At 43.3% G+C, this 144,179-nt stretch overlaps 2 protein-coding genes across 4 annotated transcripts; one reads left to right on the top strand and one right to left on the bottom strand.

Moving 5' to 3' along the window:
• Positions 1-32,539: 32,539 nt before the first annotated feature.
• On the bottom strand, positions 32,540-57,411 carry Dclre1a (DNA cross-link repair 1A). Of its 3 annotated transcripts, none has more exons than XM_059256233.1 (10): positions 56,952-57,411; positions 55,549-56,539; positions 52,906-54,549; positions 49,738-49,871; positions 48,736-48,854; positions 47,517-47,657; positions 45,393-45,538; positions 44,239-44,393; positions 35,208-35,349; positions 32,540-33,049 (listed from the first exon to the last, which is right to left on the bottom strand). In XM_059256233.1, exons 2-10 carry the CDS (start codon positions 56,012-56,014, stop codon positions 32,889-32,891), a joined length of 3,108 nt encoding a protein of 1,035 aa, XP_059112216.1. In that variant the 5' UTR covers positions 56,015-56,539; positions 56,952-57,411; the 3' UTR covers positions 32,540-32,888. The 3 variants fall into 3 exon arrangements, with proteins under 3 accessions (XP_059112216.1, XP_059112209.1, XP_059112224.1); XM_059256226.1 differs by having other exon boundaries at positions 56,993-57,411; XM_059256241.1 differs by lacking the exon at positions 56,952-57,411 and having other exon boundaries at positions 55,549-56,731.
• On the top strand, positions 57,268-110,402 carry Nhlrc2 (NHL repeat containing 2). Its single transcript, XM_059256253.1, has 11 exons — positions 57,268-57,607; positions 64,565-64,717; positions 82,840-83,295; positions 85,772-85,893; positions 88,057-88,186; positions 100,179-100,278; positions 104,178-104,409; positions 104,921-105,043; positions 106,126-106,317; positions 107,245-107,464; positions 109,997-110,402. The coding sequence occupies exons 1-11, from the start codon at positions 57,430-57,432 to the stop codon at positions 110,251-110,253; spliced, it is 2,163 nt and encodes a 720-aa protein (XP_059112236.1). The 5' UTR covers positions 57,268-57,429; the 3' UTR covers positions 110,254-110,402.
• Positions 110,403-144,179: the final 33,777 nt, after the last annotated feature.

The raw sequence follows: 144,179 nt of genomic DNA, 5'->3' as shown, positions 1-144,179 counted from the left end.
AATCAAACTGCTGCTCTCATGGAGCTCTCGTGCTGGTAATAAATACCAATAATACTATCATAGTGGTTACAATGGGTCTGTTTTCCATATTGCTGTGCATGGCTACATTTTCTGCCAAATTTTTAGAGAATTTTTATGGTGTGATGCTGTGGGATGTTCTGTATGGCAAATGTGTTGCTAATTAGTCAATAAATAAAACACTGATTGGCCATTGGCTAGGCAGGAAGTGTAGGCGGGACAAGGAGGAGAATAAAGCTGGGAAATGGAAGGCTGAGTCAGAGAGACACTGCCAGCCGCCACCATGACAACCAGCATGTGAAGATACCGGTAAGCCACGAGCCATGTGGCAAGGTATAGATTAATGGAAATGGATTAATTTAAGCTGTAAGAACAGTTAGCAAGAAGCCTGCCACGGCCATACAGTTTGTAAGCAATATAAGTCTCTGCATTTACTTGGTCGGGTCTGAGAAGCTGTGGGACTGGCAGGTGAGAGAGATTTGTCCTGACTGTGGGCCAGGCAGGAAAACTTTAGCTACAGTGTGACCTTCTGAGTTGAAAATAATTCTTTCAACAACATGCATACTGCTTACTGCTTAGCATATCATTATTTTAAAATTTATTCATGTACTCAAATGAAAATCAAGTGTACTCTGGGTTAAATGCAGACATTTTAAATTAATCATCCAAAAAATTTAAATGTGCAGGGCATGGTGGCATGTGCCTATAACCCTAGCACATAGAAGATAGAGTCAAGTGAAATAGGAATTCAAGGCCAGCCTTGACTACATAGCACGTTTGAGGCTAGCCTGGACTAAATGGAGCCCTATTACAAACAAAAAATTTTAAATGCATTTAACAGACAGACAACATCATAACTTTTTGTGAATTTGCTGTTGTTTCTGAGCTCCAGAGTCTTGCTGAATTGTGGTTGCTGCTGCCAGAACGGTCTTGGCTTTTGTTTTCTGACAAATGTAATCTCTTGAATAACTTGTTTTTGTCCTGAGAAATAGCAGTCCCATATGTAGAACTCTTATAAACGCCCCAAATATTTTTCACTTCATAATTTTGCTACATGTCTGCAAGGTAATTGGAATGGATTAGACATTCCCTAGCAACATCCTTTGGATGTCAATAGCTCTGGAATTTAACATTCAAATAATTGAAATGCACTGCCTGGAAAAGGCAAGGCATTGGGAAAAAATGCAGAGGATAACATTTATGAAAAGAATTACAAAGAAGGTAATGTCGTCAATGAGTTCAATCTAATGAGATATTGGTGACCTGTAAGCCAACATCTAGATTTAGTCCAATCCTCCTGGGTGACTCACTGTGAGTTCTGGCGGGTTCACTAAATCACCCTCTCTCTGAGCCTTAATCCTGCTCTCCAAATTTAGCTCTCCCTCTCAAACAATTTGGTGATACTTAAATTCAGTACACTGGGTCTCTGTGAGTAATCCTACTTAGTCTTAAATAGAACCCAGGTGCACTGATGCATTTAAGTGATGCATTTTTGGTTGATACCAACACCAATCAGGAATTGTGTACCAGGTGTTTACTCTTCAATATTAGAGGGCACTAAAATGATTTCCTTCCATGTATAAAATAATTTTAACAGGAAATTTAAAATCACATCATCTCTGCCTATCTCTCTTCCAAACGATCAGATTTATTTGCAATTTCACAGGACAATAATTTAATCTTCTAGATCAAACAAGGGCAAGAGGCTGAGTGATTGGGGAGAGTGTTTGCAAATTCTTTCAACATCACATCTCTCATTTTGCAATTCATTTCTTCAGCCATAGGAAAAATTGAGTGCACAGTATTTTCCAATTTGAAATTGGACAATAAGAATAAAAGAAACTGAACCTGTTTGTCTTTCTCATATTTCCTTGTGTTTAGGTTTTTAATTGACACACAAAGATACAAAAGTTATAAATATTAAAAAGCAACTATGTGATGGTCAATATGTGTTACACCTTGTATAATGTTTAAATCAATGTAGTTATCATCTCAAACATTTATCAATTCTTTGTGGTAATATCTTTCCAAAATCCTTTCTTCTAGCTGTTTGAAATGTTCACTACACAGTGCCAAGAGCTTCCTAATCCCCTCTGACTAAAGCCAGATCTCATTCCTGAGCCCCTTCTCCTCTTCCCCTCCTCTCCTCTTCCCCTCCTCTCCTCTTCCCCCCCTCTCCTCTTCCCCCCCCTCTCCTCTTCCCCTCCTCTGCTCTTCCCCTCCTCTCCTCCCTCCCAGTGTCTGGTACCCACCATTCTACTCTCAACTGCCATGAGGCCTGCTTTCTCAGATCCAACACAAGTGAAATCATGCAGCATGCCTTTCTGTGTCTAGCTTGTTTGACTTAACACAGTGACCCATGTTGCCACAAACGATTTCACTCTTCTGCACAGCTGAATAAGTATTCCATTTTGTACCATGTTTTCTTTACACAGTCACCAGCTGATGGGCACTTAGGTATATCCATTTCTAGGCTGTTGTAAATAGTGTGTTGATGCATATGGACATGCAGCTGTCTCTTTGACATAGTGACTTAATTTCTTTTGGCTGTGTGCCTAGCAGCAGGATGGCTGGGTTATTTGATAGTTTCATTTTTAATTTTTTGAAAAATACATTTCTCCTTTTTTGTAAGAGCTGTATTTGTTAGAAATTTTTTTTAATTTTTTGAGACAAGGTTTTTCTGTATAAGTCTTAGCTGTCCTGGAACTTGCTTTATAGACCAGACTGGCCTCAAACTCATAGAGATCTGCCTCCCAAGTGCTGGGATTAAAGGCATGCGCCACCACCTCCTGGCTATTAGGAATTTTTTTAATGTCAATAAATTTTAGATCCTCTACTCAAAAAATGGATTATATTCTATTATTTAAAAGGGTGGGGGGTTTTGCCCAATAGAAAGGGACAATACTCTTTCATCACACATAACACTGAGAAATCATTACTCCTTAGAAATTATGTGGATTGTGTGTGTGTGTGTGTGTGTGTGTGTGTGTGTGTGTGTGCTTATACATTTTAAATTCAAAGGAAGAAGGGGGGAAAAACACCCAAACTGACACTAGGTATGTCTTCTGCTTATTTGTTGTGGCTTTTGGTGAGGTTTGTTTGGGATTTTTTTCCTCTAAGAAAGAGCACACAGTTTCCTTAACACTGGGACCCTATCAGGTCATAGAGCCTCTCAGGTACAGCTTGCTGCTGGAAAGACTCCAGCATCCTGTGCCAACAAGATAAGAAGCACGCCAGCAATCCTGAGGATGTCCGAGGACAAGCATGTCACATGTTCAATTGATTGACATTGGAAGGGTAAGCTTCCTGACCCACAGACTTGTGGGAGTCTCTTGGCAACACTGAGGTAATACTTGCCTCTTTTAACTGGTGTTCTTTGAATCATCTTTTTAAACTCACTTCCAAGAAAATCAACCCCATTCCCTACTCATTTGTAATGCTATATGTGAAAATGCATATAATTTACACACAATGAAGAGAGAGAGAGAGAGAGAGAGAGAGAGAGAGAGAGAGAGAGAGAGAGAGAGAGAGAGAAGCTTATAATATGTTCTTTTTCTGAGAATTTTCGGTTTTCCTCAAGACTGGACAGAAATCAAATCTCAAATAAATTGCCTTTTCATTCCATCTCCTAAGAAAGCAGGCCTCTGGTCTCTTTATCTTAGAACTCATGGCAAAGGAACGCTAAGTTTATAGGAATATTAATGTGAAACGAAAACCCACCTTTTAAATTATACATTTTTCATAGTTCATTTTATTTTTAGGATTTGTTTTTATAATATGAAATGTGATAAAATAATAGCATTGACTTAGTTTAGGCCGATTCCCATTTAGTCATGAGGAAAATCCTGAAAGCTTGCAGAGAAAATAATTGATTTCAGTTTTTCTTAAGCCATAAAAATCACATTGAGTTGAAGTGGGTTGTATTAAGAGCATGAAATGAATTGGAGGCCTGGTCTAGATATGGAACAGTTGAATGCAGCTTTTTCACAGTTCACAGTTGCATTTAGCTTCACATTATGTGTTCTAGTGAGAGCTGATCGCTGAAATCAGTGGACTCAAGCCTAGCTGCATATTAGAATTCTTTCACAAGCTTTTCAGACTAATACCAATGACCCTCCCCAAACCAGAACAAATCAGATCTCTAGAGTGGGACTTGACCATCAACATTTGCAAATACCTCATATGATCTTAATACATAACCACGGTTGAGAATCCTTTACAGAGTCCTACCTCAGAAATGTAATTGATAAACACTGCTGGGACAACTCAGTTGGTAATGCACTTGCTATGCAAGCAAGAGGACCTGGTTGGGATCCCTCGAACCCATGTATAACTAAGCCCTGGTTTCCACAGTGCAAGTCTATAATCCAGTGCCAGGGACACAGAACCCTGAGGCTCATTGACCAACTAACCTACCCACTTGATGAGTTCTATGTTCAGTGAGACATTGTCTCAAAAGATGGTAAGGTAGAGAGTGATTGAGGAAGACCCCCAGCATTGACCTCTGGCTTCCTCATGCACTCACATTTATGTCTACTCATACAGGCAATGTACACACACACACACAGAGAGAGAGAGAGAGAGAGAGAGAGAGAGAGAGAGAGAGATCACATGGCCTGCTCTGGAAATTACCATTGCATATCTACAACCAGCAGGTAGCAGTAGAGGAGAAATAAAGTAGCTTCTTTTATTGTTCTATTAATAAAATAAGTGCTGGGTGGTGGTGGTGCATACCTTTAATCCCAGCCCTCTGGAGGCAGAGCCAGAAGGATCTCTGTGAGTTTGAGGCCAGCCTGGTCTATAGAGTGAGATCCAGGACAGGCACCAAAACTACACAGAGAAACCCTATCTCAAAAAATAAATAAATAAATAAATAAATAAATAAATAAATAAAAATAAGTGGTCAGGAGTCACATATTAGGGTGAAACCTGATAGATCCACAGAGCGACAGAGAAAAAGATCAGCAACCTCTCCTCTCCACACTTCACCACCCGAAAGGCCCGTGCATCCCTCAGCCCCTCCTCCTTCCTCTTGTGTGTCATCTCTCTCTCTTGGTCCACTTCGGCCAGCTGCATGTGGACCCCATCCTCCCAACCAAGGCCCAACTCCATTGGCAGTCTTGGAGCAACAACAACAACAACAACAACAACACACACACACACACACACACACACACACACACACACACACACATGCATACACCAACTAGGCCAGATGCCAGGTACAGAAACCCAGCTGACGCACAAACAGCACCCTAAAGAATCTTTAAGGATTTAAGAACTTGTTGAAGTTATTCTCAATGCTGCAGTGTTTGGCTCTTTCCTGAAATTTATACTTAGGTCTGATATTTGGAAAGTTCAGTGACTGCAACCAAGGCAAAAGGATTTGAAAGCCTGGAAAAGGCACAGAAGGGGGAAAAATCCAAGAGTGAAAGATCATTTTTTTCTCAAAGACTGCTTTTACCTCCAAAGAATTCAAAGATATTAGGAAAACATGAACTCATTTTCTGTCTGTCTGTCTGTCTATTCATTTATCTGTCATCTGTCTGTCTAACCTTCATTTACTTCATGCACACATGGTGTTGATATATGCATTTACTGTGCAATAAATTGATCAGGCTAATTAATACATTCACCATCATGCATAGCTGTCTTTTCTGTGATGAGAACATTTAAAATCTACTGTTGGCAATTTCCAAGTCTACTATGCCTTATTATTAACTATAGCCACCATGTCACATAGCAGATCTCTAAATATGTTTGTCTTGTCTATTTAAACCTTTGTGTCTTTTAGCACACTATGATTTACCTATATCTAGTCTGTCTTAACTCTCTGTGCTTTCATCATCATGGTGTTAAAAGCATCATAGGATTGAAAGTTAGAAGTATCTTGGGTCTGGAGAGAGATTGCTCAGTGGTTAAGAACACTTGCATCTCTTCCAGAGGATCTTTGCTCTGCTCCTAGCATCTACATCTGGTGGTTAACTGCCTAAAAACCCCAAATCCAGGAAAGTTCATGCCCTCTTCTGGCCTTCATAGGTACTGCACACACAAGTGGCATATACTTACACAGACATACAAACTGAAAAATTTAAAAACAGTGCAAGCTTAATGCATAAAATATCTGATCTTGAAGTTGATCCTCATCAGCTTCAGGGGAGTTTAAAGGGAAAGATGATGAAAATCCAAATCTTATTCAAGATTTGCAGAAGCACTGTGCCACTATCTTGAAGTTTGTTTTGGAAACCATTCTCTCATCTTTGTAAATTAATACAGTCTGTACTATATTCTAAATGCTTATCTTTACACCCATAGACAAGAGTGTAGCTTGAGTTTTCCTGCCTGGCCCAGAGTCAGGGCAAATCTCTCTCACCTGCCAGTCCCACAGCCTCTCAGACCCGACCAAGTAAACACAGAGACTTATATTGCTTACAAACTGTATGGCCGTGGCAGGCTTCTTGCTAACTGTTCTTACAGCTTAAATTAATCCATTTCTATTAATCTATATCTTGCCACATGGCTCATGGCTTACCAGCATCTTCACATGCTGTTTGTCATCATGGCAGCTGGCAGTGTCTCTCTGACTCAGCCTTCCACTTCCCAGCTTTATTCTCCTCCTTGTCCTGCCTACACTTCCTGCCTAGCCAATGGCCAATCAGTGTTTTATTTATTGACTCTAAGCAACACATTTGCCATACAGAACATCCCACAGCACAAGAGTAGTTTGCATTGCTTATCAAAGAAGCTTCATTTGCAGCAGACGCTATTACCAAGATCTACAACTGATCAAATGCAGAGAATAAGTGATTGTGGGGATGCTCAGCCCCAACTGGGCTCTACACTACCCAACCTCTGCAGCTAAGGCTCAGGGAGCATCACTGAAGAGGGGAAGGAAAGATTGGAAGAGCCAGAGGACCAGGATTCCTCTGCTAGATAGTGTCTTCTAGACATGACAGGGATGCAGCATTAGGAAACTTCAACAATATGGTTGCCTAAACACGACCTGAATAATGACAACACCGGTTGACATTCCAATGTGAATGGGAAAAAATGTCACAACACCCCATCTCTAGATGAAGAGCTATAGGAAATCAAAGGCTGCCATGAAAGGGAGTCAGTTCTTTTCCAGAGATAGGCTATCCAATACCAAGTGGTCAGCTTTAAACACATGTACGTATAAGAAACACTAAATGGTCACAGTGGGTTTTGTGTGTATTTATGTATCAATAATAATTATAGAAGTCGTGGATTTGAGAGGGAATGGGGAATGGGAGGAGTTGGAGGGGGAGACAGAAGGGTAAAAATAATGTAAATATAGTATGAAATAATGTGTGAGATTCTCAAAATTTTAAGGTTTGCTTTGAGGTATATCAGAATTCCAAGGTCAAAGCTTTAGCACTTTTTTGGAAGGTCTACAATGTGCAGAGCAAGCTGAAGACTGAGGTTTCACTGTCAAGTAGAGCCAGGGACACTCGCCCCAACTGTGGCCATCTGTCTAATACTGGCATGTAGATGGGTTTCTATGAACACTGGAGTATTAGCTCCCAAGGAGTTGATGGTTTACTTCAAGTTACTTAAATGTGACTCAAATGGGACATTATCTTTCCAGCAGCTGGAAGGAGATTTCCTGTATTTTGGAGTTTGGCCTCTGGAGAGCAGCTGAATTTAAAAATGTTTATGTACCATGTCCTCTTTCTCTAAAAGGCTTAATAAGAGTTTTGGTTGGAATTAAATTTACAATATGGTAACTAGACATTTTATTTTTACCATGATACAGTATAATCCCCTTAGAGTATTATATTTCATCTACGTAAATATCCGCACTTTTCAGATGTCTGTCCCTAATCCAACAAATTGCAAAAGACTGTTGATGATATTTGGCCTCCCAAGAGCTCACAGATTTGTTTACCAACTACATTCAGTGTTATTTTTGAGGTTTGCCATCAAAATTGTGAGCCTCAGCAGTCAGCTGCTGGGGCCTTTCATAACACAGTCATATACTTTTAAACCTTGACTGTCTTTGTGTTAACTCCACAACTGTCCCGACGGTATTGAAGGGCAAGCCCAGTCACTTCTAAGAGACGTTCAAAGATTGTGGAATGAGGAGGCTAGGGGGTGGCTCAGTGTGGTGACATTCTTGCTGTGCAGGTGAGTGTAGACCCTCCACACCCACGTGAGAAGCAGGCACAGCACTATGCACCTATAATCCCAGCACTGGGAAGGCAGAGACAGGAGGATACCTGGGACTGCTAGTCAGCTCTTCCAGCAGGCAATCTAGTCAAATCAGTGAGCCCTGGCCTCAGTGAGACCTCTATGTCAAAAAGGTGGAGAAGCAATTGAGGGAGACACCCAACACCAACCTCTGCGCTCTCTCTCTCTCTCTCTCTCTCTCTCTCTCTCTCTCTCTCTCTCTCTCTCTCTCTCTCTCTCACACACACACACACACACACACACACACAGAAATTTTGCAATACAAGAAGTGTTGGGGTGGGAAGGTGTGTTGGGGACTGTGTGACCTACTGTTCTTAGCCATGGAATGAACTTTAAAGACTCCAGGACCAGGGGAACATTTTCCTAGGACTTCTAACTCCCAAGTCTGTTGAGTAGATCAGAAGGAAACACCAAGGGGCCCACAGGAAGTCAATCTGAATGGCTGCCAGTGAAGAGGACTGAAGGACAGGAAAGCATCCTTCTCTTCCTGTCCCCAGACAGGTTCCTGATAAAGGAAGGACACTGGGTGACAAGTCTGAGCAAAGGCCATGAAAGCACAAGCTTTGGCATTTGGGGAGTTATAAGTATATGCCGGTGTGTGTGTGTGTGTGTGTGTGAAAGATCTTCTACCTCAACCTGGCTCTAGTAGTTTCCATGTAGTTCGGACCTGGCTTAGGAAAGACGACAAGCTGGTTCACCAAGGGGACTTTCAGGTCTAGGTTGGACAGATTGACTGAGTTAATAACTCACAGCTGATGACTGCCATAGACAGCGGGACAACTTTGCAAGCAATCCTCGTATGATGTAGAGGCTTGGGGGGCATCTGGCACTTGGAAATCTCCAGAGTTAGGTATCAGTTCCAGCTACATGACTTGATTTGTGATAAGCAATCTGAGGTAATAGAGACAATAAAACAATTAGGATTGCTAGTCACGTGGCCCCTGGCAGGGGACTCTGCATGTGTGTGGAGTGCTAGTGTAACAGCTCTTGGGGGCCAGGGTGGGGCTGTCCCTCTACCCTGAGGACTTCACTGAGCCCCGGGAGTGGGTCTCAGGGGCCAAAAGCTTATTGAGTAAAAGTCAAATCTTAGATAAAGATGGAATGACCATGCAAAGCTAATACCCAAATTATCTCAGACCAATAGATTTTATGCCTTAAAAACAGAGCTAGTCCAGCCCAGAAGAACTGAGAATTTGATTGGACGTTAGGGATGTATTAATGATTCTTTGAGTGGAGACTTCAAATGTTAGTGGCTATTGAGCAACTGTGCTAGAATTAGGTAAGTGATCCAGAATTGAACTCTTCAAGCTTCAAGATCAAGCTTAGTTTCTTTTCTAGGAGCAGATGTCAACATAATAAGTGGCAGATGAGCTTGCTGGGTGCTGAGAGTGGCCAGGACGGAAGTGGAACATTTCAGAGTGGGTGAGAAAATGAAGGAAATCCTGCTTAAGTAAGCACAGGGCCTAAATTCACTTAAGACTCCATTGTCTATGTGGGGTTTTCTGAAAGCGTGAACTCTAAGTACTACAAGTAAAAACCAGTGCCAACAGATGAGTGTCGCGTCCTCAGGAAAAGCCGTGTAAACCAAGCTCTCAAACTGCAGCAGGCCCAGTCCAACGGTCACACTCCTAGACCTGCTGGAGAAGGCCAAGGCTGCCACACCAGAGGTCCTCCAGATGAGGCTCACCCCTGTGGCTCGTGAGACTATCTTTGACACGATATTCTGTGAAGAACATGGCCAGGGAGGGGAAGAACGGCACCCTATCTGAACCTGCTCTGTATGAGGTACACAGTGTGCAGGAAGCTTCTCACTTCCATTCACTGTCACCCCAAGAAATGAAGACCATTAATCCACTTTATGGAAGGAACCAAGGCTTGCGAGGTTCCATGCCGTGCCACTGGAAGGCAAGTGCCCCACAAAGGCTGGTGGATGCCCAGGTTTTGACTTCACCAGGCTGGTTTCCTTCGGGGTTTATTCTGTTCTGCTGTCATTTCTCCTGGGGAGTCACTGTAATCAGTGGCTCATTTTCACTTTGTGCCTGGCTAGTGCCTCCTCTCTCCCCATCTCCTCCCTCCCCTCCCCCACTTCCTCCCTTCCCTCCCCTCCCCCATCTCCTCCCCTACTTCCTCCCTCCCTCCCCTCCCCCATCTCCTCCTCCCTCCCCTCCCCATCTCCTCCTTCCTCCCCTCCCCCATCTCCTCCTCCCTCCCCTCCCCCATCTCCTCCTCCCTCCCTCCCCTCCCCCATCTCCTCCTCCCTCCCTCCCCTCCCCCATCTCCTCCTCCCTCCCTCCCCTCCCCCATCTCCTCCTCCCTCCCTCCCCTCCCCCATCTCCTCCTCCCTCCCTCCCCTCCCCCATCTCCTCCTCCCTCCCTCCCCTCCCCCATCTCCTCCTCCCTCCCTCCCCTCCCCCATCTCCTCCTCCCTCCCTCCCCTCCCCCATCTCCTCCTCCCTCCCTCCCCTCCCCCATCTCCTTCTCCCTCCCCTCCCCTCCCCCATCTCTTCCTCCCTCCCCTCCCCTCCCCATCTCTTCCTCCCTCCCCTCCCCTCCCCATCTCCTCCTCCCTCCCTCCCCTCCCCCATCTCTTCCTCCCTCCCCCCATCTCCTCCTCCCTCCCTCCCCTCCCCCATCTCCTCCCTCCCCTCCCCCATCTCCTCCTCCCTCCCTCCCCTCCCCCATCTCCTCCCCTACTTCCTCCCTTCCCTCTCTTCCCCCATCTCCTCCCCTCCCCATCTTCTTCCTCCCCTCCCCCACCTCCTCCTCCCTCCCCTCCCCCATCTCCTCCTCCCTCCCTCCCCTCCCCCATTTCCTCTTCCCTCCCCTCCCCCATCTCCTCCTCCCTCCCTCCCCTCCCCCATCTCCTCTTCCCTCCCCTCCCCCATCTCCTCCTCCCTCCCTCCCCTCCCCCATCTCCTCTTCCCTCCCCTCCCCCATCTCCTCCTCCCTCCCTCCCCTCCCCCATCTCCTCCTCCCTCCCTCCCCTCCCTCATCTCCTCTTCCCTCCCCTCCCCCATCTCCTCCTCCCTCCCTCCCCTCCCCCATCTCCTCCTCCCTCCCTCCCCTCCCCCATCTCCTCCTCCCTCCCTCCCCTCCCCATCTCCTCCTCCCTCCCTCCCCTCCCCCATCTCCTCCTCCCTCCCTCCCCTCCCCCATCTCCTCTTCCCTCCCCTCCCCCATCTCCTCCTCCCTCCCCTCCCCATCTCTTCCTCCCTCCCTCCCCTCCCCCATCTCCTCCTCCCTCCCTCCCCTCCCCCATCTCCTCTTCCCTCCCCTCCCCCATCTCTTCCTCCCTCCCCTCCCCTCCCCCATCTCCTCCTCCCTCCCTCCTCTCCCCCATCTCCTCCTCCCTCCCTCCCCTCCCCCATCTCCTCCTCCCTCCCTCCCCTCCCCATCTCCTCCTCCCTCCCTCCCCTCCCCCATCTCCTCCCTCCCCTTCCCCACCTCCTCCTCCCTCCCCTTCCCCACCTCCTCCTCCCTCCCCTCCCCCACCTCCTCCTCCCTCCCCTCCCCATCTCCTCCCTCCCCTCCCCATCTCCTCCTCCCTCCCCTCCCCATCTCCTCCCTCCCCTCCCCCATCTCCTTCCTTCCCCTCCCCTCCCCGCCTCCTCCCTCTTCTCCCCACCTCCTCCTCCCTCCCCTCCTCCAATCTGTCAGAAGTACAGAAGTTCTGAGGTCATTTCTCTCTTTAGTTACAATGTCTCCCAGAGAGAAAGAATAAGCCACAGGTTTGGATAGAGATTTTGAGTAGGAAGTGGCAATATTTTGACAGCAGAATTGGAAAGAATAGAATTCAAGATAAATCCATTCCTGAACGTCTTATAAACTCAAGAGTCTTCATCCCACCAGGAGATATATGGGCTAAAACCACAGATAAGTTCAGGAAAGCCGCCTTCAATGACACATCCAAACGGACAAGGGAAGCAAGGCCACCGGCCACGTCTGAGGGACATCACTGGCCTCTTGGAAGTGATACAGCCTTGAAATCACATCCTTGATGCTAACCCCCAGGGTCACTCTCATACTGGGTGATTGCAGGCTAGCCTAACTGGAAAAGCTTTTGTCTTCCTTTAGGTCCCTGGATGTAAAACGCTCGGCTATCTTAGGACTTCATTTACTGCATTTCTATCCACTGCTGTCCTAGTCTTTTCCTGCGTGGCCCCTGCTAATGTACAACAGGCACCGTGGATCCTGCGTGCTCGGCCCCTTCCCAGGCACTGTGTGCACCCCTTAAGCATCCGTGATGATGGGGTCCTGCGCTAGCTAGCTGCTGGCCACATGTTCAGTCATCCTCAAAGTGAGGTCACTGATACAAGTATTTATATCTCTCAGAATGATGTATCATTTACTCAACTAATTGGCATCATGAGAAATCAAACTGAATATCAAGACAACAGAGTCATTCATATTTTATTGTTATCTTTTTCTATCTTTATTCATTGCAAAATTTGATGAATACCTTTAGGCCACTGCCAGAGCCCTATGATGTCGGTCCATTCCCTCAGCGTACAGCCCAGGTTCCTTGTCAGACTCAGCCAAGCCCTTTGACAGCCCTGTGTCCTAAGTACCCTACACTCTACCTCAAAGGCTCAAGCCTCCCCCTCAGCAGGATCTCTGCACACACTGTTTATTCCTTCCGACCCCTGTTCCCTTCCTCTCCCTTCGCTGGCTGGACCTTGCTCATCTGCCAGCTCTTAGAAAAAACAAAATGTGAAACAGAGTGTGGGGTACACTACAGTATTTATTAAAACCTAGTCTTGAGTAAAACCTAGTCTTGAGTAAACCGAGAAACTCCCTAATTTATCAACATAAACTTTATTAGAAACACAGTTTGCTTCTAATTTATTTTCAGTAAATGTTCAAGATGTATTACTGATCACTTAAATATTTTCATTCCAGCTGGGCAGTGGTGGCGCATGCCTTTAATCCCAGCACTGGGGAGGCAGAGACAGGTGGGTCTCTGTGAGTTCCCGGACAGGCTCCAAAGCTACACAGAGAAACCCTGTCTCAAAATAAATAAAGTAAAAAAAAAAAAAATTAGTTCTGCATATGAAATAAGCTGTCATTGACAGTTACACACACAGTAGCAATGTGCTATGTTAGCCACCCGGCTGGACTCTAGAGCTGAAAGTCTGTCCAATATAGATTATGGAAATATTAAAAGTCCATTTTGTTCCTGGCCCCATAGAATTTGCACTGCAGGTGCCCTGGGAAAGGGAAGAAAATGTGCTTTGAGTGCGGAGAGACATTCACTGTCCCGCACAGTCCTGAGGCACCCTAACAAGCCCTTCACTGCTTTGATTGGAGGTGTGTCTTCCGTTCTAAATGTCACTGTACTCCTCTTGACCTGATGCTAAGCTCCTGGAGGCTGCAGTTCCTCTTGTTCTCCAGGGCCCTGCCTGCTGCACGGTCCGCTCCTGCTGCACACTCTCCTTTTTGTCTTGGTATTTGTGCACCCACATTGCTTCACTTCCAGTTGCTTAGAGCTAGGCAACACGCCCACATTTCTTTCCGGATGATTCAAGCGCTACAAAATGGCTACATTTTACCTTTTTCAGGGGAAAAGAAGCTGCGAATCCTATAAATTTTTTTTTTTTTTTTTTTTTTTTTTTTTTTGCACTAGAATCATCTAAAGCCCTTCCATTTTAAAACAAAAAGAAAAACGCCTGGAGCCTGCAAATTTCTAATCTTGCTTCTGCAAACACTGACTTGAGTTGCTGCCCCAACACCCCCTCCCTCCCTCCTTCTCCTCCTCCTCCTCCTCCTCCTCCTCCTCCTCCTCCTCCTCCTCCTCCTCCTTCTCATCTACAGTCCTTGGTAGCTCTGAGATCAGAATTCTCTGTACTTATTAAACTGGTTTGGGGGAAACTCATGAAGAATTTGAAAGTCCTTTTTGAAAGGACTGATGCTGCAAGGGATTGTGGGATATGTTCCGGAAGCCTTGGAGCCAGGTAAAGGTAGTGCTTGGTTTTAAGGCTCTATTTCATCATGTGACTGCCATTTGTTCTCTTTCCTACCACCTCCCCTCCTTTTCCTCTTCTTTTTCTCCTTCTTTCTAGTTCTTCGCTTCTTCCCTCCCCTCCTCTCTCTCCTCCTCCTCTCACTTTGGTTCATTCATGTATATTCTCTTTCCTCCTGGTGTGCAATCCATCAGGTAGCTATTTTTAAGACGAAGCAGCCACATCGCAAATGCTGACAGAGCTTCAGAAAAGCCAAGGGACCACTGTCTCCAGCCCTAGCACAGGTTGGGAATATATCATCCACCTTCTGCTTAAAGATGAGTGTGGTAGGCACGATATAAAACAGTGGAAAAATTCAGTGCCACATCATGGCTCAGATCCTGGCAAGGCAACATTCTTCCTCATCCCACGCCACCCCCATGGCAGGAACAGGCACACAGACTTCAGGCTGCAGCCCTCCCAGCCTCCAAGTCCCCAGCACAAGGGAGAAGCTGCCACAAGACTGGAGGCGGCCGGAGTGGAAAGCTCCAGGAGTTGATTACCAATATCAGTAAGCCGGACAGCTCATGCCCTAGGAAGGAAACCAGGCCTTTGAAGCTACATTTGGGGAATTCGAGGGCAGGAAGACTGTTCTGGATTTGTGAGCACAGTGAAGCTATTTACGAGCAAAGCCTTTCATTCTTTTATCAGAGAAGCAAACCAGCTGCCCTATTAGTCTTGACACCGAGATGTCAAGTGTGTGATGGCAATGGGTTAACAACATCCTCTCTCCCCAAGCCAGGATATGATGAAGTCCCCATGGACCCTCTAGAAACAAACAGGAAGGCGCTTGGGCATCTGTAGGCATTTAGCTGATGGAATGGAAAAAGAGCAGCTGCAGAAATGAGTGAGCCTTCCACAGTGGGTTTGGACTGTGGCAGCATGTACCCTCAATTCCTTGCTGTGGACAGTGCAGTCCTGGAAGAATCCTGGGGGAGGAGAGGAACTTAAAAAAAAAACTACTCTCTTTTCTAAAAGCAAGCAGCTCTGGGTGCTCCCACTGGGTACTAGACCTGTATTTTGCCTGCTAAGGCGGGAATGCATCATTGCCATCTGGAAAAGCGGCCATCCTAAGACTGTGAGGGACCTGAACACCTGGGAGACAGAGGACACCAAAGACGGCTCCTGGGAACGGGAGTGAGCAGTTCTTCCTTAGGGCAACACAACATCTACAGCTTTGCACTCCCATTTCTTCCCTCACACCTTTAAATATCCTTTTTAAGGCTGGCTGCTGATTAAGTCTGTTTCCAGGGAAGGGACAGATCCTTCAGAAATCACCAAAGCAGTTCAATAGATCTGCCAAAGTCAGTTCATGTATGACAGTGTTAAGCTGAAGTTCTGAACCATAAGCTAGTGTTTGCCTAGTGTCATGATATATAGGATTTACCATTTATTTGTGTCAATGAACTGTTTATAAAAATGAATAATCTGAATGTATGCATTTTCTTGGCTTGGCCTTTAATGCGTAGAGATCCGCCTGCCTCTGCTTCCTGAGTGCTGGGATTAAAGGCGTGCGCCACCAAGTCTGGTTCGCACATATGGGTTTGTTCTACTCCTGGGTGCTCATGATATGATGGAAATGCTGAAGAACTCTCACCCAGGCCTTCACACATTTCCCAATGGGCTGTTGTATCATAATGAACTCTTTGCCTCATTTTGTGGTTGGTGTGACCATAGTGAGGTTAACACCAGCATGAGGAAGAGGGTCCTTCAGTTACTTTACCTCCAAGACTCCAAACCTACGCAGGAGAAAGGTCTGTTCTTCACAGCCCCAGAACAGTTAGATAGTAAATACTGAACCACAAATTAAAACGTTCTGAGACTGGAGAGATGCACAATGGTCAAGAGGACTCATTGCTCTCCCCAACTATCCAAGTCTGCTACCAGCAATGGGAACCAGCAACTCATTGTGCCTGTAACTTCAGCTCCAGAGGAGCCTGGGTTCAGGTCCCAGCACCCACGTACAAGCCAGGCACAGCGGCACATGTCTGTCACCCCAGCACTGGGGACGGGGACACACAGTGCTGGTACTCACTGGTCAGCCAGGCTAGCTGAGTGCTGAGTTGCAAGTTCAGTGAGACTCGTCTCAAACAGTAAGATGGGGGGTGATAGAAGAGAGCAGTGGATGGTGTCCTCTGGCCTCTGCACAGGAACATGCACATACGTGTTCACACATACAGGAACACATCTTATACATGCACATGCACACACATGCTCACACACATGCAAGTGATTTTAATAACTTGATGAATTGAAAGAAAGAGAAGGAAAATAAAATCTGTACTCAGGAAATAACTGTGTGTTGAGAATATCCTTGGCAAAGAAAAATTGGAAAAACACACCATCCAAATATCAATCACTAATAAAGAACATGATGGAAACATAATTTGTAATTTTAATGTTATGAAACCCTTTACAATTTTCTACATTGAAAGAAAGTGTGTGTTTATCCTAGGGAAGACAAAAAGGGACTCACAGGACCTGTGGATGTGACCTTAAGGTAGGAAAGCCAAGTTCTGTGGAAGCCACGTTCTGAAGCAGCAGAAACGTCTGTCAGCTTGCTGATAGTGAACAGAGTACAAGTGTGACTGATGGGAAAACCTCCCACTGCCAAAATAGCCTTTGAAACTTTGATAAGACCAATTTATTGGGGGAACAAGTCAGAGACTTAGTAAAGTTAAAAGGGATTAAAAAAATGGAAAGAAAGGAAATGTGGTATATGGGCCAATGAGTGTCCCTAACTTACTAAAATAGTTACCTCCCATCTCCAGTGCCCTGCACATCTTTCCCTGTTCCAGCATCAACAACAGCTTCTTGTAAACTGAATTGCTTTTGGAACTAATCTTAGGGTGGTAATGACAGTGTTCCTTACTGTCCCCCCCCCCCCGCACCACACCCCCTCCCATACTATAGATTGGGGGTGCCTGGAGGTTCTGTGCGGTCTTCTTTCCTCAGCTTTCTAGTCAAACATTGTTCCCTCCACCATGACCCTCCCACTGCTCAGGCTCACTGGCCCCCTCCACCACGACCCTCCCACTGCTCGGGCTCACTGGCCCCCCTTCACCACAACCCTCCCACTGCTCAGGCTCACTGGTCCCCTCCACCACGGCCCTCCCACTGCTCAGGCTCACTGGTCCCCTCCACCACGGCCCTCCCACTGCTCAGGCTCACTGGACCCCCTCCACCACGGCCCTCCCACTGCTCAGGCTCACTGGACCCCCTCCACCACGGCCCTCCCACTGCTCAGGCTCACTGGCCCCCCTCCACCACGGCCCTCCCACTGCTCAGGCTCACTGGCCCCCTCCACCACGGCCCTCCCACTGCTCAGGCTCACTGGCCCCCTCCACCACGGCCCTCCCACTGCTCAGGCTCACTGCCCCCCCTCTACCATGGCCCTCCCACTGCTCAGGGAAGAAGGAAGAATTTGCACAGGCAGATTATCGGGTCTTGCAAGCCTCAGTCTTCACCCTTGTCCTTCCTTGGGATCAAACAGTTGTGGAATGTTGCTCAGCTGTGCCAGACAGACCCTGGGATGAAGCAGTGAACAGGGGCAAACTGTCCTTGCCCTCATGGAGCTGGGGTTCTGGACGCTTCCTGATTCTGGCTGATCTTGCTAACTCTCTGAGCTGGTTTTTGAGGCCCCTCTTTCCTCCCAACCCTATTGGGCTTTCTGCTTCAGGTCTCCATGGTCTGGTGCTTTGTGACCTCAATAGCTTCCTAATTAATTTGTCAGCTTCTCACCATTTCACAAGTCTACTTGAAACCAATTTTATCACACCGTCTCTGCTCAACATACTTCAATGACACCTCACTATTCCCCATTAAATGGTTCAAAGAAAGGGCTGGCCCAAGGCCTGTTGAAACCCTGGGGAGGAAGCTCCAACTGTGTCCTTCAAACTTGGTCTTCAAATATCCATTTATCAGAATTATTCAAGAAACACTCATTCTGTTTTCAAAACTGAAATATCCATTTAGATCACACATGGGAAGCCATCCTGTGTATTCACTATAACATGTCTTTTTATACATGTGCTCCATACTTCATAAAATGGTATTTTTTCACTATATAACAACATGTCATGTAACCTCTTTTAATTTTCATATTGTGGATATCCTTTCTGTCTCATTAAGTAGTCTTCTAACATATCATTTGACACACAACAGTTACTTTTGAGTGTGATATTTTCCAAATCTATGCACAAGTTAAAAATCAAGTGTTACCAAAAGACATAGAACAAAATAAAGTATCATCATGTGACGCTGTGCCCACTTTACCCCTGGTTCCCAGAAGTAGCCATCTGAGAACATTTTAAATACTGTTTCTTCTAACTTATGTTTCCAAACAATATGTGTGTGCTGGTCTTAAGATTTATTTATACTTTGTTAACTGCACAGTGTGATAAACTTAATCATCTAACAAATAAAATGCCATTCCCCTGTCATGTGCTGGACATTGTTCCAGGAATTAGGGATCGATAGACAAAGTCATTGCATTCATCAAACTTCAACTCTAAGAGAAAAGGCATTTGGAAAGTAAGACACTACATAAAGGAAGTTTACGTGCTGTGTAGTACGCAAAAAAATTCATCAGTGAGAGAAAGTAGAAAAACTGGCTTTCAGTAGAGTAGCAAAGAAATGTTCTTCTGAGGCGACATCTGAGTTGAGCCCTGCATGCTGAGAAACGCCTGCACTGTGAACCCCGGGGGTGGAAGGGAATCTGTGCATGGGGGAAGGCCTGGCCCTGGGTAACAGGGACCTTACAAGAACGGCTTAGCAAATGAATGTTGTGTTTTGCTTCTTATAGTAGGCTCAGGACAGACTAACCAGAGCCCAGGCTCCTTCTACCTTCTTACTCCTTCAGCTCCACGTCTGGAAAGCTCTAGATGCCTTAGCATGAAGTTCCAAACAGTAAGAAGAATGGCAAGGAGCAGGGCATACTTTTTCTGTATGGGTGCCAACTCTGAAATTTCCCATCTCTTCTGCTCACGTCTTTTTGGCCAGACCTTAGTCACATTGACGCACCAAGCTGTAGGAGAAAATTGAAATGTGGTTTCTATTCTGGGCAGCCATGCACTAAGCTAAAGTTCTCTTCCTGAGAAATGAGAATGGGTATCAGAGGCCAATTCACTTTCTATCAAAATAACATCATTTTATGTAGAGAAAAAATTAACAAAAATCCTTGATGAAGTAAAAAATCTTGTTTAAATAAGGGAAACAATTTGGGCTTGTTGATAATTACAGTATTTGGGAGGTAGCAGCAGGAGGTCACAATTCAAAGTTAGTGAGTTCAAGGCTGGCCTGTGTTACTTGAGACTATGCCAGCACACACACACACACACACACACACACACACACGCACGCACGCACGCACACACGCACACACGCACAGGCACACAGAAAGTGGGGGGAGCCAATGACAGAGCAAGCATGCCAGTATCACCATAGGGAGTGTAAAGGAGAATGGCAGATATGAGCAAGACACTGTTTTTGTACATGTACGCACATTCCTGTGCCCGAGTGAAAGCACACCTGTGCCAGAGTGCATGTAAAGGTCAGAGAGAAACCTTAGGTATCAGTTCTCTCCTTCCACTTTGTTCGAGACAGGCAGGGTCTCATCCCCATTGGAAACACCAAGCTAGCTGGCCCATGAACCTCTGGGGATTCTCCTGTCTCCGTCACAGTAGACGTGCTGGGATGACAGATGTGTGCTGCTTTAGCTTCCAGCTTCATGTGAGCACCGGATCTGAACTCCGTCTTCACCTTACATGGCAAGTGCTTTACCCTGGAGCCATCTCCCCAGCATGAGGGACTTTACTTTTATTTCAACTGGAAATAACTTTCAACATGAAAGAACTTTCAGCAGGGAACTAATTGGACCTTCTTTCCATATCTATCTCTTTCTCTGTTCCTCATTAGCATTAGTAACCAATTCTTATTATTAAATAATTAAACCCATCACTGTTTATATCATCATGAGTATGTAAATATTGTCCATTATAAGACCAAGTATTGTGGGAAGTGCCTCAAGTGGATTTCTGCTGGTTTTCACTTATATAACTATACACATGAACACACAGCTACAATTCATTCCAGATTTCCCACGATGCCATCTATCAAATCAAATACTTTAAACAGTTTGCTTTTTCTTTCTTTTGTCTTTCAAGATTTGGTTGTAGTTCTTACCTACTGATTATGACTATTAATCATCTGGTCCTTGTGAACCTGTTCACTTATTACAACTTTACTATCATGTTAATGAATCTTAGGATAGAATAGAAAAATTAATATAATCTCTCCAACAATGTAATTAAAATTCCATTAGCACATTGCTGAAGAATCTTTGACAGTAACTCTGACCTTGTAATAATATATTGAAAATGTGCCTCTGCCTTTGACCTTTGACAGTAACTCTGACCTTGTAATAATATATTGAAAATGTGCCTCCCATTTGACATTTTTGAGAAGCAACAGGAAAGATGAAAATTACTTTCAATATATCTTTGTCAAGTTTCATTTTGAAGACTGTGACTCCACACCCGAAGGGGACCACGCGGGCGGTGGCTTCGATCTCAAAGAGCCCATTCTTCCCCAGTATTTATTCTTGGCGTTGATACCCTCTCCCCAAGCACTCTCCTCTGCAGGGTGTTAGGATCTTCTGTTTACTTTAAAGGCTGGCATCTGTCTCCAACCTCCCCATCTTAACTATTTCCAGGATGTATGTCTACCTTTTCCTAAGAGGAAGGTTTTGCTCACAGCCACCTCCAGTCTTCTTCAGAGATAATTGCCACTGTTTTTGCTTTCTTCCCCCTTATGAGTATCCTAACTGTACTTGTGTTTACAATCCATCTCAGATGTTCTCTTGTCCCCACAGCTGTCTCACAGGAATCTGTCATTTGTCAGCAGTGTGTCTTCAGCACTCTGTAAACGTTTCCTAGATGGACACACTAAGCCACTCGGTGAGCATGCCAATTAACTATTCTTATGCTATATACTAATTTTTTCAAGCTTCTGCCATTAAATACCAAACAGTTGGAAAGACCGATAGCACTGCTCACTGCATTCCCAGCCTAGGAGCAGATATGTAGCTGAAGGACATTTAATGTTTCCCAACTGTTTACGAGGCGCAGCAAGGATAATGTAGCCAAATTCATCTGTTTCCTCTCATCTACAGATTTCAAATGCTGACCAAGGAACTGTGCTGAACTCCTGGTGACTCCTGACTCTTCTTACCTGTTCTTCATCAAAAACTTGTTAGAAATTTTATTACATATGAATAAATTGCAAAGACGCCATCTGGAACAAGTATAGAGTTCCTATGTAAACAGTTTCAGAGTCTCTTTTAGAACAAGAAGATGTTTCTTGGCTGATTTGTTTAAAATGCTGAGGCTTTAGTATCTCTGTTTGAGAAACTCTGTCTTAGCCAGGAATGACTTACGGCTAACAGGGAACTAAATCTGCTATCTGTTTAATCGTGAAATTGTTGAATTATGTAGCTTCCAGATACTGTCTTTGATAGCATGCTGAAGTTGTAAAGTATAAAAACTGGATATTTATTTTTTATATATTCACATCAACATCATAGGCCATTTTTAAAGCGACTTTTCTTATTTTGGATCTGCTGGTCTTACCATTGGAATTTTTCAAACCCTCTGACCTCAAGTCTTCCATTCTAAGTAGTAACAGTGAAGTTCATTGTGCATTGTGTCCACAGCCTGAGGCAGCAACCATTTTACCTGTACTGCACACTCCATGGCCCCTGGAATACGGCTGTGCACTGAACTATCCTATGGGGCTGGAGAGATGGCTCGGCAGCTAAGAGCACTTGCTGCTCCTGCAGAGGACCCAAGTTTAGTTTCCAGCACCCACATGGCAGCTTACAATTGTCTGTAATTATAGTTCTTATAATTATAGGGTCTGATGGCCTCTTCTGACCTCTGCAGATAGTAAGGTGGTGTCATGTGTATGGGTGTGTGTGTGTGTGTGTGTGTGTGTGTGTAGATCAATATACATATATATGCAGGCAAACACTCATACATGTAAAAATGTCTTTAAAATAAAATTCATCCTATTATTAATCTAACTTATTGTTATTGGACCAAAATTGTAGACTTTTCATTGTTAAACATCATTTTTCTAATAAATCAAGACTAACGTCTAAAACTAACTATTTTAAATAACATATAGCATATCCACTTAATTAGGCTTTCTATACACTGCTGTCTTCCAAGATAGAGTTAGTGAAAAAAATGCACAATTTCAGTCATCAGAGGAGTACATATAATAATGACACCTGGATACTACTTCACACCTGCCTGGATGCCTATAATCATAGATAGCAAGTACTGCTGAGATGTGAGCAAAATGGGACCCTCGCACATTGTTGGTAGAAATGCAAAATGCTACTGCAGTTTGGAAAAGCTTTCGATTGTTCCTCAAAGTTTAAACACAACTACCACATTTCCTGTGATTCTACTTGCACATGCTCATCCAAGAGTAATGAACATATATCTCCATGCAAAAACTTACACACGCCGGGCGGTGGTGGCGCACGCCTTTAATCCCAGCACTCGGGAGGCAGAGCCAGGCGGATCTCTGTGAGTTCGAGGCCAGCCTGGGCTACCAAGTGAGTTCCAGGAAAGGCGCAAAGCTACACAGAGAAACCCTGTCTCGAAAAACCAAAAAAAAAAAACAAAAAAAAAACAAAAAAAAAACTTACACACAAAAATATTCATAACACCATGTTTCATGATAGCCAAAGAATGGAAATAACACAGGAGTGATTGGATGAACAACATGTTATTTTCAAACAATGGAATTTTATTTGCCCATGTAAAGAATGAAGTTTGGGATGGTCTACAACATCTTGAAAATTATGCTCAAAAAGCAGGAAACAAAGACCCCATAGGAGACAGTTCTGATAAAGGTCCACAGTGAGTACCTAGGGCAAAGGGAAGGCAGGAGAGAGAACTAAGACAGCCTACTAAAGAATGAAAACTCACTGTGGTGCTGACTGCTAAGTATTAAGAACCATTGAATTGTAGACTTTAAATGAGGGACTCGTATGGTATATGAAATATATTTGATAAAGCTGTTAAAAAACAAAACATAAGCAGTGGTGGCGCACGCCTTTAATCCCAGCACTTGGGAGGCAGAAGCAGGTAGATCTCTGTGAGATCGAGGCCAGCCTGGTCGCCAGACCTAGTTCCAGGACAGCCAAGGCAATGTCAAAAAACAAAAACAAACAAACAAAAAGCCATAAAAATATGGCATGGCACTCCTTCCATGGATGAAAGATATCATCATCACCATCATCATCTGGCTGACAGCACAGCAGGGACCTTTGACCTTTAATCCCTTGCAGACAGACACTGGCTTTTAGCTCATTTACACATTTATCTGCTTGTCCCATGTGATGTGCAACCAGAGCTCCCAGCCTCAACAGGAAGTCTGCAACAGTTCTTTCCTAAGAACTTTTAAGCGGTTTAATATTATCCAACAGTGAATTAGAATCCTGGTTTGATGCCACTCTGTGACCATAAGCTTTTGCTTCCCACTTTGAAATATCAGAAGGTCTTAGACTGATAAAACAACTTGACTTTACTAAAAGTTCTTCCTTGAAAAATGTCAATCACATTTGGGAGAAAGCACATAGCATTCTCAGGTGCCTTAAATCGTTATGTAAACTACTATGGGTCTATCAGAACCTAAAACCACAAAATTCACTCCAAAACGGAAGAGTAATATTTACATTATAATAATTGGTTTAAATTGAGCAAACCATCTAAAGGTTGGCTTGGTCACCCACGGACTACCTGCATATTATTGCTTCCAAATTATTTTCATACATATTTCCTTCTACCAAGTAGCTCATCATCAACCTCAGTGATCCCCGTGTCAGTTCCTGCAGGACAGGAAATCCTACCGACTTCTCTTTTCCTCCCACAATGTGCTAGTCACTGAGCAGTAAATACCCTCAAACTTGCATCCTGGCTTTTAAGAAAGGCTGAATTTGCAACCCTCCTGCCTCAGCCTCTAGAGTAGCTGAGATTTCAAGCCTATGCCGCCTGACTAAGCTGATTTATCTCTTTTAAAATGTTCATTCTCTAAATTGTTCCTATGCTACATTCAATTTGAAGAACACATACTTGAATGTACTGAAATGATTTACTGTATATTTAGTTTCAGTATATTTTTATTTCCAGTGGTTATTCTGGAACAAATCTATTTCACAGAAAGGATACATATAAAAGAATTTTGAAAACCCATTCTTAAAATGTGGATGGATTTTTGTCACTGTTTATTCAAGGTCCATTCAAGCATTTATAATTTATGAGAACTATCTCTGGGACAGACACTGAAAGGTACTGTATCATAAGATGAATAAAACATAAGCCCTGGCCATAAGGTATTTGCAATGCATTATGGGACAGATCTTAAAGGAACCTGGGTTTTGGAGATTCAGGAAAATGTGCTACCAGTTAACACTCATCATTTTGGAAGTTCAGTGAAATTCCCTCTCTTAACTTCAGATGATAGCACTGATGTTCTCATATATACTAAGAACAGAGCTATTGAAAAGAATCCCTCGCAAATCCATTTTTAGTCCTCAAGGAACAAAACAGCATAATTAGACTCTGTGGATCAGGGACTGGCTGAGGCGAGAGGCGTCTTAGTGCACAGCTCCAAGAGGGGACACTCATGCTCAGAGGCCTGGGGCACACAGTCAGCTCTAAGAAGGGTTGGCTCTTTGAACTCTGGCCCCAGAGCATTTCTCTACCTTACTGGCCCAGCTGTGGAGGTTTAAGAGAGAGAAAGGGAAAAAAATCAATTCTTTGTCATCCTGGCTTGCATATATTTTGAACACTCCATGACAACTGTTTTATGAATTATTTCTGGTTTATAAAAAATTTAGCTGTGAAATCCTGAGGGAAGCTTGTTACTATACAAAGAGACAACTACTTTTAGGAGGAAAGGGTTGATACTAAAGGAAGTGAAGAGATGAAACACAATGACATCATTTAAATGACTGCCAGGTAAACATGTCCAATTCTTCAGACCAGGTAAACACGTTCAATTATTCAGACCAAGTAAACATGTCCAATTCTTCAGACCAAGTAAACATGTCTGACTCTTTATACCAGGTAAACACATCCAATTCTTCAGACCAGGTAAACATGTCCAGTTATTCATACCATGTAAACATATCCAATTATTCAGATCAGAAATAACTTTTATTGCTAAACCTTCCCATTGTTCAGTAATAACTGGTGATTTTGCTGCCATTCAAATTATTTTTATTAGCATCTTCCTAAAATCAATATCAAATGAACTAAATGAATACCAATCAGATAAATTGCAAACTGACCAATTCTTTTGAGATAGATCACTTGGAGATCAATACCAGAAGTGATTCTCTTCTTAGTTTTTGTGAGTTATTGGTGGCTACTCAGAGTGAAGTATGGAAGTTCAGGATGCGCTTGGTACCCAGGGATGTAGCTCAACAACAGAAGGGAGCTCAATTTGAAACAGATGTCTGAAAGGGCAGTTTCCTATATAGGCACATGACTGAGTAAGGGTAACTTAGACTTAAAAGGCATTGACCACAAGGGAAAAGGATTCTGTATTATATCAAAGTCTTCAGAACTAGAAATCATCCTTTCAACAGCCATGGGATGTCCAAGGCCAGCAAACATTGTAAAGGAACTGTCTCAGGAGTCCCAAGTACATAAAGAAAAATACTTCCCTCCAGGTCAGCTCAACGGGCTTCTCTCTCTCAGCCCTTTTCAGAATGGGAAGAGCTGCCATTCATCTCCCGAGTGGTGCTGACCCTTTCCTTTTCACTTCACCAAACTCTTGGAGAGTAGCGAAGACGTTGAGAGATGATGGCTTGTCCTGCAACCTCAGCTACGTAAGAAGCAGCGGTAGACGGCTCTCAGCCTTGAGTCTGGGCTGTCAAGTGAATTCAGGGTCAGCCTGGGCAACTCACAATTCCCTTTCTCAGAATAAAAATTAAAAAAGGTTGGGACTGTAACTCAATAGCAGATCACTTGCTTAGCACACACAAAGCCTTAGGTTGAATCCTCGTCAACAGAGCCTAGGAGCATTTGGTGGGGGCTGTGATCTGTACATAAAATGATATGATAGGGCTCCTGAGTGAATTTATGCTTTGTAGCAATAGCAGCAAAAGATGTCACTGCAGAGGACAGCAGGCTGGGACCGCTCAGGAAAGGGCACACCCGATTTTATAAGTAAAATATTCAAAATAGCGGAAAAAAATACCAGTAAAAATGATGAGCTAGAGACAAAAGGCCTGGGGTTCAATCTGTATCTTTGAAAAAAAAGAAAGAGGAAGGGAGAAAAACAATTCTAGGAAAAGACAATAAAATTACTGTAATGACTTAACCATGTCCCATGTTAAAAATGCCTGTAGAAGATGTGACATTTTTCTAATTATAACCCTTAACTAATAACTTTAAGAAGTTTAAAATATCAAAATAATTGGAAATATTTTAAACTCAGTCAACTGAGAATATAGTTAAATCTTTTCTACTCTGTCTAGCCTGGACCTCCAAAGCAAAGTAAAACTCCATCTTCTACAAATGAGGTTCCTGATGAGTATCTTCCTCTTGATTAAATCCATTATTAAATATTTACATAAAAACATACACTGAAAAATGTCATTAATAAATTCCCCAGTTAAGTTTCACATCTGTACATATATGATACTAACATTTTCTTAGACATCATAAAAACATTTTTAATATGCATAGGCATGCAATTTCACTTTGAATCAACTACTCAATTGATATTATAGAGATAAACACCTAAAAATGAGTTACATAACCTCATTTTACAAAACATTTACACTGCAATATAAATTTACAGTTATCTTGTCTCTTGACAGTTCAGCTAACGCCGCTCCTGCAAACTGCCCACATCCCCCACCCGTGGTTATGCAGCTCTTTGAGTTATCTTCTGAAAGTCAAACGTAGAATTACTTTAGCTACTATTCTTTACAACCATGGAAGTATCACAATTGAAATCCTAAAAGCCCAAAAACCTGAGTAGTTTAGATACAGCCTACCCTGAGTGATACAATCTGTCAAAACACACACACAGCAGATAGACAATGTGATGGAGCCGTATCTCTTAGAGACATTTAACCAACAATGAAGAACTTCCTAAAACAGAAAGCATTGGACACACTCAGGCTCAGAGCTGAGCAGGAAGTGGCAGCCAGTCTCTCCAGTCTCTCCAGGGGACAGGGAGAAGGAGCTTCTTAACTCTTTAAATGAGGCTAGCATTAGCCTACTACCAAACCATACAATGATTTTTTTATAGGACAATGATAGAATAATATTTCTAATGAATATAGATGTGAAAAACCTCAGCAAAGCTGACAAATTGAATTCAGCACTGAGTGCAAACATCATTTAACCCAGTTATGTGAAGCTGACCTCAAAACGAATCAATGAAACGTAACCTATTAAGCTGAAGTTTAGAAAACCAGAGGCCTATAATAGATTTAGAATAGCACTTGATAAAAATCCAATGCCCACTCATGATAAAAATCTTTAGTGAACTAGGAAGGTAACTTTCTCAACCTGACTTAAAAAAACAAAAAAAAAAAAAACCCTACAAAACCTTCCTGTGAACACCGTATTTAATGGTGAGAAAGCGTAACACTTCCCATAGATTTCAGGAGTAAGGCACAGATGTTTTCACTTACCATTCCATTTCATCACATGTTGGGAGTCCCAGCTCTTCAAGGAAATAAAATGCACACAGACTGTAATGAAGAAATAAAACTCTTTGCTCACAGCAGTCACAGCATGTAAATGTCCATTGTGGGGCTGTGGAAGATGGCCATCTTAGGGTTACTGCTGCTGTGATGGAGCACCATGACCAAAAGCCACCTGGGAAGCAAAGGCTTCATCTGGCTTACCATCCCAGAAGGAAGTGAGGGCGGGAACTCAGACGGGCAGGAACCTGGTGGTAGGAGCTGAGGTAGAGGCCATGGAGGGGTGCTGCTTACCAGCTTGCTCAGCCTGCTGTCTTATAGAACCCAGGACCACCAGCCCAGGGGTGGCCCCACTCACAGTGGGCTGAGCCCTCCTCCATCAATCACTAATTAAGAAAATGCCTTACTGGCTTGTCTACAGCTGGATCTTATGGAGTCGTTTTCTCAACTGAGGCTCCCTCCTGTCTGATGACTAAAGCTTGTGTCAAGTTGACACAAAACTAACCAGCACCATGGCATAATTGGTAAAGTGTTTGCCTGGAAAGCATGAAGACCTGAGGTTGTATCCTTACAACCCATGTAAAAGTCCAGGTGTTGTGTACCCTGGAATCCTGGAGATGGCTAGATGGGAGGCAGATATTGGGGATCTCTGGAAGCTTGTAGACCAGCCATCCTGGCCTATATTGCAAAATCCAAGACATGAGGCTCTGTCTCAAACAAAAGGTGGAAGGTGCCTGAGGGAACAACATGAAGGTTGACCTCTGACCTCCATATGTGCAAATCTACATCCACACACCTACACACGCACATAAAAAAGTCCAATACTTTTTTTTTTTACATCCCAGCAAGAAATAGGGAATTTGAAATTTAAAACACAGAATCATTTATCTTGCCTTAGTGTAAATCTAATAAAATGTATCCAAGTTTTATATGAACAAACCCACAGAAGTACGATGAAAGAAAAACAGAGACATAAACATGAACACTCTGTGTTCAAGGGCAGGGAGATGCAACGTTGTCAAGGTATCAGTGCTTCACAGCTTGATCTGCATGCTCAAAACAATCCTCACCCAAACCCTAACAAGCGAATTGAGAGTGCTAAGGAATGTAAAGTTTGTGTGAAAACACACATGTCCAAGGAAGGCTAACGGTGGTGAAGGAGGACCAAGCTTGGGCATTGACACTGCCCAACTTCAAGACTGATGATAAAGCTATTGTCACCAAGACACTAAACTGAAAGACAAATCAGTGGAACAGAGTAGAAAGCCCAGAAATGACCTGTGACTGTGGAGCAGAAACAGGATGGAGAGATCATCTTTGCAACAAGTGGTCCTGAGACACCTCTACATCCACATGCCCAAACAAACAAACAAACAAACAAATAAATAAATAAATTTGGACACAGATCTTATAAATACTAATTCAAAATGGATCACAGATGTAAATATGAGATGCAAGATTATAAAACTCCTGAAAGATATGACCTTGGGCACAATGATGAGTTTTTAAGTGTAACACCAAAAGCATGACCCATGAAAGGAATAAATGACAAGCTAGACTTCCATTAAAATTAAAACCCTGTCAGATACAAATGATATTTATGAAAAAGAACATTTATCCAAAAACACACAACTTATACAATTTAACATTAAGGAAATTAGTGACCTAACTTAAAAATCAAGTCACATTGGAAGACAGTTTGACCATTTGTCTTTAATTTTTATTTTAATTAGCATACAAATAATTAAGTTTCATTTTAGTAATTTTCAAGAGTTTGGCAATTTCTTATAAAATTAAACATATTAGCAAAAAAAAAAAAAGTTTGCAAATACCTTTATTCTTAGCACTTGGGAACAGAGGCAGGCAGATCTGTGTGTTCAAGGTTAGCCTAATCTACAGTGTGAGTTCCAGGCCAGTCAGGGAAACACAGTGAGATCTTATTTTACATTTTTTTTTAAAAGTTAAAACATTCTTACCATATGACCTAAAAATTTCCACCCTTGATATTTACCCAAAGGAGTTTAAAGCATTTCCATATAAAAGCCTACAAATGGATGCATATAACAGCTTTATTCTTAATTGTGAAAATTTGGATGCTATTGAGATGTCCCTTAGTGGGTGAGCACTGGAGCAGAATTCAGTGGTTCTCAGAATGAGTGTCAAGACACCCAGAGGTGACCTTCTGGGCACGTGATTGGAAAGCTGATGTGCAAATACTGTCAACTATGTGATCCCAACTACATAATGTTTCAGGAAAGACAGAAGTTACAGAGACAATAAAAATCAGTGACTGCCAGATGCCAGAGTGCCGGTGGCCATGTTAGAGGAGCAGCAGGTGACAATTGAAGTCCAAGGTGTCAGCCCACCAGGAGGAAACTCTCTGATGAGTCAACCTTGGTTAGGCAAGGCCCAAGACCCCAGACTCCAGAATCTCTTGCTTCTGCTGTGCCTTTACATGTTTGCTGCTATCTTTCTCTGGTATCTGGCATGGTGTGAATGGGTGTGGGGAGATCCCCACTGCCTGTGATGTAGTGTTTATCTCATGGAAACATCTCATTTTACTGGGCATTTTAACCTGTGGATTGTTGTGATTCCTCTCTAAGCTGTACTGTCTAATTGCTATAATAATGTTAGCTTATACAGAGTTTTGATGAATAAAAGTAAATACAAGGAAATGTTACACAGCTAGAGCATGAATTCTACTTAAGGAGCTGCATTAGATCACAGCGCAAGTTAATGATTAAGAGAAACAATTGAGTCCCAGGAACCAGGCTAGCTCTAATTCCCTTTATCTTGATGCTGAAAGACGCAGTCACAGGTTTCAGTGTGCACCATTAGCTGACACAAAGCTTTAAAATAACTTCAGATTAGATCAGATGCTTTGATAATAGCCTTAAGATGTAAACCCTAGAAAACAATCTAAAGTTCACAAGGACACATAGCTGAGTTATAGATTAATTATGTTAGGGTCAAAAATACAAAGCAATCTGATTGTTGCTAGCTGATGTACTTTCCTTGCTAAGTCTGGTTGACGATCAAAGGTGATGATTAATTCCTTGTGCCCTTTCCTGGCCTCAATTTCCTGATATAAGAAACTATTGATGAATGGGTATACACCCTAAAGATTCAAAGTTCAGCTGACTGACTGCTTTTATTAATGCATAATTTTTAGGTTTGTGGTTCCTTTAAGATTCCTTATAAGTTTACCTTTCAAGATAGATAATAAAAATGATTCTTTGTAACTGCAATATGCAGCCTGCCAACAAAAGAGTTGGCTGAGAAGAAAATGCTCCTTGCTTGCTCATGTTCTGTTAATGTATGTGGGTTATTAGGGTGACTCTGTTTTTAATCATGTAAGGGAGATGAAAAACATATTTTTACCTGTTTTCATGATAATCACTCACTTGAAAAACAGAATGTAACCACATTGTGATTCCTGTATGGACTGAAAGATTTTGTTGGGTATATAAAATGTAGAGGAAAAGAGAATAGGATAAAAAAGAAGAAAACCATCAAGAGAGTGTGTGTTTTTTTTCCTAATCCCCTCAGGTAGAAAAGTCTTAGCATATGCCAGCATTGTGGATTCCTTTGGAGCCCTGGACTGTCTGGAGGTTGGTCCCCCAGATAGCGATTCCAGAGGTCATAGGGAAGGAAAGAATGAATCCAGGGCATGTAAGGCATATTTAAGGATATGAAATGCTGTGGATATCACTCTGTATAAATAAAATGCTGATTGGCCAGTAGCCAGGCAGGAAGTATAGGTGGGACAAGCAGAGAAGAGAATGCTGGGAAGTGGAAGGCTGAGTCAGAGAGACGCTGCCAGCCACCACCATGAGTACCAACATGTAAGATACTGGTAAGCCACGAGCCATGTGGCAAGGTATAGATTTATAGAAATAGGTTAATTTAAGATAGAAGAACTAGATAACAAGAAGCCTGCCATGGCCATATAGTTTGTAAGCAATACAATTCTGTGTGTTTACTCGGTTGGTTCTGAGCAGCTGTGGGACTAGCAGGTGAGAGAGATTTGTCCTGACCTTGGGCCAGGCAGGACCAGGAAAACTCTAGCTACAGTGAAACTTTTATATGGCACACACCCTGGTGATTGATGTGTTATATACTTGTCAAAGCCCACAGATGTGACCAACAACAGTGAATCCTAGTGCACACTGTTGACTATAATTATGTTGTCAACATACATTCATTAATGTTGATACATTTACCATTCTGGGAGAGGATGCTACGAGAGAGGCTATAATCAGTATGGGGCTTGACTCACATGAACTCTGTACTTTTTATTCAGTTTTGCCCTGAATATAAGATTGTTTTAAAAAAAATAAAGTCTACCAAAAAGAAAATAAAACAACAAAACTCATCATAAAATGAGTTAGCAAGCCGGGCGGTGGTGGCGCACGCCTTTAATCCCAGCACTCGGGAGGCAGAGCCAGGCGGATCTCTGTGAGTTCGAGGCCAGCCTGGACTACCAAGTGAGTTCCAGGAAAGGCGCAAAGCTACACAGAGAAACCCTGTCTCGAAAAACCAAAAAAAAAAAAAAAAAAAAAAAAAAAAATGAGTTAGCAAGTTCTATATTAATTTTTATTTAAGAGTGCATATGATATAAAAGTTTTATTTCATATTACATAGATAATGCTTCTTGTCTAGTATCCATTACCATGAATCCCTTTGGTTTCCTCCCCTTCGGCTGCTGCAGATGACTATTGCCTCCACAGAGGAGAATTAAAGACACTGGGAAGGCCCCTGTCCCTCAGGACTTTGAAAGGCATTCAGTGCCATGGATATAGTACTGATGAGTGAGAAACAGTCCTGAGATTGTTTTCATAGAATACATTTCATGTTCATTTAGACTTAACTATTAACACCTGCTGAATGTAACTACTGCTGACTCTTCTGTGACAGCATCAGTATCCAGCTTCCAATTTCCACTCTTTAAAGTATTTCTCCATTGTGTTCCGAGACTTAAAGGAGCCGACATTTGCAGTGGGTATGATTTTCTGTGGTTTCAGCCACTGGACAAAACGTTTCATTTCTAGGAAGCTGCTGTGCTCACTATAGGGAATTCCTGTAAGATCAAAGGGAAGAGATTATTTACTAAGAACCAAAATAATAAAAATAAAAGAAGATAGAAAAGCAATCTAGAATATTGTTGTTAAAAAACTCTGGTGCTTTAGTTTGATAATAAAATTTGATGTCTTTATGATTAATAAAGACTAAAACATTAACATGAAACTCAGGGCACATACACACAAAAACCCCACAAAAACCAAAAAACACTACTTTTAAATGCACATACCTAAAATATGCATTTTTAGAATTATATTTAATTTGGATTTTCTGCCTCTAAACTAGTAGTTCTCAACCTGTGGGCTGCGACCCATCTGGGGGTTGAACAACCTTTTCACAGGGGTTACCTAAGACCATCAGAAAACACAGACATTTACATTACAATGCATAACAGTAGCAAAATTACAGTTATGAAGCAACAAAAATAATTTTATGGTTGGGAGTCACCACAGCATGAGGAACTGTATCAAAGGGTTGTGGCATTAGGAGGGTTGAGAACCACTGCTTGAAACACTTCACTCGGCTGTGGACTTCAGGAAAACTGGAGGAAACATGAGGAAATGGGAAGAACGGCAAGCAGGGGACCTTTGGTTTCTAGTGTAAGCCAACGGCACTGCCAAGCTTTACCCACATAAAAAGCACGAAGGAAAAATAGAGTTCTAAAAATCTCTTTGTCTTTTTACAGCTACCTCTGAGTGAACTAGTCCTCAGTGGTCTGGTGACACAGCACATGTCTACCTACCATCAGGGTACTAAGGCAGCTCGGAGGGCAAGGTGACCCTCTCCCAAGGGACTAAAGCACAAAGGCGGCTGCACCAGCTGTCACCCCTGCAGTCACCACATCTAAGCCACCTCTTCCTGCCACAACCTCATTCTTCCTGTCAGCTGACCTGGGTATCAAACCACAGCATTGTCCTTTCAAGTAACTCTATCGTTTCCCTTAAGTACCACTTACTACAACATGCAGTGATCTGCATTAGCAGCATCAGAATATTGCCAACTCTTGTCTGCCGACTTACAAGAGTCTGGATAGGAATTCAGCATTGTAAAGAGCCTTGAAACTCTAGAGTTGCTCAATCTTTGCCGTCTGTTTTTCTTGGTTCTTAATTTTATAGTACTTTTAAGGAATGAATAGTAACAAAAACATTAAAAGTGAAGGGCGAGGGTCGAGGGAAAGAGAGCTTGGGGGAGCAGGAGATCCCAGCTGGATCAACAACAGAGAGGGAGAACAAGGAATAGGAGACCATGGTAAATGAAGACCACATGAGAATAGGAAGAAGCAAAGTGCTAGAGAGGCCCACAGAAATCCACAAAGATACCCCCACAACAGACTGCTGGCAATGGTCGAGATACAGCCCGAACTGACCTACACTGGTGATGGGATGGCCAAACACCCTAATTGTCGTGCTAGAAACCTCATCCAACTACTGAGGGATCTGGATGCAGAGATCCATGGCTAGGCCCCAGGTGGATCTCTGGGAGTCCAATTAACGAGAATGAGGAGGGTTTATATGAGCGAGAATTGTTGAGACCAAGGTTGGATAAAGCACAGGGACAAATAGCCAAATGAATGGAAACACATGAACTATGAACCAATGGCTGAGGGGCCCCCAACTGGATCAGGCCCTCTGAATGGGTGAGACAGTTGATTAGCTTGATCTGTTTGGGAGGCATCCAGGCAGTGGGACCGGGTCCTGTGCTCATTGCATGAGTCGGCTGTTTGAAACCTGGGGCCTAATGCAGGGTCCCTTGGCTCGGCCTGGGAGGAGGGGACTGGACCTACCTGGACTGAGTCTACCAGGTTGATCTCAGTCCGCGGGGAAGGCTTTGCCCTAGAGGAGATGGGAATAGGGGGCAGGCTGGGGGGAAGGTGAGGGGGGCGGGAGGGGGGAGAACAAGGGAATCCGTGGCTGATATGTAGAACTGAATTGTATTGCAAAATAAAAATTTAAAAAAAAAAAAAGTGAGAAATTCTGGACCAGAGAGATGGTTCAGTGGGTTAGGACACTTGCCATGCCTGATGACCCAAGTTCGATCCCCAGGACCTACGTGGCAGGAGAGAACCGACTCCTGCAAGCAGTCCTCTGAGCTCCACATCTACATATGGTATATGCGCACAAATAAAGACATGTAATGAGAAATTGGAACCATCTTACCATATATTGATATATTCCCTTTCGTCTGGGGAGTAATATCCGCTATGCTAGTTATGCTGTTAGAATGTGTCCATCCTGTAGGTCGAAAAGCCAAAATCTGATCGTATTTCCCACCGCATTTCTTCAAATGGCTCTGTAAGCCCTGTTAAATAAAAACAGTGCATTGATTCGCTGGTCAGTGTCAACAGAGACAGGCCGTGTGGGAGTAAAGGGCGAGATTAGAGACCAGCATTGACAGTCACAGATAGTTAGGACTGTTGTTAAGACTGCTGTGCAGCAACCCAGGACCATGCTTCTAAGGGGACAGTCACAGGAAATACACACAGCTTCTCTTTTTGACTTTCCTAAACAAGCTAAGGCAATGTCTGGAAAAAAGTACGAAGGATCATCTGAAAGCTAAGAAATGGAGTTAAATAAATTATGATTGAGGTAGCTACAAAACCCCACCTCTTTCCAAACCCCACATACAGAGACATTAATATCGATAACACTAAACATAAATGCAACATAAGCCTTTGAGTATAAGCTGACAGGGGACACAGAAATCACCAGCTAAGAGTGGCACTGTCCTCAGTACAGACCCACATTTTAAAAATGTACCACAGCACTCCTCTTGGGTCTTTGCTTTTTATCCCTCAACTGTGAACTGGATTCATCTTCAATCTTCAGGCCACTGTAATCAGAAGTAATGTGCTGTTTTAGTCACTGTCCTATCGCTGTGAGGGGACACCACAATGAAGGCAGCTCTTATAGACCAAGTGCTTAACCGGGGTCTGTTTACAGTTCCAGAGGCTGAGGACAGTATCGTCACGGCATGATGCGCGCAGGCATGGTACTGGAGAAGAAGCTGAGAATTCTACATCCTGAACCAAAAGCAGAGTCTGGGCCTAGCATGGGCTTTTGAAACATCAAACCCACCCCCCGCCCCCCGCCCCAGTGACACACCTCCTCCAACAAGGCCACACTGTCTAATCTTTTCAAACAGTGCCACTCCATGGTGACTAAGCGTTCAAATATATGAGCCTAGGGGTGCCATACCTATTCAAGCCACCACATTCCCCTCTCAGATCCCATTGGTTTGTGGCCACATCATAATGCAAGTGCATTTAGTCCAACTTCAAAAGTCCCCATATTCTATCACAGTCTCAATAATACTTAAAAATCCAAACTTCAAAGTCTCTTCTGAGACTCATGCCATCTCTTAACTGTAATCCCCTATAAAATAAAAATAAAAATAACAGATCACATACTGCCTGTTAGCATTCTGGCCCGCCCAGCACCCTGACAACATCATCTTATGTAAAGTCCTCTTTAAGAGAAGCCCCTCCCCCTTCTCTCTCTCTTCCTTCCCTCTCGCCATGAGGTGGTGTGCACCTTGTCCTTCCTTTTCTCTTTCTCCTCGTCTCCTCTCCTCAGACCTGTCCATTTTCTCTTCTTCTCCTCTCCCTTCCCCCTTTGACAAAACTTCCCACGTAGGTGCCGCCTGCATGGTGGGAAGGACTTCCTGCCATGCCCCTTGGCTCCGCCCACCAAGGCCACTGCAGCGTGTTTTTAAAATACACTTCCAACATACAATGGCACAGAATATACATTGCCATTCCAAAAGGGAGGAAAAGGAGCATAGTGAGGAAATACTGGACTAAATCAAGACCGAAAACTCAGCAGGTCAAACTCCAAATTCTACATCTCCATGTCTGATGTCCAGGAGCTCTTCAGATCTCCAACTCCTTTCTCTTGGGCTGGTTCCACTTCCTGTCAGCGGCTTTCCTTGGCAGGTATCCTATGACTCTGGCATCTCTAACATCTTGGGTTTTCCAAGGCAATTCAGGCTTCACCTTCACAGCTTCACACAACAGCTTCTCTGGACCTCCATGCAAGGACATCCCCGACACACTCCTGGCCACGGAGGGAGACTCCATAACTCCTTTCTTCTATACTTGACTCTAAAGCCAGAACCACGTGGCTGAAGCTGCCAAGTTCTGCTGCTTACTAGGGCTGGAACATGGCCCCTCATTCAATTACATCTTCATCAGCTTTCTGTTGGAGATGGTTTCCTTCACTGCTTAAGCTTTTCTTCAATTTCTTTTCAGAAGTTGGAAGCTAATTGGGTGGGGTCTTGCCCTGAGGTCACCAATCCCTTTATTCCATGTACTGCCAGGCTTTTCTTTAAACTTTTTATCTCCTTGAGCACTGGACTTAACTCCTGGTGCTCCCTTTCTCCTTAAACTGTACATTTTGTATCTTTCCTTGCTCAGTTTGCTCCTTTTCATTGTAGACATGTATAAGACTGATCACTAATAATCACATGACACAGTCAATAATAGGCTGTCTTGAAATTTCCCCTGCCAAAATGCCATTAATCTAAAACTCTTTAGGAAGATTTTTTGATTTTTTGATTTTTTTTTTTTTTTTAAGGACAAGGTAAAAAAAGCCACATTCATTGCCAAAATATCACCAGAATGGTCTCTAGGCCATTTACTGATATGCTTTCCCTCTGAAACTTCTTGATCTGGGCTCCCACAGATCAGATCACCCTCAGCACTGTCTTCAATGCTCCTCCTAGGATGGCCCATTCATCTTTGCTTAAAGTGTCCAACTACTTTTCTAGTCAAACTACCAAAGTCTTCCACATTCCTCCAATAAACATCAATACCCCAGTCTCTGCTACCAACTTCTGTCTTAGTCACTGTTCTATTTCTGTGAAGAGACACCATAACCAAGGCAATTTTTTATAAAAGAAAGCACTTAAATTGGGGGCTTGTTTACAGTTTCAGAGGTTTAGTCCATTAGCATCAAGGTAGGAAGCAGACAGGCATGGTGCTGGAGAAGTAGTTGAGAGCTACAACCTAATCCACAGAGACAGAGAAACTAGGCCTGCCGTGGGCTTTTGAAACACTTCCTACAACAAGGCCACACCTTCTAGCCCTTCTCAAACAGTGCCACTTCCTGATGACTATGCATTCAAATACACAAGCCTATGGGAGCCACTCCTATCCACACCGCCACACATACTCTTCTTGTAAGTGTTGAGTAAAATAAAGCATCTCAGCTAAAGTCGTAACTGACTACAGCATTTCAAAATCTCTTTAAGAATCCATTCCAGCCAGGTGGTGGTGGGGGCACACCTTTAATCCCAGCACTTGGGAGGCAGAGACAAGCAGATCTCTGAGAGTTCAAGGCCAGCCTGGTCTACAGAGTGAGTTCGAGGACAGGCTCTAAAGCTACACAGAGAAATCCTGTAGCTAGAGTTTTCCTGCCGGGCCCACAGTCAGGACAAATCTCTCTCACCTGCCAGTCCCACAGCCGCTCAGACCCAACCAAGTAAACACAGAGACTTATATTGCTTACAAACTGTATGGCTGTGGCAGGCTTCTTGCTAACTTTTCTTACAGCTTAAATTAATCCATTTCTATAAATCTATACCTTGCCACGTGGCTCGTGGCTTACCGGCATCTTCACATGCTGTTTGTCATCGTGGCGGCTGGCAGTGTCTCTCTGACTCAGCCTTCCACTTCTCAGCTTTAAAATCCTGTCTTTGAAAAATCAAAAAAAGAAAAAGAAAAGAATCCATTCCAAGTTAAATCTTTGGAAGGCAGGAGGAATTCAGCTGAAGACAACAGTGACATGAGAATGGGAACGGTCACAAAAGGGATTTTTTTTTAAGGTTAATACTTTTGGTTTTCAGATTGAAACCTAGGATTTTAAAAGCTTAGAAAGAGTTAAAATTCACTTTGTTGATAAAATAACCTTATTTTTGTGTGTGTATGGGTGTATGTATGTGTATGTGTGTGCATGTGTGTGTATGTGTATATGTGTATGTGTGTATGTATGTGTGTGTATGTATATGTGTGTGTATATGTGTGTGGTATATGTGTATGTGTGTGTGTGTCTGTATGTGTGTGTGTGTGTGTCTGTCTGTATGTGTATATGTGTATGTGTGTATGTATGTGTATGTATGTGTATATGTGTGTATGTATGTGTGTGGTATATGTGTATGTGTGCGTGTGTGTGCTCACATCAATGCGTGTGGGGGACATGGGTATCTTGCTGTCATGCTCTGCCTTGTGTCCTTGAGCCATGGCCAGTCACTGAATCCAGAGCAGGCTGGTGGCCAGCAGCCCCGGCCATCCCCCTGTCTCTGCCCCCACAGCACTAGGGGTGGCAAGCACTCGCACCTAAACTCGGCTTTTTATGTGGGTTCTGGATATTTGAACCCAGTGCCACATGTCTGCGCAGCAAGTCCTCTTATCTGCTGAGTCTTCTTCCCAGCACCGACCTCCCCCAACTTCCGTTTGTACCAACCAAAACCTTTCATTAATGTGGAGCAAATATAAAGATATCTATCCTGAAAAACCCACATTTCTAATCCACTCCTAAACCTTGATATTAAGAGCTGGAGTTATAGACATTTAAGTTTCCATGACATCCCTGGCATTGTAAATTCTCAAGTTTCTGTTTTGGTTATTGTCTTAATGACTGTTTTCCCTCACTCCGCCCTCCAGAAGAAAGGAGGTCACAGTAAACAGAGACTGTGGATAAAATACATAATTATGTGCATAGTCCCATAAACTCGAGTCTAGTTTGCAGCATCCACTACCAGCTTATCCACATCCACTTGTTTCTTCAAGACTACCTGAAGAATTAAATGAGACCAATTTTTGGTTCCTAGGAGACAAATCAGTTATTCTAAAAATAGCATGTGATGTAAACCAGTGCTACAAATAGAAACCTATGGTTACATGAGCCAAATCTACAGAGAAGCTGCCAGCACCCACTAGCTGTACATTAACTACAACTGCAGGACTGTTCTCATGAGGAAGCTATTATAAACAATTTAGTCAACACAAAACCCTGATTTATGACTGTCTCTCTCTGTTTATTGGTAACCAGTTGGTGAGGAAACCACCTTGGTAATGTCACCAGTCTCCTTCAGGATGCCGATAATCAACCATATAACGCCTGGGAGACCTTGGGATGAGCCCGAGTATGAATTAAGCATCATGTGCAGCATTTCAGGCCTAATTTTTATATATGAGAGTGCATGTGTGTTCAGGGACATGTGTGTACATGCTTGAGGAGGCCAGAGGGTGATCTTGTGTGTCGTTCCATGGGACCCATCTATTTTAGCCTCAGCTAGCTGGTCAGGGAGGCCTAGAGACCCACCTGTCTCTGCTCCGCAGTGCTGTGACTACAGGGGTACACTACGTCCGCCTGTGGGGTTTTTCTTTTTAAACATGGGAATAGAACTCAAGCCCTTGTACTTGAAAGTCAAGACTGTACTTTTCCACATTCCAGAACCTTTAAAAATGCCCTGAGCATCATGAAAACAAAGAGCCATTATGTCTGATGCAGTACAAATATTTAGGGTTAGTAAAGCTGGCTATAATCACTAAGACATAGGATTACTATAATCATCAGATTCTACTCCTCTGAGTTTATAAGACAAGAAGGCTTCAAAAATGTCACATTACCTGCTCACGTTAAGCGGGATGGGAGAGGAAAGGGGCCGTGGTTCACTCTCTGGAACCCCACAGCTCCCTCTTTCAGGGGTGCCAGGAGAGACTCCACCTGCCTGTCTTAACTGTTTTAGATACCCATCATCGAAGAATCCTAAAAATAACCTTTTCATAAAGGATTAATTTTTAATATAAACTCCCAGAAGTGGTAAAATATACTCAGTGAGGATTAAAAATCTAGACAATGGTACCAGGTTACTCCCTTTCCAAGGACACTAGCCTAAATAGTGCTCAGAATAAAGGCTTCCAAATCTTAAAGCCAGTTTGAATTCCTGCATAAAAACTATACTTGAGTTTGCAGTTGTCTCAAGATTTATTTCTGTTTAGGTCTGGAATGATGGAAACACAATCTCTCAAAGAAGGCCAAGAGGAACAGGAAAGAGTCTGTGAAGCTGTTGGCTGTGCAGGAGTCATCAGAGTCTTCTTTCTGAGTAAAGCTGCTGAGAACCTCTCCACCAATTACAGCCTATCTCGTGTGTCACCTGTCTCCCTAGTCCCTCCCCACCCACAACAAAAACACTCACTTCTCTAAGGAACTCAAGCACTCTGGGTGTCCTGCCTCTACAGTATCATGGTGTCTCTTCATCATAGGGAACCCAAGTCTCTACAGTACCATGGCTGTCTCTTCATCACAGGAAACCCAAGACTCTACAGTACCATGCTGTCTCTTCATCATAGGGAACCCAAGCCTCTGCAGTACCATGGCTGTCTCTTCATCATAGGGAACCCAAGCCTCCGCAGTACCATGGCTGTCTCTTCATCATAGGGAACCCAAGACTCTACAGTACCATGGCTGTCTCTTCATCATAGGGAACCCAAGACTCTGCAGTACCGTGGCTGTCTCTTCATCATAGGGAACCCAAGACTCTACAGTACCGTGGCTGTCTCTTCATCATAGGGAACCCAAGACTCTACAGTACCATGGCTGTCTCTTCATCACAGGAAACCCAAGCTTCCGCAGTACCATGGCTGTCTCTTAACAGACAGTGCTCTGCTTCTGGTATCCATTTCTTTACCTCTCCTTTGCTTACTCATTGTTTTGTTTGTTTATTTGTTTTGTTTTTTGTTTTTTCTCTCTTTACTTCCAGGCAGCAACTGCCAGTGTTAAAAATCACTAAAATAAATTTTTCAGTCTTTTTACAAAACCAAAGTTGGGCAACATTGCCATTAGGAAATTCTAGAACATTTATATCCTCCCCAAACAAACCCTGTACCACACTAGCAGTCAGTGTCCATTGTCTTCCTTCCAAACCCTGGCAATCACGAACCTGCATTCTGAGTTGACAGACTTACATACTCTGAGTATTTCCCATGAACCAAATCATATAATACATAGGAATTATGTTTGCTTTTTTTATCTTGCACATTTTCTCATAGTTTATACTGTAGCATGTATTACTATTCCATTCCTTTTCTAGCTGAAGAATGTTCTGTTCTATGGATATAACCCATTTTATTTGTTCATTCACTATTTAATAGGTATTGGAGTTGTCTCTACTTTTTTGGCTGTCATAGCTCATGCTACTGTGAATATTTAAACAGTTATATACAATGATGCTTTCGTTACTCTTAGGCAGGGCTGGGATATGCCCAGGACTGACCAGGTCATCACCAAACTGAATATAAGGACACCATTTCACAATGCCACTAGCAAAGAACAGGGTTCAGATTCCCTATACCTTCACCAACAGCAGTTACTGTCTTACTACAGCTGTCCAAGTGTGTGTCAAGGGGCTATTCCACTGTGGTTAGGACCTGTAATGTCCTGACAGGTAAAAGCACTGTGCTGCCTTTAGTATGCTTATTGGACAGTCTTCGCATTCTTCCCTTAGCTCTCTGCCATCTGGCCCCTCCCATCATGACGTCACCACACAGTCCCTGTGCCGGTCAGCCCGGCTGCTCTAGTCGCAGACTGATTTCCTTCTCTCACTTGGCCTTCTCTGCAGCAGACAGCATCTGGGAACACTCTTGTGAAAAGACTGACTAACCCACCCTGACAATCTGCTCAGAAGAAACAAACTGAGTGGGGAATAAAAAAGTGCTGCTGTTCTCCAGGACAGCGCCACACATCCTCCTGAGTAACCAGCATCTTCTTTCTGAGATGCTCCACCAATTTGGCAGCTCCCAAACTTAAAATGTTCACAGGGCTGACTCAATTAATTAGCAATGTGCAAAACCCTGCCTTGGTTATACCTGACAATTTATGGATTACGAACCTAGGAAAATAGGTCCTAGAACTGTACTTTCACCTCATGCACAAAGGTGTACAGAGAGAATTCCTGCTCAAGGAGTGAGCATTTATTTTCTTGATATCTTATTTATTATTTGTAAGGCACAGGCTTGCAAGCTTAAAAAGCATCAGAAGAGCTACTTCACAAGCACAAAGGCAAAAGCAAAGCCACATTATTGTGTCTTATGTTCTAAATCATGCTTACCATAAAACATTAATACATTATAATTATAAAATTATACAATAGATATTATATGTAATATTGTATTATTGTATAATATTGTATTACATATAATATCTATTGTATAATTTTATATATAGCTAATTATATAATTAAAAATTATAAAACAATATCAAATTAATAATTTGACACTGGCAGGTGTCAAAAATGTTAGAATATGGAATAAATCAGAGAATTTAAATCTGAGAAATAGGCCCTGAAACCACAGTGACATGTCAGACGTTTTATATGACATGTTCTTGTTTATACCTGGGGACTCACCCGCACTAAACTCATTCAGTAGACACCAGCGTCTAATGAGTAGGGCTGGATATCAGGACAGGCATGAAGAGACAAATGTACAACTGTCTAACTCCCTCCCTCACCCAGAAAGGATTAGAAGTCTGGATGGCCAGAGGGCTGCAGGTGTTTCTATTTGTGTTCCTTCCTTTGGGCTAACCCTCTAGAGTCCTGGTGGGCATGTGAATACTCTACCTGCTGCGGGATGTTTTGTATGTTAAATGTGTTGCTATGATTGGTTAAGAAATAAAACACTGATTGGCCAGTAGCCAGGCAGGAAGTATAGGTGGGACAAGGAGAGAGGAGAATTCTGGGAAGTGGAAGGCTGAGTCAGAGAGATGCTGCCAGCTGCTGCCATGACAAGCAAGATGTAAGGTACCAGAAGGCCACAAGCCACGTGGCAACTTATAGACTAATAGAAATGGGTTAATTTAAGACATAAGGATTAGATAGCAAGAAGCCTGCCATGGCCATACAGTTTGTAAGCAATATAAGTCTCTGTGTGTTTACTCGGTTGAGTCTGAGCGGCTGTGGGACTGGCGGGTGAGAGAGATTTGTCCTGACTGTGGACCAGGCAGGACTGGAGAAAACTCCAGCTACATCTACCTTTGTATTTACTCACACAGAAAAGCTAAAAACATGAAATGTTTCCCTTGGGGGAGAAAAAAAAAAAACCCAACTTCATTCTAACAGAATTCTTAGCATTAAATACAGATAAATACCTTTCCTGATTCATCCTAAAAGACACACATCTCTAAAGCTTACCTTAAAATTAATTTGCATCATTGGAAGGAGGTGAACCAAAGAATTGCACATATCTGTAGTTATGAGAGAACTGACTTCTGGTATATTGAAGCACTGCAAAGTTTTATACTTTTCTTGGGACATGCCCACCTTTGAACCCAAAACATCAGCAATGGCTGTAGGCAAAGCAAAAGATGAAAAACAATAAAATCATAGCTTGTTAAATAAACAAAGTTATAACCTACTCAAATTTTAAAATAAGAGTTTACCAAATAAAAGACAAATTCACAGAATCACACATTCACACTTTAACCACAAATAGCCAAATGACTTTGCTCATTAGCTCTATGGAATTAACAACCTGAAGGCCAAAGCATTCTTCTGAAAGTCTAACTCATTATTTAAAAACTACAACGGAAGTGTGGCAAGCAGAGGCGCTGAAATGTGTGCTCAGTGGTTAAGAGGCCCCAAGTTTGTTCCCAGCATTCTAGTTGGTGGCTCACAACCACCTGAAATTCCAGCTCCAGGGTAATCTGATGCCCTCTTCCGGCCTCTGTGGGCACCTGTACTCACATGTACAGAAAGACACACACATGTACACAAGGTTAAAAATAAAATCATCATAAGGAAGAGAAAGCAGCAGAGAAAGAGCTAGATGGAAAGGACCACGTTTGGACATGTTAACCCTGGCCTTTCACTTCATCTTTGAAGCTGACACAGTGTCAGCTTATTCAAGAAGTGGGGAGCACTCTGCAGAGACAAAACAGCCTACCACCCAGACAAACTACAGGAAGACAGAGCAGTCACTCAGGAGCAAAAGTTAACTTGTTCTCTGGCAGTCTGCTAGTGCTTACCACAGGGAACGATGCAATACAGCTGTTCAGTAAGCACCTTTCAAAGCTAATTAAGATCACAATGCTACACAGATTTTGCCGATAGACAGTCTATAGACATTAAGTGTGAACATAAATGCACTTACCAAATGCTTCCATAAAGTTTAGCCTCCTGGCTTAAATGTATCAAACACTAGGTGTTTTCTTTCTAACTTCAAAGGTAACACTAGATCATGTCAGAAAACAAATATCCAATGCAAGAGTAGAGACTGAAAGGGGCTTATGCAAGAGAATCTGATCTTTATAATATATTAATGTGAATTAGATACCGCTGCCACCCACCGAGGAAGACTTTCTCCTTTCCGATACAGTAAGTGCCACAGACAATGAGAGCACGTGGGTTTAGAGTTACTGCCTCGAAGGCCGCGTTGATGGCAAACTGGATAACCTCCTGCTGAGATGGGAAGGTGTACTCTGGGCTGCAGTATCTGCAACAAGGAGATGCCGTTCTTAGTAACAGGAGCACGAAAGCTGCAGCTCTGCTTGGAGACTACTTTAGAAGAAAGCAAACCAGCAAACTAAACGCCCCAGGAGTACAACAGATTCAAAGCACACAGTCTCACGCTGCCTAGAGTGAAAAAACCTACTTCCAGTTACTGCCAATTTATGGTAGAATAAGAGTTTTTCAACATACATTTTTAATTATGTTTTTATCATCCTCAAATTTTCTGTTTGAATACTTTTTCTCAATAAGAATATTTCTACCCAGTTAACCACTTTTTTATGAATGATAAAATTCAATATCTATTTTTAAAACTCAAGTCTCTATCAAAGAAAATATAATTGAAAGAGATTATATTTGTAGAAAAGAATTCTACAAAAAAAAAAAAAAATACCCTCAGGGGTTACAAGGACATACTGTTCTTCCAGGGGACCTGAGTTCAGTTTCCAGTACCCACATCAGTCAGATGCCAACCTAACCTATGACTCCAGCTCCAGGGGATCCAGTGTTTTAGGCCTCCACAGGCACTGTACTCAACTGCATACTCATACAGACACATAATTAAAAATAATAAAAACAAAGCTTTTAAAAAATACAACAGATCCAAAAAAAAAAAAAAAAAAAAAAAAAGCCGGGCGGTGGTGGCGCACGGGAGGCAGAGCCAGGCGGATCTCTGTGAGTTCGAGGCCAGCCTGGACTACCAAGTGAGTCCCAGGAAAGGCGCAAAGCTACACAGAGAAACCCTGTCTCAAAAAAAAAAAAAAAAAAAAAAAAAAAAAAAACAGATCTTTCTCGACCCATATACAAAAACACCCGGTGAAAGGCTAGCCCCAAGCTATTATCTGCATATATTTTGAGATGAAAAGTATGATTTTGTCAAACTATAACTCACTATAAACACCAAACAAATGATTTCTCATGACTTTCGCAATTGTTTTTGTTACTTAACCATCGAAGGGGAAAGAATCTCGGTCCTTTCTCCTATGAAAACTCACAAGGAAATTCAGAATCAGTGAAGAATACAAAGAGACTTTGACTTATCTATCACTTAAAGTACAGAGGATGAAAATGTCACTGTGAGGAAACTGGCTGTGGGAAGACTTGTCCTTGGTGCTTCTGCTTTCTTAGAGAGACTGCCTTTCACTAAAACATCTCATCCACAATCCTTGAAATATTTAAGAATTAATTCCCCACAAATTTGTGATATACAGTGTATATCACAAATATATACAATTTCTGTTGATTATACCTTAAAAAACTGAGACTACATAATCTAAATATAATCTCTTATGCAATTATATTTGTATCACTGAAGGATTTAAAGGTGCCACTTATAAGTTACCTTTTGAAAAAAAGAACAAAAGTAATTCCAATAATCAAACAAAATTGAATTGTGGCCTCTGTTTCCTCTTCACAATTATACCCAATAACTATATGGACACTTCAGGAAAATAATAAAAAATAATTTAAAGGGTGTTTTCTTAAAATTTGACCCTCAAGTTTTCTTTTTTTAGTAACAGGATTGTCCTATAAACATTTAAAAAAATAAAATACCAATAAAAATTATGATATATATTTCTAAATTTGTCTTTTAGCAGGTACATTTTTTATTTTTTATTTTTTTATTTTATTTTTTTTATTTTATTTTATTTTTTTTTTGGTTTTTCGAGACAGGGTTTCTCTGTGTAGCTTTGCGCCTTTCCTGGAACTCGCTTTGGAGACCAGGCTGGCCTCGAACTCACAGAGATCCGCCTGGCTCTGCCTCCCGAGTGCTGGGATTAAAGGCGTGCGCCACCACCGCCCGGCAGGTACATTTTTTAAATGGCATCCTTTTGATAAACACTCCTAAAAACAATTGGCTGTAAACCATCATTTAATTATCTAAGGAAAAGCTTCAATTACCCATCAAATGCAGAGCAAATCTCTCATTGGAAGAGAGAGAACTCAGAGAAAGTATGTCTTACGTGGTGTCTAAGTAGAGCGTGTGGACTTGATGGCCTGCAAGAAGAGAACGCTCCATGCTGGGGTCTGCTCGGAAGTCTCCAGTGTGCAGTGTGACAGCGCCGTTAGGAAGACGGAAAAGGACCATGACGGCACCTGGACAGCTGGACACAAACAGCTTAGAGGAACATGCAGGGCACAGACAAAGCGCTCGGAGCAAGGGCACTTCTTCCAGCGTCAACCAGAGAAGGGATGTTACGAGCTGGGCACAGGTGTGCAGGGGAGGTACTTAAGTCTCAGGTGCACATTCCTAGGAAGGTCCTGTTTGCAGGACAGGCCGGCCTCTAAGCCCTCAGGACAGTTTCTGTCTGATAAAAAATACTAGCTTGATCAGCAGTTTATGTGAACTATGTGATCTGTGGTAAATATTTCAATAACGTTAACTCCAAAAATATCAGAACTCAAACTGGCAATGAAAAAAAGGAATATTAGCAAGGCCAGAAGATAACTTTTCTTTTTTCTTTTCTTTTCTTTTCTTTTTTTTTTTAAAGAATCTAACATGATAAGATTGGCCTGGACTTCAGCACATCTGGATTAGCCTTTCTCTTTTCTCCAAATGCCTGTTATCTCTACGGACTAGGCTCACGTCCAAGAAAGAAGCACCATGGGTAGCTGTGTTTGGGCAACATGAATCATGACAGCACCTTACATTGGGAGACAGATCTGGAGAAGGAAAAAGAGGGAGGAAAAGAAGAAAAAGAAGGAGACAGGGAGGGAGAGAGACACAGAGAGAAAATACCATCTATTTCCATGGAAAAAGGAAGCTTCCAAACCTTTAGAGTCTAAAATTGCATGGTTTTTTTTTAAGTTTAAAATCATTTAGTTTAGGGTGGGGAGCAAGGCACCAACTCTCAGGTATCCAAATGGAATATAAAATTTTACTTTATGTAAATTACGTTAAGGAAAATGGAAAACTTCATTTCTGAAGAACAGTAATAAAATACTTTTTAAAAATATAAAGTGCCGTAAGTTGACATTGGGTTAACAACATGGGTTAGATAACAGATTCTCTTTACATTTAATCTGATACTAAAATTATTTTTTCAAAGTAACAATAGGATTTACTCCAGTTTAAGAACCAAGTTCTTTAGCTCTCAGCTCTAGAACAAGCATGCCACCATTTTCTCTGTGAACACTGTTTCAAACAGGCACCTTGCATGACTGAGGGGCCGTCCTACTTACTGATTGGCATCCAGCAAAACCACCTTGACACCGTCCACTGTACACTCAGTGTCCATCGGCAATTGATGGACGTACTGTTCTTGCACACGAAGCTTCTTCTTCAACAAATTGCCAGTTATCTGCAGAACGGTGAATTTGTTGCTGGTGTTGTATTCACACCCAGTTAGAAGCATGCTACTATTTCAGTCACCTCCCGTCCCCACTGTGATGTGAGTGAACTCTCCACACCAGGAAAGAGTCTGTGAGATAGCAGGTCAGCCTTCTGCTTGTTCACCTGGGGAAGCTCCATCCCAGCAGGAGGCACAAACTGCTTCCTCACCTGGGCAGTGCCCACTACTGTGGGTTTATTTACCCCCTGTGTTTCTTCCTGGTATGCTGTAGATATTCTGAACTTTCTGAAAGCCTAAAATATATACTTCTGAGGTGCTTGTGCATCCCCACAGACTACCCAAACCATTCTTTTTTTTTTTTTTTTTTTTTTTTTTTTTCCACTAAGAAAAGAGGATACCTCATGAATGCTCTGAGGATTAAACCAAAGCCTCGCTAAAGCCCCTGGGAACCAGGATTAAAATGGTCACCATCTAATAGCCAGTTCAAGGCATTCTGCATGGTGAAACTTCCTCTAAACCTGGCTGGGGACAGAGTCTGAGGTACCACTGTCGCAGTACTAACCCCACCCAAGCTTTATCTGTGAATGTTACCTGTAGAAGCTACAGGCTCCCTAGAGCTACGTGTTTTGTCTCATATTTACTTAGGCACTCAAAAAAATGTTTACTGAGTGAAACTTGGGTTATAGAGTATACTGTGAGACCATTATTGTTCTCACATAATAAAATACGCTTTAAAAATAGGTTGTAACTGTTGAATTGCTTTTTCAACCTTATGCAGGATCCATCTTCTCCACTACAATGCTGGCTCTTCTAGTTTTCAATATTCTATTTCTTACCAAGCTCATCAGTCACGACATTCCACAAAGATCGAGTTCAGAACACTAAAACTTACCTCACTACAATAGATTGGCAGCGTGAAGTCCTTGGACAAGCCAGCGTAATGATCAGAATGGAAATGTGTGAGGAAATAGGCCGTGCAGCCTTCAACCTCGCCGTACTGGAAAGCATCCACAGTGAAGCCAGTTCCTGCAACCAGATGCCCCCCCGGTGGGATGAGCAGGAGCCAAGGTGGTCGCAGCCTGGGTTCCTTCTAAAGACCAGGCCTCCCTACTCTGCAGCTCTCATTTAACCCTGAATTAACTATGACTGACTTAAAAACGTACATTTACTGAAAGGTAAGAAAACTCCTGTGTACTAAATATCCCAGTGTAGAGGCATAGGAATAGTTTCACCAAAAATATTAGTTGAAAGATATTAAGTTACAAACCAATCATTTCTTTGCCCTAATTAATACTTTTGCAATACTGATACTTAGGGGGGGGGCAATTGAAACCTCTAATTTCTACAAAGCAATGACAGGAGAATGGTTTAGAACTCCCAAACCAAGCCGGGCGGCGGTGGCACACACCTTTAATCCCAGCACTCAGGAGGCAGAGCCAGGAGGATCTTTATGAGTTCGAGGCCAGCCTGGTCTACAGAACGAGATCCAGGACAGGCACCAAAACTACACAGAGAAACCCTGTCTCAAAACAAACAAACAAACAAAAAAACCAAAACAAACCTCCCAAACCATGAATTTCCAATGAGGGTGAAACTGATACACTTCTCTGGGGTCAAAAATGGTTGGGACCAAAGAACTTAGAAGCATGTGCAGTCCTCCAAAGGGTCAAAGTGAAATAAAAGACAGACAGTAGTGACTACAGTCCTTGAATCTCCTTTCAGGGTAGTGGAGGAGTAAGGAACCAAGAAGGAATTGCCTCAAGAGTCTCCCCAGAGGGACAATAACAAAAATGAAGTCGAGAAATATGGATCTAAAATGTGCTTATGAAGAAACAGTCAAGTGTACTGATAAGTAAATGCAGGTAAATAAAGTCAACCTCACATTTCTACTGAGCACTAGATACACAATACATAGTGCACTAGAGTATAAAAACGTATCACAATAATCATTGAAAACATCACTGAAGCATTTTATGTGATACTGAGAAGCTGAGTACATGACTATTGTTTTACTGTATACTACTGAAGGGTTAGTGGTGGTTGTTTTACTGTATACTGTTGAAGGGTCAGTGGTGGTTGTTTTACTGTATACTGTTGAAGGGTCAGTGGTGGTTGTTTTACTGTATACTGTTGAAGGGTCAGTGGTTGTTGTTTTACTGTATACTGTTGAAGGGTCAGTGGTTGTTTTACTGTATACTGTTGAAGGGTCAGTGGTTGTTTTACTGTATACTGTTGAAGGGTCAGTGGTTGTTTTACTGTATACTGTTGAAGGGTCAGTGGTGGTTGTTTTACTGTATACTCTTGAAGGGTCAGTGGTGGTTGTTTTACTGTATACTGTTGAAGGATCAGTGGTTGTTTTACTGTATACTGTTGAAGGGTCAGTGGTTGTTGTTTTACTGTATACTGTTGAAGGGTCAGTGGTGGTTGTTTTACTGTATACTCTTGAAGGGTCAGTGGTGGTTGTTTTACTGTATACTGTTGAAGGGTTAGTGGTTGTTTTACTGTATACTGTTGAAGGGTCAGTGGTTGTTTTACTGTATACTGTTGAAGGGTCAGTGGTGGTTGTTTTACTGTATACTGTTGAAGGGTCAGTGGTGGTTGTTTTACTATATACTGTTGAAGGGTCAGTGGTGGTTGTTTTACTGTATACTGTTGAAGGGTCAGTGGTGGTTGTTTTACTGTATACTGTTGAAGGGTTAGTGGTTGTTTTACTGTATACTGTTGAAGGGTCAGTGGTGGTTGTTTTACTGTATACTGTTGAAGGGTCAGTGGTTGTTTTACTGTATACTGTTGAAGGGTTAGTGGTTGTTTTACTGTATACTGTTGAAGGGTCAGTGGTGGTTGTTTTACTGTATACTGTTGAAGGGTCAGTGGTTGTTTTACTGTATACTGTTGAAGGGTTAGTGGTTGTTTTACTGTATACTGTTGAAGGGTTAGTGGTTGTTTTACTGTATACTGTTGAAGGGTCAGTGGTTGTTTTACTGTATACTGTTGAAGGGTTAGTGGTTGTTTTACTGTATACTGTTGAAGGGTCAGTGGTGGTTGTTTTACTGTATACTGTTGAAGGGTCAGTGGTTGTTTTACTGTATACTGTTGAAGGGTTAGTGGTTGTTTTACTGTATACTGTTGAAGAGTCAGTGGTGGTTGTTTTACTGTATACTGTTGAAGGGTCAGTGGTTGTTGTTTTACTGTATACTGTTGAAGGGTTAGTGGTTGTTTTACTGTATACTGTTGAAGGGTCAGTGGTTGTTGTTTTACTGTATACTGTTGAAGGGTTAGTGGTTGTTGTTTTATTGTATACTCTTGAAGGGTCAGTGGTGTCTTTAGGAATAGAATTCACTTCCCTGCACACTCTTCTATGAACTCATCTGTGAAGGCATAGGCAGATATCCATTTGGAATATACAAAACCAGGAAAACTTAAATCCTGATATTGCTCTAAAACTGGCATTCATGGTGGGTCCAGCTTGCTATACTCCCTTCTTTTAGACCACTGAGCACTGTGTATCCTCAACATGCTTAGAAACTGGCTTTTAGTACGTTTGCACCAATGTCTTACCTTCTTTCAGGTTAAATGGAATCTCCACTGTTCACTGGCCTTTCTATAATCTATAATAGCTACCTAATCATTATAGCACCATATATAAAATAAATAAATGTTTAATAAAAATTTGGTGATAATGAAGAAAAAATTAAAAAACAAAGCCCCAACCTGTTAAAAGACTCCTAAAGTATCATAAAGAGCAAAGAAGCCGGGCGGTGGTGGCGCACGCCTTTAATCCCAGCACTCGGGAGGCAGAGCCAGGCGGATCTCTATGAGTTCGAGGCCAGCCTGGGCTACCAAGTGAGTCCCAGGAAAGGCGCAAAGCTACACAGAGAAACCCTGTCTCGAAAAACAAAAACAAAAACAAAACAAAAAAAAAAAAAAAAAAAAAAAAAAGAGCAAAGAAAACATACACTGTACACAAATTATTTCGAATCTATCCACCCAATGACAAGGAAGGTGGAGTTAAACACTGCTGTGTGTCTGCTGAGAAGCTGAAGTTAGTATTTCTACTTACCAGGGATTCTCTTATAGAACGGACATGTTCTCACTTCCCTTGCACCGGATGACTCTGAAACGTTCACGTTCCTTCTCTGTGGTCTGCCATGAGTCCGTCTTACAAAGGCTTTGCTCTTATTTAAACCGATTGCTCCCAATTCTGGAACTTTGATAAGGTGACCAGACCTCCTTTGATCTGTCCCTTCTCGTGGTGAATTTGACTTTTTATGTCTCTTTCTTCGATGTTGGGCCCTCTCTCCAAACAGTTCCATAGAGTGCTGACTCTCATTTAAATTCCCTGAATCCAATTCTAAGTCACTGAGAGAGTTCTCTGCTTTCCTCTTGCACAGCCGGGGTCTCTTTTCCTTAGGACTCACGGCTGGATTGACATTCGGCCCTTCTAATGCACCTTTCCTTGGTGACGTTTCTCCTTGTCTTTTGGGTGGCAGTCCAAAAAACACACCTATATCCATTTGCTTCATGACTTTCTTAGAAGGTTGGCTTGCATTGCACTTGGGACTGGGAGGCAATATGCTCAAAGGTTTGGCAAGAGGCGGACGCTTCTCTGCCTTTCTGCAGGCACACGCCGAGTTAGCAACGGCAGCACCCGAGCCCTGACCCTGTAATCCTCTAACTTGACTTTGGGTGGGATGCAAAGGTAGGCACTCTCCTCCGTCCTTTTCAAGTGATTTTGACATGGCACTTGTACGTAACGGCAGAGAAATTTGATTGCCAACAGCTGATGTTTCAGCTTTCCGTTTCTGATGACTCGATCCAAGTGAGTGAAATTCTGGCTCAGCAGGTTTAGCTTTGGTGGTTTGATAGTTAGGAGCTAATGCAGGTGAAAACAAGAGAAAGCCAGCGTCTGTGGATGGCCGGTCATCTTGGGAAAGCCTGCTCTCAGTGTAGGAGAGAAGCTGGAACGAATCATGCAGAACACGACCTTTATACAATCCACTGGACTTAGCCTGAGTTACCGGGCTTTTTGCCACGGGGCAGATGCCCTCTCCTGCCTTTGGGAAGGGATCATGGAAATTTTCAAATATGGCAGAGCCTTCTTCTTCTAGGCTGCTGTCTTTAGAGCTTTGGGTGAAAAACAGGTCCTGCTGTGAATCGTCCAGCTCTTGGTCTAAGGCATAAGTCTCTTCATCGCTCTGCAATGGAGAATAGGAGATCTCACAGCCACCACAGTCATTTGCTGGTGACGGCAAACTCGTACTCTGTGAGCCACTTTGGCTGTTGAATGCGTCCTCAGCAAGAGGTAAACCACCTTCCACAGCCTTGTCCTTCTCAACAAACTCTGTACGCTGTGGAACTGGTGATGTTTGAGAACTCCTAGAAGAGGGAATCTTGCTATTGGTTTCAGCTGGAAGCTGAGCTGTTTCTAGACACTGTATCATCAACAAAGAATCATCTAAAACTTTTGTTAAGTTCTCAGTTTTCTGATGCACAGGCCATCTTTCCTCAAGGTTACAAGAAGAGTCTGGCTTTGCTGCAGTGAAATGTCCAGCCAGCACGTGTGATTGGTTGCTGAGAGGAGCTGACCCCTGTGATGGGCTGCTGAGAGGCTCATTGCTAGACCTACTTTGAGCAAGCAGGAGGTGAGTGTATTTCTTATAATGAGAAGGAATTGTGGAGGTACATAGAAGGCCCTCGGGACACTCTGAAAATAGTTTTTTAAAAAAAAGCATTTTATACAGTGACTTTGACAGTGCTACCAAAGTAACCTCTAAGCATAAAAACCATGGGTCCCATTTTATTTTCTTTTTGAGACAGTTTTTCTGTGTAGCCCTGGCTGTTCTGGATCTCGCTCTGTAGACCAGGCTGGCCTCCAACTCAGAGATCCACCTGCCTCTGCCTCTGCCTCTGCCTCCCAGGTGCAGAGATGAAAGGCGTGCACCACCACCGCCCGGCCAACCATGGGCCACCTTTAAGAACTATGGCAACAGCTATGGCTAACTGCAGGACAGCTGCTGCCAAGATCAACATTAAAACACCAAAAATTAATCCAACAAAGTTTTAGGAGGCACTATCTATTGCATTTAAACCAAATACTTTTAGATTGCTTTTCAAATCTCTTCACGAGAAAATTTGAGATAAAAAAACCCAAATAGTCATAACTCATTCTCCATATAGCCCAAGTGGAATTTTCTACGTGTTAAATATGACATTTATCTTAAAATATAATAAAAACATGGCATCACTTTTGTTGCTGGCACATTTTTATGAGAATTTGAGTCATCTCAGACAACCTTCTAGTTCCTCTTCCGGCTACTAACACGCATGATGAATACAACATACCCATATTTAGAAACCAAATGTGTTTATAATTCCTATCTAATTCTAAAATGGGATAACAAATTGGCCCGGTTATTTAACTTGTAGGAATCCTCATGCATAAAATGTTGATACCATCTACCTTCTATGGTCCTTGTAAGAGTCAGGTAAGAGAAAGCCGAGTGAAAGTCCTTAGTGAACATTTACGGGAAGTAACTGGGACGCTGGGATGTGGGAGACGCTGGGATGCAGGCTCAGTCAATGAAGCGCCTGCTGTGCACACAGGGCCTGGGTTCAGATCACCAGCCCTTCAATAAACAAGCACGTTTTTACCATCCCAGTACTGTGGAGGCAGCAACAGGAAGGTCCCAGGGGGTTTTCTTACCTGTGTCAGAGATTGGTGGAGAATCCAAACACTCAAAAACATGCCATCGGGGCGTCTGGCCTGTCAGTGAGGAAAAGGGCATCTGGCAGCTTGGGCAGTGTCCATCATAAACCGGGCGGACCTTTGGGGACACGTGTTTGTTTCTGTGAGATCTACAGTGCTTTCTTGGAGTAGTCTCTTCGCTTTGAGACTGCGGAATCTCATTGCTATGACTTGAATTCTGACTGGAACCTACAGAAAGCTGACAGTCCGTTTCTCCAAGGCACGCCCTGTGGTCCTTCAGCTTGTCTTTATCTTCTGTGGTTCCTTTTTTGTTCCTTTTTCGTTTTGACCGGTATTTTCCATCTGTTGCTTTTCCAACAGATTCTGGATTACTTTGAGAACAATTACTTGGCTGTGCTGGTTTTGGTTTTCTTTTAGATTTATATTCCCAGATGTCTTCTTCCCAAAATGTGTCTTCTAACATGGCAAAATGGTTTTATGAGTACATTAGTCTTTAGTAAATTCAGAGTCCTTTTCTTGCTACAATTTTTTAATAGGAAAAAAAAAATTAGCCAAAAGCCAAGTAACTTGGTTGGAATCTAAACCTTTGGTGATGATTATATTGCCAGGCAGCACACTTAGTACCTGTGAACACCCACTGTTCATTTACACCACACAGATTAAGAGGACCTACCACAGGCTAACGTCTGCATCCTTTTCTTTACATTGTGACACTGTTTCATCAAGCATTCTTTTTTTTTTTTTCTTTCTTTCCCAAGACTTCATAAAACTAAGAATCAATAATGCCTTGAAAATTAAGCACGGGTGAGAAGTACAGGCCCGACAGCTTCATCTTAAATAGGCTCCCTGTTCACCACTGAAACTGGTCACGCCATAATCAAGGAGGTGCTGGTCACAAAACTGCCCAGTGGACTCGAGACTCATGGATATCCAACCAGCTCCGGTTCCCCGGGTCACTCCATTTCCTCCTCCACCACAGGTTCAAACCCTGCACCGTGGACAAAGTTCAGACACTGAGACTGTATACACCCAGGCACACTGGACTCCAGCCCACAGGGGCTGTCCGTCCTCAGCGTGGTCAGCCCCATCTCCAGACAGACGTCGGGGTCAAGTACCAAGATCCCCGCAGGCCCCTCCCACCCCTCCTTTGGACCCGGGGTGGGGGAAGGGCGTGAAGGGGTCTGAAGTTGTCCTGGGTTAAGCAGTGCCGGCTCGGAGGCCCGCCCCGAAGTCCCCCGCGGGTGCACCTGGCCTGGCAGCCCGGGGACCAGCTGCAGCTGCCTCTCCGCGCCACCTCCCCCGCTCGCGGGACATTCCATTCGCTCCGGCACTTTCAGCACTCCCAGAGTGACAGGATACACTGTTTTTGTTAACACAAAACCACTGGCCTCACTACTTACAGTTAACAACGCCTCTCCTCCGAGGATTCCTAACCCTTTACCTTTCGGGTCTGTCTTGGCGGGAACCGTCTCTGGCTGCCACTGCCGCGCCGAATCGGCTGATCGCAGTGTAAGAGTGGGGCAGCTGTTTTCCTAGGTCGGCTCTCTCTAAGTTGCACATAGTTATTTGAATTTTATTTGTGTTGTTAACCCTGTGGGGCTTCAAAGGGAATGGGTTCCCCAGCCCCTCTAGAGTGCGGCCCCAGCGGCCTTCCCCGTGTCGAATCTGGCGCTCTGAACGTCCAGGCTCCGCGGCGGCCCGGGACCTGGAAGGGGCGGGGTGGGCAGAGCCGGAGTTGGATTGCGCGCCGGGGAGGCACGGCCCTTCGGACTCGGGCGTCTGGACGGCGGCTGAGAGCAGACGGGCGCCTGAGTGGCGCAGCTCGGGGCTGGCCCGGCCCGCGCCCTCGAGCCCGGAGCCCTCGGGAGCCCGCACAACATGGCGGCCCCCGGCGCGCGCGGTGCGAGCCTCTCGGGCCTGCTGCCCGCGCAGACCTCGCTCGAGTACGCCCTGCTGGACGCCGTCACGCAGCAGGAGAAGGACGAGCTGGTCTACCAGTACCTGCAGAAGGTGGACGGCCGGGAGCAGGACCTAGCGGTGCCCGAGTTCCCGGAAGGTGAGGGGCTGGCGTCGGGGAGGGGGCCGCTGCCGGGCCCTCCCCTTCCCGGCTGCTGTCTGGGGCCCGGTGCCCTGCGATCCACCCCCCGTCCCCCAGGTGGTGCGGAGTGGCGGCGCACCGGGCGGGGGGCCGACTCTGGAGGGCGAGGGCCAGCGTTTGCATCTGGGTGAGTCCTGCCTGGCCTGCCGTCAGGGGCCTCGGTGTCCAGAGACTGCAGTGCCCAGACCACCCTGTCCCGGACAGCCCGTTTCTCCAGCTTGACCATCGCTCATCCCCGTCGACGTTTGTTGATCACTTTCTACGTGCGACACAGACGGTTCTAAGCCCTTAGGGAGAGATCTGAATGCTGGTACAACCTACAGGGCGCTCTTACTTGTCTTGTTTCACAGTGAAGGAAACCGAGGCACAGGAAGGCCAGGGAACATGCTGCTGTCCATCTAGGGACTTGTTCATCCAGAGTTGAACTATGTTCCACAGATTGGATGCTTCTCTAGCCCTGCCGCGCGCGTTTCCACGTTCAAAGTGGTGGACTTACTGAGTTTTAGAAATTGCAATCAATTTTAGTTTCGTAGTCAGGGTTGAATCCTAGCTGTGAGAACTGTTGGGACACGAAGAAATAGATACTCCCAACAGTGTAGTATAGACAAAATGCTGCCTTACCTTTGGTTGGGGTGTCATTGTTTAGCTTGCTGGTGTTGGCTTGTGTCCTGGCCTGACACTGAAACCACATGCATAGTTAATTGGGTACTGTGGCAGGGTTCACGTATCTCCCTAAGGATGTATCAGTCAGTACCTCTTCTGGCCCATAACAGTCTTGAATGTCTTTCTTACCCTTTTGACTTGAGAGGGAGGGGCTTCCTCCCTCCCCCTTTATTATTATAATGGATTTAAAATACTCTAGAATTGCAACAACAAAAAAATGGCTCCATGGAGGTTTATCCCGTTAGAGAAACTTCAAAATAACAAATACGTATATACAGATGTATACATAGCTCCTGAAAACTTTGTAATAAAGCATGTAGTAAATACACTATTATAAACCGGGACCTCAGCTAGAGTTTTGGGAGAACGTTTCATTTTTTTACTTTTGTTTGTATTTATAGTAAGTTTACTTTATTACTGTGATATTTGACCACTGTGACTCAAGTCATACTCATAAGAAAGTAATCAGGCTTTGTTTTTGATATGGTCTGATATTCTGCTGGACCTGATTATTAAGGACAGAATGCTAAAAATGAACAAAGCAGTTGTAGTTGACTCATCAACCCAGAAAATACTGGTTCTTCGGAAGCTGCCATCTGCAGTATAATGGGTGGATCCAGGCCGGCCTGAAACTAAGTCCTTGTTCCTTCTGTTAGCTTTTTGCTTTTGAACACATTATTTGATTTCTCCAGGTCTTGGTTTTTTTCCCTTGTAAAGTGAAACTAATATTTACTTTTCAGGATTATTATGTGGAGGTAACTCAGGCAAATTCTTAGGAAACAGGGAGACTAAGTTGGCCATTTATTGTATTCACTGTAATCATTGCTGCTTAAAATACATTGTTATCATTTAAATCTGTGAACACCTAGTACAGTAACTTAAATATGATAACTGTCTGTGTCCTCAACAAATCACCCTTAACAGTCTTTATTTATTAAATATAACTGTTTCTGTGTCCTCAACAAATCACCCTTAACAGTTTTTATTTATTTATTAAATATGATAACTGTCTCTGTGTCCTCAACAAATCACCCTTAACAGTTTTTAATTTTAATTTTTTTATTTTTTGGTTTTTCGAGACAGGGTTTCTCTGTGTAGCTTTGGTGCCTTTCCTGGATCTTGCTCTGTAGACCAGGCTGGCCTTGAACTCACAGAGATCCGCTTGGGTCTACCTCCCTAGTGCTGAGATTAAAGGTGTGTGCCACCACCCTGCTCACCCTTAACGATTTATAGAGACAGATTCTTAAATTTCTTGCAAGTGGGATGTGAAATACACATTAATTAGTAGGTGTAATTAATAGTTTTGTGTCATCAATTAGGTATATAGCTAATACTTAACAAAAGGACTAATTAAGTGTTCACTGAGCTCTGAAACCTTTAGAGTATTTGGTGGAAGTACTAAGTTGATTGGAGATAATCTTTCCTAGAATTGCGTTATAATGGGGTAACTGTGGTCTTCGATATTGGCAGGCCTCCCTGCTGCCTTAGTCTCCGTGTACGTCTGCTTTCAGGGACATAGTTAATCACCTCAAAACATTAAATGGAAAATTCCAGAAGTAAACTCATCCTAAGTTTTAAATTGTACGTTGTTCTGAGTAGCACGATGAAACTGTGTGCCTCTCTCCTGTGTCCTCTCCAGGGTGTAAGTCATCCTTCTGTTCATGACGCTAACCAACCCTGTCTACATCTCCACCTTGTATGTGCTACTCACCGTTAGTCTTTTAGTAGTTGTCTTGGTTTTCAGAAGAATGTAGCAGAACCGCTCAAGTAACCCTTATTTCACTTAATGGCTCCAAAATTCAGGAGTAATGATCTTGTTTCTGGGCTATGCCACAAAGAATCCATGAAGTTCCTCCTTTAAGTGTAAAGGGGAATTTCTTGACTCTATAAAGAACAACCACCTGCCGTGGTTCTGAGCTCTATAGTAAGAACGGATTTTACTCATCACATTGTGAACAGGGAAGGGAACTGCACAGTTTTGCTGCATCCCCTCTAGCTGTGAGAGTGGCTTAGGGAATGCAGTATGTGAAGATGCAGAGGTCTACTGAGCAGGTCAGGTACCCACTGAAAGGATCTGAGGTCTACTGAGCAGGGTCAGGTACCCACTGAAAGGGTCTGATGTCTACTCAGCAGGGTCAGGCACCCACTGAAAGGGTCTGAGGTCTACTGAGCAGGGTCAGGTACCCACTGAAAGGGTCTGACGTCTACTGAGTAGGGTCAGGTACCCACTGAAAGGATCTGAGGTCTATTGAACAGGGTCAGGTACCCACTGAAAGGATCTGAGGTCTACTGAGCAGGTCAGGTACCCATGAAAGGGTCTGAGGTCTACTGAGCAGGGTCAGGTACCCACTGAAAGGGTCTGATGTCTACTGAGCAGGGTCACGTACCCACTGAAAGGATCTGAGGTCTACTGAGCAGGGTCAGGTACCCACTGAAAGGGTCTGAGGTCTACTGAGCAGGTCAAGTACCCATTGAAAGGATCTGAGGTCCACTGACCAGGTTCAGGTACCCACTGAAAGGCTCTGATGTCTACTGAGCAGGGTCAGGTACCCACTGAAAGGATCTGAGGTCTACTGAGCAGGGTCAGGTACCCACTTAAAGGATCTGAGGTCTACTGAGCAGGGTCAGGTACCCACTGAAAGGATCTGAGGTCTACTGAGCAGGGTCAGGTACCCACTGAAAGGGTCTGACGTCTACTGAGCAGGGTCAGGTACCCACTGAAAGGGTCTGACGTCTACTGAGCAGGGTCAGGTACCCACTGAAAGGGTCTGACGTCTACTGAGCAGGGTCAGGTACCCACTGAAAGGATCTGAGGTCTACTGAGCAGGGTCAGGTACCCACTGAAAGGGTCTAATGTCTACTCAGCAGGGTCAGGTACCCATTGAAAGGATCTGAGGTCTACTCAGCAGGGTCAGGTACCCATTGAAAGGATCTGAGGTCTACTGAGCAGGGTCAGGTACCCACTGAAAGGGTCTAATGTCTACTCAGCAGGGTCAGGTACCCATTGAAAGGATCTGAGGTCTACTCAGCAGGGTCAGGTACCCACTGAAAGGATCTGAGGTCTACTGAGCAAGGTCAGGTACCCACTGAAAGGATCTGAGGTCTACTGAGCAGGGTCAGGTACCCACTGAAAGGATCTGAGGTCTACTGACCAGGTTCAGGTACCCACTGAAAGGATCTGAGGTCTACTGAGCAAGGTCAGGTACTCACTGAAAGGATCTGAGGTCTACTGACCATGTCAGGTACCCACTGAAAGGGTCTGACGTCTACTGAGCAGGGTCACGTACCCACTGAAAGGATCTGAGGTCTACTGAGCAGGGTCAGGTACCCACTGAAAGGGTCTGAGGTCTACTGAGCAGGTCAAGTACCCATTGAAAGGATCTGAGGTCCACTGACCAGGTTCAGGTACCCACTGAAAGGCTCTGATGTCTACTGAGCAGGGTCAGGTACCCACTGAAAGGATCTGAGGTCTACTGAGCAGGGTCAGGTACCCACTGAAAGGATCTGAGGTCTACTGAGCAGGGTCAGGTACCCACTGAAAGGGTCTGACGTCTACTGAGCAGGGTCAGGTACCCACTGAAAGGATCTGAGGTCTACTGAGCAGGGTCAGGTACCCACTGAAAGGGTCTGACGTCTACTGAGCAGGGTCAGGTACCCACTGAAAGGGTCTGACGTCTACTGAGCAGGGTCAGGTACCCACTGAAAGGATCTGAGGTCTACTGAGCAGGGTCAGGTACCCACTGAAAGGGTCTAATGTCTACTCAGCAGGGTCAGGTACCCATTGAAAGGATCTGAGGTCTACTCAGCAGGGTCAGGTACCCATTGAAAGGATCTGAGGTCTACTCAGCAGGGTCAGGTACCCACTGAAAGGGTCTAATGTCTACTCAGCAGGGTCAGGTACCCATTGAAAGGATCTGAGGTCTACTCAGCAGGGTCAGGTACCCACTGAAAGGATCTGAGGTCTACTGAGCAAGGTCAGGTACCCACTGAAAGGATCTGAGGTCTACTGAGCAGGGTCAGGTACCCACTGAAAGGATCTGAGGTCTACTGACCAGGTTCAGGTACCCACTGAAAGGATCTGAGGTCTACTGAGCAAGGTCAGGTACTCACTGAAAGGATCTGAGGTCTACTGACCAGGTCAGGTATCCACTGAAAGGATCTGAGGTCTACTGAGCAGGGTCAGGTACGCACTGAAAGGATCTGAGGTCTACTGAGCAGGTCAGGTACCCACTGAAAGGATCTGAGGTCTACTGAGCAGGGTCAGGTACCCACTGAAAGGGTCTGAGGTCTACTGAGCAGGGTCAGGTACCCACTGAAAGGGTCTGACGTCTACTGAGCAGGTCAGGTGCCCACTGAAAGGATCTGAAGTCTACTGAGCAGGGTCAGGTACGCACTGAAAGGATCTGAGGTCTACTGAGCAGGGTCAGGTACCCACTGAAAGGGTCTGAGGTCTACTGAGCAGGGTCAGGCACCCACTGAAAGGATCTGAGGTCTACTGAGCAAGGTCAGGTACTCACTGAAAGGATCTGAGGTCTACTGACCAGGTTCAGGTACCCACTGAAAGGATCTGAGGTCTACTGAGCAAGGTCAGGTACTCACTGAAAGGATCTGAGGTCTACTGAGCAGGTCAGGTACCCACTGAAAGGATCTGAGGTCTACTGAGCAGGTCAGGTACCCACTGAAAGGATCTGAGGTCTACTGAGCAGGGTCAGGTACCCACTGAAAGGGTCTGAGGTCTACTGAGCAGGGTCAGGTACCCACTGAAAGGGTCTGAGGTCTACTGAGCAGGGTCAGGTACCCACTGAAAGGATCTGAGGTCTACTGAGCAGGGTCAGGTACCCACTGAAAGGGTCTGAGGTCTACTGAGCAGGGTCAGGTACCCACTGAAAGGGTCTGAGGTCTACTGAGCAGGGTCACGTACCCACTGAAAGGGTCTGAGGTCTACTGAGCAGGGTCACGTACCCACTGAAAGGGTCTGAGGTCTACTGAGCAGGGTCAGGTACCCACTGAAAGGATCTGAGGTCTACTGAGCAGGGTCAGGTACCCACTGAAAGGATCTGAGGTCAGTCTACCATTGACAGATGGGACTGCTGTGTCTGTTTCCTATCCAGCTATAGCTTTTAGTTCCTTTAAACTATTTCTGTCTACTTTGAGGTATAATTAATATTTCAATAGCTGTATTTATTTACTTATAAGCAATAAATGTCCTTTTTTCTTAAATGAGTTAAATGGGGGTACTATACTTTTTAATTTAACAAAATCTTCATAGTATAGAGTTAAAATTTTGTGTCTGTGTCAACTAATTATAAATTCTGTGTTAAAAACTACAAATTTTAAGTACCTATTTTTCTTTGAAGGGAAGGGGACAGGATCTTCATCAATGTTAATGTTTCTTTTAACTTTGCATTTAAAATATTTTGTTTTATATTTTGGGTTTTATCCAACTCTAGAACATGGTAACTTCTCCTTTGTAAGATTAAGTATTTTTTTTACTCTTCTACATATCATAATCTTTTTGAAATCTGCTTTTTAAACTTCACCTTGGTTTTCAGTATCCCCTTTATACTTAATTACGCATGCAATTAGATTTTTAAAATAATTCTTATTTCCTCTTGTTTTTGCTTGAGTCTGTTGATTTTATTCACTTCCCCCAGACTATTACACTATTTCTGAAAGAATTTAGTACTTTGTTTGTTTGTTTGTTTTTACCACATTTGCAGATTGCCTCATAATAGCAGATTTTCCATTCTCGACCTGCTACCAGCCCTCCTGTCTGTCCATCTCTGAGCTTTTAATCTCCATGTAGTTGCCTAGTTGACCTTTTTCATTAAATCATACATACCTACATTGTTACAATCATGAAGATGTTCTCTTACTTATTAATAGAAAAGAGACCCAGGTAGAAACAGAATAATAAATTCAAATGCCACAGACTTTAACTACTGCTATCATCTCTTACAGTGTTGGACTGGCGGTGGTGGCGCACGCCCTTAATCCCAACACTCGGGAGGCAGAGCCAGGCCTCTGTGAGTTCAAGGCCAGCCTGGGCTACAGAGCGAGATCCAGGACAGGCACCAAAACTACACAGAGAAACCCTGTCTCAAAAAAACAAAATAAAATAAAAGTGTTTGACTGTTTATACTCATCTTAGGGGGAAAAAAGATTCACATTTTAATGGACAGTTTAGGTAAATTACTCCTTTTTCTTTCTTGTTTTCTTTAATCGTTGTAATTTATGTTTTGTGAATTCCAGGATTAGAATGGCTGAACACAGAAGAGCCTCTTTCTATTTACAAGGATCTGTGTGGAAAAGTGGTTGTCCTGGATTTCTTCACATACTGCTGCATTAACTGTATTCACCTGTTGCCTGATCTCCACGCCCTAGAGCGCAGATTCTCCGATCAAGGTAGCTGCTTTTGATTCATTTCTCACAGACTTGTACTTAAGCACTGGAGCAGTGGCTCCTTTGCTCCGATGGGGATGGGAATGACCGTTTGGCAAGACTAGTGCTTCTAGGTGTGATTCTAATCTGTGAGCAGGACTGACGCCCTGTCTCCCTGTGCTTTTCAGTGTTGAGATGAGGTCTCGCTGTGTAGCCCGGCGGCATCGGGTTGGCCCTCCATCTCTGGAGCCCATGCTTTGCCTCCCAGCTGCCATTAGCCTGTGCCTGATTTCCGTGTGTTTTTCCATGAGGGGTAAACTTAGTGATAATGGTTTGCTTATTTGAGAACTAGAATTTAGAATTCAGGTTTTGTCTGAAGGTTTGAGCCTAATTTACTTTCTTCATGATGAGATATTTAGAAAAGTCTTTTTCTATCCCAGGCTTAACTAAATTTGTTCTGTGAAAAAAGTGAGACATCTGGCCCCAATCTTATACTCTTCTCAGTGTGATGATACAAAGGTTTAAATTACTTAGCAGGAAATGTCATTAGTCTTCTGACGTGAATCACAGTGGAATGCAAAATACTTTTTCTTTGACCTTGTGTCATTAAAAAATGATTTGTTACAGTTAATGTTTCCAAAGCACACTAGGAAATCCTCTTACAGCATTAAAGCTTTGGGAGGTAGGAAAGATTATACTTGGAGTTTGCTGTCCAAGTTGGGAAGTAATCAGGCTTTTTTGTTGACTCTTTTTCAAAATAACAGGAGAATAAACTTAATAAAATGGTTTCATTGTGTTAAGTTTAAACGCATATGCTTGGCATCTACATGAAAGAGATAGGGTGGCCGATCTTCTGACTAGATGTTGGGGTAGACCATGTGTGTGCACAGATGCCAATAGCTTAGATGTGGTTGGACAAGACTGCTGACAGAATCTAAAATACAAACAAAGAGTTAGATGCTTTAACTATATATATTCTGCTTTTAAAATACTAACCAAAAGATGTGCAAATGACTAACTCATCCAAGGTTGATGTGTATAGATTAAAGAACTGTGTTATTATGTCCTAGGTGGTATGTGCCTGTGTTTCTTATTCAAGAAGCACATTTATTGAGCATGCTATGAATGTTTTTAGGAAATGTGTAACAAATCTGAATAAGAAGCATTAAGGTGGCAAAATCATTATTTTATAAAATTAATGTATGTAAATTTTTTAAGCCTTATGGACCTCTCTCACCAAAGAGTAGTAACTCACTTTGCCTGTGACACTTTGAAAAGAGTTGCCAGTGGAACAGAACTGACCTAAAACTTTAAGCAATAGTGCGTGTGAAATTGAAAATGGGCAGTAGGATATACCTGACTGAGAAAGTATAAGGTAAGCAAGCATAGATTCCAGAAAAGGTAGGATTCTTGGTCTAAGAACAAGAACAGGTTGAATGTGGCAAGGCTTGTGATAAAAATAAAAAGAGACAAGGGCTGGAGAGATGGCTCAGTGGTTAAAAGCACTGGGTACTCTTCCAGAGATCTTGAGTTCAATTCCCAGCAACCACATGGTGGTTCAAAACCATCTCTAATAGATTCTGATGCCCTCTTCTGACATGCAGGTGTACATGCAGACAGAGGACTCAGACATTAAATAAATAAATAAATAAATAAATAAATATTGAAAAGATATAAATATATAAAATGAGACAAAGACCGATAGGTTAAGGCCATGTTATAGAGTACTTTTTTGGGCATTCCTACTAATTCAGCTATCTTCTTCTGGTGAGGATGTGGCAGTGTTGAAGATTGTTTTTTATTTGTTTGTTAGTTTGTTTCAATAGAAGGAGACATAGTAAGATTGTATTTTAGAACAGCACTACATGTTAAGAATCTGAATGTTGACAATTTCCCTATCTAAGGTCACCCCTAAATGATATGTAGTTAGCTTAATTGGTTGATACCATACCCAGAGCAGATTCAATGACCTCCTCTCAAGGGTCTGTGTCCTTTGCCAGTTGATGTGGAATTTTTTTTTCAGTTGATGTGGAATTTTTTTTTCGTTTATATATATATATATATATATATATATATATATATATATACCTCTGAAAAGTAAAATGCTTTGTAAGTAGAAAGAGTTCCAGGAAGATGGAGGAGTAAGAAGCAACAGAAACGTTCTTTTGTAGAAGATTGTACAGACAGAGTCTGTCTAGGGTGGACCTACATTGAAGGCAGAGCTGCTTTTTTCAGCAAATATTTTCAGCAAATGTCACAAGACAATTAAAAACTAATCAAAAAAGACAAGAAAGAGTGGCCTATTCAAATAAAATAAAAACCACAGAGACTGTCCCTTTAAAAGACCAAATGGCAGGTCTATGAGTCTCTAATACAAATGTTAAAGATGCTCAGAGAAGAGCAGAAAATATAGAAAAGACAAAAACATATATGAGAAAAAGGAGATAACAGTAAAGAGATTGGAGAACCATTAGAAAAAAGCACAAAGAAAACTCTGGAACTGAAGACCACATCGGCTGAAGTGAGCATTTGGAGGCAGAGCTTAAAGCTAAGGCTGTAGACCTTGTTGACTATTTTATAAAACCTTTGAAAGAATTAGAGCCTAGGGGACACATGGGGCACCATCAGGTAGGCCATAGGCTTTATGGGGACTTTTAAAGAAGTAATGGCCCAAACCTGCCCTAATTTAATGAAAGACATGAATAGAAATATCCAAGAAGTTTACTGAACTCTTAAGTAGAATGGACTCATAGAGAATTACACCAAGACCAGAGTCAGTGCTGAGAGGCAAGGACAGAGAGAAGTCAGAGCAGAGAGAAGCAGCCCATTGTGTTCAGAGAACTTGGAGAGTGGCAGTCTCCTCAGGTTGTTGGTATTTGACGAGACTGGAGGCTGAAGGCAGTGGCCAGTGTTTTCAGACTCCTACAGAGAAAGACTGTTGTGCAGCATGTTGCAGTTGCAAGTTATGCTTCTCAAGTGGGAGAGAAAGGAAGACATCTAACCCCACAGGCGAAAGTTGAGAGGCCTTCATTAGAGTCCTGCAGGTGAACAAGAAGAGAAGCCACATACTATTTTGAAGCCTGAGAAGAAACAGATGCAATAAGTAAATACATGGTAATTATAAAAACTACGTTATTGTGACAGTGATGTTGTAGCTCGATATCTGCAAGACTTAGTAGACAAATATTATAATAAAAATTCATCTGAAAGCTATTGACAGGTTTGAGGAGAGGAATAGACAAGTCCGTGGTAGTAGTTGAAGAATTCAGTACCCATTCTCAAGAATGAATGCAATCTCCAGACAGAAGTAAGGAAATGAAGGCTTGAAAGACCTGCAGCCTATACTGAACACCCTGACACCATCAAGATAGACAGTGTTTTCAAGTGCACGTGGACCATTTTCTAGAACAGATCATATATTGAAGGACTTGAAAGACCTGCAGCCTATACTGAGCACCCTGACACCATCAGGATAGACAGTGTTTTCAAGTGCATGTGGACCATTTTCTATACTGGACACCCTGACACCATCAGGATAGACAGTGTTTTCAAGTGCATGTGGACCATTTTCTATACTGGACACCCTGACACCATCAGGATAGACAGTGTTTTCAAGTGCACATGGACCATTTTCTATACTGGACACCCTGACACCATCAACATAGATACAGTGTTTTCAAGTGCACGTGGACCATTTTCTAGAACAGATCATATATTGAAGGACTTGAAAGACCTGCAGCCTATACTGAACACCCTGACACCATCAGGATAGACAGTGTTTTCAAGTGCACGTGGACCATTTTCTAGAACAGATCATATATTGAAGGACTTGAAAGACCTGCAGCCTATACTGGACACCCTGACACCATCAGGATAGACAGTGTTTTCAAGTGCACGTGGACCATTTTCTAGAACAGATCATATGTTAGGTCACAGTTTTTTCAGTAGGTTTTAAAAGATAAGATAAAGTATCATCTCTGTTATCAACTAAAGTTAGAAATCAATAGAAGGAAAGCTAGAATGATGAATGGTTTGTGAAAATTAAACATATCTTTAAACACCCAGCAGACCAAAAAGGAGGTCACAAAGAAATTAGAAAAATTAGAAACAAACAAAAATGTATGCATATTAAACTTATAAATACATTTAAAAAAACACACCAACCAAACTTACAGCATGAACTAGAAAAAGAATGTAACTTCTATCAAATTTGCAGAAGGAATGAAACAGTGAAGGTTTGAGCAGAGAGAAACAGAAAAGGTAATAGGAAAATAATAGAAATGAAAAATTGGTTTCTTGACAATATCAATATAATTGACAGTCTAAACTAAAACTAGAAATGCAGATGAAGCTATTACTGATCATTCCATTGAGATAAGGATTATAAGGTCATATATAATTGTATGCCAGTGATGAAAGAGAACTGTCTGAAAACACAGAGCCTACCAAGTATAAACCATGAAGAACCAATAGACCTTCATCTACCGGCTTTAGTCACTGTAGCCAAGACACAGTAACAGCCAAAGTGTTTACTGTGGGATGAATGGAAAGGTGAAAAGGACATGCACTCAGGGGCTGCTAGTCAACCTCAAGCAGGAAGGAAATTTTGACAACTTGGAAGACCCTTGAGTACATGACATCGTGCTAAGTAAAATAAACCAGTTTGTCTGCCCCTGTCTCTGTGTCTTTCTCTTTCCCTCCCCCTCTTTTCTCTCAGAGAACTAGAGTGAGCAAGCAAGTGAGAGAGAGAGAGATTCCACTTACGAGAAGTATCTAGAATAGTCAAAATTATAGAAAGGGGAAGTAAAATGGTGTGGAGAGACTAGTAAGGACTTTCTGTGCAGCGAGTAACTTTCAGAATGTTTTATTTGAGACAGGATCTCATTCTTAGCCCAGACTGGTCTAGAATTCACTGTGTAGCCCAGGCTGGCCTTATGTGCCTGACATTTTCAGTTTTGAAAGATGAAGAGTTCAGAGATGGATGGTGGTTGGGGGTGGTTGTACAACAGTATGAATGTACTTAATACTACACTTAAAAATGGTTAAGGTAAATAACCTATAAGAACACAAAAATGGCTGCATGTGGTGGTGCATGCCTGTAATGCCAGCACTTGGGAAGCTGAGTGTCTTAAGGTTTCTATTGATTGCTGTGAAGAGATACCATGACCATAGTAAAGGAAAACATTTAATTGGGGTGGCTTAGTTTTAGAGGTTTAGTCCATTATCGTCATGGTGGGACATAGTGGCATGTAAGCAGACATGGTGCTGGAGAAGGAGCTGAGAGTTCTATGTCTTGATCCACAGGCAACAGAAAGAGACCATGTTTCACATTGGGCATAGCTTGAACATGTGAGACCTTAAAGCCTGCCTCAACAGTGACACACTTCCTCCAACAAGGCCACACCTAATAGTGCCACTCCCTGTGGGCCAAGCATTCAAACACATGAGTCTATGGAGGCCATACCTATTCAAACCAGTGAGGGAGAAAAGTGAGCAGTTTGAGGACAGCCTGAATTAGAGTGAAATGCCATTTCCAAACGAGGGGTGTGTGTGCTTAACTTCTGTTTTTAAAATTAACTTTTTAGAGACAAATTTGTGCCCCTGTGGGAGAAATTCAGTCTGTTCACTAGCACTGAATCCTACTGACTAGTGGGACCCATTTGCTATATATATATTGACAGTTTATGAGGCAACTATAAACTTGAAACTGGCCATAGGGGAAGTATTTATACCGTGAAAGTCAACAAACACTATAAATCAGAGAATTTTATAAATTGTTTTTTGATCATTCCATCAAATCAAAGAGCTAGTTTCCTAGCATACCCAAATGACTTATTGGTAGACTGTAGATCAGCAGTTCTCAACCTGTGGGTCGCAACCCCTTTGGGGGTCACATATCAGATACCCTGCATATCGGATATCTGCATTACAATTCATAACAGCAAAATTACAGTTATGAAGTAGCAGTGAAATAATTTTATGGTTGGGGGTCACTACAACATGAGGAACTGTATTAAAGGGTCGCAGCATCAGTAAGGTTGAGAACTGCTGCTATAGATTAATTTGTGTTTCTGCATTTGGCTGTTCTGAATATTGTTTGTGGAATAAATTTTTAAGCTTTAGAAACTACTTTGGTAAGTGATCTCAGCCTTTTAATTTCAAAGAAACATTGCTGCAATAATATGCTACTGTATGAAAATCCTGGTAACTCAAGTTTTTTTATATTGTCAGAAGATAATTCAGTTCATATTGAAAAAGGCATATCCAGAAATTATCACATGGAAGTTCAGTAAGCTGTCACCAGATTAAACTTGCTTTCTTGCAGCTAAATGTCCTCCACTATCTGATATTTTTCTGCACATAGTGGAGCAATGCTGCTCCTGTCCTGATGGTCAGTGGCGTATTTTAAATCCAAGCTCACAGCAGAATGAAGAATTGCTCTGTTTCAGACCACTCTTGCCCAGCATGGTGGTGCAACCTGTAATCCCATCACTCAGTTATCAGAGGCCAGAAGATTATAAATTCTAAGCCAGCCTGGACTCCATGGCAAGACCCTGTCTCAAAATACCAGAATAAATAAATAAATGACAGCTTTTCAATTCAGGTTTGCAATAGAGACCAATATCATTTTTATAATAGCATATGAAAAACTACTTTAAACAAACAGTAAATAATGCTTAATTGTAGTGAGTCACTCTAATGCTTAGACATTTTAGAGGATGTAACTGTGCCCTGAGGTCATTTGTCCATAATAATTCAACATATATTTATGTTAAATTGGTAAGTGCCCAAGTGATTCCTACTTGCTATGTGAGAGTTTCTAAGATTTTAGCTTCTTTATGCTATTACCTCAGTATATTGTTATAGAACTCATTTAGGACAATAGCTGTTATCACAGGAAAAGCAGTCTTGATTTATACAAAAGCATTTTCTTAGAAAAAGCTATGCATATTTTAATGTGATTTCCAGGTATATTTAATGTGTAACTGAATCGGATGTTTTGGAGCCTGAATATTTTGTTCTTGTTAGTGAACACTAGTACCTGCCGTGCAGTACGTAGGCCTTATCTGCTGTACACTTGACACACATCTGCAGGGGTGCACCTCTAACTTTACGTGAAACTGAACTCAGAGTAAATTATTTTCAGTTTGAGTCAGTTTCCAGACCACCCTCAATGGTAATTCATGTAAAGGACCAGGTGAGGCCTAGGATTCAGTCGCGTCGCCTTTGTGGCTCCAGGTGACTACAGTGGAAGAGCACAAGCCAGGTCAGGGAGAGGAGCTCGGAAGGGGCAGCCGTGGAGACCATTGTAAGGTGTCAGCCACTCCTGGTGGGGACTTGACACACTGCCGACCAGGGAGCACATTACCAATCGATAGGTTCACCTCACGGTTTATACTGGAGGTGCTCACTGGGGCAGCTTCTTTTCTGTGGCATATTCCAGAATGCTAGACTCCAGAGAGAAACGTTTACTTGGAGTAAATCACGTGGTTTATACACAGTTTAGACATGGTGAGCCACTCTACCTGTGCTGGAAAGGGTGAGAGCCCTCCCAAATCCAGATGCTAGGCGAGAACTCTTCTACATGGGCCTTTCAGGAAATCAGGTCTGCTGTGTTCACTCTTGTCTGTATGTATTTTATATTCTTCTCCCACAACCCATCTATTTATTATTCTATGTTCTTAAATAGTTAAGCTCTTGTGAAAATATTGGTCATTTTTTGGCACATTTTCAGAGGTTTAGTCTGACCAAGTGTTGTAGAATATTGTTTTAAGATGTGTTACTTTTGTTTATGCTCTGGAACATTTGTTTAATGATGCGAAGATGTGTTAAATTTGTTTGATTAACTAAAATTCACCTGCAGTCAGGAGGCTGAGTCAGCAATTAGCTGACAGGCGGTGGTAGGGAGGAGTCGGGGAGAAGAGCTTTTAAGTGGGGGCTGGGAGAAGGAGGAGGGCTTTTGGGGAGATGGCACAATCAAGGAGAGGAGGTGAGCCTCTCTGAGGAGCAGAATTCCACCTCAAGCTTTGAATTTTGAGTTCTTCAGAGGGACAGAGATTTAGATAAGTTCCCTTGGTAGCTTTGAAAGAGTGGGTGCCTGAGGGAACAGAACCCCTCAGGCTGGGGCCTTGCAGCAGAGCTGTAGCAGCGGAGTTGCAGTTACTGATTACGACAACCGTGGCTAAAAGGAAGCAACCAGAAGGACAGCACAAGAACCTAGTGACTTTTTTGTCTTTGTGGTTTGCTTCTGATCTCTGCCTCAATTTAATCTTCAGTGGTTTTGATTTCAGTCTTTCCACTGCTTTAAGTACAAACACCTACTGTCCGTGTCTTCTGCCATGGCTCCCTCCTCCCTGTGTTTCAGCCTCCCTAGCTTTGCCTGTGTGGTGGGTGGGGGTGGCCCATGTGCTTGTGAATAGAGGCCAGAGGTTGACCTCAGGTATCTTCCTCAGCCTCTCTCATTTTTGGAGACAAGGTTCTCTTGGTGAAGCTGGAGCTCACAGCTAGACTGGCTGGCCAGAAGCCCTGGGGTCTGCCGGCCTCTCTCTCCAGTGCTGTGATTACGGGGCCTCTGTGCTCTACCTTTACATGGTGCTGGGGATCCGAAGTCACATCTCCTACCTGTGAGCAGCGCTCTGCCAGCTGAGCTGTCCCTTAGCCCTCTTGCTTTTTAACACTGTTACCATGTCGTCCCTGTGCCTGGGGAGAGTCTCCTTTGTATGTAGTAAAGCTATGCTTGCCATTTAGGCTGCAGGGTTTACTTTTGTTAATGTCTTCAAAAAGCCCTCAGATATTTTCAGTCCTTGTATTTGACTAGATTATTGTGTAGACTATTACTGAACTACACTTTCTGTTATAGTATGTACAATTGAATCTCTATGTGTCTCTTTCTTAGTCCCTGTTCTATTGCTATGAAGAGACACCATGCCCAAGGCAACTCTTATAAAAGAAAGCATTTAATGGTCTTGCTTATAGTTTAGAGGCTTAGTCCATGATCATCATGGCAGGAAGCCCACAGGCACAGTACAGGATCAGTAGCTGAGAGCTTTACATCCTGATCTGCAGGCAACCAGCAGAGAGAGACACTGGGCCTGGTGTGACACACCTCCTCCAACAAGACCCCACCTCCTAATCTTTTCCCAAACAGTTCCATTACCTGGTGTTAGGCATGCAAATAGTGGAGTCTGTGGGGCCATTCTCAGGCAGACCACCACACTTTCCTTTCGTGGTTGTGGAATGATGTGTGTACAAGGTATTTTGTTGCTGATACAAAACATTGGAAAATGTTCTCTTTTTGTCCCTCTCTTCCAGCCTCCTCTCTCCCCTTCGCTTTCTCCTCTTGTTCTTTCCTTCCATGTTTCCGTTTCCGATCCTTATGTTGGAAAGAGTCATAGAGGGAAGAATCTTCTCATCCTAATTTTTATTGCCTAGGTAATAGAAAAAGCAAAATAGTTTAACCAAAAAAAAAATCTGTATATTTTAAGATTCTTGATGCTAAAAAATGAGAATAGATACATGACAGTTGTCTGTATATGAATCAGTGTAGACATCTGCTTGGACTATGTGAGATATATATGTGTATATGTATATATATATATACATATATATATAGTCATCTTCATTCTGCCTTTTACATACTAGTGCCTGTGATCTGTGAGGCACATGCCCAAGGCCCCGTGGGTGCTGCTCACTACCTATAATACCTGTGAGGCCCCTTTCGTCATTACTGAGCACTTATCAGATTGTGGCCTTTGGGAATGTTGGAAGCTTTAGATAAAATAGCAAGAATAGCACAGGTTTCTTTTTCTGTCTTCATGGATGATGAATATATATGCATTCTTACCATAGATTTTATTTTCGTTCCTTAAGTCACAGTCTCTCTCCTTTTTGCTGGAACAGTGTGTGGCTTCTTCATTGACAAACATGAATTATTGGCATTACTGTTTCTGAGCTTTAGGCCATAATTATGTACAATGTTGGTTACTCAGACATAGAACTAATACAGCAATGGAGTGACTGGTGTGGCTAGTGGATTCCACATGGATCCCTGAAAAAGGGGTTATAGACACCAGGTGAGATAAAGTGGGCCTGAGATTACATTGTACCACTCATGAGGATGTGCAGTCTCAAACATGCATTATTGACTTCTGTGATTTCCTACTCAGTAATTTTAGACTATGATTGATTTTTAGATAACTAGAACCATAGAAAGATGGGAAAGGAGGGATACTGTAGTGATATTCCTAAGGAACTGAAGGAAGGTCAGGTTGCTTAAACAAGAAACTGAAGATACGGAGAAGTTTCTGGAATGATGTTTGATCTTCACACTAAGAACAGTGAAGGATTTTCTGCAAGATGGTGACACAGTCATATTTGTATTTTTAAGAGATGAGTCTGACTTCTAGGGAGATAACTCATTGTGGATAAGACAGGTGTGAGGGTCTCTGCAAACACCAGGGTCTGCATGAGCAAGAAGGAAATCCAGTTCAACATGATTTTGTTAGCTGGTATTTGTTCAGACTTCTAGAGTCTGACACAGGGCAGTTTATTTTAGGCATATTTAAGTATAGTGCAATTTTGGGGCAAAGTTTCCTGATAACAGTTAACTCAATCCCATGTGCACAATAAAGTTTAAGGCATGACTACATCAAAACTCTGCAAAGTACATGTGACCTCTTCCATAAAGATGGGTTCTATACTTTAAGGGCTTAGGGGAGGATCTAGTGTGGTCCTGGCCGTCCAAGTAGCATAGAGGTTACCAAGCTATAAAGTACATGTGGCATCTTGTAGATGTAACCAACCGTCTTATTAAATAAGAAACACAGAGCCGATTCAGAGAAGAAAGCCAAGAGGTCAGAACTAAGAGCCTTACCCTTCCTGCTTCAGCCAAGAGAGCTCTCCGAAAAGGAGCTACTTCCTGTGTGTTTGTCTTTATAAAGACTTTCGGTTCTGCCTTCTCATTAGTTGTAAACCCATGCCTCGTCACTGCCTGTCTGTAAAGACTTCCAGGTCTTCTATGGTTGGGATTGAGATTAAAGGCATCTGTCTCCAATGCTGGCTGTATCTTTTTACACACAGAGATCTACCTAGCTCTGTCTACCAAGTGCTGGGATTAAAGGCGTGCACCACCACCGCCACGCTCTTGCTATGGCTCTAATAGCTCTGACCCCCAGGCAACTTTATTTATTAACATACAATTAAAATCACATTTCATTACAAATAAAATACCACCATAGCATCTTCCATAAGTAAGGATGGATTCTTTTGACTGAGAAATAGTGTTTAATATAAAAGTGTAGGGAGGAAGAGTCTGGGATAAATGTAGTCAGATTTTAGGTGGGGCCTGGCCCTACGGATAGCACAGATCACCAGGCTGTTAACTCCATCTCCTCTGTTGAGGAGACAAACCTGCTTGTCTAACATTCCCAGTTTCCCTAGTGCTTATCTGTGAGCACAAGTCCTTGTGCTCTCTACAGACGGTAGAGAAGGTCTGGTAAGGCTGTTCTGCTCTGTGAGACGGGGTAATGGGCTGAAATCAGTTGTAGGGGGTTACATCAGTAGGGCATGGTCATGAATTAAATATGGACGATGAAGGCAACAGTTCATGGGTTTTTACAGAGCCATTCTAGACTGAGTACTTGCTTATATAATTGGATGTATGATTATGCAGTTCTGTAACAGAAAACACCAAAGTACAGATTTGGAGGGAAGGTCATGAGTTTAGTTGGAAGTGCCTTTGATACTTGCATTCATTTTCCATAGACCTTCCATTGCACTAGGATAAAGGTCTAAATGCTGACCGTGATTTTCAGGCAGACTGTTTCTTCACGTTTGTTCTTACGGTCTCAAGCTTCTGTCCTCTTTTTATGTGCTATTTTCTCTCCCTGAATCTCCTTCATCACTCTTTACCTCACTTCAACTTCTCGTCATTGAGATGCCACCCCAGTCATCACTTCTTTGGGAAAATAATAGGGTATATTGACTGTGGGAAAGTAGGTAGGAAATATCATGATATACTTCGATTAATATTATTGCAGCTATATAATATGCATAAATAAATGGGCTTAACTTGTGGGTTCTTATTTGAATTTGGTAAATTTGGAGTCATTACTGATATTTATTTCAGTGTTTGCCTTGTCCCGGATCTAACCAGTGTCTTGCCCCACAAGCGGCCTCCTGTGCTCATGCCATTTTTGGACTACTTCCTTTTCACACCAGAGTATTTCTAGTTCCTCCTGCACTTTCATGACCCATCCCAGTTACCATATCTTTAAGGAGCTCATGATTCCTAAGCTGTCTTTGCTTTTAGTTTAGCCCTCTCAAAGATGTAAACAATTACTGAGGATAGTCTTTCCAGCTGCCCTCACCCTGAGTTACAGTGTTCATTTGAAGGGAGGGGGACTCATTTGTTACTCCTTTATGTTTCATTTTAGCCCCCTTGCCATCTTCATTGCCGGGGTGTGTGTGTGTGTGTGTGTGTGTGTGTGTGTGTGTGTGTGAGAGAGAGAGAGAGAGAGAGAGAGAGAGAGAGAGAGAGAGAGAGAGAGAGAGAGAGAGAGAGAGGGACGTGCTTTTCCCAGTGAGAACTGTACGGAAAGGCTTGCCGTTCATGCCCCTGTTTCTTCACCTTCTTCTGCCTTGTCCTTTGTCTCATTTCTTGTTCCCTTTCCTCTTGAACAGGAAGTGCTGCACTTCAGACATTTTGTGCATAACGTTTCAGTGTGTGTACTGTGTGTTGGCTCTCAGGTTGCTACACAGTAGTTGTAATGAATAATTTTCTGGAGGGATAAGTTTTCATGTGATGATGGGCTATCTTAAGGGTCATTTCCTAGAAATGGGACTGTGAAAGTCATTCTGTTGCATGTTTCTAAATTCCCTGTCCTAGGGCCGTGCTCACTTGCATTCCTGCTAGCAGGAAGAGAGAGAGAGTTTGTGTGTCCCTCCTGCTACTTCAGCAGAGCATTTTAACTTGACCTGTCTAAACGTTAGCCCGTGTGTCTAATGTGGCCCGTTATCATACATGTCATTTTCTCTGTCAGTTGATAACTGGTTATTGTTTGATATATAAAGGCTATTTTCATATTAATTTTATGTTCAAAATTGCCAAATCTTTTTAATTATCACAGATTTTTTTGGGTATACTAACCATATCATGTGTATGTAAATGTTTTCCAATTCTTGTGTCTTTGATTCTCTTGTGTAATTACGTTTGCCATCTCCCTGTCAGTACCTCAACTCTTTGTCAAGTACAGTAGAGCTAGCAGGGATCTTTGCCTTGTGCCTTATGCTTGTAGTATTTCTTCATTCAGAGACTCATTTTGAGACTAGATTATATTTATTTAATCAATTACTTTGTGTGAATTATAAATATGGTGTTAAACAAAACATATCTCTGTTAGTTCCAGAAGGTTAATATTGTCAGCTTGACAGGATGTAGGATTATCTGGGAGACAAGTCTCTGGGCCTGCTTGAGGGGTTGTCCATATCAGAATGATTGAAGTGTGAAAACCCACTTCAACTCTGAGGGGCAGCATCCATGTTGTGGGGTTCCTGAACTGAATAAAAAGGAGAAAGCTTGCAGAGTACTGCTGGTATTCAATACTCTTTACTTCCTGACTGTAGAAGCCTCACACTCCTGCCACCCGACTTTGCTGCTGTGACAGACTGTACCCTCAAACTGTGAATCAGAATAGACTCTCCTTTCGAGTTTCTCCTTGTTGAGTATTTTGTTAAAGCAATGAGAAAGGTAGCTAATACACCTAATGTTAAATCTTTCTACTTTACCTCCCCCAACAGAAAAATAACAGCTGTATTTGACCCTGCATTTCATAATACTACTAGACGAGAATATCATGGCCTTCACATCACATGTGCTTTAAGAAATAAACTAAATTCTAATTCAAGGTGTTGCCAATGCGAGCTAAGGACAGGGACAGAGGAGATTTAACAAGCACCAGAAGAAAATAGAAGTACTTAGTGAACACAAAACAAACTGTGGGTTTGTTTGTTTGTTTGTTTGTTTGTGGGCTTTTTGCTTTGTTTGTTTGTTTGCTTGTTTTGCCTTATTGGTTTTCTGGGTTTTTTTTTATATTCATTTTGTTTTGTTTGTTGTTTTGGGGTGGGTTTTTTTTGTCTGTTTTTTGAGAAAGAAAGAACATGAAGTTGGATGGGTAGGGAAACAGGGAGTTGGGGAAAGGGACAAACAATAAAAATACATTGTATGAAAATGTTTTAAATAAAAAAGTTAAAGAAAAAATGCAACAGTTTTGAAAGAAGAAAGTGGAACAGTTCTGAAGACTCAGACAAAACACAAACAGAATAGCCCCTCTATCCCTAGTAAGAAATACCCCCAATACAAAGTGCGCAATAGTTAACCCAGATGTGAATGTCCTAGTTTGTGCAGCTCTTAGTGTTCAGGAAGGCTAAGAGCGGAGAGCCTGGAGAAGTGTTGCTTTAGGATGAGCGTCCCTGCAGGGGATGATCCTTGGATGATCCTGAAAGGAAAGAAGGGCACAAAAGGGAGAGTTTAGGACCCAGGGCAAACGAAGGAGAATTAGACCCGGGAGTTCCTCCGCAAGTGATGTCCGTAAATGAAACTGCACAGAAAACAGCTGTCAGAAGAGGGCGCTCTCAAGCTAGGAACCTTGTTCACAAAAAAGAAAAAGTTAATCCTATCCATGTCAAAGGACAGTAAAGAGGATGTGTGGAAATTCTCAAGTCACACCCCTGACAGCTGCAGTGCTGCCTCCTGGAGTAATGTCTTCCTTCACACAGCATTCAAGACGACTGGAAACCAGCCTGCATCAGAAACATTAAAAACAAGAAAGAAAAAGAAGAAATGGGTATTGATTGAATTCAGGAAACAAAAAATTCAAGATTATATTAGAAATGAAATCTGAACTCCAAGCTGTCCAAGGGCGGATACGTTGATACGGTCATGGGGCTGGTGACAGTGAAGGGAAGCAGAGGTGGGGCTCTGGGGATGAGAGTAAGCTAACCACGGGTAAAACAGTGTGGGCAGCAAGCGAGGGAGCGAGGAGTCGAGCGGAGAAGGTGCAGCAGAAGACTGCGTGGAGAACCTCAAGAAAATCAAAACAGCCACCCCAACTAATACCTGAAACTAGAACAGAAGGAAATTGAATATGAAAGGAAAAAAAAGAATCTTGACTCTTCATCTTAAAAGGGCCTATCGGGTGCCAGGGAATATTAACCCAGAAAAGTGCTAGGAACAGCTTAATGAAACTTAAACTTTACAGACACACACACACACACACACACACACACACACACACACACACACACACAAATCTTAAGAGCTCCAGACAAAACCATGTGCATTAAACTGGTTGGAATTGTCCCCATTGCAAAGCCAGGCCACCGTAGAGCGACATTCCAACACTCTTAAGGAGTACAAACCAAGGATATTGTATCCATTTGCCTTTCCAGCATCAGGGCTGTAATAAACTGGGGAAGTTCAGGATTCGGAGGATAGGTACACATGTACCATTGCTTTCGTCCAATTCTGGGTGAGGAGGAAAATGGCCGTGGTTGGATGAAGATGTCATACATGAAGATGCAGAGCTGAGATCAAACCAACAGTGTAGGTAGAAGTTTGTGTGATGGCATAGTTTGTTCTGACAAACCAGAACCACTTGAGGTACCAAAGAAGGAGGATTTTCTGTTGGAGCTGACCTACATAATTACAGAGCTGGCTGACCAGTCTCCACGGGGCTGTTGCTTCTGTCTGGTATCTCAATGGCAGATGGAGCTGTGGGTCCTGAAAGACAGAGGGAAGGAGGACACACTAGAACCTCGTAGGTTCTGATTTATGTAATGAGTAACTAGCAGGCGCCCTTTATCACGCATGGGGTAGAGAAGCCAGGGTGGGGCTGCAGGCCCTGTGTCTCATATACAGGATATAGTCCAGCCTTCTCTTGTAACTAGATGACCCCATGCACGCGTGCACATTTGTTCTTGTGAGTATATGGATGGTGTGTGTGTGTGTATTAGGTTACATCCTTATGTTCCTCAGTTCTTGTGAGTATATGGATGGGGTGTGTGTGTGTGTGTGTGTGTGTGTGTGTGTATTAGGTTACATCCTTATGTTCCTCAGTTCTTGTGAGTATATGGATGGTGTGTGTGTATTAGGTTACATCCTTTATGTTTCTCAGCATGATGGATTTTCTTTGCAGTTCAATTTTGCTGATTTCTTTTGAAATTTAAAGAAGTTAATCTCTTTAATTTAAAAAAGAGTGGTTAAATTAGGTGAGATTTCACTGTATACTGAGTACTGTGTTGAATTCCCTACACAGATTATCTCTTAATTCACTTAACCTAGGAAAACAATAAAGGGTAAGTAATTTGGCCAAAGTATCAAGTCCTCCCCACTCTCACCCCTGTCCAGTTCCCGGGCAACCGTTCCCCCACCCCCACCCCCCGTTTTTTTTAAAGCTGATACAAGATGTCTTTTGGGTGTTTGGTCACTGGTTCTCAGCATTGGGTTATGATCTACCTAGACGTGTTTTCTTCCGATTGGGTCTGAGGTGGTGTGCTGACCTTGAATTCTGTATTCTTCTGCTTGGAGTTGAAGATTAGGCGTTACTCAAATGTTTGTTTTGTCCAGTTTCTTCTCTTTTCCTTTTGGGTTCTTGCAACTCCTTAGGTTTTCTGAACAGATCCCAAGTTGCCTGAAGAAGTGGTCTTCATCCCATCTTTCCTGGGTCCTTTCCTAAGCTGCCTGTAGTCTCCTGGTCTTTTCTTTGCATCTGTTTGCCAGTGAGCTCATTCAATTTGTTTCAAGTAGGTATTTTCAACTCTTACTTGTTTTTCAAGACAGGGTTTCTTTGAGTACTCTTGGTGGTCCTGGATCTCGCTGTAGACCAGGCTGGTCTTGAACTCACGGAGATCCTCCTTCTGTCTGTCTAGAGCTGGGATTAAAGGTCTGCACCACGGCCTCCGGCTTTCAGCTCTAACATTTTTATTTAGTTTTTCTTTTACAACCTTATCTCTCTGTTTATGTTTTCTATCTGTTCATTCATTTCATTTGAGTTTTTCTTTTACCTTGTGGAATACAATTTCATAGCTGACTGTAGTCTCTGCTAACTCAAATCATTCTATTTTGGCATCAGTATCTCGTTTGTTTTTTATTTCTTTTGATGATAAATCACTGTCCTTCTTTATGGTGTTTGCTTAAGGCAGGATCTCACTGTAGCTCTGGATGATAAGGAACTGACTTACCATTCTTTGTGAAGCAGTAGTTTGGGGCTGTACCCGAGACATTGGAATTTTGTGATATATAGAACTTGGATCCTGTTGAAGTCCTGACAGATATTTTTAGCTTTGTTTAGTAGACATTCAGCCCAGTTACTTTTGATAATAAGTTCTCATCTTTTTAAAAAGATATTTATTTTTATTTTGTGCATTTGAGTATTTTGCCTTTGTATATGTATGTGCACCACATGCATGCCGTACTTGCAAGGCCAGAGAAGAGTGCTGAATACTTTGAACCCAGAGTTACAGATGGTTGTGAACCATTATCTGAGTGCCAGACAACCAAACTATGTCTCTGTGAGAGAAGCAAGCTCCTAACCACTGAGCCCCCCATGCCCCCAGCCCCTCTGCTCTTCCTTAGCTGCCTTTCCTGTCCATCCAGGCAGGAGTTCAGTTCCCAGTGCTCAGCATTTGGTGTGCTTTACCTGTCTTCCTGTGTGTGTTGTTTAGTGAGGAAGCTGAGAGGTGAACGTTCAGTTCCCCACACCCTGCAGCTTCGCTGGTGCTCTGCCCAGAGTGCAGTGGGTTTCAGTTGGAGTGTTAGCTGCCGGTGGGCTTCAGCTGACAGCAGAGCTTCTGGCCGGTAACCCTGGACTCCTGACCTGCTGGGCTGTGCTGCCCTGTGGCTGACTTTAGTAGCTTTACCTGAAAAGCAGAGTTCTAATGCTGAATGTGGGTCTGATCCGATGTGTTTGTATGTAGAAATCAAGGTTTCTGAGATTTAGATTTATTAATTTTGTATACACATGTATAAATATAATTAAATGCACTTTGTAGTTCTTTTTGAATCTGGATTATTTATATTAATGACGAGACTAATGTGTGGGTGATGTTTTAAGATTTCATAATGTCTAACATACACGTTCCCTTTTCAGATGGTCTTCTGATTGTCGGTGTTCACTCAGCTAAGTTTCCAAATGAAAAGGTCCTGGACAATATCAAGAGTGCTATCCTTCGATATGACATCACCCACCCTGTGGTTAACGACGCAGATGCCAGCCTCTGGCAGGAGCTTGAAGTCTCCTGCTGGCCAACACTGGTCATACTGGGACCTCGTGGAAACATGCTGTTTTCTTTGATTGGCGAGGGACACAAAGATAAACTATTTTCATATACTTCTATCACTTTAAAGTATTACAAAGACAGGGGACAGATCAGAGATGGAAAAATTGGAATAAAACTCTTCAAAGAGTCTCTGCCACCTTCGCCATTGCTGTTCCCTGGCAAAGTAGCAGCAGACCGCACTACCGGCAGACTGGTGGTAGCAGACACTGGGCACCATAGAATCCTGGTCATTCAGAAAAATGGACAGATTCAGTACAGCATTGGAGGTAAGGTTTGCTTCTAATGTGGTATGTAATATATTTTTCAGTTTAAAAATAGTTCAAGTAAATATACAAAAGCAGCTTGAATTGGCTTGTGACTTTATCACTGAGTTATTTTGTTATTTAGTCTGTGGTATCTGAGTTAACCTCCCTTTCCTTTTCAGAACAAACAAAACCCAGAAGCTACATGTCAAAAGGAGGAAATCATTAAGTTATATAGTTTTTAGGTATATTTGTGTTTTCCATCCTGTTTTTTTTTTTTAATAAAAATGTCACATTTATTTGTTCGTGGAAATATGCCAAAATTGTAGGTCAGTGACATTTTAAATGGAAGTTTCATGTTTTCTTTTCTAACAAAATATGTCCATATAGTTTTCAAGACAAGAACTCAGGACAGTGACCCAGAAACTTGGTATTAGATTATAAAATAACCAGGCTAGGGTTTGTACATAATTTTACTTTTCTCTTGTTTCGTCCTTAAGAACATCTGGATCCCTGCCCTTTCCAGGAGAGCACAGGCCATCTTGTTCCATACCTCCCTGCCTTAGATGAGAACAGGCCTCTGCTTGCCATCCGCGAGATTAGTGAACTCTCCTAAGTACATTCAGACTAACCCGCTTATCTGGGCTGGACTGCCACAACAAATTAGTCAGAGGGAAAGGAGTCGCGTCCCCACAGCCAATCCCATCCCTAGCATAGGAAGCAGACCAGCTGTGTTTCTCAGCCGTGGCTCGTTGTAGTGTGCCGAGATATTCTCATCTCTGTGTCATTGCTTGTTATTTTATTAGAGTATGTGTTGTTTTGTGGGGCTGTTTTTGTTTGTGCTACTTGGTATTTTCACTTGTAATGGGCAGTTATGAGAATTGTTACTTGAAAAATGTCTTGAATTTTACTGGTCTTTGTGGCTCTTGGTGTGTGTGGTATATGTACATGCTCATGTGAGTCTGTTTGCTGACACATGTGCACAGAGGCCAGAGGTTGATGCTGTGTGTCTTCCTTGATTGCTCCCACCTTACCTTTTGAAGCAGGGTCTCCCAGTGAACCTGCAGCGCATGGGCTTGAGCAGGCTTGCTGACCTGAACTCCAGAGGTGTGCTTGCTTTGGCTTCTAGCCCTACCACTCTGTGCTGCTGCTGCTGCTGCTGCTGCTGCTGCTGCTGCTGCTGCTGCTGCTGTTTTAAGACAGGGCCTAACTGTGAAGTCCTAGGTGGCCTGGAACTCTTTTTGTAGACCAGATTGGCCTCAGCTCACATGGATCCACCTTCTGGGATTAAGGGCATGTACTGCCATGGGCAGCTTTTTGTGTACGTTGGCAATCCAAGCTCAGATCCTCATGGTTGTACAACAGGCACATTACCAACTGAGCCATCTTCCCACCCAGACTTTAATATAACATTCAAAATGGTGTAGGTAAGTGCTCTTCTTTCTTAACACAGGGTCTCACTCTGCAGCTCTGGTTGGCCTGGAACTCTATGTAGCTCAGTCTGCTCTGGAACTCACAGAGATCCACCTGCCTCTGCCTCTTAAGCCAGGAATAAAGATATGTGCCACCACACCCAGCCCAACAATGTTCCTTGTTAACAGAAAACATCAGCAAATGGTATTCTCAAGTGTGCCTCAAAGGCTGCTGCCGTGTCTTGACATATTCTTTAATTAGGTGGGTTTTAGACAGGGTCTCTGTCTCTAGACTGTGTCCCAGACTCACCTTGAATTCACAGCAGTCCTCCTGCCTCCAGAGTGCTAAGAGATGGCCCAATGGTTAATAACACTTGTTCTTGCCGAAGGCCTGGGTTCCATTCCCAGCACCCACATGGCAATTCACAACCATCTGTAACTGCAGTTCCAGGAGAGATCTGAACTCTTCTGACCTCCATGTGGGTACCAGGCACACACATGGTGCTTATACATACACGCAGGCAAACACACACACACACACACACACACACACACACACACACACACAAAATGTTTTTTAATCCTCCTTTAGCTGCTGAAAGGTTAAAGTTATTTTTAACTTTCTAGTCTAGGTAGCAGGTATTTAAAATGCTTTTAAAACTGTTTTCTTCTGCTGTATGCTACCCAGCATAGACATAGAGAAATAGAGGAAAATAGCAAACATCTTCATTTTCAAATTTTAATTTAGTGTATGATGTTTTGCCTGCACGTATGTCTGTGCACTGTGTGTGTGCACAGTGCCCTCTAAGGCCAGAGGAGGGCATCCTATGCCCAGGACTAGTGTTACAGCTAGTTGTGAGCTGCTGCCATGTGGGTGCTGGGGGTTGAATCCAGTCCTCTAGAAGAGCAGCTAGCACTCTTAACTGCTGAGCCATCTCTCCAGCCCCACATTTTCATTTTTAGATAGAAATACTGAAATGCTGTGTTATTTATTTTTAAAAATTCCATCAGTAAAGGCAGGTTTTTAAATTATGTATTTGGAGGATATTACTTAGAAGTAATGTGAAAAAAACTGTCTTGTCTTTTAGGACCTAATCCTGGAAGAAAAGACGGAATGTTTTCAGAGTCATCTTTTAATTCTCCACAGGGTGTAGCTATCGTGAATAATGCTATCTATGTGGCTGACACTGAAAACCACCTTATAAGAAAGGTAATTTTCCATTTTAAGTTACAATTTTAATAGTTCTAGTCAAGAAACCCTGATGTTTATCAGGAGCCCAGCCAGGGTCATCCTTGGTTATGTCACAAGTTGGAGGCCAGGCTGGGCTACATGAGACCCTGTATTAAGAAAGAAGGAAGATGGGAGGAGGGAAAGGAAACAGTATATTATGGTTTCAAAAAATTCTCTGTCAGGATACTCTTATTCAAATTTGGACTTCAAAGACTATTTCTAGAGAATTTTTGCAGGTTTTATTTATTCTGTATTAGTCACAGGAATAATATGACTGTCAATTTCCATTATAGATAAACCCAGTTATTTTAAACATTTCCTACCAATAGTGGTTTTGGCTATCTATAGTCTGTTGTAAATTTGGAAAATAACTAATCAAAGTGCCTGTGACCTATCTTGTTAGGTAAACACAGTGCTTGTGATAATTCACTTTCATTCAACACTGACATTTATCCTCATTCAGTTGGCAGAGTTGTCACCTAATACACAGATAATAGCACATTCACAGCTGGACTGTGATGATGTCCGCTGTGATGTATAGCTTGATATAAGCAATGTATTTTCTTTGCTGCTGAGTAGGACTTGGCCTGTTAAAATGTTCAGTAGATATTTGTTAAGTTTATTAACAAATTATATATGTGTGTGTATGTATGTATGTATATATATATATTTAATGAAGCATTTTTATGTATTTTTATAAATATATATTCTGATTTAAAGAACTATAGTGGATATGGTTTTTTTTTTTTTTTTTTTTTAGTCTTGAAAACTTCCTAGACATTTGAATACGCTAATATATTATTGAGGATAGTTAGGGGGAATATTTATTTGATGAAGAAGTACTTTTTTTAGGCAGCGCTTCATTAACATCATTGTGTATAGGTTACAGAAAATGATGTGGTTTTAATTACCGAGCTCTTAAAAGTGCATTCTTGTGAATAATCTTGTTGGGGAGTTACTTCTGTAGTTCTGTCCTAGATGTCTGATTGTTCTCTGAGGTAATAGACATCTAGTCTGCAGCATCAGAAATACTTGCCCTTTATCACACGTGCCCCATTCTCTTGCTTCACTCCTGTGATCTTCCAGTATTGGACAAGGTGCTTCATTCAAATGCCTGTTTATTGAAGTAGTGGAATCACAGAAATACTGGATTTCCTAATGTCAGTGTCCATTCTGTGTGACATGACTCAGTGTCTGTGAAGACAGGAAACGGAATTGTCTCTTCCTTTCTTTTTTCACAGAAATAGTTACTGTATTTTACTTGAAGACCTCGTTTGCAGATGTCTGAGCTCATTATCCTCTTACATTCACACACACAAACATCATTGTCTCACCCTTCTTTTGTCTAGAATAATTCTTATTAACTTACAGGGTTGTTTTGTTTTGGTTTGGTTTTTGAGACAGAGTTTCTCTATGTAGCCTTGGCTGTCCTGGAACTCTGCCTGTAGACCAGGCTGGACTGGAACTCACAGAGATCCACCTGCCTCTGCCTCCGGAGTGCTGGGATTAAAGCTGTGTGACACCACTGCTGGCCAATTTATAGCTTATGTCCCCTTTCTGCCCTTCCCTTGCCATTCCCGGACATGAGCAAACCATAGATAACCGTTTTGATATGCTTATCTGCATATGACCCTGAAAAACATCAGTGACCTATGCACATGATTATCTTGATGACTATTGTGACGCTGTCAGAAAAGTCACCCATGTAAGTATAGAACTCACAAGTTTTTAATCAGTTTAACAGGTTTTGCAATCATAACTTTAAATTGCTTTTAGAGTATTTCAGCTCCCAGTTAAGAATTGTCACAAAGATAATCACCATTCCCAGCTCGAGGCAATCAACTTTCTGTCTGTTGATAGGCCCTTACTGAACCTTTCACACAAATAGAATCCGGTAATAGATGGTTTCTTCTTCAGTCTTGCTTGATGTTTTAAGGTTCATCCATGAGGTGTATGTTGGTAATTCATTCCCTTCTCTTACTAGGAAATGAGAGGGACTGTGTACGTTTGAGTGACAAGTCTGCTATAATGACCCCTCTAAAACATTGTGTTTCAGATAGTCTGTATGTTCTATTAGAAGTCTTCACATATTGAAAATAAAAGTAACATGCGTTAAATAAAAGCTTCCTGAATTTCTTATAGATTGACCTAGAAGCCGAGACGGTGAGCACCATAGCTGGCGTTGGCGTTCAAGGGACAGACACAGAGGGGGGACAGAGAGGGGAGAAGCAGCCCATCAGCTCCCCTTGGGACGTCGTGGTTGGAACCTCAGGTACGAGAGCTCAGCAGCCAATGCCAGCAAGTTCTGCTATTAAAAATAAGATCTGGTCTTTACAAAATTCTTTTCTGCTAGGCAGTGGGGGCACACACCTTTAACCCCAGCACTCGGGAGGCAGAGGCAGGCTATCTCATGAGTTCAAGGCCAGCCTGGGCTACAGAGCCAGTTCTAGGACAGCCAGGGTTACACAGAGAAACCCTGTCTTGGAAAAAAAAATCTAATTTTTTTAATTAAAAATATTCTTGAAATGTTTAGATTAATTATGTAGCTTGTTTTATATATTTGTACTTATGGCTTGGAGCTTGCTGATTATGTAAAGCCAAGGCAGCCATAAAATACACAAATAGAATACCTGTTTTATATAACATTACATTATACTTTACAAAAAAAGATAAGAATAGATGGTTAGCTGGCTTACTCTGGGGTCAGGCTCAGTGTGCACTAAGTTCTATTTTAAAGAATTTTATTTAATCTGCCATCTTCCAACTGATGTAATTCTAAATATTCTTAAATTGATAGGATTTTAGTTTCAGAAACTACAAAGATTCTCCAAATAAGGGATTATCACTTAATAATATCTTTGCTTACTCTAGTTGAAAAAGAAACTGAGATATCAAAGAGGAAGCTGACTTTTTCATTTAAAAAAAAAAATTCCTGAATACTGAAATAGGATAGCATCTTTTGAGTGATTAAAAATATTGCCCTAATGAGTTAGACAGATGCTGATCATAAATGAGACATATTGTCTTTGTGGTCTATATTAGCCATATCAATAGACTAGAAGAAGCACCAGTATTCTTGTCATTGGCCCTCAGCAGTGATGAGATGGCTGTTATCTACATGTCTAATATCAGACATAGAGAAAGTGGGATACATCGGAACTAGAATTTGAAACCAAATGGTTCATGTGATCTTACTGGCTTATTTGAATGGCTTTGTGCTGAGAATTCTTGCTTTGCTATGCTAGTACCATCTCTCAAGAAAGGTAAAACTCTATTTATATATAAGATTTAGTGATTTAGTTACTGGTGTTTGTATTTGCCACTTTTTATGTCTTCTGTATCAATTAGTAATTATCACAATGATGCTATGTTAGGTAGACTCATCACACCTAATCCCTTATTTGAGTCAACTTAGCCTGAGCCGACTTGAACTTGTCTCAGGCTGTGTCTTGAGTCTATATCTGGTTTGTGTGGTCTATATAGCATGTTTGGTTTGTTTGGGGTTTTTTTTGACAGAAGGGAAAAAAACCCAAGAGGATAAGCTACATCATATATATTGTAAAGACTGTGCTCATATTCTATCTACTTGCCTACTGTTACTAGAACAAAGCGTGGGAATTGAGACTTGGCATACATTAAGAGTGCTTGCTGCTTTTCTGGCGGACCTGTGTTTGGTTTTCAGCACTCATGTTGAGTAGTTCACAACCACCTATAACTCTAGCTCCAGGGCATCTAAAAGTAAATCAGAAACACAAGGCACACAAGTGAGTTCTAAGTCAGAAAACAGGGATGTATACTTTGCCACCACAAGACTGTCTTTGGAAAGGATGTAGATACAGAAATGTTCAACTTACATCATGTCTATCAGAATTTGCATTGCTTAAAATTACAGTGTACTTAAAATTACAGTGTACTTTACTAAGTTAGATTTACATAATGGCCAAGCAATATTTTAAGTTTTATCCTAAAAACTTTTCAGTTGTACTTTGTAGTGTTGTGTTGCTGATTGTTTATTTTGGTATTAAGAATATGCCCATTTTTGCGCTGTAAGAAAAATTGTAACTATTGACAGATATTCTGTTAGGTTCTAAGTCAAGTGATAATGCCATTTGAAACATGCATTTTTATTAACCCTAGTTTTCAAGTCCTGCTTTAGTTCAGCTCATAGTTCTGCATATAACTTAGTTCTGAAAACATCTTGTGGCGGTTTGAATGAGAATGGCTCCATAGGCTTACACTTGAGTGCCTGATCCCTTGTTGGTAGAACTGTTTGGGAAGGATGAGGAGGTGTGGCCTTGTTGGAGGAGGTGTCACTGGGGGGTGGGCTTTGAGGTTTTAAAAGCCCATGCTCTTCCCAGTTAGCGCTTTCTCTGCCTCCTGCTTATGGATCACATATAAGCTCTTAGCTACTACTGATCCAACACCATGCCTGCCTGCCTACTGTTGTGTACCTTGCTCTGATGGTCATGAATTTTAACCTTCCGAAACTGGACGCAAGCACCCAATAAACTATCTTTATATTACCTTGGTCATAGTGTCTCTTCACAGCAATAGAAAAGTAATGAAGACGTATCTTCACTCCAGAAAATGGACAAGAGAAGTAGTCTTGAATGCACTTAAGCATTTGCTAGCTCAGAAAGTGTGGTTTGAAAGCTGTCTGAAGGACCTCCCTGAGTGACCATGCTAGTTCATGAGTTATCTATGGACCAACTAATTGAGGTGTCTATATCAAGTCACTGCTGGGTAGGCTTTATAAAATGTCTATAAATTACTGGGTGACCCTGATTCTCATAAGACTTTCAGAGTGACATGTTACTCCCAAAACATTTAATAACTAAAGTTTTGAATTACTTTAAAGTCCTAACCTATGTTAATGTATAATTCTTTGGTAACTGGATCATAGGATTAGATGAATTGTTCTTACTAAATTACATACTTGCTTGATGTCACTTAAAATATATCCACAATAAACATAAGGTATTTATTTATATTTATATGTACATATTTATTTCATGTTATTTATTAGCTCAAAATACAGCCCCATGGGGGACTTTTTAATGTTCTAGTTTTTTACTTACAAATGACATCTGATTGTGTGCTGGAGAATTTTTGTCTTGATCTTTGTGATATGGATAGCTATACTGTTTTCCAAAGATCAGGTTGTTTATGTTGTTTCCAGATTGAATTTAAGCTCCAGAATGTTTTGACTGCCATTCCTGTTTGTGTTGTCGGATTGATCGCTAGGGAACTTAGAGACAAATTTACCCTCTGCAAAGGTGATGTCGTCATCTCACGTTGAGACACACCTTTCTTTTGTATCCTGATTGGTCTTTTTCTTACCTGTCTTAAGTTTCATCTCATTAAGATTGTTTCTTTGTAAACTCCAAGGATCATTTGTGAAACACAAGTAGATGAGAGTTAGTAGACTTCCTCTTGGCTGAATTGAGCGTAATTGTTGGGCTGGATCAGTGGTTCCTTTGTAGTACGAGACCCTTCATACAGCCCCTCATGTTGTGGGAATCCCAACCATAAGATTAATTTGTTGCTACTTCATAACTGTAATTTGGCTACTGTTAGGAATCTTAATGTAAATATCTGATATGCAGGATATCTGATATGTGACCCCAAAGGGGTCATGACCCAAATTGCTGATCTAGATAGACCTAAATAGACCCCCCCAAAAAAAATTATAATGATGAACCATAACACAATTACAAGTATTTTTATTTTAAGAAATATAAATGTGCATTTCAAAGTCAGTTTCTCCTTTTTGTTGTTAGTGGTGGTTTTTAAGACACAATTTCACCAGGAACTTATATGTAGCCCAGGCTACCTCAGCCTGTAGTGCTGTGTTTGTAGCTATATACCATCACACCCAGCTAGCCAGTCTCCTGATGTAAGAATAGAACTTTTTATTTAAGCAGCTCCTACTGGCCTTTCTTTCATCACCTCAGATAAATTGTTTTTATTTTCTCAAAGCATGGTGAGAATTTTTGAATACATGTAAATAAATAAATAAATATGAGGGCTGAAAAAATTACATTTTCCATGTATCAACCATTGACTTAGCTACTTGCCTTTGTTATGTCTGCTTTTAAAGGACTCTACTCAAACTACGAACAATCTTTGCGTCCCATTTCAGGAGTGTGTACACCTCTAAACTATAAGACCCTGGAACTGCCCGAGCAGATGTTACAGAAAAACTTGAAAGCCTCAGCAGCTCCCAAAAATGGTTCTTTAGCTCTTTCCTAATGTTTCAACAAATTTATAAAACTTTCTTATATTTTATCATAATTCATGAAAGTGTGTAGCTAGAGTTTTCCTGCCTGGCCCACAGTCAGGACAAATCTCTCTCACCTGCCAGTCCCACAGCCTCAGACCCGACCAAGTAAACACAGAGACTTATATTGGTTACAAACTGTATGGCCATGGCAGGCTTCTTGCTAACTGTTCTTACAGCTTAAATTAATCCATTTCCATTCATCTATACCTTGCCACATGGCTCGTGGCTTACCGGCATTTTCACATGCTGTTTGTCATCGTGGCGGCTGGCAGTGTCTCTCTGACTCAGCCTTCCACTTCCCAGCTTTATTCTCCTCCTTGTCCCGCCTACACTTCCTGCCTAGCCAATGGCCAATCAGTGTTTTATTTATTGACTAATTAGCAACGCATTTACCATACAGAACATCCCACAGCAAAAGTGGGAAGACAGAATTATCAGAAAGAAAACATGAAAAATGGGTTGCTTTGTAATGCCTTTAAATAGTAGGTTCTGTCTAGTGCACATCAGTGGAACACAGCTACTCAGCGTCATGGACAAGTATCAGGAGTCTGAGAAAGGAACCTCCATTGGGTTTTGTGTAGAAGTTAAGACACATGAAGCAATGGGAGATACACCCTCACAGATTGAAATTTAAAAAGAAGGGAATGAAAAGAACAATTCTACACTAAAGACTTCTAAGAAGAAGAGGGGGCACGTGATCATAGAGGGGTGCTTGGAGTCTTCAAATGATGCTCTTTCTCAGGTTTGCACTCGAATGTGCATATCGGATTTAGTTACTTAAACTTCCTATATTACATGTATTTCACTGTATGGTGTATCTAATTCAAAGTTAAACAGTAAAGAAAAAATAGGTAAGAAAAAAGATTGAAAAGTAATGAAGACAGATAATAGCTGTTTACTATAGACTTGACGAAGAATCTCAGCTAGTAAACAACATACCTCAAGGAGACATTAAGGAAATAGATTTTAAATGCCTGATTTTTCTAAATATATATGTAATTTGTAAATATGTGTATTTTAAATAGTGCCTGCACATTTGACCTAATTATACAATTGCTACAATAAAGTAAAAATAATTAACAAAGTGAATTTTACAAAAGTAAATTTCATCTTAGCACTTTAAATATGACCATAATTCTCTGTGATATTGACATCGGTGATGGACTCATCTGTTAGCAGCTGTTTTACTGTGTGTCAGTCCTCTCTTGATCCCACTGATGTCAGACAGTAGCCGTGAGGTGTTTTGTCTAGGGCTCAGAACTTGCCAGTGCAGAGCGCTTGGGACGGTCCCTGGTTTAGAATCACTTACAGAGAGGATACGGTGCTTGAGTTTCATCCACCGTCCTTGACTCTGTCAGCGTTTTCCCTAGATACAAACTCGGCTGTGTTGACATCATCACCGTTAATGGCTGGAATTCAGCATGAGTCTGCTCAGCTAATGGTCTGTAGACAAGCTGTATTTTGGCGTTTACATGCTTAAATATTTCACATGACATCCATTAATGTTCTGTAAAATACCAGTAAATATTTTCGTTTTAAATGTAATCCAGTGATGCAGGCGTGTTTAAAGGGATAAATTTTATGCATTGTGGCCAGTACACTTTTATTTTGAAAAACAATTGTATCTTTATATCTAAAATTTGACAGATTCTTTTTTATACAATAATCTTATTGAAAATTTTTTTTGTATGTAATATACTCTGATCATGCTTTCTCCTCTCCCAATTCCTCCTAGGTCCTCCCCATTGTCCCAGCTCCACCCCCTTTCTTTTTCTCTCTCTCTTTTAAAAAACAGGTAAACAAACAAAGCACAAGAAACCTACACCGCACGCACGCACACAGGCATGCACACACAAAGTCCCCACAAAATCAGAAACTGTAGTATATAAGCATAAGACCAGTAAGACTAAAAGGGAAAAAAAAAATCCTGAACAAAGCAAAATGAGACACAAAGGGTCTCCAAAAGCACCGTTGAGTTTGTTTTGTCTTGGTCATCTACTGCTAGGCGTGGGGCCCATCCTGAAGTGTGGTTTGTATACCCAGTGAGACTCCATTGAAAAAACTAATTTTTCTTTAGCAAGCACGCGTCCGTTACAGATCGCTTCCTGGTTGGAGTGGGAGTTCCACGTCCACCTCCCTGTCTCAGTGCTGGGCCCCATCTGTCTTAACTTTTAGGCCCTGTGCTCTCACTGTCTTCATCTGGACATCAGTTCTGTTGGGTCCGGAGGGCCCCGCCTCCTGGGAGTCATCTGCAGAGATCGCTGAGGCCTGAGGGAGGGTTTCACGAATTCGTCCCATTAGGACTTTGTGGACTCCAGCCCCTCAGGTCAGACGCCTCAGCATTCGGTCCCAGCGCCTGTGCACACCCCTTCTTTTCCTTTCCCGTCCCTTCTCCTTGTTTTGGTAGCTCCTCCTGATCTGTCTGAGGGTCACTAATTCTTTCCTTGCCGTGTCTGTTAGCTGATGGCCCTGTTTGAAGGAGTCTTCATTTCTCGGTCGTGACTTTAAAGAGGACCCGTTTCTGCTATGCTCTCGGTTCTGGGTTTGCTCTCTGCAGAAGCCTCGCATCCCTTGGGGATGCTGGCTCCCTCTTCTCAGTCCTTGGCAGATTAAGTCAGAGTCTCAGGACGACACTTGACAGTTGAGTTCATTGGTTTTGTGCCTCACAAATGGATGTTGTGGTCATCCACAGCCCCTCTTCCTCTCTTCTGCTGTCCTGTTTGTCTTCTCATCACTAACTACATGTCAGTAATCTTGAAAAGGACTATAACGGCTGTGATAAGCAGTGCTGATGTCATCGTGGGGAATTAAGTCAGTTTGGGCGGAAGCTGTGCTTGGCTGGGTTTTATCATTGCCAAGGTTACTGCTTGCACAGGAGCCTTCCAGTTCCTCTAGTTGGGCTGGGTGGATGGCTCTAGTGTGGAAAGTGGGGTCTGGATGGTGTCATTTTTACCCCCAGGGTTCTTTCTGTCACCCCAGTACACAGGAGCCACATGGTGCTGCTCTCTGTATACTTGGCTGTCCTCGGTGCTCCAGTCTTGGGAAGAGGAGTGCTCTGCTGCCCTTCCCCCATCTATGGCTCTACTGTGCAGAAGTCCTCCACATACAGAGCTTTCCCTAATGCCCTCCCCAGCTGTCATTGGTCTTTTCCTGTGCCCTGGGGTGACAATTTGCTCCTTTTCCTTGAGACTCAAGGCAGCTTTATAGGAGTCTTCAGAACTGTGGAAACAGCTCTGTTTACACTACAGATTTCATAGAGGCCAGCGGGGGGTGCTGCACACAGCAGCTTAAAATAAGGCAGAATTTTTCAAAGCTGGGCTTTGGATTTTTTTTACATTTCTGTTTTTGAGTTTATTCCTATTTTTAAACTATTTTAATAATCTCTGTTGATAATTATGTTTTACCTTTTAAAAAACTTTTTAGACATTAGAAGGAGTAATACTAGTTCTATATCCTGGAGTAGAAAATGGCAGGTACATCTGAGCATCTCATGCATGAAAATGGACCTAGATACAGTGACTAGAGTGTCCACGGGTCAGAGGTGAATGGAGGAAGGAGGGGAGGATCCAAGCCGGGCATCTGCGCCAACCTCACTGTTCGAACTTGTAAAGGAAGTGAGTGTGCAGGCCAAGAGCAGACGAGTTCCCACACTCCGGCAGGCACACTCTTACCTGGGCGTGTGTAGTAAAGGAAGTGAGTGTGCAGGCCAAGAGCAGACGAGTTCCCACACTCCGGCAGGCACACTCTTACCTGTGTGTGTGTAGTAAACCACCTGAGCTACACTGACATTTAGAGAACCAGACAGCAGAGGGAGGCCACATGGATCTTTCAGTCAGATGGGCACCAGCAGAGCTCTCCTCTGTGAAGACAGGCTCTAAAGACTCCTGAAGTTGACAGTGAAATTTGCCTGACTCACCCATCTAACAGTTCATCTCTCCTGTGTCACGGTTCTCTTTTCTTTTTGTTTGTTTGGAGTCAGGGTCTTGCATGTGTAGCACAGACTGGCCTGGAACTGGCTGTGTTTCCTAAACTCTGTGATTTTCCTGCCTCAGCTCCCTGAGTGCTGGGATCACAAGTGCGCTCCACATACCCAGCGAAAAAGACGGCTATTCTTAGGTGTGAACAGAGTGCCAAGTCAGTTTAGATGTAATTCTTGAGCCACCCTGATGGCGCCTTCAACTGATCAAATTTGTCATTTTAAATGAGGAGCCAACAATTTGCTAGTGAATTGTATGTGGCCTGTGAGAAAAGGTGTCAAGGAGGATGATAGCAGGGCTTACAACCCAAGAAACAAAATGGGGAGCCAGACTGTTCGTAGTGTCCCACAATGGTGACTCTGGTGAGGAGGGCACATGACCTCTTGGTAGGTGTATATTTGTGAGGTGTTTTCTGGCACCGTTACAAACATGCTCCGTCAGTCTGCAGAGAGTTCATTCTCTGATCGCATCCCTAACCTTGCTGAACTTACTTAGAATTCTAATCATTCCTTGGCAGTTTCTATATACAGTCATGTCACCTGCTGATACTTAGTTTCATTTATAATATTTGCATTTTTGCTTTGTTACACACGCTAGGCCTTCATATGATGTTATATAGAGGTAATGATAGGGTTTTTGTTGTTGTTTTTGGTTTTTTTTATCTCATTTCTGTTGGTAGGAATGTGTTCATAGTATTTCATCATTAAATATGATGTTTGCTATCAATTCTTAGGAAAATATTCTTTATCAAATTAAATAGATTATCTGTGGATCTTAGTTTGCTCAGAGTTTTTTATGACTAGAAACATTAAAAAGTATTGAAAGACTGTATTTTCATATGTAACTTGAGAATTCTCAACCCTGTGAGACCTAAGCCTAGCTCCATTGTAAATTATCTGAGAAAAATCAAAATGAAATCATAGATAGATAATCCAACTACATTTACATGTCTTTAAAATAGAAAAAGTAGTAGAAAAAATTTATAATAAAATAAGGATTCATTCTGTGAATATTCTGGCATGACCTTGGTTACCATACAACGTAAAATCTGTCTCATGTGCAAATCTGATTTTAGAGAGATATCACTCCCTTCAGTGTGGTGATCTTGAAGGATATTGGCACAGGTTTGCATTTATAGCAAGCTTCTTTGATTAGAGACAAATCATTAGCAGTGTTAGGAAACCTCAACCATCATTAGGATGACTTCAGGGTTGTTGATGTACTGGAAAATGAGAATATTTTCTGCTGTTGTCCGGGGAAAGGTTACTTACTCAGTAGGTATTTGCTGAGCGTCTAGTATGGGAAGGCACTGTGTTAGTTGTTGGCCACGAAGCTGAATAAAACAATGCTGCTGCTGCTGCTGCCTTCTTAGAAGTCCTGAGTGGAGGAGAGCAGTAAGCAGGCAAACGTAGCATGTAGGATGGTGACAAGCGCCACACAGAACTGTGAGGCAAGGTGACAGGGCACCGAGCTGTGTGTGTGTGTGTGTGTGTGTGTGTGTGTGTGTGTGTGTGTGTGTCTTCATGCGTAGGGGAGGGAAGCAAGAAAAAAGTCAGAGTGGGGTTCCACTGAGGGGCTGAGGGTAAGAGTCCTAGAAGGAAAGAGGAGCATAGTTGGTGTAGGAGATGAAAGCCAGGATGTTGTCTAGTACCCAACTTCAGACTGTAATTATCTACGGCTCTTTGTGTGTTGGTCTAGGGTATTACTGGATAAATACAGGCTTTGGAATGTCATGAGTGGGAAACATCCCCCATTATGTAAAAGTATTACTCATTTATGCCTTTTGTTTATATTACTTACTGAAGCTTTTGTTTTATTTTGTTGTTCATTTCCTTAGTTAATAATACTATTATCTAATCATGAGCATGAACTCATTCTCATTGTTTGATATGACAAGTTTATAGTCTTAGATTTGTGACGGCTTTAACACAGCGAGCAATTGTAAACTGAGTGCACTGCTGGGTATCATCTGTTGTGGTACAGTGGTAGTCAGTGCTTACTAGCGCATTAACAAACTTACGTGGGGGACACTGTGTCACACTCTTTACCCTCGGTGCCGTCGCTCTAGGGCTTCTGAGTTTGTAGATGCCTTTGTGCTGGCCTGATGTAACGTGCGATAAAGGTGAGATCCAGATTCATGAAGTGGTGACCACGGCTGACATTTGAGTAGTGTTGCCTAGAAGCCCTTTTTGTCTGAGTGTCATTCCGTCTGAAATAGTGGAACATTTTATTAGCTTAGATGACGTTGTCATTTTGGTAGACCCAGAGAGTAGCCCTAGAGTAACTGAAGGAGCAGTGCGGTGTATTAAAAGTTCATGGGCAGCTCTTTTGATCTGGTGTATTAAAATGGTAAAGCCGAGATTGAGTCCCTGTCACCCACGGACAGCAGTGACCCTCTGGTACAGTTGTGTCTGCAGACATGACTGTGTAGGAAGGAGGTAAACCGAGATACTTTCTACTGTGTAGCCGCCAAGAACAGAGAGGGCATCAGCACGTCATGGCTGGGGCACAGCGTTGTCTCTTGCCCTGGCCTTTGCGAGCTGGTGCCCTGGCATGCTGACTTCTCTGTTCTTAGTGCTCATCTGGAGTTAGGCTTTCTAACAGTGCTCAGCTCAGGGGCCTTTCAGAAAACTAGAGTGAGCTTTTGGGAAGCACTTGGCTCTATGGCATCTGTAATTACTTGAGAGACATCATTCTGGGTTGTCTTTGTTGTTACTAAACTGAAAGACACTTAAAAATGATTACTAATTAAGGAAAAAGTACCCTTCTCATCACAAAATACTTGAAGTTAGAGAGATTACAAATAAAATAACTTTTATAATGTCTTACCAGACTACTTTAGTTAAAATGTCTCGGTTACTTCAGGATACCTTCTAGTTAAATTAAATAAGGTAACACAATTAATCTGAGAAATAGAGCTTTGTTCCCTTATAATAAGTGTAACATCATTCAGTGTCTAAAAATAGAACAGTAAAATTAGTGGTGGTAAACAGCTGTATTATAAAATATCGTACTCTTGGTCTGATAAACCAGGGCTGAGGTGGCTCAGTTGGTAAAGGGCTTGCCATGCAGCGTGAGGATCTGAATTCAATCTTCAGCACCACGTAAAAGCCCGGCCACAGGGCCATGGGCGTGTGGCCCAGCACTGGGGGCTGAGACAGGAAGATCCTTAGGGGGGCTTTCTAGTAGCCAGCCAGTCGAGCCAAATCAGTGAGGGTCTAGGGAGACCCTGTCTACTAAGTAAAGTAGAGCATGATTGAAGAAGATACTGAACATCACCCTCTAGCCTCCATGTACACATGTGCACATTCCCATACCTTTCATAACCAGCTAGACAAATGGATTTATAAATGACTGTTCTGTGTGTCTGAATTGCAAATCTCCTATCATGGTAATAAAAAGACATAACTCCTTAAACTTCTGCTTATTGTTATTTTAACACAGGGTCTCCACTTTGTAAACCAGGCTTGCCTGGAACTTTCTATGTAGTCTGACAGGCTTCCCAATTGAGCCTTTCCTGCCTCTGCCTCCCAGTCTCTGGGGCTGCAGGCTTGTGCCACCTCTGAAAAGCATCATTTCTTTCATAGAAATTGCCCGAATTTTCCTGGAGGATGTCAGCCTATTTTTTGTGTCACATAATTTTTTTTAAATCAGTGTTTAGAAACATTGTTTCCAGAGATGCAGATTGACATATTGCTATTAAGAATGTGTGGATTTGGTTTAAGGGAGTGGAAATGCTAATGGCTTCAATTTTATCATTACACTTTGTAAACATGTATCGAATTATCAGTCTGTACTGCATTAATTAAAAAAAATATGACGACTTTGAGTTCTCATGAAATTGTTGCAGGTGAAAGGATTCTGAAGACCAGATCTCTCACTAAGGATCATTTTCCAGAACAGCTGATTTATAAAACTAGTATCATCCACTGAATTTCAATTTCTGAATTAAATGTCATGTTAACCAGATGTGTCTATAATACATGTAACTTATTTTTATAAAGGTTCAGAGGTCCAAAGAAATGACATCCTGTGGATAGCCATGGCCGGGACTCATCAGATATGGGCACTCCTCCTGGACTCCGGCACACTGCCAAAGAAAAGGTATGTGGCTATTCCTCCTCGGGTTCCCTTCCCCAGTCACTGTCCTCCTAACACCTGCTGTACCTGCCCGGATGTGCTGGGCACACACCATAGAAAAGCCTGGAGCAGGGTTCCTCCTCACTTGTTTCGATTCACTGGGCACTGGTCCCCAGGCTGAGGAAGCAGCTGCTGTCGGGGCTCTGCCAGCCCTTCTGCAGAGGAGGAGGAGGAGGGGGAGGAGGGGGAGGGGGAGGGGGAGGGGGAGGGGAGGCGGAGGAGGTGAGTCACTAGCTGGCTCTCAGAGCTGCTGCTCAGAAATGACATACATCACTTGGACTTGTATTTCATCAGCCACAGTGAAGGCTTGTGGCTGCATCTAGTTTCTAAGAGCCTGGGGGAGCCATTCTTCTGAGCCTCTGCAGGAGAACTAGAAATGTTAGGTGGGGCTTTAATTCTTTGCAACATAAACGTAGTGCAGGTGTCTGTAGTCACTCCTTCAGGTGGGTGAGTGCTGCATGGCCGAGTGGCTGCACTCAGGTGTGTTCTGGCCTGAAGTGGAATCCCAGCTGCTACGTACTGTGTAAGCCTAGGAGAGCCCTTCGGCTCTCCGTCATGTCCCTCGCTGTGTGTCGGGTCACCTCGTGGGCTTGCCGTGTGAAGAGGCTGGCATAGCATTGGCACGTACAGTCAGCACAGGTCTGTGCTGCCGCTGCTGGGCATGTGAGGATGGGGCAGCACTGTCTGCCGCGTCCCTCCTTCTCCCTCTTCTCTCTCAGCCTCGGGCAGAGCCGGCCACACTCTCCTCTGTGGCTTCACTGTGTGCCTTCTCTCTCGCCTCTCTCTTGGCTTGGGTCATGCCTGTTTGTAACTATTTCTTCTTACTAGACTACCTCTTAAAGAAAGGAGCCTTGTCCCGTTATTATTGTGTCCTCTGTGCCTAGTACTGTATCTGGGACATAACAGCTCAGTAAAAGCTTATAGAATAAGCAAATGGATGAAAGTCTGTCCTGGGGAGGTTTCTATTGCTGTGATAAACACCATGACCAAAGGCAGCATGGGAAGAAGAGTTTATTTTGGCGTATAGGTTATAGTCCTTTGTGGAGGAGCCTGAGGAAGGAGCGCAGCAGAGGCTCTGAGGAGACGCTGCTTACTGGCTTACCCCGTTTGCTCTCTTACACCCCACCCACAGTGGGCTGGGCCCTCTCATGTCGGCCATCAGTCAAGAAAATGACCCACAGCTTTGGCCACAGGTCAGTCTGATGGAAGAGTTTTCTCAGTTGAAATTCCTTCCTCTCAAATGACTCCAGCTGTGTCAAGCTGACAAAAAACCTGACCAGACAGAATCATAGACCATAAAGTTGTTATATAACCATGAAAGTAGGGCTAGCCGTCACAGTGCTGTGTCTGCTTGTTTGTGATAGGGCTTCTCTGTCCTGGAACTCGCTCTGTAGACCAGGCTGGTCTTCGACTCACACATCTGTCTGCCTCTGCCTCCCGAGTGCTGGGATTAATTTGCCATACAGCTGGGCTCATTGCAGCTATCTTTATCAGTAGAAAGGGACAACTGTCTAGCAAATCAAGATCTCAGATGTCCTAGGTGGGTGTGGAACACAGTTGTGTAATGTTTATGACAAGCACATGTCTAAAACAATGGTTCTCAACTTGTGGGCCGCAACCCCTTTGGGTCTAATGACCCTTTCCCAGAGGTCGCCTAAGACCGTTGGAAAACACAGATATTTACACTGTGATTCACACCAGCAACAAAATTAAGTTCTGAAGTAACAATGGAAATAATTTTGTGGTTGGGGTCACCACACCATGAGGAACTGTATTAAAGGGTAGAAGCGTTAGGAAGGTTGAGAACCACTGCTCTGAAACATTTGTTAAATATACTTTTACTAGGCACTTTACTCTGGTAAAGATAAAATGAAGTCATGCCCAGCCCCAGAAGAATTAGATCAGTAAACAATGAAAAATATAGAAATCGTGTGTCATTAGAACCTCGGAAGTAGTCCTTCACGCTGAGCGTTTTCTCGACAGGATTTGAAGTGTCATGGAGGACTTCTGTAGTGGAGGTCTTTCAAGTACATCAGGTCATGTCACACCTTGAGTCCTTCTAAGAGATTGAACATCCCAAAAGCTGATATAGGAAGTTTTAAGCTAGAAGGTGACATAGTTAGATCTGTATTCTTTACAGAACTCTTCTGGCATTCAGAGTGGAGCAAGATACGATTGAGAAGCCTAGAGCTGTCATCCAGGCAAGAGACGATAGTGGCGTGAACCGTAAGGTTACCAGTGGTACATGAGGTGTAATTGTAACAGCAGCCAGACTATGCTGTCAGGGCTGCCTACGTCTCCTCGTAAGAAGGGTTGTCACTGTTACAGGAAAACGGTTCCTCAAGTTACATTGATCTGCATCTTAGTTTTGTGTAGCAGGAATCTTAAAAAGTTCTTATTAGTAAAATCAAACCTGAGGCCAGTTATTGGGGTGAATGCTGGAAGATCAGAGAAGCAGAACATGCCACAGTTACCTCACCTTGCCAGTTCCTCAGCTGATCCTGTTTCCTCAGACTGGAAGTCTCTGAGTCCTCATCCAAATGAATCTCAGCTGAACTGATTCTCGAAAGCCTGAATGCTTAACCAGCCAAATCCTTCTAGTTCCTGGTCTTCACACCTTATATACCTTTTTGCTTTCTGCCATCACTCCCTGGGATTAAAGGCGTGAGTCACCATGCCTGGCTGTTTCCAGTGTGGCCTTGAACTCACAGAGATCCAGAGGGAGTTCTACCTCTGGAGTGCTAGGATTAAAGGTGTGAGTGCCACCATTTTCTAGCCTCTGTATCTAGTGGCTGTTCTGTTCTTTGACCCCAGATAAGTTTATTAGGGTGCACAATATTTTGGGGAACACAATACCACCACATACAAAGTCACTACAGAGATGGTGTCTAATACAGAGTTGCAGGTAGTAGTGACCCCTGTGCTTCAGGGTCACGGTTTGCCCACGTTCATTATCACAGGACTCTTTATGTGTATATTCCTCCCTTGCAGTGCAAGGTGTGCGTGTATTTCTTTGGCCTCCTAGTTTGTGTGGGTTCCTTGAATAATCATTCAGTCTGTGTCGCTGCCCTCCATCCCCTGCTTCTGCCTGCTTTAGCATTGAGAAGTACCGTCCAGAGTCCGGTCACATTGGACTTCTGGGTGATGTGCCATATGTGGAGATAGAGTACACATAGTCTCCCACGCCGCACTTGAAGTCAGCTTCCTCTTTCTCACAGTACCATGTCTCTATAATCCTTTTGGCATAAATTTAGAAATCGAGGTGTAAACTCTCTACATTACAAAAGGAGTCATTACAGTGTTTCTTTTCTCTGCAGCCGCAGCTGTTACAGCTGTGTGCCACCGCGCCCTGGGCTGCAGTACTTTAAGTAGACGTTGTCCAGTGTCTAGAAGAAATGGCTTTGTACAGTCGATCGTTTGTCATTTTCTGAAAATGGTCATGCTCAACCTGGCTTTCTTAAAACTATTCTCTGCTTTAGAGAAGACACAGACGTTTTTTAAAGAAAATTAAAACTTCAAACTATCAAAAACTAGACAGTCTCTATTAATAAATTCCCTTCTAGAACCTGATATTGTATGAAACTAAGAAGTTAAAGGAGAGTAAAATGAGAGTCAGTCATCTCATTATTATTCGTGTTGTTGAACCAGGGATTTCTCAGCCTGCTGTTTGAGCGTGGCTTCAGTAGTTAGTGTACTAAGAGAAGGGAGGCAGCCCCGGGACGGCTCCCCGAGAATGACAGGACAGATGCAGTGGTGCACAGGCCGCCGTCGCTCGCTCTGGGGTCTGGTGAACTGTGCTGTCGCCATCGCTTTGGTCATTTCCGTCCCTTTAGTAACTGGGTCCCACCTGTGCTTGTCTCTAGTGAGCTCAAAAAAGGAACCTGCCTTCGCTTTGCTGGGAGTGGAAATGAAGAGAATCGAAACAATGCATATCCTCACAAGGCGGGTTTTGCCCAACCTTCAGGTCTCTCTCTAGCCTCCGAAGATCCCTGGAGCTGCCTCTTTGTAGCAGATAGCGAGAGCAGCACAGTGAGAACTGTCTCACTCAAAGATGGAGCAGTGAAGCACCTTGTCGGAGGAGAACGCGACCCCATGGTAAAGAAGTCACTGTGTGCAGTCTCCTGGATAGCGAGTCATTCGTGACATTCAGGAGGTTCATTCTTGGCCTGTCTGTGATAGAATGCAGTCCAGCCAGAGCCAGTGTGACTGTAAGAAACACAAGGAGAGCCCTCTAAGAAGAGGGAGCTGACCCTGCTTGATTACACATAATTGTTGAGGCTTCCTTTGAGAGAAGATAAGTAGCTGCTGATAGAAGAGAGAGATTGCATTGGGTGTGTAGCGGTGGATTGGAAAGAGCACTAACTAGCAGACTTGGCCTGTTCCTGACCAGATGTTGGCCAGCTGTGAGTGACACAGCAAGTACAGGTAGTGCCTGCCGCTCCTGCTGGGGCTCTCCAGTCTGCACCACATGCCCAGCTCTGCCGTGAAAACCAGAGCTCCCCATTAGCTTTAGTGACACGATGACCTTAGTTTTCACTTTATCTAACAAAACACTGAACGTTTTTAATAACTGCTGTTTCTTTCTCTTTAAAAAATAAAATAAAAGAATTTATTTGCTTTTGGTGATATTGATGGAGTAGGCATCAATGCGAAGCTTCAGCATCCACTTGGGGTGGCGTGGGACGAGAAGAGGAATCTGCTCTATGTCGCAGACTCTTATAATCACAAGGTGAGTCTTGACTAAAGACACAGTCCCTTGCTTTTGACCCATGTGCCTCCTACCTGTGCCCCTCTAAAATACAGAGAGCCACTGGAGTCCTCAGCCTGTGCAGCTTCTCCTGGGTCTTTCTTGCCAGAGCCTTATGATATCTGAACTGAGGACAATGCTAAGCTAATTCCTGTGGCTTTGATGTAAATGTATGAATTGTGACCCATCAAAGCTGCTCAGTAACAAGTTAGGAAATAAGGAGACACATTAGGGGAAAGTGTGAGCCAGCTGGTGCAGTTTCATTTTGTTGCCATGGTAAAACTGACCAAAGGCAGCTTAGAAGGGGAGATTTATCCGGCTCACATTCCTGGTTAAGTCCATCATGGAGGGAAGTCAGGGCAGGAATTGAAGGCAGGCCTGCTAGCTGGCTCAGCTGGCTTTCTTATATCACCCAGGATCACCCGATCAGGGATTGGTGCTACCCACAGTGGGACGAGCCTCCCCACATTAATTAACAAGACAGTCCCCTCACAGGCATGCCCACTGGCCATCTGATCTGGGCAGTTCCTCAGGGGAGGCTCCCTTTTCTGTTGACACTGAATTGTGTCAGGTTGACAGCTAACTGGCAGATGAAGATTTTTGAAGTGTTAAATGGTTACAGTGGCCATGAGCAAATAAACCCATCTTCAGCACCATTTCCTCTTCCATGCGGGTGTTCCCATTCTCACTGCAGAGTTCTGGGCCATGTGATAAGCAACCATAAACTTGACCATCACTGGTGGGCCTTCCATTTGACAAAGTAGCAATCCTCAGACAGTGTTCTCAGGAGAGTCAGTTAACTGTGTGGATTCCAGAAAACAATCCTGGGAATTAACAAGAAAATAGGCTATAACTAAGATGTTAGGAAGGTTTTACTCAGGACGACATATTTCCCTTTGATGACATAATTTGAATGCTGTAATTTTTAGGAAAATAGAGAAATGTCTACTGTCGTGAGATTTGTTTATTGAGAGTGCTGGTGGCAGTTGGGAGTCCTCTGGTCTCCCTGGCACTGCTGTAAACAGGGCTGACTGCAGGGGAAATGTTTGTTCTTTTTCCTTTAGATTAAAGTTGTGGACCCAAAAACAAAAGTCTGCACAACGCTAGCAGGCACCGGAGATGTGAACAGTGCAGAGTCGGCTTTTAACGAGCCTGGAGGCTTGTGTGTCGGGGACAGCGGTCGGCTGCTGTATGTAGCAGACACTAATAATCACCAGATTAAAGTGGTGGATCTAGAAGCAAGGACAGTGTCTGTGGTGAGTTATTTTACGACAGCTTAGAGGATGTGGGGTTGAGGGTGGGACTGAGCTCTAAAGCACTGGCCTGGCGGTCTCTGCTGCACATTTGGCACATGGAGAGCGGGAGTCGGAAATGGATGTCCCTGTTGTGTTCTGGGACAGCCTGGCCAGAGACTTGCTCTAAAGGTATCCTGTTAGTCTTAAAATATAAGTTTCCATCTGTTCTGAGCATTTGAGGAAGACGCTGGAATTGGAGAGAATTGGATGAACCTTTAATAAAATAGAGGCCTCAGGTCTGTTTTTAAATGTTTTTAAATGCGTAGAAGTCATGGCACACGTTGTATTTATGTGCCGTGTGGACTCGTTTTATCTGGTGATCCTTAGGTTATTGCTGTCTTTCTGAATCCTGTGGTGAATCCATTACCAAGTCATCTTCTGGGGGAACCTCTAGAAGTCACAGCTCCCAAACTCTGAAAATGAGATAGACTAGGGAAAACTTAACCAATTTCAAATCCATTTTCAAAGAGAAATGTTTGTTGTTCATTGCTTTTTAATGTATCCTATTTACCTGGGGGTTGGGGAGGCAGCCTTTTATTTTTAAGAGTTTTATTTTTAAATAAAAACTACAGATTGGCATCAAAAGTATCATCTAGATTTCTCTTGGCAGCAAAGGTCATGAGCGTGTATCATACTCACTGTCCTTAAATTTGTAAGTGGTGCTTTAATTTCCTGCCATTTGTAAGCCATGGGACAGTTGGTTACATTCTGTGTCCTTACTGGTGATCTGGCTACTGAGGCGGACAGTTCCTCTGTACTCTGGGAAACATCCTCTAGTGGCAGCTGATGTCACTGATGGAGAACCTGCCCCTGTCTAAGGCTAGGCTCTCTCAATTTGGTCTAAAAGTTCTTCTGCTTTAATAACTCGTCCGTCGTCTGGTCCTCTAGCTCCCGGTCTACAAGCCTACCAGTGCCGTGGTAGACGGCCCCTTCCCTGCAGAGAAGCAGAAGACAGTACCCAAGGTGCCCAAGTCTGCCCCCCACATTCAGCTCGCCCCTGTGACTGTGTGTCCTGGCCAGACGCTGCAGCTCAAGCTCAAGCTAGACCTTCCGCCAGGAGCGAAGCTGACGGAAGGCGTCTCCAGCTGCTGGTTCCTCACCGCTGAAGGTATGAGCCGAGCTCTGCACACAGAGAAGAAATTCCTAGGCTTTGAGATGATGGCTTGTTACATATTTTACTATGTGTTTGGGCAAGATTTGAGGGAAATTGTGGGGAAAACGTGAGTCTGGCTATATCCCCACTTAGCTATTTCTTTCTTGGCCTTGGCCATTCCACTGCCCTCATTAAGACGGTGTGGCCCTCGAGAGCCTGCCATCTCTGAGCCCCGGCTCTGGGAAGTAGATTTGTCTGCATGCTGCCCTGTTCTGCTGCCTTCTTCTTGTCCCCAAAAGAACCACTGAAACTCTCATCTGCAGTCCCAGCACTCAGGAGACTGAGGCAGGAGGACTGCAAGTTTGAGGTTAGCCTGAGCTACATAGTGATTTCCAGGCCATCTGGGCTACGGAATGTCAAAAAACCAAAAATTGAATAAGAAAGAAATTGAAAGTCTGCTGAGGAGAAGTAAAGTGGCGCTTCCTTATTTCTTATCTTTTCCTGTGGCAGCTCTTCCTTCTCTCCTGAGGAGACGGTGTCATGCCTGTTGTTGTTAGTGCTATCCCCCGTTAGAGCTGTTGTGCCACAGTGGACAGCGGGTCTAAACTGCAGTCCTGGGTCCAGAGCTCACTCTCAGAGCAGGACTTGTCGTGGGTGACCTTCCTCTGCCCTAGTCTCCCACGCTCTTTCACACGTTCTCACCAGTCCCCACTTCCTTAGTTCCTTCTCTCCCACACCCTCTCACACACTTCCTGTTGTGTGTGTGTGTCACCCCAGTCCTGGTCTCGTGCCTGCTCACCTTCATACACTCAGGCAGAAACTGCTGGTCTGCAGCTCTCGGTGTGGTGTCCAGGCCAAGGGGACTGCGGGTGGACTGCTGGTCACAGTCTGGACTGGCCCTGAGGAGACTCCCTGAGCCTGAGCAAACCACCTCCTCTGATCCCACAAGGAAGAAAGCTGCTGGACTTTGGGCCTAGCATTGGGGACAGACTGCAAACCTTGGGCACGCCACAGCCCCTCTCTGAGCTCCAGGAGGGCCTAGGGAGGGTTAGCTACTCTGCCTGTGTCTATAACATAACAAAGCAGCCCTGTAATTGGGGATCACAGATCATATATTTAATTTCTCTGCGTAATTAGAGACCAGTATTTTTTTTAAGTAAGATATTAACAATTAACCTTTTTTGTTTTGTTTTTGTTGTTTTGTTTTGGCTCTTCAAGAGGGGGTTTCTCTGTATAGCTCTGGCCATCCTGGAACTTGCTCTGTAGACCAGGCTGGCCTCAAACTTAGAGATTTGCCTGCTTCTGCCTCCCAAGTGCTGAGATTAAAGGTATGTGCCACCATGGCATGGCGACAATTAACCTTTTTAATGCTGCATCTTAAACATCCAGATCATTGAATTCTGAGTCGTTGTCCTATAAAGGGAAAGCGTCAGATACTTAGATATTTCCTTCTTTGTCTAAAATATTGGCTTCTTTTTACTATATAGGGAAATAAGCTTGTAGGCAAGAATCCTAGTAATTCAAAGATTCTGAAAGTATAGAGCCCATGTCTTCATGTAGGGGTAGAAGATACTTTCTCTTTGGGGCTGGTTCTTTGGAAATAGTTAAAATAGCTAGAATATGTAAATGTTTTAAAGAACTACAAACATCTCATTTTGTCTTAAGTCATAAATGTGATATATATGAAAATATACAAAGAAATAGCTGGCATCTTATTTCTAGACTTGAATATTAAAATAGTTTATTACTGCCTTGTCTGGATTTACAAGTCACTACAGAGTTGTGTACACGTTTGTATTCTCTGCAGTTTATTCTGTAGTTTTCAGACTGTGTCACTGGAGACTTTTCCCTTGGGTGAGAATGATCTGCTATCCCACCGTCCCCTTTAGTCAACAGTAGACGCACTTTGCGCTGGTGTGGCGGATCCAAAGAGCCGTAGATGCAGTTCTCAGCTTCACCTCTGTAGAGATCACTTTGTGGTTTGTTTTGTAGCTTTCACAGAAGGGAAGAGCTGCACTAATGAAATCCAGTGACCATCAGGCTGGGCCATTATGTCTCACCCCTGCATGTCATTTCCACAGAGCGCATGCCTGGCACTCACGGGCTCGCAGTAATTACCTGCAGATTAAGAGTCCTTTCTTAGACTTTTTTAGTTTCCTACTTGTATCTTTTCAAATGGATGTATGTGTATATTATGTGTGTGAGTGTGTCCACATGGTGTGAGTACACATATATGTAGGTGTGTGCATGTGGTTAATTCCATGTGTCCTCTTTGACCTCTCTCTACCTAAAATGTTGAGGAAGGGTCTGTCACTAAGCCCAAGCTCACTGTCTTAATAGTCTGACTGGCCAGCTTGTTTCGGGGATGCCCTGTCCCCACCCCCTGTCCTCTGGGATTACAGATGGGTGTCATGTCCACCCAGCATTTAGGTGAGTTCTAGGGTCTGAACTCTGGTTCTCACACTTGTGTGGCCCGTGCTGTGCCCGTGCTGTGCCCAGCCTCTTCTATTTCCTACAGACTTCATAATGCTCTCTCCTGTTTTCTAGGCAGTGAGTGGCTTCTTGAGGAGCAGATCCCATCTGGAGACATAGAGAGCATTTCCAATCAACCAACGATCGCGCTGCGGATCCCCACAGAGTGCGTGTCCCTCGAAGCTGTGGTTTCTGTCAGCGCGTTCCTCTACTACTGCAGAGCGGACAGCAGCGCTTGCATGATGCAGGGCGTCTTGTTCAGGCAGCCTCTGCACATAGCCGATGCCCAGCCTGGCTGTGTAGCTGCTGTAGAGCTCACACATGTATTCTAGAGAGCAGCCAGGAGCCCCCACCACAGCCCCCATCCATCCTCTACCTGTCCTTCGGGGAAATGTCCTGAGCATTCTAGAAACCCATTGCTCAGTTGTAACAACTGATACCGAAATAAAGTTGTTCTCCTTATTAACATTTTCATTCTAAACACATTTCTTCATTTTAGCTGTGTACTAGACAGGTCATTGACCATCATTTGAGCCACGGTAGTGTAAGCTATGCTGCTGTTTGGCACAAGGCTGCAGTCCGTGCCCTATCAGAGACTATTGTAATTTGCAGTCAATACTAATAATACCAGGTGTTTTAAATAACCACTTCTGCCTTTATCAGTAGCAGTCAGCCCACTTCGTGTGTAAATTTCCTAGTGACTGGACAGGCCTACACTGTGTACCTTTGTATAAGGCACCTCCATTTAATGTCTAAGGTCTGTTTAAAGGCAGAACAAAAGCTGTATTCAGTAGAAGCTTAGAGAGCACGTGAGTGGTTACTTATTATCTCTCTGTCTTTTTTCTCATCTGAGGTATTTTTAAAAGAGTTTTAATCTATTTTTATTATAAATTATTTGTTTTAACATGCCATTATTATGCCTTATAACTTTATAAAGAAACAAAGAATTTCTAAGGGCATGCAGACTTCTTTTTAACTATTTTTTTAATGAACATATTCCTACCAGACAATGCCTGGCTCCCCAGAGACACGCTGGCTTTTGAGGTGGGGTTAGGCTCTGTTGCTGTGTATCATAGTTTGTTGTGAAGGTGGAACTTGATATAAGTGAGTACTGTGTTACTTTGGAAATTCACATTTCAGTTCTAAGAGTTAAACACAGATTTATTGGCTTTGAGATTTTTGTTATTGTTTTGGTTCCCATATTTAGAATTTAAATTATGATCATTAATTCTGACATTTTGAAAAATCACATGTAAACCTTCAAATTGCCTATTATCAATGTACAATGTTTTAATGTGGTTGACAGGTATAGTTATCCTAATATACTTTGATTTAAAATATTAGGGCTGAAACACAGTGATTTGCTGACACTGTTTTGGTATTTGTTTTCTTTAGCCTCATAAGAAACATCACTGAAAAGGGATACTGGAGGGTTTGATTCTCATTGTTACTGTAATTATCCTAGATTATCATCATAACTGTTGAAAAGTCCACTTGTTGTTTTAAAGCTGACTTGACGTATTTTTATTTATTCAGATTACGAGGTATCAGAAGCATCAGTTGAGCCCCACATAGAAACTCAGTAGGTATCTGTAGACAGCCTGTATAGCATGCCTCCCTTCCTGCCACAGAAGTACCAGATAGGAGGTGGGATTATTTAAGCATCATTCTACACATTCATTGATTTTTGAAGTAGTTTTGATAGGTAATATTTGCTTGATTTATTATTGAGTTAGCTAAAAACTCTCTGAAGTAAGCATATTAGTGTAACTCTAATCAAGATCCCTTTCCTTTCCTTTTCCAGTGGCATTTCTCTTGAAAAGTAGCTTTTTCAGGTTACTAATTAAATAATTACTTCAGAAACCTTTGCTTCCAGAACCAGCCGCAGCAAAGGTTCTGCAGCTACAGTCTGTAGCCGATGTGCTGTGCTGTGGTGAGTGTACCTGAGTGTATTTCAGCCTCATTTGATTTCTTGTATTTCTCATTTCCAGTTGGACAGGATGAGATATTTTGGCTCAGCCATTTCCTGTCTGAGGACATAAACAGTGTCACTCTCTAGAACAGAGTCTATACAGTTTAATTAATGTAGAAATAATGGTGATTTATTTTTCACTCTAAAAACACAAGTATGTATTCTGTAGTTTCATGTACCTTAAAAATCCCTAAATCCTCTTGAGAATCCCTTGGCGTTCCCTTTGTCTGGGCAGAGTTTAAATTTAGTGTTCAGTGACTGAATGGTTCCTTGGTCTTCAAAATACACAGCTTAACTTCTCCTTCTCACCCCTGCCTTTCCACACTGCTGTTTACGCTAAAGTATTGTCGGTAGTGGGTTCATGTAGATTTAGAAAACACACTGAACAGTGCACATAGGTTCCTAGATTGATGGGTGACACAAATGTCACATAAGAAAACACTGGAAAGTTTAGTTTTAAAACTTCAGGATCTGCAGCAGCCTTCTATTTTCTCTATGAGCTTTTTAATTGTTTGATGGCCTGTCTACTCTGGGGCTCATACCACTGAGATCATGGTTTTTGACCATTTTTTTTTTTGCAAAGTTGGAAATTTGGGGAAAGTAATGAAAATGTGTAACTGTAATTTTGCCACAGATTCAGAACTGACTTAGTTTTTGTCTGTCAACTGAAGAGACTTCAGCTTAGTTGTTGCCTTTGGCAGAATGTTTAAGACCAGTCACCAAAGACTAGAGTTGTAACTCAGGAGGAGGATGTTTCTTTGGTCTGCAGAGACCCTGGTTCAGTGCTCAGGGGGCGGGGAAATGTCACCACAAGCGAAGTTTTGTAGTGCACAGTAACATGAAAGTGTCTGCAGGGGACTGTATCATTAATGCTTCTAAGTGAGTAAACTGGTCTTCCATTTTAATTCTGCTTCTCTGTATGTGTCGACGATCAGTACTTTAGGAAGAAATCTAATATTTTTAAGAGAAATCTGAATTATGAGCACTAATGCAGTAGCTTTTCTAAAGCCACTTATATTACAAAGATGGGGTATATTTTAGAGTCCTTTCATTTACCAGTTTTCTTTCAAGTGAGTTGATGAGGACAGGAATAGTTACAGTGTTCTGTTGTGTAGCACAGTGTGGTTGCAAGAGTGTGTGCTCTGTAGACGAGTCTAACCTAAAGCAGGGCTGCCTGGGCTTGCTGCCAGGATTCGATGAAATGTTCACACGGCATTTAGCACAAAGTAATTTATGAACTGCTACTTATCAGTTTAGTTACTAATAATGACAATAATTTATGGCCACAGACACGTGCTTGACATTTTCTTCACAACTCCAGTTTCTAAAGCAAAACATTTCTCCACCATTTGTCATATCGGTAGACCCAGTAGGGCCTGTGCCCAGGAAGAAGAAGAACACTTTCTGGTAGGACATATCACTGTTTCACAAACACTGTTGTTTGTAAAGAAGCACCTCCATGCTGTAGCGAAGGATTTAAAAAGACCATCTGGAACTTTAACTAATACATTTGTTCCATAGAGAATCCAGACATAGCTGGAGACCTCACCACACCCTTAGAACTTGTACAAGCATCCTTAGATTGCAACCCAAGCATGCTGGAGGCAGCAACCTGGGATGCTGTTCTCTGGGGTCTTCAGAGTGCCTTCACTTGTATTTCCTGGGGTGGGCTTCAGAACACCATACAGACTAGATAGGTGTGTGTGCTGTGCAGAGAAGGGAGCTGCTTTGGCCTGTTGATGGCCTGCCTGCAGGTCAGAAAGCTCCTGGGATAGAGCCCAGTGCCTAGAAGAGGACCTAGTACGCAGGGGTGCTGGGTATTCTTGACTGACTGGTGTGACTAGTGAGCAGCAAGCATGACTGAGACTCCTACAAGACGCAGAGTGGAGAACCTGCTGAAGGAGGAGTGCTTCTGCATCCACTTCCTCAGGCCTCAGGACACGGGCAGAAGAATAGTTCCGTTTGTTGAGTTCTTTCCATCTGTTGGCACGTACCCAACATCCTCACAGCAGCCTTACGATGGAGCCAAGTCCTTCCTCCTTGAAGCCAGGGCGATGAAGATCGTACACCTAGGAAGGGGCAGACCCTGGACAGTCGTCAGCGCCCCCCCACCCCCCCCCCACCTGCTGTAGTCTCTTAGACATGCATAGTTCACATACTTCATTCCTTTATGTAGTAACTCACCAATCCAGAGAATTCCAGGAGCCCTAGGAGTGAGTGGTTTTGAAATTCAAATAATGCCATTTAAATGACATGACTTTCATGGGCTCTTACCACCTAGGCCTTGAAATGGTGTGTGTGATTGTTATTTCCCAGAGGGTTTTCTAGGGCCCTCATTTCAGCCATATCCTCAGTTTTTCTAACAGGTGTGTGTACAGGAAAACCAGTTAGTTCCAGCAAGTCCAAATGGCCTTGTCATGAAGAACAGGGCTGGTGCCGACCCTGTGAAGTTCACTCCTATTGGAGACAATGTGTTTTGTGAGCCACAGTGAGGTGTAGAAGTATGAAGTCCTCCCTCTGCCTTCCCGCATCCTTAATGGTCCTGGTGGACCCCTAGTGATTTGGAAGTTGTTCCCGAGGTCAGCTTGGCATTGTGAGGCAGACTGCTGCATGCCGGTGATGGTTTCTAATGGGCATCCCAGTGCAGAGTGTCGTTGAGTACAATGTGAAGTAGCACAGTGGTGAAGCAGTCCTGTGGTGCAGGAAGGAAATGGCTGCCTGGGTCACAGATGCCATCTCTGCCGTCCTTCACGGTGATGTAGCCGCATACCTTAAGGTAGACCTCAGTGCTAATCACCAGGATCTCTTTTCCACCTGTGTCACAGCTTAAGTGAAGAGTCAGCAGTCACCCTGAGTCACTGTTTTACTCTGGCTTGATGAAGTTGGCTTTTCTCCCATTTCTTTGCAATAGGTAATAGAAAGAATGGTCATAAAAGTTACAGGCTTTGGTAATTGAACCACATGGCATTCTATGGCTAATAAACCTTGGCTCCTCAATGTGGGGACTTGTAGACTGGTGCCTCAGCTCCCAGGTGGCCGCTAAGAGCACACAGGCTGGCAGAGGACTAGGAACGAGCTCTCCTGCAGGCGTTTCTAATCAGCCTTTGCCTTAGTGTGCCACTTTGTTTAACCGTTGTCAGAGGTCAGAGTTGAAAAGCTAAAACCCTAGATACTTGCGGAATGTGTGCCTGGGTGCAGTTACTCATTCTTGGTGTGCCCTCTCCTCCCCTGGCACGGCACTCCAGTGTGCCTGTGGACCTTCTGCTGTTGACAGCCTTTTACCCAAAGGGAAACACTGCAAGCATCTTCAAGTCTACCTCCCCTGTGTGCACATCAGCCTTAGGTCAGAAATGAACACTAAGCCAGAAGCCTGTACCAAAAGTGTTCTGTGGCTGCCCTGCCCAAGAAGTGGACTTGAGCAATATTGCTTTTTTTTAATATGAAATCTGAAGCTGTTCAGTGTAGATAAGCCCTTGGTACTCTTAGGGTATTTAGTTACAGCTTTCCATTTGAAATAAAACAAAAAGGGGGCTAAAGATCCTCTGCGATACAGACAGTTCAAAAAGAATTATTCTGTACCTAGTTTCATGAGAAAATATGTTGAGATAAATAAGACCATAAAGGGAAAAATACACAAGTCTCTAGCATAGCCATTGAACTATCTTTTATTTCAAAAATGTATTATCTTTCTAATTCCACCAGAATCACAAGGTAGTTTTGTTTGCATAGAGTTGAGATGTATTGATGTGTGCCTGTGATGTCATCATCGCAGTTTATCTGCTCAAAACTAAGCCAGTGCCCTCCTCAACACTTGACTTCCACCCTCAGAAACTGACAGTTTCTGGAGAGCCTTTGCTGAGGAGCCAGGGTTCCACAGAGAGCTGGGAATGGGGAAAGTGTTGTGATGATTGTTCTTCTAGGATTTCTAGTAATACTCAGTTTTCAAAGGCAGAGAACTGGCCTGTGTGACTTCCCATGCTTTGGAGTAAAGCTTCCTAGTTGTACCTGGGCTGACAGTGTAGTTTTCAATCCCTCTGGAGGAGTGTGTGGGGAGCCGGTGCGGACACTGTGACAGGCATTCCTTCAGGCTTGCTGTGTAATCACGATTGCCATCTGTCTGTCACTCCTTCACGATGTGGGTCATAGACGTGTCATGTAAGAGACTCTTGCCATCTTGTGTGTATAATTGTAATTTCATTTGTGAGACTAGAGGCGGTCTGCTGTGACAACTTCATGCCTAAGCAGTACAAGTTCAGATACTGATATTTCTAGACATGGTTTAGTCCTGAAAGAATTCACTTGCTGTGCATTTTTAAGTGTTCAGTGTAGATGAACATATATTTTTATGCAACTGTGTATTTTACATTTATTTGTAGACGAAACTCCAGTGGATTTTAAAATATGTTGTTTAGGTGGAATGAGAGCTTGGTGGCCTTCATTATCTCAAATGAAATGTGATGCCTAGGGTCCTGGGAAGCAAAGGTGTGTTCCTACTGTGCAGTGTGATTCCTGGGGTTTTGGGAAGCAAGGGTGTGTTCCTACTATACAGTGTGATTCCTTGGGTCCTGGGAAGTGGGGGTATTCTATACATGGAAACCTAACCTCTTTTCCAAAGCTTTGTACTCTTTTTCATGAAATAGATTAAATATATTCTCTCTAAAGTTGTGTTTCTGTCCTTAATATGCTGTGTGTTTTAAGTATATCACTAATTTTACTACTTAGGAACCTGTAAGCTGGGCTGGAGAAATAGCTTAGAGTTTGGATCTCTGCATCCACATAACAACTGAGCTGATGTGGATGACAGAGGAAATCAGGATCTTCTCTTGGAATTCTTATTTTCATTATTCAGAGAATTTATGAATGGACTCAAATGGAAGCAGAAGGACAGTTTTATTAGAGTTTGAAAGAGAACCCCAGGGCAGGTAAGCTGTGAATCTCAGCAGCTTCCTGGAAGAGGATGAAGGAGAGAAGGAAAAAGCCGTTGAAGCTCGCATGGAAAGTAGACACAGAGTGAAGGGAAGCTTTAGAGGAGTAAGGAAGTGTTGGGGCAAGTGTTAAGGGAGGCACACTTAGGAGAAGAAAGAAAAACGTTTCTGGATAATTCAGAGAAGCAGGCAGACTTTTAACTTGGGTGTGGCCCTTGAGCTGCTGCAGGAGGGGACAGAGATTCTGGGAAGGGAAACCTGCAGCATCTCATCAAAGAGTAATTATTCCGTCCATCTCTTTAGCATGGCTTAAGATGAGCCACCTTCCTGAGCGTGGTCCCTTAGGAATATTAGGTCTCTATTGGAGTCCAAGAGTCCATTCTCTCTCTTTTTTTAAAAAAATAATTTATTTTCATTTTATGTGCATTGGCATTTTGCCTGCATGTATAGTTGTGTGAGGGTGCCAGATCTTGGAGTCAGAGACAGCTGTGAGCTACCATGTGGGTGCTGGGATTTGAACCTGGGTCCTCTGGGAAAGCAGCCAGTGCTCTTAACTACTGAGCAATCTCAGGAATTTTTTTCTATATGGTAACCTGCTGGTAATCCCAGAGGCAGAAATAGAGGGTCAAATGCACAAGCAGGTAGAAGCAACTGAATTGGGGTGCACTAGTTCAGGGGACCCTGCCTCAGTAAGTAAAGTAGAGAGCAATTAAGGAAGACAACTGATGTGTTAGTGTTCTATTGCTGTGAAGAGACACCATGACCACAGTAACTCTTATAAAGGAAAGCATTTCATTGAGGCAGGCTCATAGTTTCAGAGGTTTAATCTGTTGTCGTCATGGTGGAGAACATGATGGTGTACTGGCAGGCATGGTGCTGGAGCAGTAGTTGAGAGTTCTATATTCAGATCTACAAGCAGCAGGAAGAGAGAGACACTGAGCCTGACTTGGGCATTTGAAACCTCAAACCTGCCTCCAGTGACACACTTCCTCCAACGAGGCCACACCTCCTAATCCTTCTCAAGTAGTGTCATTCCCTGATGACTAAGATTCAAATATGTGAGTCTGTGGGGGCCATTCTTCTATAAACCACCACATCCAACATCCATCTGTGCCATCTAAACACAGGCACAGATGTGTGTCCACACACATACACATGCAGAAAAAGTAAAAAGCCTGTAAGATATGATTTATTTGAACCTTGGAGAGTATCAAGGAGATACTAAGTTTTTAAAAGCTAAAAGCAAATATTTGAAGAGTTATTTTATGTGTGTGTGTGTTGTACCTACATGATGTATGTATACGATGTGCATTCAGAGGCTACAAAAGGCCAGCCAGCAGAGGGTTCCTGATTCCCTGGAACTGTGGTTACAGACAGTTGTGAGCTGCCATATAGTTGCTGTGAACCAAACCCACGTCCTGGGGAAGAGCAAGTGCTCTTAACCACTGAGCAATGTTTCCAGCCACTGTAAGCAAATATTTAATAATCAAGTCATTCAGTTATAATGGCACATTTTTATACACTGAACTGAGAAAGGGATCTAGTCACTAAATGATGCTGGGGAACTTGGGGTGTGGGGGAGTTTGAGCTCTACCTAAACTGTGTCTAAGAATTTGAAAGGAATTAATGACTTTAAAGGAATTACCAAAGGACAGAAGATGAGGAATATAGTTAGAATGGAGAATGACATTACTGAAAATTACCTACACCCAAAAGCAATGATTGGAAAGATTGGTGTGTATGGCCATTGTGAGCATCTGTATAACAGAAGTGAACAGAAATGGAAAGTCCAGTGTAATTTTACTCTTCTGTTGCATTGACAAAACACCGTGACTGAGGCAACTATCGGAAGGAAGGGTTTATTTGGGATTATGATTCCATGGTGCTAAGAGTCCATTGTAGCTCGGAGGCATAGCAGCCAGAGCAGAAAGCTGAGAGCTCACACTCTAATACGTAAACACGAGGCAGAAAAAGCAAACAGTGTTCCACAACCTCCCAAAGAGCGCCACCTGCTGGAGACCACGTGCTCAATTATCTGAGCCTATGGGAACATCCTCATTCAAACCACAATGACAAAGAATGAAAACTCAAAACATGAGAGAGACAGAGACTATTGTGTATGTGAAACACGATTATAAATTATAAGTATACCAGTTGGAAAATTATCAGGGGACATCAGCATGCAATTGCTAGGAATTTGCAGGAATGAAATGATGTTCCCTCAGGAGTTAAGATCATTAGGCTGCTTAGTGAGCCTGGTCAGAACAAAATGGCTCATTACCTTAACCAGGTACACAGGTATGCCCAGCCACAGAAGCTGCATTTGAACAGTGATCCATTCCCACAGAAATTGGGGGGAGTGCCGGAACACACATCCAGAGGTCCCACCAGTTACACCAGTATTGGCCAGGTGCATGAAGACCAGTGGGTCCTCCAGCTCTCCAACCCTGTCCTGTCAAAACTGAATCCTTGACCTTCCATCACAAGATGTCATTTCATTGTGGTGCAGCTTTGTGTTGCTGTGACCACCAGCAAAACTGAGTAATTTTTTTTTTGAGATAGGATCTCCACTATGGAACCCAGTGTGACCTAGAACTCAGTAATCCTTCTGTCCCAGCCAGAACAATACAGTAGTTCACTTGTAGAAATTGATTCGGTAGAGTGCTTGAGTACATACACAAAAATGTGTTAGCATGTAAAAAAAAAAAAAAAAAAAGCCAAAACAACAAATGTAGCCAGCCTAAACAGCCTAAATACCCATCAGCAGGGAAATACTAAGCAGCAGCTCATCCATTCACTGGACTACAGAAGCCATTAAGAATAATTATGGATATGTGTTTGTGCTCACATTCAAACAACGTGTTTCAGAATACATAAAAAATCCCATTTTTACTTTCTAAAACCAACCATGCATGTGCATGTGCACATTCATAAACAGGCCTTGTTTAGCCGTTATGAAAGACTATAGAAATGATTGTTCAAGCCAGGAGTCAGTGTATACCAGATTTCCTCAATGGTGGGAGGCCAGTGCTGTGGCATGTTCTGTATGTTAAATGTGTTGCTCTGATTGGTTAATAAATAAAACACTGATTGGCCAGTAACCAGGCAGGAAGTATAGGCGGGACAGGGGGAGAGGAGAATTCTGGGAAGTGGAAGGCTGAGGCAGAGAGACGCTGCCAGCTGCCTCCATGAGTACCAACATGTAAGATACTGGTAAGCCACGAGCCACGTGGCAAGGTATAGATTTATAGAAATGGGTTAATTTAAGATAGAAGAACTAGATAACAAGAAGTCTGCCACAGCCATACAGTTTGTGAGCAATATAAGTCTCTGTGTTTTTATTCGGTTGGGTCTGAGTGGCTGCGGGACTGGCGGGTGAGAGAAATTTGTCCTGACTGGGCCAGGCAGGACTGGAGAAAACTCCAGCTACAGGCCAGGGCATAATAACCACAAGACTAAGGCCATACAGCCAGCCTTGGTGAAATAGTGAAACCCTGCTTAAACAGCACAGTGGCCAGGCAACCTGAAGTACAAAGAACCTCCGCACTCGGTGGGGACTGACTGTTCTGTGACCTCTGCTACCGCGGCTTTTCTCTGCAGTAGTTTACATTGGCCACTGCCCTCTTCTGACTCACCATTTTTGTTAGCTGTCATGGGGCATTGTCACTGTGAAATGGGCAACACAGCTACACACATTGCTATCTGTAAGCAAAATGAGTCAAAGATGGAGTGACCAGTCACTAGCGAAGTTTGAAAGAAGTGACGTCACTGGGTTCTGACTGTGGTCCCACATGTTACAGGGCGGTTTGTAGACAACAGTCAAGTTTGCGACTACAGTTTGGACTGTGTTCTTAGAAACTGGTATAGTTTACACCATAGAAGCTGAATTTGTGCCTATCAGAATTGTTCAAAGAAGGGGTGCCTGCAAAGACAGATAGATGTGAGGAAATACACACACACACACACACACACACACACACACACACACACACACACACAAAGTATTTATGAACAGGAAAACCAGAAAGGTATCAGGGCACAGAGTACTAAATGCAATCAGCGAGTGCAGAGGAACTAGTCCTTGCTGCCCTGTGTGTTTTCTGTGTGGCTTTCAGCGCAAAGTGGAGTAGGAAATGCTGTTTCCCTGCAGTCACATGACTCACCTGTGCTCCTGGGAAAAAATCTGAAATAATGGAGGAATGATGTGAGAAACCTCAGGAGCCAGGACTTGTTGCGGAGAGAACCAGCCTTGTAATGGGTGTGTGCAGAAAATGTGAAATGAGTCTCAACGTATTGCCACAACGTATTGCCACAGCCACATCACAAAAGGATGGCCCTGAGCCATTCTCTGTCTCCAACAGCCAGATTCCGGTCTGAACAGCTGGATTTATTACGGATTAGTGCTGCCCAGAATTATTTTATGATTAGACAGGAAAAGTGATTAAGAACTGAGAAGGCTCAAAACACTGATTTTCTGACAGTGAATGTCTTCAGCCTATTGTAGTTGGTCTAGGGATTTACCTATCAGGTGGGAAGTGAAACCAGTCAACCTCAGTTTCTGAACCATTAGAACGGAGTGCTCTGGAATACATAAGGACAAACCTGTTTAATTCCAAAAGAGTAATTTGTTATTTATGCTTTAAGCCTTTGCAAGATAGTATTTTTAATTATATTTGTATATATGTGGTATGCATGTGTGAGTGCACTGTGAGGTTGTATGGGTGTATAGGAGCACATCCACCCTGTGTAAGGGGTGGTGCATTGTGCATGTGTGGGAGTACGTGGAGGCCAGAGGTTGACGGAGGTGTCTTCCATAATCACACTCTTCTTACAAGTAGAGTCTCCCTGGGTAGCACTTAGCATTGGCTAGTGTAGCTAACCAGCTTGCTCTGAGCAAGCCTCTGCCTCCCAGGTGCTGGAATTGCAGACCAGCCACTATACGCAGTGACATTCGTGTGAGTCCTGGGCATCAGAACGCCAGGCTTCATGCTTACACAGTAATTATTTTACCCACTCAGCTATCTCCCAAGCCCAAGACACCATTTTTCAGAATGAGATACCCATTGCAAACCAACTCAAGTATTACTCTTAGGATTTTAATGGGACTCAGAATTATTTTAAGTATATTTTGTTAACAAAGTGAAGTCTTGTTATTATAGGTAATTTTGTGGAATCCCAACCGAATTTATATCGTATATAATATATGTGTATATATGTGTATATTAGTCAGAAGGATTTAGGAAATGAGGCATTCACTCTTCTCCCTTTATTTTCTTTATGAATAATCAATAAAAATATTGAAATATTTTTATGTACAAACAACTTTAACCAGGGTAGTTTAAAAGTTTGCTGAAATGAAATGTTGAAAAAAAAAGTATAGTTTCCAACATATAATGATGTTATCTAAAAATTTGTGACCTCAGTCTTAACAATTTCCAAAGAATATATTACTCATTATATTTTGTTTGTTTTTGTTTTAATCAAGGCACAGGGATGCATCTAGTCCTTTGTCATATTCTTCGCTGGTTGCTTACCTGGTCAGTAGTTAAGAGGAAGGCTTAGCCAGCAGGCTCATATAGTAACAGGCAACTGTGTTTTCAGGCTCCTCCCCAATCTGCCTCTTTTTGTCAAACAACAGTAGCACCCAGAGGCCAGAGGCCGGCTAATTGTTTTCCAAGAAGGACGATGCCCTTAGAGTAAACAAAGGGATTGCTTCATGTCCATCTTAAACCAGTTTAATAAAACTTAGATGAGAGAGAGGTAACATCAAGCAGTGTCACTTTGCTATTCATCAAAGTTCTTTAAGGACTTCAGACACAGTTTGGCAGAAATGTGCTCGCCTAGCCTGTGCAGGCCCTAGGTTCAATCCCAGCACCACAGAAGCAAAGCAAAGTACTTTAGAGTCAACTTCTGTTTCTGTAGGGTTTAGTTTGTTAGTTTGAAGATGCCTCCATGACTCTTAAAGCGTACTTCTATCTCTATTGTGATGGACACACGAATTACGTGCATGCTGTGTGATTACTTTACATGTGTGTAAATGTATGTATGCAGGTATGTATAATTTGCATGTGTTGCAATTTCTGGTTTCCTGTTTTTGCTTGCAGTCAAATTCAGTCAATCTAAGAGTGTCAGTTTATTAAATAGCTGCTATCTAATCAAACTTTGCAAATGACAATTTAAAAAGTATTGTGAGTTATTTTAACTTCAGTCTTAAGAGAAGCGAGTGGGTAGCATCACTGTGTAGTGTGTTGGGGGTTCCTTCCCTTATTGAAGAAGTCGCTGCATTGCCACAGCCGGGGGTCCCTGAGGAAGGCTGAGTTCTGTAATCCTGCTAACACGTGAGAAGTACCCATTTCCCCTAGTGTTTGTGACCTGAATTTGAAAAGAATCACCCATTGAGGAATTTCTCTCTGTGTAAATTGAAATTGTTCTATATTTAGCATTTCATTTGAAATGTCACCTCAACCAAATCCCTTATTAGAATACATGAGATAAGAAGAATAAATATTTAGAGTGTAGTTTATCTCCCCATCCTGGAAATGGAAAGACAATGGCTTAGTCACGTTCAGGAAGCAGACAGGGGCTGGTGCAGCTGGTGGCTTTGCCATCAGCCCTGCAGAAAGTCGGGGAGGGAAAAACAACTGCTTCTGTCTTTTCGACCCAGGAAGAGCTGAGTGACGCCCACACGGCCAGCAGCCACCTTCTTGCTTTTCTTGCATCGCGGTGTTAGCAGCTTTCAGGCGCTCTTGCTGTAGACTAGGGTTGGATATGAACACACATTTCTGAAGTTGTTTCAGGAATGTGTGTTAGCAAAGGTCTCTGTCAGATTCTACTAGAAGAAGTGTGAAGATGGGAGCTGAGGTTCTGTGACTGTGAGGTTAGCCCTACAAAGACAAGGGTCTATCCTGCTTTAAAGGCTGTTCTGGAAACTTCTGGAAAGTACAGATAAGTGTTTAACAAGCCTTCAGGAGACTGTTTCTTGGCCGTAATCCATATGTTTTACCCTGTATCGGACACATGTCATTGGTTTATTGTTCAATGTATGCTAGGTCTGACCTTAGTTAGCCATGTGTTTAAGGTGGGTCATTTTTAGCACCTCTAATAGGAATTCCCCACGTGCATGCCCACTGTGCCAACTTTCTGGTCCTCTTTCCAGCCCTTCCCAATCTGTTCACAACACCTGAAGTTGGAAAGCCAAGAGTTAAACAGAACCCTTTGTAGAAAAGATCAACGATGTTGGAAGTAAAGGCGTGCCTCCTGAACGAGGCCCAAGGGGCTCCCAGGTCCCCCTTTCTAGTGAATAATTATAGCTATTGAAAATTATTATTTTTTTTTTTCGAGACAGGGTTTCTCTGTGTAGCTTTGCGCCTCTCCTGGAACTCACTTGGTAGCCCAGGCTGGCCTCGAACTCACAGAGATCCGCCTGGCTCTGCCTCCTGAGTGCTGGGATTAAAGGCGTGCGCCACCACCGCCCGGCGAAAATTATTTTTAAGTAACCATTTAAAGTCTCTAGAAATGGTTCCAAGGAAATATAGCAAACAGAACATGAACTGATTCAAGAAAACCTATTAGATTTCAATCCCTGAGTGACTGTAACCTTGCAGCCATGACCCACTCCTCCTTCCGTGGCCCAGTTGAGTATATTGGAAGTGCCACTCCAGGTGTGGCTATGAAGATGGGATTCCTACCCCCAGTTCCAAGTAAAGAGCTAGTTCCTCAAGAGGCCCAGACCACCAGTATTCTCATCCCATACACATCTACAGAGGATAAGCATTCCCACATGCTTCTCACCCCACATCATGCTTCATGTGTTATAATCAGCCCATGTGACCTTCACAATCAGGTTTACAGTTTAGGGTATGTAGCTAGAGTTTTCCTGCCTGGCCCACAGTCAGGACAAATCTCTGTCACCCGCCAGTCCCACAGCCGCTCAGACCCAACCAAGTAAACACAGAGACTTATATTGCTTACAAATTGTATGGCCGTGGCAGGCTTCTTGCTAACTGTTCTTATATCTTAAATTAATCCATTTCTATAAATCTATACCTTGCCACGTGGCTCGTGGCTTACCGGCATCTTCACATTCTGCTTGTCATGGCAGCAGCTAGCAGTGTCTCCCTCACCCAGCTTCCTGTTCTCTCAATTCTCCTCTCTGTTAGTCCCGCCTATACTTCCTGCCTGGCCACTGGCCAATCAGTGTTTTATTTATTGACCAATCAGAGCATTTGACATACAGACCATCCCACAGCAAGGGTACACTCTGAGAGCTATACATTCACTGGGTTCAGTAAGTATGCTGTCTTCCGTTGTGGTTACACAGAATATCACTGTCCTAAATTCCTCTGCACTGCACCTAGCCATCCTGGTCCTCACTAGTTCCTGGAACCATTGAGCTTCACACTGTGTCCATGGTTTTGTTTTTTGCTTTCCCCAGAATGCTGAACAGAATTATACAGTCCGGAGTCCTTTTTTAAGTTGGCTTCCTGAGCATAGCTTGCATTCCCACTTCCCCCAAATCTTGTCATGGCTACGGCTCATCCTGTTACCTGGATGTGCCATGGTTTAGCTATTCATTCACTTCTCCCGGCATGAAACTGTTCCCCTGAGAATTGGACCCTGTGGTGGTATTGTGTTCCCCAAAATATTGTGTATCCTAATAAACTTATCTGGGGTCAGAGAACAGGACAGCCACAATATTAAACATGAGGATAGGCAGTGGTAGCACACGCCTTTAATCCTAGCATTCCAGAGGCAGAAATCCATATGTTCAAGGATACAGCCAAGCATGGTGACTCATGCCTTTAATCCCAGAAAGCCAGCCTTTAATCCCAGGGAGTGATGGTAGAAAGCAGAAAGATATATAAGGTGTGAGAACCAGAAACTAGAAGCATTTTGGCTGGTTAAGCATTTGGCTGGTTAAGCTTTTAGGTTTTGAGCAGCACAGTTCAGCTGAGAGCCATTCGGATATGAGGACACAGAGGCTTCCAGTCTGAGGAAACAAGATCAGCTGAGAAGTTGGCAAGGTGAGGTTAGCTGTGGCTTGTTCTATCTCTCTGATCTTTCAGTTCACCCCAATACTTGGCTCCAGGTTTGATTTTATTAATAAGACCTGCTAAGATTCCCTCTACAGGACCCCATTTTCCAAGTGTGCTCTTTCTGAAGTAGACCTCCATTCCACCAGTGAGGGTGGACAGAAGAGAGTGGCCACTTCTCTGTCACACTTGCCAGTGAGCTAGACTTCACAACGGATGAGAAATGCTGAAGTCTCACCCCTCTGGAGTTGGGAAAGATACCCAGTGTTCCCGGCAGCAGCAGGCTAAAGTGGGGTCTGCCTCACTGGACTGTGGGGTGAAGGACAGAGAATATCACCTTTTAACTGAATTTTAAAGAACTTATTAAAATACTTGTGATATGAGGCAGGTGGATCTCTGTGAGTTCAAGGCCAGCCTGGTCTACTTTGTGAATTCCAGGCCAGTCAGGGATGCAGAGGGAGACTTTGTCTCAAAGCAAAAGAGAAGGGGGGAAAATGCTATGGTTTGGAATGTTTGCCTGAAGTCTAGTGTATCCCTAGTGCTGGGTGTGGCATTGCCCCAGTTGAGGCTAGAAGGTTGCATCAAGTTCAAGGCCAGACTGCAGGGCATAAAGCGTGTTAGACCAGCCTGGGGTACATAATGAGACCCTGTCTCAAAACCACAAACAGCACCCCAAAACCATACAGGTGTCTCAATGACAACTACTGTTATTACTAGTGGGTTTTCGATCATATTCTTTATGCAATCGCTTCTTGTGTTAGACATCGTGACTTTTGAGTAAGACCTGCATTCTATTTCCAGTGCAGAGAGAGCTTGGGGCTTTATTAAGCATGCTGAATTCACTTATTAATTCTAGCATTTTTGGTAGAGTCTTAGTGTTTTCTATATATAAGATCATACCATCTGCAGAGAAATTTTTACTTCTTTCCAATTTGGATTCTTTTTATTTCTTTTTCTTGCCTAATTACTCCGGCTAGGATTCTCCATACTGTGCTGAATAGAATTGCTTTTAGAGAAAAAGAAACTCATCTTTCATTATTGAACAGAATGTTAACTGTAGTTACTATATACGTCATTTATCATATTGAGATACATTCTTTCAATACCAAATTTGTTGAGCATTTTTAATCTCGAAAAGATGTTGAAATTTGTCATATAACCTACATCTCCAATGGCAGATATGTAGATTTAAAATGTGATATGTTCATAAAAGGGAACAGTATTTGACTTTTAAGAAGCAGAAAATGAAATATGCCAGATGCAGCAAAACAAAGACTATGCGATCTTATTTATATGGCACCTAAAATAGTCAAACCCAAGCTTGCCCAGCATGTGCAAAGCCCTGGATCGGATTTTTAGTGCCAAGAAGAAGAGGAGAAGTCATGGTCATCCTCAGACTCACAGGTACGTGCAGTGGAATGGTAGATACCGGGCTCTAGAGGGGAGGAGATGATGAGGTGCTGGCCAGGGGTACAAAACTCCAATAGTGGAAAGTGGGTTGGTTCTGGAAACCTAGAGAATGGCATATTACTACACTATCCACTTGAAATTCGTGAGAAAACAGATTCTAAGTGTTATCACCATCAGAACAAAAGAGGTGATCATGTTAATTAGCGTGGATGTGATGGTTTCTCCACAATGGCTGTGTATATCAAATAGATTAGAATGCTGTAATGGTGAGTCATCAATCTGGCACAGTCTAGAATTGGAGGGGGAGGGTGTTTCCTGAGGGATTGTCTAGATCATGCTGGCCTGTGGAAGTCTGTGGGGTTTTATCTTGTTTATGTTAACTAAAGTGGGAAGACAGAGGATCCCACTGTGGGAGGTACCATTCCCCAGCCAGGGGGTCCTAAACTGTATGAGTCAGAACAGCTAGCTGAGTACTAGCATCCATTAACTTATCCGTCTCTGAGCCGGCCAGTGGTGGCACACGCCTTTAATCCCAGCACTCGGGATGCAGAGCCAGGCAGATCTCTGTGAGTTTGACGCCAGCCTGGTCTACAGAGCAAGATCCAGGACAGGCACCAAAACTACACAGAGAAACCCCGTCTCGAAAAACAAAAACAAAAACAAAAACTTATTCGTCTCTGATTCTTGATTATGGATGTGATGTGACAAATTATGTCAAGTTTCTGCCACTGTGACTTCCTAAAATGATGGACAGCAACCTGGAATGTGGAGCTAAAGTAAACACTTTCTCCCTAAGCTGCTTTTGTTGGGGTATTTTATCATAGCAACAGGAAAAGAAATGAAGATGTATACCTTAAATATACATAATAATAAAGATATTTGAGTTCAAAGTAAAGTAAAATTTTATTCAACGAAGAGACTTAAGGATGGTTTTCAGATGTTTGTGTAGCTAACAAGTTTATTTATTTTTCCTTATTCTTTGGCAAAAATCCAATGTTAGCCAAGCCTGCATAGCAAATAAGGTTAATTTATTAATCCCTTGGGACCAACATATGGCAACTAGATTAAAGATTAAACTAAGAGAGGTACAGAGGTGGTGGGGGATAATCCAGAAGAAGTTCAGAGGAGGCATGGAGGGTTGAATACAGTTCAAAATACATTTGTGAAACTCAGAGAATTAATAATTTTTTTTTTTTTTTTGGTTTTTCGAGACAGGGTTTTTCTGTGTAGCTTTGCGCCTTTCCTGGGACTCACTTGGTAGTCCAGGCTGGCCTTGAACTCACAGAGATCCACCTGGCTCTGCCTCCCGAGTGCTGGGATTAAAGGCATGCGCCACCACCGCCCGGCTCGAGAATTAATAATTTTTTAAAGATTACAATGATATCAAATTAGACTTCATCACAGGATGACTTTCCCTGACCTCAAGCATTATCAAATATGGATGTGATCTAATCTACACAGCCTGGAGAAGAACAAATACTTTCTTCTACACCTAATTGTTGAGAATTTTCATCTTGAAAGCATGTTGAATTTTGTTAAAGAACCTGAATGTCCATGGGCAAACATGGATTAACAGAGCAGTATGCTCACATATGGGAACAGCGACAGGAAGAAAGGCCTAGAGGGAACTCAACTCTCAACATCCACCCCGCCTTCCCAAATTGATCTGCCTTTTAAGATTCTCATTCACCCTTGGGATCTTCAAATAAAAATATTTCCCTTAATGCTATTCATTGTCCTGAGGCTGGGGACATCTCTACAACTCTTGTTTTGGTGACCTCAGATGCCATTTGTTTTATGGAAGGAAATCTAACAATGGTGTCCACTTTGGGGAAAGTCCTGATTTTATTTACTGTAGAGCAAGGACTAGACACAGACAATGGTACATATGGGCAGGGCCCAAGTACCCTCTGTTGCCTGGTGCAAACTCAATTTACTGATGTTTACGAGCACTCTTGGAGTTTTCCTATCTCTGGAAGCACCAGCCACTTCCTCAGAGGCTCAGAAGCTAACCTAAACCGTGAGGAACAGGGGCCGACTTCAACACATGAGGAACAGGGGCCGATTTCAACATGGGATTTTTGAAATGTGAGTTTGTATGTATTATACTCACGTGCACTGTGATGTCAGTTGAGCTAATGTTTTGGTAAGACTCGCTATATGAACTATAGTTTTGTATGAAAAAAGAGACAGTGATGGACATGCTCCTGCAGAGGCTCTGGACTCCCAGTTCATTCAGTCACTCCCTTGCATGATTGCTGCCCTCTTCCCACCCCATCCAGAGCTCAGGGAGCTGACTCATGGGGTAAGCAATCAATGGCCCTTCAAGGATGTCTGCAGCCTGATGTCCTGGAACCTGTGACATTATCTTATGTAAGGACAGTGTTTTGCAGGAATAATTAAATACTTTGAGGTGGGGAGCTGATCCTAGATGCCAGCGTTTCTTGAGAGAATTGTAACCACAGAAGCAGAGGTTGGAGCAAAGCCGGTGCTGGAAGGGACCACAAGCCAAGGGACGACGAGCAGCTGGAAAGACCAGGAACCCGAGGTAGGCCCGTGACTGCGACGTCTTGATGTTGGTTCTCAGGACTTGTGACCACCATGACTAAGAATAGATACATGCTGTTTTAAATCACTATGTTCATGATCGTGTGCCATAGCAGCAGGGAAAACTAACACAGACAGGACATTCCGGTATAAAAGGAAGGGAGGGCTGGGTGTGGCAGAGCATGCCTGTAACCTGTCCCAGCACTGGGGAGGTTGAGGCAGGAGGATGACAGGTTTAAGGCATGCCTGGACTACATAATGAAACCATTTGAAACAGTAACTTACTAGTGAGCAAGAGAGTAAGATGGAGAGGGAGAGAGAGAGAGAGAGAGAGAGAGAGAGAGAGAGAGAGAGAGAGAGAGAGAGAGAGATTGATTAACATGAAAGCAGCCAGTTGGCAGAAAGACTTCCTCCTCCAAGGCTACATGGAAGGGACATACTATGTGCAGAAAAACACTCCCCTCCAAAAAAAATGCAAAAACAATTTAACAGATTTCAGAAAAGGCAAGTGGACACATGTAAAAGATCCATAAAGGATCCTGACAATAACCCAGAGGATTGGGCCTCTATCTCTTGCCCTGAACACACCATCACTATTTCAACCACTGTCCACATGTCCCTGTATTCTTTGTACTGTGACCCTAGAACCCGGAAATCCCAGGTGCCCTTCAGACTCTGATCCATACCAATAGCAGAGGGTGGGAAAGAGAGGCAAGCCTCCTGCCTCACCTTCCTCAGCCAGCAAAGATGTGCAATACTGCATAGCACCGAACTACTATGACAGGACTGTCCGCCTGGAGGAGGCTGGCAATGTGAGTCTAAAAGCCAGGCAGGTGCTCCTAGCCCAGCACCAGGCCTGGCAGAGGTGGTCCTGAGAGTCACGGGGAGCTTGTCACTATTGCCTAAACTCTGCTTTCTGTACCAACATTTCTGTCACTCTGCCACTACTAGCTGTCGTCCCAGCCTTTGCTTGAAAGAAATGAGGGACAGATAAAGCCTTCTTAAAAAATACAAACAACAACAACAACAAAAAACCTCAACTCTTTATGCCTAAGAAAGATGAACAGGAGGATCACTCATTTCTCGGGAATCAAGGCTTGGTACAGATGTCGCAAGCGCTGTGAGAAGATAGAAGGAAGATGGGTTGTGTGAGGAGTGACTTACACTGTAACTTTGTGTTGATTCTGCTGGTCTGCAACCACGCTCATACTCTACTCACACTTGAAAACATTGTCTGCACTGCTCAGTGGCTGCTCATCTTCTAACTGCAAAGGGCAGCTTCAGCCTCTAACAAGGAGCCGAGCGTGGCCATGGCTCTCAGGTGGAGCAAGGCAAGCGGTGGTGCCGCAGGACCTCAGATCAGGAAGTCACCGTAGCTGCCACTGAGGGCGGCTGGCCTGCTTGCAGTATGGACTCAAGGACCCTGTTTAAAATTAAATATGCAAAGTTCCAGAACCCCGCCTAAAAGATGGTCCATTGCTCCAGCCAATACTAGTTTTGTTAGGGTTGTTTCTTCGTCAAGCCCCCCCCCCCCCCCACTGAATGACACGTGACAAAGCTGTGTGAAATGGTGGCTGGCCTGCCTGTGTCACCCCAGGGCACAATCAGAAGGGGTCTCTCCCAGGGACGTAATTGCTTGGGGGGAAATCCGAGCTTTCCTTGAGCATCTTTGCAAGATAGGCGTTTTTTTTTGTTGTTTGTTTGGTTTTTGTTTTTGTTTTTAAGATGGCCCCAGAACTACCATCTGAAGACTTAATTAACTCCAAAGTGGGAAATGACAGCCCATGAGGATGGCCAATGGCACCAAGAGCTCAAAAAGTCACAGGGTTCAACTCAGAAACATCATACCTTAGGGGAAAGATACCCACAAGTCTCTTATGACTTGTGGTCTTTAGTGATTTTTATGGTCTGAATAAATGAGCACCCAAATTAATTGTTTTTGTTGCTGTTGTTGTTGTTGAGGCATAGACCAAACTATCCCTAAACTTGCAGTGACCCTCAGCTCTGCCTCCTGCAGCGGAGTTACAGGTTTGAGCCACCTGGCTTAACCTCCACATGCTAATTAAGTCCCCGGTGCAATCCTGTTAAGAGCCGGAGGCTTTGGGAAGAGATTAGATCTCAAGGAGTTCATCCTCACAGATGGAATTAGAAGCTGTGTAAAGAGCTCCATCACTCCCTCTCCCGCGTGATTGCAGGCACCTCTCCGGTCTCCACCTCTCCCCATGTCATGCCAGTCGCCACACAAGACATCTTGGACTAGCCAGTCTTTAGAATTGTGAGCAATGCATTTCTGTCGTTTCTAAATAACCCTGTCTCGAGTGTTTTGCTACAGCACTATGAACAGACTAGGCAGAATCAAGCTCAGCACCCAGGCATCCAGAAAGCCCAAGGCTCTTCCCTGGCAGGGACACTGCTGGGCTTATTCATTGCTCCATAGGTGCCTAAAAGACTGTTCAGAAACTCTCAGTGTGGTTTTCTCACTCCACACAGCTCTAGAATTATGGGTCAGCACGGTGTCCTTTCAACTGCCATTTACAGTCTGAAGACTGTCAGAATGTGTTTGTGCCCATTACAAAATGCCCTTGCTTCCCGTGAGAGTAAGTCTGTCATTTACTTAGGGTTTAATGCTGGCAGAGCAGGAGGCATCCTGTCCCCTGGTTTTCTCTTAGGAAGGTTGGTCTGGAGCTCAGGGACCTTTTCAGATTCTCACACTGGCCCTGATGAGTCAGTCTGTGCCATTTCTCAGAAATCCCCGGGTAGCAGCTCCTGTTCTTCTGTCTCCAGCCCTGCCCTGTTGTAAGGGGCAACGTGAGTTATGCGGTTTCTCAGCATCACCAGGAAGCAAAAGCCATCATCATTCTGAACCCCAGAGAGAGTAAGGTCACGCCCAGAGTCACAGGACGCTTGTCCTGTGGTGGACATTGCTTCATCGTGGGTGACCAAACCCTTTTAGTGAGGTATTATCAATACAGAGTCTGCCTTTTTAAAGATAGAAATCGACTATAAAAAGATCATAAGAGACAGTGCAAAAATTACATAAGAGACTAACTCAAAACATTCAGGTCCATAAAAAGACACATTAATTACAAACGTTATTTTTCCATGTAAGCAAGCTCTAAATACCTCCCTCTCTCAAACAATTCTTTATTGATCGCTAGAGGCTGAAAGTAATGAACGTAGATTTCCCTCAAAGCATCTAAAAGGAGCATAATCCGTATGTCTGTCTCTTCTCTGTGTCTTACTCACTTTCTGCCTCCTCTCTGCAGGGTTCCCTGAGCCCTGAGGGGAGGGTTTGCGGGAGACATCCTATTTAGGGCTGAGTGTTCCAAGGTCTCTCACTCTCTGCATAATGTCTGTCTGCAGGTCCCTGTGTTTGTTCCCATCTGCTGCAGGAGGAAGCTTCTCTGATGGTGGCTGAGCAAGGCACAGATCTATGAACACAGCAGAATGATGACTCAGCTCTTCAAAGCACAAGCTCTTGCAGAGGATCCCAGTTTGTCTGGGGGCATTCATGTGGGGCAGTTCTTGTCTGGGGGCATTCATGTGGGGCAGTTCTTGTCTGGGGGCATTCATTGGGGCAGTTCTTGTCTGGGGGCATTCATGTGGGGCAGTTCTTGTCTGGGGGCATTCATGTGGGGGCAGTTCTTTTCTGGGGGCATTCATTGGGGCAGTTCATAACCACCTGTAACTGCAGCTCCAGGAACTCATCGCTCTATTTCGCCTCCTCAGACAGCGGCCCTCATGTGCTCATACCCACACAGAGGTAGTATGCATAATTAAAATGAAAACAATCTTCTTTAAAAATAAGCCTTCAGAAATAGACCCCCAACAGAGTTAGAAGACAAGGCTCTCAATACAGTCACTAACTGTGCCCACCTAAGAAACAAACATCAGACTCCCAGACAAGCCAGATGTCTTCAGTGTCTGTGGCCAACATTTATTTCTGTTTGCCATCCAAATGGATCCTTTCTTTCACACGTGCACGTACAATATAACTTAATCTGAGGCCTCATCAGCCTGGTTTTTAGAACCAACTCCAACAACGCCGCCTCAGTCTGCATTAGGATTAGGCACTTAGGGTGCTTACATTGTGTTTGAAAATGGGCATCTACCACAATCCTGTTACAATCACTGGGAGTTGAAAGGGCGGGGCCGCTTTCTGATGTGGAGGAGGCAGGCTGGTTCTCAGGAGGCTGCCTTGCCAGGGGAAGCTCTCAGTGAGGCCGGTGTGAAGAGGGAAGGGGGAGTTCGCTGGAGAATCACAGGAAGGAAACATATCATTTGAGCAGCTCAGGCTGCAGCAGATTTGCCTGCTGACAGACTTTTCATCCCGGGCTTAGGGGTGGGAGAAACGGGTAGGAGGGAAAGGAAGGCTCGTTTAAGCTTGAAAACTTATTTAATTCAAGTAGGTGGAGTTCCTGGGAGAATAGAGAAAGGAGAGATGTTCATGTGTTCTCGGGGCTCTGAGACCTAAGGCCCAGGACTCCAGGCCTGCCAGATGGCCCAAGAGAAGCACACAGCAGCAGCCCTACCCCCAGATGCTGGGCCGTGCCGAGCTGAGGCATACACCCTGGAAGCAGCTAAAGGCTCAGGACAGAGAGGGAGGCATCCCGGTTCGGAGGGCTAGGTTGATGGCCACAGGACAGTGAAGAGACTAGCCTGGGCATACTAAAACACCTCCAGGGATCCCATCTACAGAGCCCAGAGCACTTTCTTCCTCCTTTTTTTTTTTTTTTATTGAAATATAAATACAAATGGCTTCAAAACGAAGTGTGTATGTGTGTGTGTGTGTGTGTGTGTGTGTGTGTGTGTGTGTGTGTTTATACTGGCATCTCATTAGCCCAGAATTCAAAACTCACCTTGGCTGGCTGGCCAAGGAGCCCCAGAGGCTACCTGTCCTTGCCTCTGCAGCCCCAGGGTTACAAGTTCAGGCCACCACACTTGGCTCTTTTGCGTGGGATCTGGGGCTTGAACTCAACGCTGATGCTTGCTTGCACAGCAAACACTTTATGGACTAGGCTTTCTCCCCAGCCCCAGGAACTTTTGCTTTTTATGCCGTAGAATCCATAAATCCTCTGGAGTCACGATGTAGCATTGCTGCAGGTTACCACCAAAGGAACCTGTGTGTTTATGGAGCAGTGGCCTTCCGCATTCACAGTCATAACAATGTCTTCATTGGAAGGATAAAGAGGGAACACATTCATCTCCCTCACTGTTTCACTGGGGTAAGAGAATTAAAACCTCCAGGAACAGGAGTGTTGAGACCCTTTCCTGTGCCCTCAGCTCACAGCTTCAGTTTCCTCTTTTTCTGGAATCCTTTACAGTATCGTTCGCCAAGACAAGGTTTGCAGCGTGGTAGCTATATAGAAATCACAAAATCACTTGCGTCTCGATTTTTCCCCTTTGTTCATTTCAGCTAACCTCCACTCCCCCCGAGACATTTCCCACTTCAAGGAAAACTCTGACAACCCCTCATAAGCCCTCACAGTTTGTGACAAATCTATGATTATAGTTAAGCAGTCTTGTCAAGAGATACACACTCCAGCATTTTTCTTTGCTGTGATTCTGAAGAGGGCTGTGAACTCCCAGATGTTCTAATAAGAGCTTTCTACACCTCAGGAATGGCTGGCACCTGTAGAGGGGGATGGGTCTCAGGAAAAGAGAAAGAAAAATGAAACACACACACACACACACACACACACACACACACACACCCCAAGCTAAGCCACATGAATTTAATTTCCTGGAGAAACTGAAGCAGAGAGAGGGCCACTGGTCCAGTCCAGGGATGACATGGGGTAGAGGTGAAGGTTTAGGGGGACACAGGGACCCAGAAGACACAGACTTTATTATGGAAGCTCTGGAACATGGCATCCATGTGTGCAATGAGGAAGTTGATCTCCTCTGCTTATAGAGAAGAGCCTGATAGGAATCAGTCATATGTGTGAGCGGAAGGACAGCAAACTAATCGTGTATCATCTTTTTCCAAACGTGGGCGAGCCCAGGGCTGGTGATCACCTGGCACCCGGAGCCTAGGAAGTGCTTTTCCCTTGAGTCAGTGGTATGACACTCCATAGGAGATCTGGAGCACCGTCCCACGGCAGACTCTGTTCTCTAGCTCCTTGGGTCAATAACCCACTGAGGACCTCGGCTCCTTCATAGGGAAAACAAGGGCCTTGGCACGTAACACATTGTTCCCAGCATTTCCCAGCCAAAGATGGTACCCATTACCATTTAGTGCTCGCCCGATGCTGGAGGATCTTTGGCAGCCTGGAGAATATGATTCACAGAGAGATGAAGGCAAGCACTGGTCAATTACTTTCAGACAGATCTTCTAAACTTACTTTAGATAATACTAATCAAGATGAGCATTCAGACGGATGCCTTGGGGTTTTCTCATGAGGCTATCTAGGGGCACTCACCTTGTGTCTATTGATGATTTGATTTGTAGAATAAACTTCAGGTCCAGGAGGCTTGTTTAGAGGAAACTCCCCCCAGGAGGGAGGAGGCACGTTTCTGCCTTCATTTCTAGAATAGTTCTCATCGCCTCATTCCAAGGACTCCTGACCTTTCAGCTCCACAAATGTTTGGTATATAGTTGGTGTTCAATATATAGTTGTGTTTGATTGGGCAACCTAAGTTTTAGTTGAAGGAGCATGCATATTACATACTTTTTAAATGACATTGACAATTCTAATTAAGATCCCAGAAAGGCAAAGTCTTGAGGAGATGAGAGTGTCTGTGATAGCAATGGGACTGCCACAGAGGCCAACAGGTAGGGCTAGCAAGTTGGAGGAAGGCCTGGGTGACTTCACACTGTCCCTTGCAAGCCCCCAACTCTGCTACAGTTTGTCCATGGTTACGTGGGGCTGTGTGTCTCCAAACACAAAAGAAAAAGTGTTTTCACTAAAGACACGAGTTCACTTATTTTTCTTTCCAAACTGGTGGGGAGAGAAAACAGGGGTTACTTTACTAACAGGACAGAACTGCAGTGGTTTTAAAGACCCCCACATGGGAGCTTTAGGCCGTCAGGCCCAAGCCCTTGAGGCAGGGCGAACACTCTGACTCTCCCCATCTCCTCACGATCTTTCCTGCCTCTTCTCCAGCACTCGTGGGTCGCTGGGGGAAGAGCTCTTGAGGATTTTTGGGGGGTGGGCCCACAGCGTTCATTGCCCCCCACGTAACAGTGCGGTGCTCTTCCCTCTCCTGTAGCTTCACGTGCAGCATCCCGTGGAAACCCTGCTTCAAAGGATGGATAAAAACAGCCTCCACGGGGCTGTTCCCTGCTGAATGGATACGCTGGAACAGGGGATTCTAGGACAGCAGTGAAAGGAACCAATCTGAGGTGTTAAAGAAAGCCGAGGAAGAGGAGGAGGAGGAGGAGGAGGAGGAGGAGGAGGAGGAGGAGGAGGAGGAAGTTCGAGTTCAAAAGGCCTGATTGTAGCAGGGCCTCTCCCTGAGTAACATCCAGGACACATGAACTAAAAAGAGAATAGAATATTTTAAGTTAGAGTTTATTTAAAATTTCAGGATGTCCAGTTGCTGAATATAGAGTTCACAAACTTTTCAAATTATATCGGTCAGTAGATAGTCCCTGCTTGCAGAACCGCCGTATTCTCCCTCTGCCAGCAACAGCTTCTCAGTCCTCCAATGGGAAGAGCTCTCCAGCTTTGCTCATGGGGAGCTGCTGCTGTGAAGGGGGTGAGTTTGAGACTATTTATTTGCATGAATGTTTACCTCTCTGATTAGACTATCATTTCGCTGGTAGCTAGGATCTCACCCTAATAATCTCTGCATCCATTAGAGATACTATCACACACAGTGGTGTGCCCATAGCTGTCTGCTCAATGAGTATGGGATGGATGGGTTGGCGGAAAGGTGGATGGATGGTAACCTGGTTTCATTTCTGTTGCTGTGATAAAACATTATGAATAAAAGCAATTTGGTTTTTTAAAAAAAGGGTTTATTTGGCTTATAGTTGCAGATAAAAGTCCATCATTATGGGGAAGTCAAGGCAAGAACTTCAGTAGCTAGTCACATCCACAGGAAGAACAGAGAAAGAGAATGAATGCATGTGTGCCTACTTGCACTCGGCCCCCTGTCTACATTTATACAATCCAGGATCCCTGCCTAGGGAATGGTGTCACCCACAGTGGGCTAGGTCTTCATATTAATTAATATAATCGAGACAATTCCCCACAGATAATGCCAGAGACCAACCTAATCTTTACCTCTCTTCCCAGGTGGTCTGATATTGTACAGATTGACAATTAAAATTAATCATCACAGATGTGCAAGTGGATGGATGGATGGATGGATGGATGGATGGATGAGGTAGATGAAAGAATGGGTGAGTAGTTGGATAGTTATACCCTACTGGAACCCACAACTTAAACTACAGGTAATGTAAGGTCAAGACTGTATAAGATGGAGGTAAACTTAAGAAGAAGACAGCAGAGAGGGAAGGGAAAAGAGACAGCAGAGCCCTCTGTACACTTGGTGGGGCAGTGGGTCAGGAAGGAACTGTAGAGAATCGTGGTGCTTGGAGAGTATTGGGAGCATCTCTCATGTTCCTTCCATCTAACCAAAGTTATGAATCCTCAGTTATGAGTTACTGGGCCCTGGTGAGTGTACCCTCCCACAAGAGGAAATTCTTGCTTTTCAAAAGCTCTGCAAATGTGAACGTACATCCCTTGCCATGGCACTGAATCTGAAGAACGTCCTCTCGGTCTCCCTCTTCTTTGCACAGCATTGTTGACCTCCCCTGTGTGAACCTGCCAATTTGAATGCACAGAACAGTATGTCCCACAGCAGTTCCCACCACACCCACCTCCTCGTCCAGCTGAACCTTGACCTCAGCTTCTTATTATAAGCTCGCACAGTTATGGGCAGCGGAAACTACTAAAGACTACATACACGTGGACACACATAGAGCCGCTGTGAACAAAATGCTCAAGTGCATTCAAGTTCAAGAACATGAGTGGGAGCAGGGCAGAGAGATTTTGATCTTTGGCTTGTCACATGGAAGAAGAAAGAACATCTCACGTACCCAATCCTTGTCCTGTAAATTTATCATTTGAGATCACAGGCAATGACTCCACCATGTCCCCTCTCTCACCCCAGCCCTGGGGTGGGGCTTTGGCTTCAGAACTACAGAAAGCAGTGTGTGTGTTGGTCTGGGGCAAAGACTGAGTTCTGTATGGAACCTCTGAAGGTTAGGGAGTAGAGGCCTAACCTGGGGCAAAGCAGGTTATTTTGGGCATCTTGACCCTCTATTAGAGGTCCCTCTAGCAATCTGCAGCCACAAGGAGGCTTTTGCTAGGGAGATTATACCTGTGTGCGCCTTCTAGAGGTGCTGGAGTGAATGACCACAAACTAGGCGCCTAGGCTCAGCCGGTAAAGTGCTTGTGTGTGTCTTGGTTGAGGTTTCCACTACTGTGATAATCACGGTGACCAAAAGCAACATGGGGAGGAAAAGGGTTTGTTCCAGCTTACACTCGCAGGTCAAAGTCCATCATCAAGGAAAGTCAGGACTGGAACAGAAGGCAGGACCTGGAGGCAGGCAAGAACTGAAGCAAAAGCCGTGAATACTGGCCCACTCCCCTGCTCTTGCAGCACCCAGGACCACCTGCCCAGGGATGACGCCATCCACGGTGAGCTGGGCTCTCCACATCAACCAAGAAAATGAACCACAGACCAATCTGCTGGGCTGTTTTCTCAGATGAGGTTTCCTTTTCCCAGATTTGTGTCAAGTTGACATAAAACGAGCCAGCACACTGTGCAAGCATGAGAACCTGAGTTCCTCCCTATGGACTCGCTTTCCAAAAAAGAAAAAAAAAAAAAAAAGATCCCTTCGTAGAAGCTCAAAGTCATCGTCCTTCTACTGGGAGTGTTGGGAGCGGTGAGCCAGACAAAAGCGAAATCAAGGCAGATGGCTCCTGAGAAACAACACCCAAGGTTGACCTCTGCTGTCCACATACCCGCCCCCCCCACAAGTACACATGCACACATACACACAAGTACATATGCGCGTGCGCACACACACACACACACACACACACATGAATACACATGCACACACACACAAGTACACATGCATACACACGCACACATGAATACACATGCATGTGCACACACATGAATACACATGCACACACACACGTGAGTACACATGCATGCATACACACACACATAAATCCCAAACTAAGTGTCTGAAAGCAGTGCAGACTTACTCTGATACGTTCTAGAGACGAAAAATCTGAAATCAATGTCAACAGGACCACACTCCCTCAGAAGGTACCAAGAAAGGATTCCCCCGTGACTCTCACTGGTCTCTGGTGGGTACAGGGGATCTTCGCACCCCATCATAGTCATGCTGCTTTAATTGCCCTTCTGCCCTGCTAACAAGGACACTAGTGCTCAGGTTTGGGCATCTTAATCCAGCATGTCCATCTTCGTCTCTAGTTAACTCACTGCATTTTCAAGTGTCCTAGTTTCAAATAAGCATTATATTTTGAGGTTCTGGGTAGGTGTGTGTGTGTGTGTGTGTGTGTGTGTGTGTGTGTGTGTGTGTGTATTTAACCCAGTATAGCATAACAAAAGACCAACTCCATATCCTAGAAGTCTAGAGGTCTGCGTTCAAGGACTAGCTCTCGTTAGCTGTGTGGAGTTAGACAAATAAGCTCTTAAGGCTTCAGTTTGCCCAGAAATGAAAAGTAAATAGTAATAATAATAATAATAATAATAATAATAACAACTTCACCTCGAGCCTTCTCTGTCACATCTTAAATGGTGATGGAGACAGAAGCTGGACCGCAGTAGCCTATATCTGGGAAGAGGGATGTGGGGAACAGTTATGGGACAGAGATTCTGACACGCAAGATGAAAACATTCTAGAGGAGTCTTGTACCACAGTGTGTGTGTTGTTAGTGGAGCTGAGGTGAACACCTGGGGAGAGTAATCGTGTTTATTTATTTAAAAGAGTGATTGTATTATTTATTGAGGAAAAATGAGAAAGAACTTCAGAGAATGGGGGAGTTCCAAGAGAGAAATACCCTAGGGTACTTTAAAAAAAATCTTAAAATTTATTCTTTGGAAATGTTATGTATTTGCATAACATATTTTGATCATATCCATCTACCACTACCTCCTTCCAACTCCACCTACTGCCTCCTCCATCTCCATCCTCCCTTCATCCCCCATCTTCATCATTGCTTCATCCCTCCACCTCCATCATTACTTCATCTCCTCATCTCCATCTTCACTTCATCCCCCTCCATCTCCATTCTCCCTTTATCCCTCTCCATCTCCATCCTCACTTCATCCCTCCATCTCCATCATTACTTCATCCCCCTCCATCTCCATCATTACTTCATCCCCCTCCCTCTCCATCTTCCCTTCATCCCCCTCCACCTCCATCCTCCCTTCATCCCCCTCTAAGAAAAAATGCTGTTGATAAGCTTTCGCATCTGGTTGGCTCTGCCCACATATGCACATCCACAGGAATATGGGCAACCTACCAACAGCCAGAACTCCAAAGGAGAGTCCCTCCTTCATCAGCCATCCACTGTCACAGATCCTTCATAACAGGTGGGATCTCAGGGCCCTCTCTCACATCCATTCTGGGATTCTGACTGGCTTTATCTTGTGCAGGTCTTGTTAGCACAACTTTTGAAGAGGGGAGAATGAAACCACATGGTTCATAATGTGACTCTAGAAACAGTATAAGACAAATGTCTCCATGCCTCTTCTAAATCGTTCATGAACAGTCTGTGCTCTGGATACACGTAACCTCTACATCACCATTCCTGGAGATAAGCAGGAGGTGCAATTAATGTGGTGTCTCATGAGGCTACTTGTAGGACTGCGACATTCTGTGCACTGTATCATCTTTTTATACAGCCATAAAAAGTTATCTCCTATGTCACAAATGTATATGAAAATGGTAGGCACAGAAGAGAGCTAGTTCCTCAGATCATCATCCAAGGATAGACAACATCATGGATACCTAACTACTCAGTGCACCACAAATCCAGGCCACTGTCCCACGGTCCATACTGACAGCTTTCTCTATTTCACTAGGAACACTTACATAAATAAACTCAAGAATGCTTTAGAGGCTAAAATAACCCCTGTAACCCCCAAATAGGTATGACCAGTCTGGTCCTTTCGGAAGGTTGCCCATTGTCATGGCTGCCTTGGTATCCCCTATATTAAAGACAACTTTTTTTCACTTTGCCCCTTACTTGAGAAAGGGAGACCCACAGATGTTTGAGATGGGTCCAGAGCCTGCCAGCAGCTAGCTGGCTTCCCGAGAGTCCACATGAAGAAGCTGCCTTATAGTGTCTACAACTCGAAACTCATCTGATTGCTGGGAGCTGGCCTATGCCAGGAGGATTTGGGGCTGAGAGGATTCCATAATAGGGTTTTAATGCTCTTGAGAGATTATAATTAAATTCTGGTACTCTCTCTCACTTGGAGCTTTCCGCCGTATTGGAACTGTGCCTATGTGGCTAGAAATGGGGGCACAAAAACCTTAATCTGATTTTACTGCTGGATCCAGCCAGATGTGAACCAAACTGTACTGTCAGTAACACCAAACTCTGTCCCATCTGGCAGCCTGGAGACTCTGAGTAGCTCTCAAAGGCCACAAGCCTTCTGTTGACTTGGGCTTTGGAAGAGACCGATTTGGATTTTGAAAGTGCACTTTAGGCCCCCTCCTGAGCCTGAAAACATTTATCAAAATGGGGTTGAAGTCCAAATTAACTTCAGATGATTGTAGCCCTGGTGTCCTCCTCTTGACGTCAAGGGTCACTCATTTGTAGATCTGGAAAAGATCTAGTCCAACCCCATCATTCTACAAATGTGGTAACTGGGCTGGCCGTGAGTCCTCCAAGGTCATGGAAGGACACACTGTTGGTTGGTAACAGAGACCAGGCCAGAGCCCAATCCTGTTCTCTCCACTACATCCGTCAGAGTTTCCAGAGAACTCAAACATTGCCAAGACCCTGCTAGCGGCCCACCAACTTCGATCAATACTTGCTATCTCAAAATTCCAGCAGAACCTAGAGAAGTTGGAATCTGTGCTCATGTGATGTCACATGTTCAACTGGAAAAAGATGAATTTCTCTACACGATTGAGGCTGTCTGTTGACTCAGGTTGGCCACATGGAAGAGTGTTCTATGCTCTCCTAGAGCTCCATAAATGCTTCATAAACAGCCCGCCTGTTTCTTCCATTTCGTCACCCCCAGAAAGGACCCACATGACAAACACTGCTGGTTCCCCGAGGCATGCTGACCTGGGTAGCAGAATTAGAGTGAGGGTTCTTGGCATTTAGTCCCGCGGCTTCAATTAATGCAACCATTGAACCCAGAGCTAAGGAAGCTGGGCTTAAGTTCTGATCTGGTCAGTACCTGTCTACCTCCTCCAGAGAGGTTCATTCCTGTCATGACCTGCAGAGGCCAGCAGGGATTTAAGGGTTCCTGTCCTGGGTTCCCCACTTTAAGTAGTATTGATGTCTAATTTTCCTGTTTGATATCTAAGATTTGTTGCTCTTCTGAGGGGCAAGCTGCCATGCTGGGTCTGCTGGAGTCTGTGCTGGGTTCTGTCCTACGAACTCATTCACTCATGCTGCCCTACAACTTTGTCTAGAACAGACTTCCTGGTGCTCAATCTGGAATTTTCTGGCCTGACCCTGTCCTCCTTTGGGGACCTATGAGAGTTTGGTTAGGCCTCCACCCCCCCACCCCCACTCCCGCCCAGTGCTGGCTTGGGTCAGGGTGAAGAGCCCCTTGGTTCTGATTCTGGATGTTTGTGTGCATGTAGATCCCCAAGCTAGTGTCCCGCTGGGATAGGGGAACACAGTTGTGTGGCTCCCCTGGGCCTTCTCCCCTCCCTGACTTCTCCTGCAGCCTAGCTCTGGAGCAAGGCTCGCTTGTCTTGTCAAAATAAAGGGGCCCAACTAGATAGATGCTTTGTAGATGCTACATAATCACAAACACACCAACACAAGCACTATTGCCTAGGCCGTGGGTATAAGAGGCGTGTGGGACAGAGTAAAGAACTCCACCTTAGAAGAACGATGCTTCTGGGACGCAAAAGTAAGTTCGATGGTTTCCTTGTATCTTTAAAGGAACTTGGAATGGGAATGCAGCCACTCAAACCGAAAGATCAAATGGTGAAAATCTGAACATACTGATGTGTTATCCTGACCCCACTTACAATGTCACCATTGAGGGCCCATTTTCTTCCTTTAAGCACGAGTGTGTTTCTTGTTAAGTGCTCTAAATCTAGCAGCATAATGAATAGCCTCCGCTTCTATTTAAGTTTTGTTGATCAAAAACTATGGATTCCTGATTTGTCCCCTTGACAG

Source organism: Peromyscus eremicus, chromosome 1 (genome assembly GCF_949786415.1).
Source record: "Peromyscus eremicus chromosome 1, PerEre_H2_v1, whole genome shotgun sequence".
NCBI lineage: Eukaryota > Metazoa > Chordata > Mammalia > Rodentia > Cricetidae > Peromyscus > Peromyscus eremicus.
This window is presented reverse-complemented; position numbering and strand designations above follow the sequence as displayed.

Bases quoted from the DNA above. Each gene is read 5' to 3' on its own strand.
- Dclre1a (XM_059256233.1), bottom strand. From the start codon at position 56,014: ATGTTAGAAGACACATTTTGGGAAGAAGACATCTGGGAATATAAATCT. The intron at 48,855-49,737 runs GTAAGTTTTAGT...ACCGTTCTGCAG, and splicing joins TGCCAATCTATTGTAGTGAG to ATAACTGGCAATTTGTTGAA. The intron at 45,539-47,516 runs GTAAGACATACT...TCCTTGTTGCAG, and splicing joins ACGCTCTACTTAGACACCAC to ATACTGCAGCCCAGAGTACA.
- Nhlrc2 (XM_059256253.1), top strand. From the start codon at position 57,430: ATGGCGGCCCCCGGCGCGCGCGGTGCGAGCCTCTCGGGCCTGCTGCCC. The intron at 100,279-104,177 runs GTATGTGGCTAT...GCTTGTCTCTAG, and splicing joins GGCACACTGCCAAAGAAAAG to TGAGCTCAAAAAAGGAACCT. The intron at 107,465-109,996 runs GTATGAGCCGAG...CCTGTTTTCTAG, and splicing joins CTGGTTCCTCACCGCTGAAG to GCAGTGAGTGGCTTCTTGAG.